The sequence below is a fragment of the Trematomus bernacchii genome, unplaced genomic scaffold, assembly GCF_902827165.1.
Source record: "Trematomus bernacchii unplaced genomic scaffold, fTreBer1.1, whole genome shotgun sequence".
NCBI classification, from domain to species: domain Eukaryota; kingdom Metazoa; phylum Chordata; class Actinopteri; order Perciformes; family Nototheniidae; genus Trematomus; species Trematomus bernacchii.
The window spans coordinates 18,625,322-18,769,500 of record NW_022987739.1 but is presented as its reverse complement, the minus strand read 5'-3'; the positions used below and the strand labels follow the sequence as shown (position 1 = coordinate 18,769,500).

Here is a 144,179-nt window from a genome sequence, read left to right as displayed (position 1 = left end):
AGCCAAATATAAATGATGGGTGCTTCCTGAATTTATGGTGACATTACAACAAATGTGCACAGTTCCCTATAGCGCATGGGTCAACAACCCACTGGTTCATCTTACCCCATTCTCCCCTATTTACAAAGAAAACCCCACAGTTATATAGCATTTGTCTGAATATGCCTCTCTAAATAAAGGTTAAGCCAATGAGAAACGGCACAAAGAACTGCGATATAGCAAATGTTGAAATTGTATAAATACATTATGCCAAAAGCAGATAAAAGCTTCTTCATAGTTTGAGCTCTGCCTTTTAGTTCCAATAGTTAGACAATAAGATGTAGAAACCTATTTGTGTCAATAGTCAGTTGCTGTATAGAGTTTATTATGTTTTAACTAAAGCATTCCGATCTTCTTTTTTATTACTGCACTTCTTCTTACTGTCTTCGGTAAAGCAAATTAACGCTGTCACTAATAAGGGCTGGGACACTGTGTTATTCTTTCTGGAACAAATCCAGCTGTTTTAGAACATTGAGAGGGTTTTTTTATGAACATTTTTTAAATCCTTCTTTTTTCTTTATCTTTGAAAGGAATCAATGCGTTTCTGCCACACACACACTGTGGGAGTTTCAAGGTTGAAGACATTATTACACATTGTTTGTTTTGGTGTTTTTATTGGGATGTTTACATAAGAGAAACATCAAGTCTCCTTATACAAGATTTATCCTCAAATAGCTGAAATTTTACTTTTTAATAGGTGATTTACAGTAAAACATTTTTGATTCTTATTGTGTCATTGTGCAATCTGTATTGCAGTTGGATGGGGTAGTTTGGTCACAAAATAGCTCCTACTTGAAACTATTCACAACAAAGTGTTTAGGTTATCTTGAATAATGGATAATGGGCCTCGGTAACTCACACCAGACCAGTCTAAATTGATATCAGTATTGAGATCACGACTATTGTAGGAATTTATCACAAGTCTCATTTAATTCACAGATTAAATGTATCAGTACGGCTGTCATTCCCAGGCTTTATTACACCTTTAATACAAAAGACTGGAAACCTTTTGTTCTCTGTTATAATTAGCATGTATTATGTCCCTTTTGATGCTTTTTCTGTGTAACAGGGTCAGATCTTGGTACTATTTGCCAGTGCAGGACTCAGCCTCTTCCAGCTGGAAATAAGATTGATTCTGTTAAATGCTATAACTCTTTATTAAATAACACAACTTTAGTTTACACTTGTATATTTAGTTTTTCTTACCAGAAGGTGATTAAGTGTGGAATATCCACCACAACGACAGGTGTTTTTTTGTTCTGCTGAACTGCCCCATTACTAAACCTACTCCAAAAACATAGAGCATGTTTTAGGTTTCTTGTATGAATGGGCTTTCAAGTCATTTAAATAAACATTTTCCGAATCTGGTGCAGAGATGTGTAGGCAGACTTGCTGAACAAAGAATCTTCTCTGTCTGTATGACTCAGGGCAGAACAACAGATTTCCTTGTATTTCTTCACTCACAGTGCGTAATTGAACTGGACAGCTGAGTGAGGAATGGGTCTCTGGAGAACTACCGGCAGTAATCAGAAGGTGTCTGGTTCAGATCCTATGTGGAGTGGGGCAGCGTGGCCCAAAAGTGAAAGCTATTATCTGACCTCTCTTCCGCGGATGCTCCTGAAAGCGATGGCTGAAGGGTGAAACTACCACTGTGGGTAAATGCACCATCCTGCGAGTAAAATAATGACTTTTCTCTCAGTGGCTGTGACAACTTTATGCACTGCTATTTGTCTGTGAGAGGTTGACAAACAGGACAAGGAGCAGTCATGTGGTTTTTATGTTCTCCAGGACAAGAGGGACACACCGTGGCGGTGCTTAGAGACCACTGGAGGCAGTTTGACAGAAGAAGGCAGGCTGGAGTGTGAGGAGATGACACCTTTCTCTCTCTCTGTCTTTCTTTGGGTTTATATATCTGGATGTTTTCCCTCCCTGCCTCTTCCTGAGTCCAATGTTGCCTCTCGTATTCTCAGAGTCACAGACTGGGGGGGGGGGGGGGGGTTGGTGGTGGAGGGAAGAGGGGGGTGTGGGGAGGGCTGCTGGTAAGATGCTGCTGAGGGTTGATGTGTGAATCTCTGCTGCACACCAGCTCTGTTACTTTCAGGTTATTTAACTTAACTCATTCAAACTGATATCACCCTGTAGTTGAATTAATTTCAGTTTGCATAAAGAGTAGGGAAATCCTATTTTTTAAGTGAGTAAATTATAGTCTGTTTTTTTTTTTAAACAAATTGTATTGATGTTAGTCCAATGTTTTATTTAGGCATCGAGTCATTCATAGAACATGTATCACAACAACACTCAATTTGCTTTACATTTGCAAGAAGAAATAGAGAAAAAATAACAACACATTGGTAAAAGACAATAAAAAAACTGATTAGGCCTGAGACTACAGGAAGGTTTAGGACCAGATCAGACAGAAACATTTTTGCAGTTTTGCGTTTTTTTTTTAATAATATTGCTCGACAACCACCGCAGGATTGCTAATTTTGACTTAACACAAACCGTGCACTTTAGCCAACACTAAATGAAAATAACTCACCCAATCACTTCACTAATTCACTCCAAGGCTGTTTGGTGTTCTGAGCAATGTAGCTAAGGTTGGTAAAGTCATATAGCATACACACTCTCACAAACAAACACACACACACACACACACACACACACACACACACACACACACACACACACACACACACACACACACACACACACACACACACACACACACACACACACACACACACACACAAATATACACACATTGATAATAGGCCTGAGATTGATAACATTTTCTCAGGAAGGGGCTCATAACGCAAGTCTTTCCAGAAGGCAGCCCCACAGTAACTGATGAGGAATTATAAGTAATATATGTGTCAAATGGGAAGCAGTACATATCTTGTACTGGCAAAAACTTGGTTTGGTAGTGCACAAGACTGACACATATTATATGTAATACATACAAAAAAAAGTGTACATCCATACTAGGAATTTAAGCAGTCAATATGACAGTTTATTTCCAGTCATTCTAATATGGCAGGGGCAATATTTACTTTATAGTGTGAAAATGTAATTTACCACAGTGACCAGAAACAGCTGCATGTTTCTGTCTGCTTAGCATTAACTTTGATAGATGGAGAGGAGGGAGAAAGTATTAACTGTGCAGAGACCTCAAGTTGTGACTCGCATAATGACACGAGCACATCTGACAAATAGACTCACGCAGCCGGTTTATTAGGATTCATAAAGCATACATATCTCATCAATTTAAACTTTTGTAAAGTGTGAGTGGAGGGAGGGGGGTGTGTGAAGGGGAATGGAGTTCAGCTCAAGGTCCTTATGTCCTTACATCCTTATAGAGAGGCTGCAGGAAGTGTTAAAAGATGACGATGGTTGCTAAACATTGTGAAATAAGTACACAAGGCCTTTTTCAAACAAATATCCAATAAAACAATAATCTGTAACTGTATCTTATAAAGTATTTTACCTGCAAACCATTATGTGCATTTATGTAAGTCCTTCGAGTTATATGTAAAAAACTGTGTAGATCCTTCAAAACAACTTACAGAAGTATTTTCTCTGTTATGACCGGCTCGTAGGCCACAACAGGAAAAGAGAGCGAGACGTTCGAGGGTTACAAAAACCACGGGACATTTATTGTGGCAATTCCAAAACAACACCAAGAATATGAGAGGATGGGTGAGGGTAAAGGATCCCGGCGAGAGTCTTCCTGCAGCGGGAGTCACGAAGGCCATGTGACTCCGGGCAGCTGGGCTTAAGTAGCACCTCGGCTCCGGCCAGGTGTCCCCGGTCATGCTGATTGGCCTCCTCAGCTCCACCCCCATCACAGGACCTGCAACACACCTGCACACTCACAGGCCACAGGCTCTGGGTTCGTCACATCTCATTGCGTCAACTGATAGGACAGCATTATTTTTCTGTGCCTTCCAAGCCCCCAGAGCACCAGGCGTGGAAGCTAACGTCAGGGTGGCCGAAACGTGGAATAACAACCTTCATGTCAGTCAGGTAATGCCATGGGGCCTAAAAATACTTTTTCAAAATGACTTTGGTACAGTAAGAGACGACTGTAAATCAGCAGATTATTGTTCATAGAGTTAAAAAAAAACATTCCACGACGAACACTCCAAAAGCCTTTAATTAAATCATTAGAGCCTAAAAGCTGTGAAATGCACTACTACCCAAATCTGAAAAATTACCTTTTTCACTTTTCATTCATTTGATTGAGTCGACGAAGGCGTGACTGAGGCGGGGTCAAGGAAAACGCAAGTGGGCATGCTCTATGTGTGACAGGAATATAGAACATTTCCCTACATAATCTCATTGTATATTTTTTGTATAATGAGAATAAAGGGTTTCTATCTATTCTATTCGATCTATCTATCCCTATGGGTCCCAGGAATATAGAAGATCGCCAGAAGATAGGAATGATTTTAAACTCAAAAGTCAAGCTGTTTTCGCTTCATGCATCACTGAGCAAACCTCCTTGCTCTTTTTATTCACCCATTGTACCACCCTTAACATAATAAAGACCCCATGTTTTCAATATATTAGATCGTAACACACATTTCTTCTTTAAATAGATTCAACTTGTTGTAGACCTATACTGTAACTACACCACAGGGGAAGTTATTGTACTGGTTTCGTTGGTATATTAGTGTGCCTTTAATGTTTAGCTTTATGGGGCAAATTTCCATATAATATTTATTTTCCTTGGAGCAGGCATTTAGACAAAGAAGGAACACATGGGAACATGCAAGAGACAGATTTGTCGAATTAATCGCCATTACTGGAGAATCAAAGGCCAACATATCCTTGATAATGCATCTCCTGTTAGATCTTCTCTGTGGAAAAGAATCACACTCAATTAATTTCAAGTCCCAAGTCTAACAGTGTAATCTGTGTTATCTGACTAGTACATCACATGACAAGTTAACAGACATTCCTGTGTAAAAATGAAGGAGTGTCCCTTTAAGTACGAAACAGAATGACTGACGTGCTTCATTTTGTCTCAAGATGGGCATAAGAATGGCACAAACACTATTTTGAGGTCTGACAGTCTGGGTGTTATTAAATCTGTCTCCTCTGAAACAAGGACTGTGATTAGTGTCCAGGCTGCCGAGGAGTAATTCTGCTCCAGAGGGCTCATTTGCTCCTTAACACCCGCTGTCATTAAACCCCGGCGCCCAGTAAAGCGATTATTCAGCGATAAAGTTTTAATTGTGCCATTTTCTGTGAAAAAGGTGACGGGTAGATAATTGGGGGTCCTGAGGAGAGCACAGAGGGACTACGCAACAACGTGTCTTTAAGACAAGTGTCAAACTAAAGCTGAATTCAGGAGCAAAGTAGATTTTTTTGTAAAAATATAATGGAGTGTTCTTTTTTTTTACAGCATACACTTGTTATCTTTGTATCTTTGTTATTCCACAATTTCAACGACCTATTTGGTATAAAAGAGGGCGTGGGAGAGAAACTCCCTCTGGAGGGACCTTTGGGATTTTAGCCTTTGCAGACCATTTGCATGCACAAAAACCTATATTATACACTACAGGATAGGGAAAACCCCAAAAGTATATTAGGGCCTCTTAGTACACATTGAAAACATTATAACCTTCCACAACATTTTGAGTTTCTAACTGACTCTGATACCCCTCTGAAGAAAAAAACTACCAGTGTATACTCTGAATACAAATTCTCTCTATCCTTTCATGTAAAGAGAGACTGAACTGGTCTTCTTAACCCATGTGACCCAGAAGACATCAATAAAACAGCTACTCAGATTCCCTTTGAACTCGTGTCCTTTGGTGATACTGTTGATGATACTTTAGAAAGTTTGAGTCAAATCTAAGGCACGAAAGTACACATTTTAATTAGAAACTGTTTTGCACCCAGTCATGCCCCCATTAAACCTTCACAGGAAGTAGAGTGCATAGGGGGTATCGCTGTTTGTTTCAAACAGAAAACACACATCAGAATACTTCATTTATCCTCATTCCCTGGTTAGCACTTGTTCAGGGTTACAGTGTGGTGAGATCTCACCTCCTGTGAGCCATCTTGACATCCTCATTATCTTGCTCTGTGTGTGATCCCACTTTACACATTCTTTATTGTCATTTCATTGTCTTCCCACCGATTTCTCTTGTTTTAAGGGAATGGAACTATCTTCTGATCTGGCATGGGGACAGACATGGAGCTTTCGTGCCTCTGAAACATTTGGTTTATGTAAAATAAACAGATACATAATGTATTGAGCTCTCAGTTGGGGTTCAGCCTTTTGGCAGTGTAAACATTATGTTTTTCTTTTAGGATATAAAAGTGAGTTTTGCACCCCACTGAACATCAAGAAAATGTTGTGTGACCTGTTCTTCTTCCTTAAACCCTCTCTGAGGTTAGATATCTCAATTTAGAGGACTTTTTTGCATATCAAAAAGAATAGGGCTGAAAACTATAAGAAAGCAAACCTTTTTATGATGCCATAAAGCAGCATATATTTAGGATATTTCATCCGTGAACCATGCACATTTGCAGCAAATCACATTGCAATATATCCAGTAGTTGCTGAGATATTTTATTCTGGACCAAAGTGGAGAACAGACTGACGATACTGCCCTTCCTAGAGCTGGCACTATGTGAAACATGTCCAATCTAAATCAGAATCTGAAACGGTTTTTAGTATGTTTGCATATTCAATTAATTTGACTCAGTGATTTTGTAAACACAAATTAAATATGTTTAAAGTGCATGTAAAAGGAACAAAGATGATCAAGAGAATATGAAAAAATATAAAAAAGGCACTCAAATATTATTTCTCTACTCCTATTAATTGTGGCGTGCACCCAATACTTTGAAATGTGTAATGTGCCCAGCATTTAAGACAGACTGATGTAAGTTGCAGGTTCTGTCCTGATGTCCTTAAGCCCTCTGATTGCTAATTTCATTGCTATCAATATAGCGCCACCAAAATCTGTAAGTTGTCCAGTTGTCCTGGCCAGAACGCTCCTTCGGTCCAACTGTGAGGGTGGTATTTATTCAGTGAAGCTCATCAACTTTGTTATGACTGAGGGTTTGTTTAACCAACACACTCTCACTCCCTAAACGTCCAGGAGCGACGCTTGGTCAGGGTCCCGTGGCGTGCAGTTGGGACGCGCCGAGGCTCCTTCAGCTTCATAAACGGACGCAAAGAGCTTTCAACTGATTGCAATGTATTCCCATCGGCGGCGGTATTTGACGCTCATGGAAGCACTGTATCCGTTTATGTCGGCGGCTGTTTAAAGGCAATGTGAGCGTCCATTCCCATTGGATAACGGAGGATTTTACACCCGGAAGTAACTATTCTCCTTACTGTCGATTGATTTTACAGTGATATCTACACTACTCATCAACTCAAAAACACCAGATTATCCTTGTTAATTACACAACATTGATTGGTTTAAATTGTGTGCAATGCTTTTGTATTTTTCCCCTTCGATTCGGAGAAACAAATATTTTTTCGGAGTTTAGGATGGCAGAAGACACTACACTACCCAGAATCCTCAGTTATCGTTTAGGACTACACCATGTGCTTTGTTTGACAAACCCCGTGATTAGTTCTCAAGCTCTGTGATTGGTTGACCTCCAACTGCATTCCATATGAAAAAAAAAGATAAAATCATACTTTATTCAGCAGTGCTTGCTTTACTCTTTGAAAGTCATCACATGAATGCATTGTAATGAATGGTTTGGCTGCATTAAATATTACACATCTGTCGTAGTTCTTTATTTATCTACAGAGATCGGGTCTCAGAATAGACCGGAAACTATTCTTTTATTGTTCTGTTTTAATTTCACAATAAAGTTAGTAGTAATATTTTGTCTTGATATTATTGTTTTTTATTAACTACTAGACCGCTGGGTCATGTTAAGACCATCTTTTCTGTGTTGCTGTGGGTTTTTTCCATCGCTTTTGTGTTACAAATATCAAAACAATAACAAAATATATCCGTCGTAAACTAAACCAGAAACAGCAGTATATTTTATTTTGTTAACACTGTAAACTTGACAGCTTTTTAACCCAAACCACCTACTGGTTAAAGCACGTTATTACACGTTTAGAGTATTTGCAATGCAGGTAGATTGTGTTGCTTTTTAATTACTGTTTAAAATGCCTTTTTCTTAATGTCTTAAGAAAGTAGAAGGTCAATGATAGAAATATAGAATAGAAAATATCAAGAAGATACTGTAAATGGTATCTAGAATAAAACAGTTTAGTGCCGGATGTACAAAGATATTAATAGGAGGATGTGCAAAACAGACAAACTAATTAGGCTTTATTTAAACATTAAATAATACTTTAGGTTAAGGTCTTCTTTTAAATACATGTAAGCAAAAAGCTTTGGGGGTATCTATATTAAGCCTGACAAAGTACTTAAAGGTGGGGTAGGTAATTTTGGAGAAACCAGCTCGAGTGTGCTAGAATTTGAAAATACACAGCCGGAAACAATCTGCCACTTCCTTACAGAGCCCCTCCTCCAACACACACGAACGCGCACATGACCAATGAGGGCACGAGATAAGTTTGTGCACAGATGGAAGGCTGACAGGCAGGTAGGCCATCCAGTTATTTTAGCCGGGCCGGCTAAAATGATTGGTCGTGCTTTTTACAGTACTACGGCTTCCACAGATTAATTTTTTGTATGGATTTTTTGTCAAACCACTTAAGATATTCATTGCTATCGGGATGTTAAGAGCATTCCATGGAATATAACAACAAGTGTATCTCGAGCCGGTTTCTCAAACTTACCTACCCCACCTTTAACGTTTAATATACTGCATGGTTTGTTTTGGGACTTGACAATCAACTTTCCTGCAATGTTAACTATGTTGAAGCACTTATTTTAACCGATATTATACATATTTATTATACTCTTATAAGATGTATGTAGATAGAATAAGAAATGTGCAGAATATGACAGTTTAATGGTGGAGGTACACAGATATCGATAGATCTCTTGTTGAGGAACCTATGACCCAAGTTTGTCATCATTGCATAACTACACCGTAGTTGTGTATATGATATTTCAATAAACCTTTGAAAATCTTGAAATCTTGAAAGGGATGTGCAAAATAGCCATTATATACAGTTTTTGATGAACAATTAGAGAATAACGAGTAATGAATATGCTTTATAGGGATCTGCAGATACATTTTTTGTCTTCTCAAGCACCAACTATCAAATATCTCGCCTGATTGTTTGCACTTGACAATCACCTTCACTGAATTTTAAAGTCTGACTTAAGGGTTGTTTATATTTCACATCATTAATCCAAATCTGTAAAGTAACTAAAATAAATGTAGTGGAGTAAAAATACCAGGTTAACCTTAAAGAAAGCCCTCAGGATTATAAAAGACCCCATCACCCCAGCCACAAACTGTTCTGTCTGCTGCCGTCTGGCAGGCGGTACCGCAGCATCCGGACTAAAACCACCAGACTCAGGGACAGCTTCATCCCACAGGCCAGAAGAAAAAACAACATCCATAACATTCATCTGGCTGCTACTTAGAAATTATTTGTCTAATATATCATATTCCAATCACTTGTATATAGACTCTTATTGCACTATTTAACTTTTTACTATTTTAAAATTTTTCTTTTTGTATTTACTTGCACTATTTTTTCTGTGTATCTGTTTTATTGTGTTGCACTGTTGGAGGAGCCTGTGACCTAAGGGGGGGGGGGGGGAGCGCACTGCCACTCCAACATCCAATCACAGAGCTTGAGAACTAATCACGGGGTTTGTCAAACAAAGCACATGGTGTAGTCCCAAACGATAGCTGAGGATTCTGGGTAGTGTAGTGTCTTCTGCCATTCTAAACTCCGAAAAAACATTGGTTTCTCCGAATCGAAGGGGAAAAACACAAAAGCATTGCACACAATTTAAACCAATCAATGTTGTGTAATTAACAAGGATAATCTGGTGTTTTTGAGTTGATGAGTAGTGCACTGTAAAATCAATCAACAGTAAGGAGAATAGTGACTTCCGGGTGTAAAATCCTCCGTTATCCAATGGGAATGGACGCTCACATTGCCTTTAAATGCCGCCGACATGGACCGATGCGGTGCTTCCCTGAGCGTCAAATACCGCCGCCGATGGGAATACATTGCAATCAGTTGAAAGCTCTTTGCGTCCGTTTATGTAGCTGAAGGAGCCTCGGCACGTCCCAACTGCACGCCACGGGACCCTGACCAAGCGTCGCTCCTGGACGTTTAGGGAGTGTGTTGGTTTGACCGGGCTGCAGGCTCAAATTGATGCTGGGGTTTTGGTGAGCAGTGTAATTGCAGTCAGTTCTCACAGTAAATTATGGCAAAACTGACTTAGTTTATTCCCTTGGAAATGGGCAGTTAACCTATCAGAACAAAAGAGATTATGAAAAAATGTAAAAAGGCATAACAATATACATGTTATTAAATATCCTATTTCTTATATTTGTTCTACTCCCACAAAATGTGGCTTGCAATCAATACATTAAAATGTGTAATGTGCCCATCATTTAAGACAGATTGATGTAAATTGCAGATGCTGTCCTGATGTCCTTAAGCCCTCTGATTGCTAATTTCACTGCTATCAATATAGCACCATGCTACACTCCCAAGAGAAATTAACAGTGATTGATCTCTCAAATCTATTTCCTTTCTTCCCCTTTTATATGGGTTGCAATTTTCTACATACTAATGATCATTTCCATCCAGTTTTACTTCAGGTGAAAGGAAACAACCAAGTGCTATTTCATTTGGGAAATTAATTTGCAGGCAGACAAGTCTGGCTACCTCTTGACATGGCAGGAGAGTGGTTTTGATAACTCGTAATTGACCTTGTTGTCGTAGCATACTTTCAGGTAAGGGGTACAAGTGTGCTGTAGTGTCTGCACACAGCACATAGTGATGTAGAGGCATTTTAATGAAAGAGCCTGCTGGCATTTGCTAAGTATTTGGTTCTCTTAAATCAGTGGTGGAGCTACAGGGCCTTTTTGGTATACAGCAATCTGGCTACATTCGTGTAAAACGTTGGTTATCTTTGAGAAAAAAATCATGTACAAATCCATCTCTGACCTTTAAGACGTGTAATATTATCTGTGGCCTGGTCAAAAGGAACCGAGCTGGAGATGAGATAATAGCACTTTCTGTTTGATACAGTGATATGATTGATATGAACTAGGCTAATCCTGGCTTTAAATTACCAGCCATTCCATGTTCTCATACATAATGCATTATGCAAATGGCTGTGATATAAATATCTTAATCATTTATGTCCTAAATAATGTTCCACAGCAGGCTTCAAAGCAGCTACCTCCTGATTGCAGCACATCCCTGCCCCTCCACCTGTTTTAGTATTTGATAATTTTAAGCATTTGGACTGAATGTTTGTTTTATGAGTTGAACCTTTTGGATGACCTGGATACATGAGGTGAATTGAGAACTTATTATTTCTTGTGTTTAAAAGTATTTCAGGTGTGGTCGCATTATTCTCATGACCAGGGCTGAAGAAGCACTTAGATCAATTAACATCACATTGACGTATCATCGGCTTTTATTTTAGATATGATAAAACTGTTAACTGAGAGATTCTGGTTCACACCTCCAGATGTTACAAAGCATGATTAATGTGTTTGGTTATATTGTGCATTAAAGTCATAAATTGACTCTCTTTTACCTCTATTTCTCATCTGCATAATAAGCTTCCCTTCTCCTCCATGATCTGAATGAAATATCTGGATCTTAAGCTTCTAAATGCTCCACAACTATAGCAGCTGTGTCTGTCTTTTGTCCCTGATTGCAGAGAGTAGTGAGAGTGAACCAGAACAGTAAAGTTTGGGGTCAGACAGCTAAACAATGAGATGAAACCCATTTTAAAGCTCCATAAAGCTGAGGGGAGCAGCAGATTCAGGTTATTATTCTCTGTAGGTTCACACTAGCGACCTATTTACATTGTACAATATCACCCTCTGCAATGAAGCAGAGCTGAAATATATCAAAAGACAAAGAAATGTAGGTACTTGAGTACAACAACTCTGCTGTAGTACAGTACTATGCTTTTCACTGTTTCCAACATTAAGTGGGGTGACTCAACTAGAGTTTCCCATTAGCTGGACAACACTGTGCGGGCTTTTTGGACGAATTTGCATATGCTTTATCTCCAGCAGGAATGACCTTGTTGAGTTTTTGGCATTGATCAGCACATCGACTCATCCACTCTGATAACTCTGAAACCCATTTATCATAGGTTTTAGCTCGCCGCGGCTACATTTACTGGCGGAAAATCAATCAGTTCTTATCAGTTAATACACCGATGGGTCATGGTAGGAATATGTGAACATATACAGTACAAGCCAAAGCTGTGATTAGAAAAGATGGAAATGTTCGGGTAATGTGTAAAGAGAGAGGTCAGAAGACATGTGACTCAGCGCTTATTCTTCATCATACATCATTCTTTCTCTGGGTTGATGAAACATTAAACTGTTCAGTGTACATTTGTGAAGTCTAAGAGCAGAGCCCTACATGCCTTCCACTGCGCGGAGAATAGGAAACATGTGATGTGAATGTTTTTTCGTTATGCTTCTTAATAGTCATGGGAGGGGATTGGACGTGCAGCTGTGTTGCATAGTTGCACACAGAGCGGGACATACTATGGCTACGTCGGTTTGTTTTGATTTGCATACTGTAATGCAGTCTCATCCAGAGTCTGAGCCCAGCACACACGCTCTCACGCAGTCAGACACCAAATGTTGCCATAGCAGTTGACTTGTTGCAAACAGAGAATTTCCCACAAGGCCGGTACATTTGCGTAGTATAATGAAGCAATCCCTTAATGGGCAGACCGGGTGTTTGCAGGTGGGATTACGTGTGTGTGTGGGTGTGTTTGTGTGTGTGTGGTGTGTGGTGTGTTTGAGATAAACAGGAGAAGCAGGAGAGGGAGCTTTTTTTTTGCTGTTTTGGCTGGATTAAGAAGTCTCTTAATTACATGGTCTGTTTGTCATGGCGGAATAAACAGCAAGCGGCGGCATTGTGCTTGGCATCTTAGAACAAAGCCTCTGTAACAATGTGTCATTTGCAATCACAGCTTACAGCACTCAGAGAGATAAAGTCAATACCTCCTAATGGACACAGGAAATCTGTAACTTGTCCCGTTGTCTGGGCCAGAACGCTCCTTCAGTCCAGCTGTGACGGTGGTATTTATTCAGCGAAGCTCATCAACTTTGTTATGACTGAGGGTTTGTTTAACCGGGCTGCAGGCTCAAATTGATGCTGGGGTTTTGGTGAGCAATGTAATTGCAGTCAGTTCTCACAGTAAATGACGGTGTGTGCAACACTGAATTTGTTTATTACCTTTTAAATGGGCAGTTAACCCCACATTACAACAACAAAAGCTATTGTGTGAGGTTTATATCTACCTTTGAAATGAGTGTTGCCATTCACATGCATTCAAGATGGAGATGTTGTAATTTACCAGTATTGAGAATCACCATTTGAAAAATGTATGTTGAATAATATTTAAAATACACGTATGATAGTATTGTGTAATTAATCGAATACATCTCTAGTTATGCTTTTGTACAGTTATGGTCAGCAATATGTTGGTGTGTGATTAGTTTTGCCTGTATTGTTTCAAAATGTACAATACAGGCAAAAATAAAGATGAATTTAACAGATGTTTTCAATAATTATTTGTATAGATATCACATTAATCTTGTTATCATAAATGAATTTGGCCACAATCAAGGTTAAGTAAATCTGATATTGTGAAAGCCCTTCTTGGAGATTAGAGACAAAAATATATTTAAGTATTAAGTAATAAATGTCTATACAAAGTATTGCTTATCTGGATATAATTGATGTCATCCCTTACCTCTTAGAAAACAAACAAAAGTAGTGGAATCCATCTGCCTTATTTGTACGAGTGATTCCTACAGCAGCTTGCCTTTTAGACTGTGAGAAAAGCTTCCCCTGGACTTCATTAAAGCCCTGCAGCGATCTGAAGGCAGCAGGACACATATGTTGATACATCTGCAGCCTCTGATTTGAGACGCATGACCGGCGTCCACTGTGTTTCCCTTTCACTAAATCATGTGCAAATGACACCAGGATAAAAAAACAACCACACACACACACATACACACACACACACCTCGACACACATCAGACGGCTCTGTTATAAAACTGCTTGTTTATGTGGTAGACATCAGATTACTGGATTACTTTTTCCTTTTTTTGTTTTGTTGTCGGTGTTTGTTCTTGAAAGGCATTAAAGTGCGACCACTATCACATTTTCCATATGATGTGTTGAGTAGAATTAATAGCGAATGTCATTGAAAGTTAGGATAAACTGTTTTCCTGCTCAGGGAAGTCTATTTTCTTCCACCATCATTATTTATGTCTCTTGTGTGGAGTACATATCTCTCAGTCATAAAGGAAAATATTCCTATACTTTGTTTATGCAGGGCTACAAGGGCACGCAATCAAAGGTTCATATAAACAGCTTAACCCCATCGACACCTAAATCGGTTTACACATTCCTATAACATGTTAGCATAGCGGCAGTGATCAGCCTTCAACCTAAAGCCAATATGGATTTCTCCATTTATCTTGTGGTCTGTGATTAATGAATAACAGAGGTGGAAATGTACTGAAGCCAAGTGTGGTGGAGATGTGATCATCCACCCTGAACACATCACGCTGCTCTCCAGTAGTGTGATAATGGATGGTAGATGGCTGCCATTACGACCTTCCCTCTGCACGGCGGAGCACTGTGAGCCACATGAAATCAAATTACCGCTCGAGAGGAGGTTCGTGCTCCTCACCCGACATGTGCCCTATCTCTCTTTCTGTCTCATCTCATATCCTCTTCCTCTTGGCCTCTTCTGCCGGCTTTGCATCTATCTCCAGAAATTGCTTAAAAAATACTCCCACGGCCTGCATCTTCCTGAAAGAAACCGTACATCATCAAAAGTCTCATTGTTTATTCAGCGTAATCAATTAAATGTATCCTACATATGAGCAAGCCTGTGGTTGTGTTGTGTTTTTTTTGTGGACCTCATTTAATGTCCCCATTACCGGAATGGATAGATCATTTTGTGTCCCCCTACTGCAGCCGCTTTGCATTCTTTGTGGTCTTTCTCTATTTCTTTCTTGTCACTTTGAATGTTTGTTTGTGAGGTTGTGTTGTGTCCCTTGCCATTGTTTTATCTTCTTTTTGGTCATTTTGCATCTCCTCGTGGTTACTTTCCAACTATTCAAGGTCTTTGATGTATCTATAAAGTTGTTTTGCATATTTCCCATGTCAATTTGTGTTCCCCTGAGGTTGTTTTGTGTCACCTTATCATCAGTTTATGTGTCTTTGCTTTCATTTTTCCATTTCTCTGTTGTTGCATTGTGTTGCTTTGTGGACTATTATGTCATATTGCGTCCCCCACATGTTGTTTTCTGTCCCTTTGTCATTGTTACTGTATATGTCTCGTTGTTATAATTCTGTGTCTCCCTGTGATTTGCTTCGCATTTCTTTGTGGTCTATTTTGTGCCTTTTAGATGTTTTGCATCTTTTTGTGATCTTGTTGCATCTTTCTCTTTCACTTTGTGTCCCTCTGAGGTCGTTTTGAGTCCATTTGTCATCATCTTATGTCTCTTTTCAATATATGTGCCTCCCTCTCTGGTCTTTTTGAATCTTATTCATGAGTCCCTTTAATGTGTTTTATGCCTCTTTGTTGTCTTTTGCCGTCTCTTTTTGGTTGTTGTATTTACTTTCTACCAAGACATGTCAATTGTCACTTCATACACATCTAAGGCTCCTTAACCTGTGGCCTTTTGGTCTGTTCAATAATCCATCCATCATACTAACCCACCAACCACCTATCACTCTCTGATTCTGGTGTGGGGGCACCAGCATCAGACTTAGTTTCAGCCCTTACTTCAATTGTCTCTGTTCTTTCTACAATGCTGTCTTCTATTATGACTCAGTGAACGAGCACAACATGTAGGAGAAAAGAGAGAGTGCAGCGAACCTTTGAAATCTCATAAATTCAATATATTCATATTGCCTAGACTCCCTAAAAGTGCTTGGGAGTGCATTCAGTGAGTCCATAAGTCACAACATTGTCAAAGAGGCGATGGTGATGCATGAGGGCGCCGGGGCTCAGTTCATTCCGGAGCAGGTACTCTCCGTCAGATAAGCGCAACCTTAATTCCTTCCACTGGCCTAATGTGTTTTTAATGCAGCCCTGTGACTTATGTTGCTGTCAGTCGCTTGGCCTCATAGGGATGCCGGGATGCTAGTGGGCGGCAGTCAGGGACCAGGAAAAGGTGGCAAAGATTAATCGTCGGGGCAGAAGCATAACCCATTTGATCAAACCCGTATTGACTGAGAACACTGAAAAGGCTGAATATGTGGAAGTTCAAAGAAGAAAAAAATACTACCGCAGAATAAATGAGCTCAGTTTGTTCAAAACGTGCGTCTGATGAAACAATACAGATTGAACTCAGAAACAATTGATGTCATTGATACCATGCAGAGGCAGGTACATTTCTCTTTGGGATGAGTTTCAGTGCAGACGATATTAATTGTCGCCGCGCTTTCTTTCTTTGGTGATGTATTGTTGAATCACCACACAACAATTCGTCACAAGACCTGTGTCATATTGTGATCAACAGACACTTTGTTAAAAAGCAGTGGGAATTTACAATGCATGGTTCTTCTCTTTAAAACATCCCTAGTAAAATGTACAGGGCAGCAGTAATACTTCAACACTTCCACATAGCCTGCATACATATTTCAACCATTTAAAAAGGAAGTCAGAGTTGCCGGATAGCTCAATGGTTAGAGACCCATATGGGTAAACCGCTGCCTAGTAAGCCAGTTCGAATCCTGAGCCGGCCGAACATTCAGGCAATGTCCTCCCCCTCTGTCTCCCCCTTTAAACACAAAAAATATCATGACAAAAAAAATGAATTCTCAGTGTATCTTTAAAATTGCAGGATATTCCTTGTATTGAAGACATGAGGGGCAATATACCGGTATTTAAATAAATGAAATATGTGTTAAGGCAAGTATTTTTCCCAGTTGTCCGGGTTCCAATACAACTTCTTTATAACCCTATAAGAGGCCAGAAAGTAGAAAAAAATCACATTAATTGAAACAACAATACAGATACTGCGCAGATGATCAGACAACCATCTCTCTTTTTTTCTCCTTCCCCCAACACTCCGTACACAAATTAGTTTATTCAATTTGCTTATTAAAAATATATACAATACACACAAAGAAGGTTAAAAATGTAAATGATAGCATTTTTTCCCAAATGTAATAATATTGTTAACTCTATCACCTCCAGGAAACTTTGCTTCAAATGTTAGATATCCCCTTGAGATGTGTTTTAAAGAAACCCTCTTTTTGTAAAAATCTACTAATTATCAAAAATGTTTCACTTGCTTCACACAAGATGACTTTATTGAAAGTCAATTTGTTATGTTTTGGCTGGAGATAATCACACTTTTATAGGTATAGTTATAATGTTAAACACATATTTCAACACATGCATGTCTTAGCTCTTGCCCCTTGAGAAGATGAATAATTTGACACCGTTAAGGTCAAACATCTTACAAATGTAATTCCGTTTATGTATAAATGATGATGAAGGTGATGCAAACGATTTGTGTCTACATAACTGCACTGTCATCTGCTTTAAATATACACATCTGCAGGTTTACAAGTGCAAACACACAGTGGATCTAACTGCCGCAGTGAATGCTGTGACTCACCACACTCTGAGTCTGTGGCCAAAGGTTTTGCCTCAGGGCCTCCAACATGCATGTCCCCTGCTCTGCACGCTCCTTAAAAATGTTCAAAAGGAAGCCTTCTTTTAAAACACCACCATGCTTCCATAATTCTTCTGCATTTCTGCTCTGTAGTTTTGTCCCCAGGCCTTGATAATCCCCATCATCCATGGCTAATCAGCAGGAAAGGAACAGGGCAGCAGAGTGCTCAGGGTTGAATTTTAAAAATGCATGTTGTTCCTCTGAACACACACTGCAGTCCACAGGGACCCAGGCTTTCTCCCTCCTGTGGGAAAAGCAACCACAGGCAGATAAAAACTCCACACAGGGTAATGACATGCATGACTACGCCTGCATGCACACTTGGTAGATGGCCACAGAGAGGATGTTTCCTGTGAGGAGCACAGACAAACAGAGAGGAAGCCAAGGCCATGCATGTGGGGGCTGGGTATGTCTGTGTAGGAATGAGGATTTGTTCAGGGTGGGAGGTCTTCTGCCAGCTAATTGTTTTTTCCCGGCCCTGTGCCTGCCAATAAATCCGCCCTGTGGAGTCTTCCCGGCTGGCCAGGCTGCCACAGAAAGGGCACAGGTGCCCTGGGAGAACATAACTACACTCCTGAGTTCTGAATGAGGTGTTAAAGAGTCTGAATTTCATTTTGATTTGTTTTACTCCAGCAGGCTCACATAGTCAAATCAGCAATATAGGCCTTAAAGGGGGCATATTATGCCTAAAGGAATAACACACTAAAGGAAAGGGGTTTTTCCTTTTCCTTTAGTTTGTTATATTGTTTTGTATGCATGGAAATGGTGTGCAAATCCCAAAGTTCACTCCAGAGGAAGTTTCTCTCCCACACTACCCCCCTGCCTGATGCGACAGCTTTGTTTACCGCAATAACATAGCGACATCACTATGTAACACGTGTGCTTCTATTGGCTAGCGCTCCAAGACATTGTATGTAATAGGCTGAGAGGCAGGACAGTTACAAAATACAGACTATGGTCACAACACAACCGCCCAGCTAACCAATCAGAGCAGACTGGGCTCTGGTTTCACACAGAGGGTGAAAAGAGGTGCTGCAGCACAGGAAAAAAATAAAGACCTTTTTACACATTAAAGCATGTAAACATGTCACAAAAAGACACAGGCACAAAATACAAATATGAACCCGAAAATGAGTATAAAAGGGCCCCTTTAACAACTCAAAATATTCAATTTGGTCAATTTTTCCCAATCACCTGATTTCCACTTTCCCTTGTCAACATGGCTGTGCATAAGCAGCCCAGTCCCCACGTGCTGTGTATACCTTTGCGATAATAAAGCAATTGCCATTTTGGTATTGCAGACTCCGCCTTACTCCCGGTTTATTGAAAAATGGGCGATGAAGTGGAGCCACCGTGGAGCTAAGGTGGCCTTGGTTGACGCAGCAGAGGCCATCGACCTTTGACAGCCCCCACTTGTCACTCAAGCGACAACACACTTAATAATGCATAACTTTAAGGCTTATTCAACCCCCATACAGTTGTCATTAACGAGCAAATTGGCTATACCTGTAGAGCACGTTGGCTTTACTGTTCAGCACCAGATTGATTATATACTGTTGCCCATAAAGTATGAATAATTTTGTTTTGAGACACATTCCTCTTTTTTCCCATTTAATGTTCGCTGTGATATTTTTGGAGGAGATTGATCAATAAAGTTTTGAGAAGATATACACTTTATTTATCAAGAATAAATCACATTGTCACAATCATCTCATAAGAAAAGGTAAAACATATTTTATTCCAACTTTATGGGCAACAGTGTATCACATACTGTACAAAGATCCTCTCACAACCTGACTCACAATATTAATAATAATAATTATAATAATTATAATGTTGATAACATTGTAAACGTAACCCTTAAATGTCTATGTCCATGTGTAAAATTCATGTAATAGTAACAGTGTAAAATGGGGCTGATAACAGTGTGATATAGGTGTAAGAACAGTGTAACATGGGTATAACATGGATATGATATGGTATGGTATAATACAGGTGTAATAATGGTGTAACATTGGTGTAATGGTGGTGTATTAATGTGTAATATGGGAGTAAAAACAGTGTTATATATGAAGTCCTTCATACTAAAGTCTTACAATAGACATTAATGCATATTGTTATGAAGCAAAATGGTGGTTAAACATTTATTTAGCTATACTGTATATGTATATATATGTATGTAGCTGTACTATATAGCATTGTTTACTTGGCATGAATATTTAATAAAAGAGATTAATCTAGCCTATCAACCAGGGAAAACAGAGATTAATTCACATTACAAAATAAGAATTTAATTTGGTGTATGCTCATTGGGGGAATACAACTGTAACAATACAAGACGTGCATCCCACCAATATATTTATCTGACAGCTGTTGGTATATCTGTTGGTGTATCTGTTGAAATGTTTTCTCCCAAGGCGACACTTGAGGTGATCAGGCATTAACTCTTGTTCAAGCCTCAGAGGTGGATGGATGCATCTGTATATTTGTCTCTCAATTTATTATCGTTTCGATCACATGCAAGAGCCGGGATGATTGACAGCTACTGGAAAACGCATCCCAGTACAACGAACACTGACAGATGAAAAACAGCTAGTCATTTGTCTTAAATCAAGCACTTAGGCATCTCTGCAGTATGTTTTTGTATTACTGCTTTCTTTCTCATACTCTGTTTTCTCCTTTCTTTTGTGCTTCCCGGTATTTCTGGCCTTATTTGATTTAATTAGCATGTTTCTGATGCATGGGGAAGTGTGTGTGTGATTTACCTGTGTGATATATGTTTGTATGTACTCATGCGTGGCCTACTTTGCCGTACACCAGTGTTGTTTTGTTGTTACACCTAACAATTCTTATTTCTCTGAGCTGATGTGGTACTCCAGGGCTAAGCTGGGGACAAATAGCTGCATTATTGATATCATTAGTGATAAATATAACCCGTTGCACCGTACATTTTCAGGTAACAATACTGATAATGGCGCCACAGCATTGTTAAGTTTTCTCCTTTCCGTCTTTTCTCTTCTCCCTGCCTCATTGCTGTTGCGAGAGCCATTTCTGTGAACAACAGGCGCACAGTTTTATCTCCAGGCCATTTGGATTTTCACTCATTTTTTTCCAAACCTCATTTCATCTGTGTTGAATGGTGCTATCTTTAGCTGCAGGCTACGAGCTGTGACTGCCTTCCAGAGGGGCTCCACAGCGGCTACATGCACGCTGAATAACCATCACGTGTTGCTTTAATTGGACAGCTCATTAGCGCCTAGCGTCACTGCTTTCACCGACTGTCCATCAATACAATGCAGATGGACCAAAACTATTATATTTGGATCTACGCTGCCTGCTCCATCGGTGGGGGGATATGAATTAGAAAACAATTTCGTATCGATTTTTCCCCCCATTGATTTCTCTCTCGTATGTGCCTGACAACAAGCAAGTTGATGTGATTGGCTACATGGGCTCTGGCTGTGTTTATGTTGGATTAAGGTGCCTGCATGGGTAAAGAATACACCGTTCTATCATCCTCTCTGCCTAAGCTAAGCATGAATTACATTGTGCTGTTACCATGCACATATACTTCATCATCTTTATACTTCAACATTGCTCCTAATTTTGTGAGATTTCCTTATGATTTTGTTTTAATTATATATATTTCTGAAGTCCATTACAGAAAATGGAAAACAAGCTGTAAAACAAGTTATGTCATACTATATTGTATTTGTTAGCAGACATGAGTATATTTAAGGTGTCATTAATTACCATTGTTGTAAAATAATATCTCCCATGAAGAAATATAAAATATTTCAAAACATTATTTCTTCATTTCTGGTTTTGGAGCATTTTGGAGTGGAGGTTGGGGTTTTTTTCAGTCTCATATGATAACTTATTTCACATTGATTTGTCTGTAAATTACTTTTTGTCAAACAAGAACATAAGGTCATGCATTGCACATACTATTGAACAATTAAATATTATTATTTGTTAAGATAAAAATTGTTTGATTTGAATTTCTTAGTTTTTGTTACTTTTGAGTCCCAACCTTGATAATTCCTTAAATATTGGTCTTTAAAAAAAAGAAGTTAAAACGGTTAATATTCAGCAATCACTATCGTTACCAATTTCACCATCAACGATAAGGAGTTCAATCTTTTGTGAGGTTAAACTATTAAAGGGCCACAATAAACTATAGATGTGAGAAACAGAGCTGAACATCCTTCCTCCATCTCTTTTCTGAGCCAGACATTTCTAAAAGCTCACGTCTTTGAGTGACATAATGTAGTTAGGGTCGCACATTCTGTAGACTGGCCGAAGTATTTCATGCACGCTAATGTAGTTTAGTTTGAAATGAAATATCTGCAGCTTCACTTTACTGCTCCCCAGTCTCTGTTTCCCACTCTCTTCTTCTTCCTGGCTCAATCTTGCACATTAGACTCTCTAGCTTATCTCTCTTCCCGCTTTCCTCTTGTTCCAAGTCTCAGTTTCTAAAGGCTAATGCACTGAAGCAGATAATTATAAACACCGCCACCCCACTTCCATACTGGCTTCTCAAACAACAGTCCTCTCCTCCATGTGTGCACAGTGAACCTGCATTGATGCAGGAGAAGGAAAGACAAAATCACATATTCAGCGTACGGTGATAAATGAGGACACATATGCGGCAAACAAGCTGTCGTTGTGACATTGCTGGGGGCATTTCACCCCATTACCAAAATAGACATTTGTTATTTTGTGTTTTTCCCATCAATTCGCATGCTAAGATAATGCACGAGTTAAAAGTTTAGGACGTCATTAAAACTTGGAGAAGGTGTAGAGTTTAAGCTTTCTGAGGTAGTTAGGGAGATGACATCACTTCCTCTGACAGCAGCAGGCCTAATGGTCATGTTTTAATGTGTAACAGCATGTTTGAATGTCAAGGTCAGGGAAGCAAAGTTAAAATGAAAGCCTTTTCCAAATTCACAGTTAGATTCTGAGAGTAATTCCAAACTCTAATTATCCTGGCATATCCAAATATAGAACAATTTAAGTGAATAACTGCTCTTTTTTATTTTCTGTCTTTACTAAGGCATAAAATAAATGACATAGTCCTTTTTACTTATTTCCGCTTGGATTCTTCAATTTATTTCTTGCCAAATATAATTCTCAGTAATCCTTGCTTAAGTCATTCTATATGGAAAATAGTGGTTAAATCCATTATTTGGTAATGAAAAAATAGGTCCAGTTGGCAAGAACATTCACGAGTGTGTCCTTTGTTTGTGTGCCCAAATGAATGTGACATAGTACTACAGGTATTAATACACGCGGCTGCATGTACGTGTCACATTCATTTTGTTAGCCTTACAGTCCAGAAGAGATGAGTCACAGGTGTGTGTAAAGCCAGAGGACCTTTTCAAAGATACACTGACAAATGAGCTAGAGTTTATCCGGGGGGGTATTAGTCTCTAAGTGTGTGTGTGTGTGTGTGTGTGTGTGTGTGTGTGTGTGTGTGTGTGTGTGTGTGTGTGTGTGTGTGTGTGTGTGTGTGTGTGTGTGTGTGTGTGTGTGTGTGTGTGTGTGTGTGTGTGTGTGTGTGTGTGTGTGTGTGTGTGTGTGTGTGTGTGTGTGTGTGTGTGTGTGTGTGTGTGTGTGTGTGTGTGTGTGTGTGTGTGTGTGTGTGTGTGTGTGTGTCTCCTGGTTGCAAAAAGTTTTCAGAAGAAGACAAGACAAGAAGTCTATGAGAATCGACCCTACTTCTCAGTTGGTGTATTACCTTGTTAAACATTTGTATGATCAGTGTCAGTCTCTAATAATAGAAACCACTGTAAATGATGGGGCTACCTTCTGATTGACAGGTCACCACTGTGTTGTCTGTTTAGGGGTGCTTAACTGCTTATTGTGTTTACTGCTTAGACCTTTAGCCCTTTCACAGTGTGTTTTTAGCTCAAGAAAGTTAACATTTAGGTCGCCTAAAAAGACTAAACCTTTGTGTACAGCATACAATGATATTATAGTCAATATCAGGGGCGTTTCAAGACACTATGGGGGCCCCAGGCAGAAGAGACCTGACAACTCACACACACACACACACACACACACACACACACACACACACACACACACACACACACACACACACACACACACACACACACACACACACACACACACACACACACAAGCTGAAATTACGAAGCTCTGGTTGAAATTGGAAATTCTGGGAGAAAGAAATGGGTTCTTTCTCACTTCCGAAGTCTGTCTGAGGCTCTACGAAGGCCTGGAGAAGTAAAACAACAAATATACGCTTTATTTCTTAATAGGCTACATTATTTTCCAAGGAAAAGCTACTCAAACAGGAGTAAATAGTGAATTTGTTGGGGACTATTTTCAGTGGATGATAAATGGACATTTGCTGCTCCAGTGAGTGCAGTATTGCTGGTTCATTTATGTTTTCTCAGGCTTTGACTACAATAGTTCAATGTTGTTTGTAGGTCTTTTATGGGGATTTTTGAAAGAAAATAAAGAAAGGTAGAATTAACCAAGTTTTGTTTTAGATTTCAACATCAGCAGCTACACTCTCTAAAGCTCAAACTGCTGAATGGGAGCAGTTCGTAAGACTCCAAGGTTCATAAATCAGATTGAAACCCGATACAAGGGCGTAACACTAGAGTGTCAATGTTCTTTTGGTGATGTTACACATGATTTGAATTGTGTATGTATTTTACAAATACAAAAAAAAAAGAATGCTTGTGAAAATATACATACTTCTTCAAGGTGTCTTATCGTTGCTTCATTCGCCACAGCCAAAAAGTGACAGAGATCAGGACAGCATTTAGGAAAGCCAGTCTGACCATCTGTGCAAGGTGACTTCGAAGAGGTGTGTGTGAGTACTCATTGATATCATCTCTTGATACCATCTCAGACTTTACTGCTCTGCTGCTGCTGAAAAGCACCTTGCATGCATGCCATCAACCGAGGAAAATAGATTGCTGAACTACTTTAGAGGTCTGTGGTCTATAGTGCCGTGATCCAGCTGGAGGAGGGCAGCTGAAGAACTGATTATAAAGGACATTTGCAGGGTTAAAAGGCATGAGAATAACGAGGGCAAGGATGGAGTCTGGATCAATTTCACTGCTAGCAATTATCATAGCCTATAGTATGCATCCATACATTATTGAAGAGTGCTCTTTTGTTTCCTACAGTGAAGGAGCACCAAGGACAAACACTCTCTTGTTGTTTTAAAGTGATAAACCAACAAACCAATTTCTTTTAATAAATAAACATGCAACTCTATGGCTGCTTTGCATTACAAAAGAGTGATTCAAACCCTAGTTCATGGGATCCTTTACATTTCAGTTTCCTTTGAGCAGAAGTAGTGCCGCTAGAGCAGAAACACTGACATTTGGAATAAACAGAAGAATGACTTAATATTTGGCAATCAAAGACTAAACATATAAAAAAGAGAGCGCCAGCGACGACTGACAGTTGATCTTTGGGAAATGCACTAAAAACACAGCGTTTAATGCTTTGTACTAAAGATGAGTAGGAGCAAACAATAACAGCTTACTTCAAAGTGAGATTCCTTTACTATTTTCAATATAAATATTGCTGGTAGCAATTTAGCTATAGCTTGGCATGCACAACATGTAAGTAGTGTCCTGTTAAAACAATGGAGAGAAGAATGATAGATTCAGCACATCACAGTTTGAGGGAAGGGAAGCTTATTATGCAGATGAGAATGCAAATGTTGTGTACTACCAGACAAAACTTCTCATAATTAGTCCTGCGAATAAAGTCACACAAAGACTTGGTATATATTGATATTCTGCCTGTGGTGGTTGTCCAGATCGAAGCGTTTACCCCACCGAGACAGAGTGGCACTGAACACCGCACATCTGGTGTGTGAGTGTGTGTGTTCAAGGTGAGGAGGACAGGAGTAGACAGATAATTTGTATATTGAGTTACTAAGTGAAAACCTCAAGCAGTTTAGTTCATCTCACAGGTCGAAGGCTTTTATATGAAATGGAAATTGCATTGCACACTGCGTACACTTTATTATTCTCCATCCTATTGTGTGTCTGAGAGATGATGCTTATTATTCCCCTCTTACTTTTTCAGGATATTTTGAATTTAAATGTTTCTTCAGAGAGCAGGAGACTGTTTTTACTTGTGTTTTTGATGGAGCTGCTTGGATTCGTCCCCCTGCTCTCGGTTATATAAGCGTACAGCTTATTTATTATTTAGTTCTAGTGAGAGTGAATAGTAATTAGCCATGACCCTGTTTGATGCTGCAACTGGGGCCTGTTAAATTGATGCTGTGGAATAATTCTGGATCCAAAACGAACTCAGTTCAAACCAGTTCATTTATTCATGTCAGGCTCATCTGCAGTGCACTTACATACAACTTTGCTTCTTATTTTGCCTGGGTTGCTCGGCTCTTTTTTGTGTATTTATGTACAAGTTTGAACATAAAAGCCAGATCTGATGCTGGCGGTGTGAAGGGAGAGATAAAAATTGTGAGATACTATCAGAATTATCCTCCGTACAAGATTACAAGCAGTAATTCTTTAATTCACACAAGATTATTAACAATGCCTTGAGGTCTATCAGATACTGTTAAACAACCCAGAACTCAAAATGAGACAGACATAGTACTGTGCAGGGCAATTTACAGAATGACATGAATCTGTAAATAGCTTTAAATTATGTGGCTCATTATTTTTCCATAGTGCATTAGCTGTTACTTTGATTAGCAACTACACAAGTCTAACAGGATGTTGAAAGTGTTGGTAAAGTGGAAAACAGCAACGTTACATTTAATCCCATGCCTTTGATGTAAAATCATCAAGAAGATTCTTAAGAGCCAGCACTGATGGGGGCTGATCTCATATTTTTTGCATTGCTTGAGGTATATATTTGTCATAGTTTAATTATTTGCAGTAAAGCTGGAAAATGAGGGTAGCGAAGGTTATGAAAAAGGCAACTGGGCTCCAGGGGATAATACATATTTATTCTGAGTCATTCATGTTTATGAGCCACAAAGATTCTCATGACTGCCTGAGTGGAAGAAGACACACACTATTTATGCATTTTGATGTGGATACAAAATCGTAGACGGTTCAAGTATTAGCTCCCTACCAGTGTTTAAATATTGGTATACCGATAACAGACCTCAGGGGATATACTTTGAGAGGCAGAGTTGTTTTAAGGACTGGTGTTAAAATAAAAAACTGCAGATTTTGGATATAAAATAACCTGTAGATCGTTGTTAAAGCTGCAAAATGATCAGTCGAGAATCAGGTTTGATTATAAAAACTAATAATCGCTAATTAACATCCCATGCATCCAAGCATGTGTACGTGTGCTACTCACCACCTCTCTCCATTCCCTTTCAATAGAAAAAGGGACTCTAGGTTTAAAAGTCAAAGATTACATGACATTTGTTTTGCAAGCTTGAGGCTAGCAGCTAAATGCAACATTAATTGCTACTACTATGACACACACAACACACCTGACATTTTGACCACACTTCCAGTGGTTGAGTTGCATTGTGGCCAATGTAGGCTTCAAGTTCCACACATCCTCCAACTGGACAACCACACCCTTCACTCTATTAAGGCACCGGTTGTAAATCGTAGTCTTGTGATTGAACATCATTCATAATCTCTGGGATACTGTGTCTCCTGTGTCAGTGTTCCTGTCCTCCTCCTCCTCAGTGTGTCCTCTCCTTTGACTCTCCCCTGCTTGCCACATTTGATTTAGTACCGTATATTTTAAAAACCCATCAGCCTCGTCTACACTTCATGCGTTGTGTCAAAGCATTTTGAACCTGACATTTGGTTGATCCTCACCACAGGAGAAGAAACTAGAAAAAGTAGTTCTAACAGGTAGATAAAAAGTCAGGCACTGCTACAGAACACTACCCCGGGGAGGGGGGGGGGGGATAGATTCAGCAGTTTGCTTAACGGCACTTCAGTAAAGAGGATTATTTGCCACAGAGAAGGTGACTGGACCAATTCCTTCTGTTTTTGATGGCTTCCTCATTTTCATACCCTACTGACTTATAATACTGGTGACCTCTGACATCTAAAGTTAATGTGAAAGCGCTAACTGGATTTTATAATTTGCTTAATTCAAGTTAACAACCAAAACCGAAAACTTCATGGTGCTACTTTGAAGTTTAGTGAGATAGTTGGTTGAACTATAATGTTTCTCTTTTCACTGACTATTGAAGTGACTTGGCCTACATGAATCCTAACAAATCAAAGCACAGAAGGAGTTATGTACAGAAAAGAAATAGAAACAAGAAAAGATAGAGCGTCCACCACATAGACTGCTCCACCACGCCTTGCTGAATAAACGGCATCATGTCACGCTTTTCATACTAATGAGAGGCAATTAGTCCTGTGAAAGAGTGAGCCGCCCCTCCATGTGTCAAACTCAACATTCTCTGTTTAATGCAGACTCATTTGTTATGCGCCCAGGGCTTATTACTGGATGGATGGCTCTGGTTATGATTGTTGACTCAGCACCGCGGTCTGAGGATTTAATTGCACAGCATTGTCTGCATCAAGCGGCAGCCTGACTGTGCAAGCCTCCCCGATGGATTATCAAAGTTACATCGGATTTATTGAGTGTGATCTCGAAACTAAAACTTTCCTGTTGTGATTTTAACTTGAAATGCAAAGCAATAGGAAGAATACTTAATGTGTTGCATTAATACGGTAAACGTTGGTGTTCTTTTAAGTACACTATAGGTTATTGCTTCACAAAGATTTAGCTGGTTGACTATTCTTCCCTGGTTGCTCATCTGCCAGTATTCCCTATCTCTCTAGAAAGGGACGCAGTGGCTTGAAGACTCAACCGTCAATACGTTTAGGCAGAAAATATTAAAGGACTTACAAGTAACTATGGGTGACACGGTGTCAAATAAAAGCAACAAAACAATAAAACATATGTTTTTACTAAAACATTTGCAAAGAAATTGGCAATACAAAGTGTTACAACAAAACTATTTCCATCAGGAGAGACTTCTTTTTTTATTTAACCCTTGTGTTGTGTTCGAAAGCTGTTACCGTTCATGGTGTTCGTGGGTACATTTTGACCCATGATTTATTTCAGTCCAAAACACACCAAAAAAATGACTATCATCCAATATTGTCATAACTAACTAATAATAATAACTAACTTATTATGCATTCATAACCGTACAATCCTGTTGTAATTTTATTGTATGGCCCCAAAACACATTACACCACATATTGCCCACGTGCATGTGTGAGTTCAGGTTAATTTGTCAGTGTACATATTCTTTTAGAAACGTTGAGTTCCCGTGGGGGGAGGGGGGCCAGAGGGGGAGACCAGGTGCATGTTATGAAAAATCATTGTTACATACATGAGAGTAACACATGCGTCACTTCCGGGCAAAAAGTACAGCTCCGCCCACTTTTAGGGGAAACCAACGCTGTCATTTGCATGGCGATCAAGCCTGAAGCCACAGAGCTCTTCTTTTACTGTCCTTTGTTCTTAGAGGAAGTACAAAAGTCAAAGATGAATTTTGATTGGGAAAAATTTGACCCCGACTGACCCACAACAATTCTGCTGGGTCTTCCCAGACCCGAACACCAAATTCGGAAAAAATCTGTTTTGTAGTGTTTATATAGCTGTTGTGGAGGATATCATGAAGCCTTGTTCCGATAAAAAGAACTAGAGCGTTGTTATTATATAGTTTTAACTTGAAACGGGTCACAGGAGACCCGAACACAACATAAGGGTTAAAGAACATTTAATGACACTTGTGCGATATAACAGACATGTCTTCGCCGATTAGACGCCAATCCTGATATTGTATATCTTCAGGGGGAAGTGCAGCGTGTTGAAGATCTGGATTGATGAGGAGGTGGGATGAAGAGGATGCTGGAGACCTGGATTTAGTGAGAAGTGGTTTTTGGATTAGCTCAACCTGGGCACTGGATATGATGACTGGAGGTGTATGGAGTGGAGGTGGGCCAAAGCATTAACGCCTGAAATCACAGCCGTTTGCATGAGAGAGAAGGACAATTACAAAATGTAACTGCAGCACTATGATTGGTTGCTGGAGATTTTGGTAAATGTAATTGGTTAAAAGTAGACACCATAATGAGCTGATTATATGCAACTGAGGGATGAACAAATGTAGTATTCCTGACTGATCTTTGGCTTTAGCATCATATTGTCAAGAATGATATTTTTTCTTCTGTGACAATGTGAAAACACAACGTTGATCCTAAGTTTAAACTGTCACAAAGTCATTCTTACAAGCTCCACTCATTCCAGGCCACTATTTCAATAATCCTTTGGCCCAGTATCCAGCTGATAAGAACAATATTCACTTTTCTTTAAGCTCTGTTTTTGCTACACATCCTCTGGAGAAAAATCCTTGTAAATGCTCCAAGGCAAACCTATTCAAAGAACACCACCAACAGCTGCCCAGACTGCACACAAACTGGTCTTAAAACATCCCTGTTGGGGGCTTCTTTGTGATACCGATCTCGCACCACTGTATTTGAAATTCCCTTTTTTCGCTGACAAATACAGACTGTAAGTGTGAAATTCAACACATGCTGTAACTACTTCCACACCCCCGTCTTGCATCGGGCGCATTTACCTCTGTTGATTTGCTATATGTTGCGATCATGACAAAAGTGCCGAGTCTGATCAGCGTGAGGGAGGCTTCTGTGGTACAGTATGTGTCACCACGACACAGTCACAGCTCCGAACGGCATGCTCGCTGGTGACTAATCTGATTCCCTCTGACAGCTTTCACATAATCTCCACATCATCCCCAAATAGAAGAAAAAAGGATGTTGTGAAAGTGGAGGCTGTGAATGAATCAAAAGCAGTCTCCAGTGTCGGCTGCTGTGCAGTATGAAAGTAACACTAGGAATTTCAACTGCCACATAAAACAGCCTTTGTATTTGAATGGAAACAGATATGATTAATACAATGTTGGCTGCTGTAGCAAAATTATCATCTAACAATCATGAATATAACAGCAAGAATCATCAAATCAGATTCATCCAAACTTGTTTTTTTTATTGTGTTGCTCTTGCCATATTATCTACTGGCTGTGATAACATTGTACTCCCTAACATATTCTTTAGATCTCTAATACCATCAATATAGCTCAAAACACATCTAGCGCAGGGCAAAAAACGTGATAAGTTGTTCCTATAGGTTATAACAAGAGACTTCTTACAGTCTTGCTCATAATTCAGTTGGAGGTGATACCAGACACCCAACTATGGCAGTCCAGATTTTTACAATAAAGCTGGTGTGTACACCAGTGGTAATTGGTCATTTAAGTGGTAATTTAATTTATTTACTTTTATGTAAGGTAATGAACGGTTTAATCTCCACTGAACATCCGGGTCTCTGATTTGATTTAGTTCCAATAAATCGTAATATTGTAACCTTTTTTATGGAGGGGAGCCACAGGGGGGGGTCCCTGGTCAGTGTTAGTGGGGCACTGGCCCCTGTTGCTCCCCCCCCCTAGAACCGCCCCTGGTGTAAACAGTTTCCTTTTTTACATTACAAAGTTCTCTTACAGTCTCTTTTCTAGTAACTCATCATTACCTACTATAAAGTCCTCGTTTTACAGTCATTCAAAACTCACTCACTCTTCCCACATCATTTCAATTCAACTATTTCATGTGTTCCTCCTTCCTAACATGGTATCCCACAGTTTTGTGTAGATATATTTATTATAACATTATGTATTTATTTTAGGGGACAGTTTAACATGCTTCTCCACAAGTGAATCCAGGCAGCTATAATCGATTTTCTTTTCCTTTTAAAAGAGCACTTCACTGAAACTCTTTTTTCTTTACTTATTTTTTTCTTTATTTGTTTATTCCCAGGCACTCAACCCCCATAGGCTTACAATGTGGCATTGAAAAAGAACTGGCAAAGAACCAGGAAAAAAAGCATCAAAACATGCCCCTAAATGTCTATAACTGCTCCTGCAGCATTATCCACTTCACCACTTCTAATTTATTTTTGCCATGGCTCAGGGTCACCATTGGCATGCATTACAATTACTGTAAATCTGAGCTGACAAAAAGCCGAAGCTCAACATCCTAAGCCCAACGGAAACTGTTTTTTAAATCAAATATTTCTTATTATAACCTTGTGAATTTTCTTTAAAATGGACTTGTAGGACAAAATAGGACTCTTGTCTTGAAAGGCCTGAATGCCTGACAAAGATTGAGTGGGCTGATTCACAAAGGGAGACTTCAAATAAAGAAAAAACTGAAATAAAATCTGTTTATTTACTTTATTCTGGTATATGGGTGGAAGTAACCCAGGACACCTTTGAGACATCATGGGGGGATTTACAGATCATCCCTTGTGTCTGTCGTCGAATAATTATTTCAAAACACCCCTTGTGTTTTTCTCATTAGCAGACCTTAACACCATCTCAGTACAGGCAGACTCATAACATCTCCAAGACGGAGCACTAAACAGTCAGAGGAAATTCTAATTGGCGAGTTTAATGAATGCTTTGCAACCACTCAGTCAATCTCTCTTGCCAATGTGACGGCAATGTGTTGCTATTTAAGAAGTCGGGCCATTGTGATCTGTTTCCTGGGAGTGGAGTTGTTTTTAACCCATTTTTTAAGGTAATTACATTTCCTTTCAGCAAGCCCTTTATCAATTTCTCTAGTATTTGCGGTTTATCTGTCACTCTAATGAGGCTGTTTTTTTCCGCCCTCCCTCGGGTTGTATGAAAGAATTACAATTTATCAAATTATGCAATCCCACTGCACATTGAAATCGGATGAAAACAAGGCAGATGAAATTAATTTAAAGTGTTTTGAAGGCAAAGTTCTCACCAGGAAATGGGAGTTGCCTCATTTAGTGTAAAGAAAGATGACTGAGCCCTTTAGAAAATCCTTGAAAACGGTTGTTTCTCCGTGCAGAGTGTAAGTATCCCGCAGGAGTGCTATAAAAGGATCACTTTGAATACTAATATCACACGAGCTTCAGTAGATCAACAGTCATGTGAAGACTTCAGGGATGCACCTGGACTTTATAGCCCACTATTCCCCAATTTATATTCCCCCTCAGACATTTTAAAATCATTATCATTTGATTCATAATTTGTTCTCAGCATGCCTTCTGCATATGCCTGTCGTGAAAGGGTTTTTGTAATATGCATAGATCAGATATTCAGGCAAGAGATCAGACAGGGTTCAGGGGTCTCCTTTTCCTAGTAATTCTTACCTTGTTATAAGTCTCTCTGATCTCCTCAAGCACTGCCGCTTGGAAAGGCCTCTGTAAAGAATATGTTATATTCAGTGAAGAAGATAAAAGACATTAAAGCTGAACTCAACGAGGATTTAGACACCTAGTGCATCGGTTAAAAGGTGAGGAATCCAAATTCATCACTATCATAATTATCGTCCCCACTACTGCTGTCAACTATATATATCCAGATACATATATACATAAAAACCTTTCTCTACATTGTATACTTATACTTATAACTGCAGCCTAAACAATATGTGACTACAAAGTCAAATATTCAAACAATTCAAGTCTTAGGGGTCTTTACACAACCAATATAAAGTATTATCCTCAATCTGCCTCCATTCCTCTATTATCGAGGCCCTTTTGGGGGTTTTCCCTTTCCTTTAGTGTGTTATATTGGTTTTTATGCATGTAAAAGGTCTAAAGGCTAACATTCTAGAGTTCCCAGAGAGAGTTTCTCTTCCACACACTCCCCCCCCCCGACCCACGCTTGAAACGCCTCCATTGGACTCCTTTGTTAACTGTAACATTATGACATACACAATGGGCTTCTATTGGCTAGCACTCCAACACATTGTACGTGAATTAATAAAGGGCGGGACCTCTCTAAGCGGTTGACCAATAGCAACAGAGCCAGCCACCTAACCAATCAGAGCAGACTGGGCTCTGGTTTCAGACAGAGGGTGAAAAGAGTTGCAGTACAGGCACTATGAGAAAGATAAATCACTTTTTAAACATTAAAGCATGGAGACATGTCAGAGTGTAGGGACAAAATACAATTATGAAACCTGAACATTAGCATCATATTTCCTCTTTAAATTAAAAGCATTTTAGTGTTTAGTGACCAATTAGTCCATTTCAAAAGGTTCGTAATCACTGAGCAAGGGAATCTTTTTTTCTTTCATAAATCGTTTTATAATGAAATGAATTCACCAGTAATGTATCCATCAGTGATGCAGCCAGGCTTCTTGCTTCCTATTATAACCTTTTAACTCACCACTGTTGGCTCTTTCTCGCACGCATCAGATGCCATATATTGTGCACTCTCTACATAACTGCCCTGTCATGTCTCAATTAAGCTGTAAGACACACGTGATAGACAACTTTGTCAAGCAATCACTTCAACAGCTTGATTTGGCCAGCAATTGTATATATTCCATTTATTATTATTCATAGTAAAGATATACCAGATGCAAACGCTCACTTATGCTGATGATAATGCCTTTTTTGCACAACCCAAAACAATTATTTAGAATTTCCCCTCGGCTGTTAGAAACCATCTCTTTAACCTCACATAGGTTGAGGCCCTGGAATATCAGAATTCATGAGGTCATTTTTGCGTTTATAAATCATGCATTTACATAAATAGAGTGTGTTTCTATCACTTTATTTATGGTAATGCATTCACTAAACTGTGTGTTTAATGGTAGCATTCTTGCCCAAGACTACGTTTTGTTAACAGTCGGCAAGGTCTGCACTGAATAGGTACATTAAATGTTTTGGATGATGCTACTAAAACCAAAATCATTATGCAAAAGGGATAAACACTGCAAACAGTGGTCTACTTCAGGGAACATGAATGATTGCTGCATTAGATCTAAATGGGTTGATATTACAAATTCAAAATAAATCCAGTGTAATTGCTAAGGCAGAAACAATTGGTTTACTGTCCAATATTGCCTGTGTAAAAAGTGTATTCTGCTTGTTTACTTGAGTATAATTAGTTTATAACTGACAGGATCACAGACATGGTTTGTTTTCTCTTGTGTGACATTAGACATAAGTATGTTTAGACATCAGTGTGATTACAGGAGATCCCTGCCTTCTATATTCTGTACCACCAGGTCCGATGTGGCTGAAAATCTGATGCTTTACAGAAAATATGCAGCATTAGTTGTTAACTAAAATAGACTTACGGTTAAGTGTTTGTGAGACTGTAGTCTGCATTCTGTCTCTTGGCAAAAAGTAAACATTGTTTGTGTTTTTTTCCATTTGCCACATTGTTCACAAAAGTTTACTAACTTTGAGGTTTAACTAAACCAAATCTTTGTGCTCTCAAACCAAAGTACTTGCTGTCATACCAGTCCTATTTATACCTGCCATTTGCACCAGTTTCAATTTTATCCTGACAAACGCGGCTCGGATCAGAAAAAAAATCAAAGGAAAATCAAAACGTTTTTCTGTTGTCCACTCAAAACCTGCTTTGGGAAAAAAAGTGTATTATCTATAAACTACAAACTGAGAGAGGGCATCTCTGAGGGAGTTTGTGTCTGTGTGCTACAGTAGGAGTAAAAGTTTGAAAGCAAACAACTTTACAGAATCCCACAATCTATTTCTAATGACTTATTCACTTTCATGCACACAGCAGAAACTGCCAATGCAAAAAAATAAAACTTCTGAATATGTTTGCACATGGAATTTTATTTACTGTATGGAAGTTTCTGTGCAGAGTTGGACTGCAGCACTTCAGTTGATCTTTCTGCTTTTGCATCCAGACCTCTCTTCTGGACAGCTGTCTTCATCGGCCCTCTTCCTCTTTTTGGAGGGGACCTCTACTGTTTCGTTCAGTAGTTCTAATGAAAAAGAAAACGGAGGTTTAGATTTTTTTCAAACTAATGCGACTGTAGTATGACTATGTCAGATAGGCCAACTAAATAACCCAAAAATACATGAATTCATGTCAAACATCTCCAAAAACCATGAGCTATTCTGTGAATGGGTTTATGACATTTCTGTTATACAAATCATGTTATCATACAGAAGAAAAGGCTTAATAAATCCTCAGTGTGTACATGTGTGTTGCCATAGGGATGCTTACTGTTGACGCTGTCCTCCAAGTCCTTATTGAGGTTCTCAGTCTTCCTCTTTTTAGCTGAGGAGCTGCCACCAAAGGAAGAGCACGACTTTACTTGATCCCTCTTTCGTTTGAGCAGCGGAGTCTTCTTGGTGGTTTTTCCACCATCCCTTTTCCTCTTCTTCTTTGCTGTGTGTCCAGCAAGAGTGGGATGTTCATCGCTGCTCAGTCCACCATTTTCAGTTTGGCGGGCTGGGATGGCAGTGCTGCTGGAGGCCACCTCAAGGTCGTCATCCTCCTTATTATCAGAGCTCTGACCAAAGCACGATTTAACACTGGAAGAAACAAGAGTCATGCAACTTCATCTAGCTACAGTATATCCACAGTGCGAGGAACACAAACTGTATCCGAGAACTTACAGGGAGCAGCTTTTTGAGTCGCCAGAAAGGTGACTCATGGTGATGAACGGATGCTGGAGGATCTGGCTGGGTGTGATCCTCTGAGCCGCGTCCACCATCAGCATCTTTGTCATCAGATCCAGAAAACTCTCCTGGTCACCATCACACACTCTGGCTTTATCTGAGAGTTTATCAGACTTCTTTGGGAGGATCAGAATGAAACAAAACGGTAAGAATGGGACCTTTTATTTTATTTTAAAATAATGTAAATTCTTTTAAAAGAGATATCCTACCTTGATGAGATCTCTCAGGCTGCGAATCGTCCGTGGGAATAATTTGATGGAATTTCTCACTTCACGTGGGTTCTATAGACAAGAAGTAGAGAGAGTAAGCTAATGTGTTCTGACTACAGTGACACACAGAAACAAAGACTTAAATAATAACAACACAATTTTACTTTAAATCTCCACACTGGGGGTCCCTCTTCTCTGAATGTTGCACAGAAATACTCATGTGTGAACATTCCAGCATTGAGCAGATGGCTTGGTGGCTCACCAATACCAAGTATGATGTGCCTCAGCTATAGGAACAACACAAGGTTGCATTACACTTCAACATTTCTAAAGGCTTGAGAATTTTCCCCAAGGTTCAGGTACATACAAGTTACAAATGAATCTTTGGTCATCAGGAACAATAAGTGTCAATGCAGTGGCAAACGGATGTTTGCACCAAATGTACCAAGACATTATGGCTTGAGTGTAATGCTTACCATGTCATATTCGTCACTTCCAGGGAACAGCACATTGCCGGTCAACATTTTGGCAGCAATGCAGCCAAGAGACCACACGTCGATGGCTCCATTGAACTCATTTCCCAGCAGGATCTCTGGAGATCTTAGAAACACAAGAGAAACACAAACACATGAATAGGAAGTAGACTCCTACACTTCACTGTGAGTTTCTCAAATATGCAATGTTTTGCTGAGACTTTTGATTGACTAAAAACTTGAGACGCAAGTGTGAAGTATTTCATTCATTTAGTATCCTTTGTGATATCCTGTCAGTTACATACCTGTAATATAGGGTCTGCAGGGTCTCCCCCGTATGCTGAGTGGAGTTGTTTACGGCCAGGCCAAAGTCGATCACTTTGATTTTGAGTGGCTGGCGAACATGGTCCACCATCATTATGTTCGCTGGCTTTAGATCACAATGTACGATATCAACCACATCCAGGAAATCCAGAGCAATAGCCAACTGAAATCAGGATCATCGGTCAGAATACATTGTAATGCATCGTTAATTTTAAAAACCTTTTTTTAATAAAAACATTTTTTAAGAGCTTTGCTATTTCAACATCTTGAACAATTTAAGAAGTTACAGTAGGTGAATGTAACGGTAGTTGCATATGGTATTATGGTAAAATCTGACCATTCAGCCACTGTTTTAAACATTGTACAAAACAAACCTGTTGCACAATGGGCCGGATCTCCTTCAACATCAGAGACATAGACCTTCTCTTCCGAAGGAATTCATACAGGCTGATGTCCAGCTTCTCAAATTCTAAGCAGTAACGCTTCTTGTATTGGAAGGAGTCGTTCCATAGCACGATGTTGAAGAGGTGGCAGTTACCCAGTTTCATCTGTTTAAGGATATCCTCCTGTTGTATAAGATGTCAGAGAAAGATTTGATGTAGTAACATTGTATTTTGAATAGTTTTGTAATGGATACGATAAAAACATAATCTGTGTCCCACCTCACTCTTTGCATCCTCAATGCACTGCCAATTTCTCATGACTTTTAAAGCCACATTTTCGTTGGTGGCAAACTTCCTGCACTGGGCGACCTCTCCAAAGCTGCCTCTCCCCAGTAAATACTGCACTTGGTAGGCTGAGGATTTGGAGTAGAGCATCGCTCCTTCCTCAACCTGGAAGTTGTGAGGCATGGTGCGAGATGCACCCTGATGCTGATTTCTTACAACTGAAAGGAGGGAAGGAAATCAGAGGAATTTAGATATACAAAGTCATGTCTCGCCTCTCAAGTTAAACACCTACAAATAAGGCTGACTGTACTTCTAGCTGTCCTTAAATACATATAGATATTTACTGTAAACATATCTAAATAAAATATTAAAATAAAAAACATTAGAAAATCTCACAGAACATATAAGATTTGAAAACCGTTTACTCCCACCAAATATATATTTGTATGCTTTTCTAGATTTTCCTATCCTTCAATAGACAAATATGTATATTATTTATATATTACCTTTATTTAATCTCTTCAAATACAGCTACATAAACTTTTAAAGTCGTAAAAAAGCCGAAAAAGTAACGCAAGAAAAAGGATTCAACTATTCAAAATATCTGCTTATTGTGTCTTTTTTCACTGTTAATTCCCAAAACAATGTGCCTATGTCAAGTGGAGTGAATTACATGTGATTATTATGTTTAAATTGCAACCAGATGTTGAGTTTTCTCTGTGTTATCAAGTTATATTTGGCAAATTAACTTACCAGAAGTCCAAAGTGCACTGCAGGAAATGTTAAGTTTTGAGTCTCAGTGTAAATTAACGGTTACTGGACGGACTAGATTTGAATCTCAGGGTACAGCAACTAGTAGGTCACAAAATTGTTTAAGGTTGTCTTCAAGTGAACAAGCCGAAAAGCAGGTGAACGAGTCAAAAGCAAGGTGGAAATTACCAGAAAGTCAGATTACGGAACATTGGAATCTCCTCTCTGTTACACTGTTCCATCATTCTGTTCCAACATTCTGTTCCATTGGAAGTTCCATAACTTCTCTTGAACAAGTGTTGATGGTATGCAACCTAACCCAGCAGAGAAAACTCCAATCAATGAATACACTATGTTTATATTGTATATATAATGCCTTCATAAAGGTTATTGTTATCCATTTTTGGATGACAATAAATCAACTAGAGCCTCCAACGGAAGAAGTACTCAGATCTTTAACTTCATAGAAGTTGCAACAAATCAGTGTAAAAATACTTAACGTTAAAGCATCAACATACTGTATATTGAGTAAAAATACTTAAGGTTTAAAAAACATTATTATATTATTATTTCATAATGTCTGGTAAAGGTGGAGTAAAGGGCTCAGATGACACTTTAAACTATATCTGCAACATATTAAGGCCTTACAGTGCGTCCTTATGTACTTAACTGAGAGCCACGGTGCTTGTTTATTAATAAAATATTGAATGCTTCTGCACAATCTCCCTGTGTGTCAGTGTGTTTCAAAGTTGTGCACAGTGCTTCAGTTTTGTCCAATTATTTGTCAGGAGCATAAACTGTGTGTAAAACAAAGTATTATAATTCTATAATAATAAATATGAGTCGTCAATAAAATAACATGGCAATGAAAAATATGCATTTTGAAAAAAAACAGATCCATATAAAAAACAAACAAACTTAAAGGTTTCCTATTATGCTATTTGTAGGCATATATTATGGGTCTCAATTCAAAAAACATGTCTATGATGTGTTTTGCTCAAAATACCAAACAGAACATGCATTTTAGACATCCCTCATATCCCTCTATTCCAGCCCTGTTAGAGAACTGCAGGTTCGGGGTCGTTAGCTTGAAAAAAAAAAAGGGGGGAGCTTGTGCCTGCTCATAATTCTCCGAGATTCAGCTAAATGCTCCCGTTAGTGGATGCCATATCATGTTCCAAACCACATCAAGGATTATTTCTGAAACAGCATGGAGCTCAAATGCTTTTTTATCTTGTGGGTTTACCACAAGGTGAGTTCCTTTTTTTATTTTCCTGCTTTTTTACACATATTCTCTACAGGTTAGCTCTGAGTGTACGTCCAAAACACGTCGGGCATTGTTTCTGATAGCGACTTTTCTGATAGTGCCGTGGGTCCACATTTCTGATATTACGTCATTTCGGACGGAAATCTGGATCAGGTCCGTTGAACCCCCGTTTTTAGAGATTTGGGTATGGAGGAAAAGAGAGAGGGTTTTGTTTTCTGACACGTTGTGAGTTCCCTGACACACCAGGGACACATATTTATGTATAAAAGCCATCAAAAAGTGCATATTGCATGATAGGTCCCCTTTAATGTTTGTTATATCACCATGACATTTAAAGGTCCCATGACATGGCCATTTCTACTGATCATAATTCCATTGTTGAGGTCTACTAGAATAGATTTACATTGTTCAATGTTCCAAAATCACATTGGTTTCTCATAGAGCATCTCTGTATAGTATGTGTATTCACTCTCTGTCCTAAACGGCTTGTTGGAGCTCCTGCCCCTCCCCCCCTCCCTATGAACCCACTGTGCTCTGATTGGTCGGCTCGCCCACTCTGTTCTGATGAGACCACCACCGTTTCAGCGGAACATCAGTGATTATGTGTTAGAATGGCGTTAGCAACCAGAAAATGACTCCAGTAATTACAAACAGATGAGAATGCTGCGTGGGGTCTGGGTGCCGTGTTGGCGGGACGTTGCGGGGCTCGCTGCTGCGGACAGTGTGAGCTGGATTACTGGGGTCGTTTCCTGGTTGCTGCGTGGGGTCTGTGAGACAGCGAGACACCGCAAAACTCACCTGAACTCACCTGGCTGAGTTTTGCGGTGTATCGCTGTCTCAGGCTGAGTTCAGGCTGAGAAATCCGCGGAGCCGCAGCTGAGAAAAGATAAGGCTGAGTGAGTGTGTGTGTGTGTGTGAGGAGCTCCACGGATTGGTCCATTTGGACCTGGGCATGTTTACGTCACCATACTCAGGAAGAAAGAAATGGAAAAATAAAAATCTCCAACAAGGCGTTCTGGGGCAGCATAGACAGGTCTTTTCTGTGTTAGAGTTTTACTCGCTACAGGGCAGAGGTGGGGGACTCGAGTCACATGACTTGACTCGAGTCAGACTCGAGTCGCATATTTTTGGACTTGAGACTTGCTTGACTGACATTGATAAAAGACTTGACTTGACTTTGACTTGGTATTCATGACTTGAGACTTGACTTGACATGAGACAGAAGACTCGAAAGGACTTTACTTTAAAAAATATATATATTTGCATTTGTTTTTGTATTGTACGGAGCCCTGGAGGGTTCATAGAGAGAAAAATAAATAAAAGGAGGCCACGTTTTATTAATTCGTGCGCACGAGATGTAATTTGTGGCCTCAATTTAAATAAAACGAGGCCAAGCTTTATTAATTTGTGCGCACAAAATACTTTCTCGTTCACACAAGATACTTTCTCGTTCGCACGCGATTTCTTTCTTGCGGTAAAACACATCGAACTGCCCGATTATTACGCCATATTATTAGTTTTATGAAGAATATGTCCGGTCGCCAGGGCGCGTGTGTGTGTGTGTGTGTGTGTGTGTGTGTGTGTGTGTGTGTGTGTACTTTTTTTTTTCTTTTTCTTTTTCGGCGCCCCCCATAGATTGATGCGCACATCATGCGCCCTGGTGACCGGACATATTCTTCATAAAACTAATAATATGGCGTAATAATCGGGCAGTTCGATGTGTTTTACCATAAGAAAGTATCTCGGTGTGTAGAGGTGTGTGTGGTTAAACGTAGCAGCCTCGATCTCTATTCAGCTGTTCTAATGAAGGGAAACACAGTGAAGTAAACAGTAAAAGGCACAGCTCTTTGCAGCTGGTGCTGCTCTTCTCAGATTCTGCTGAGTTACACGTTACTGCCTCCAGTGCCCTGTACGACGAAGCCAGTTCAACAGACCCTGGATATGTTTGAGTTACCCGGCTTAACTAACCCTAACAAACGCGATCTCGCTAAGCGGTTCTACGAAGCTGGTTATCAACTCAGTAAATCAACCAGGGTTTCTCTGTCCGGCTGAGAGCGCGTTCACGTGAAAGGGACGGGGTTAGCAACATTTGACCAATCACAAACATGAAGAAGCGTGCTGACAGCGCAGCATCATACTTCATGAATGAATAGTAGGCCTAAATAGTAAATCCTGCTTCGTAGTACAGGCCACTGGTGCCGCAGAGATTTCATGAAGTGAAGGAGGTTTTCCTTCTATAAAACAGCTGTGGGCAGCAGACAGGCCTACTGTGAGAGTCACGGACATGAATTCATAGATCAAAGCAGACTGGTTTACAGACTCTTCTGTTTTGTGAATCCGGTGCTTAACTTATAACACTTATAACAGTTGGTTGGTGTAAATAAACCAACCCACTGTTATAATCACACTCTCGACCTTGTTCTGACTTATGGTATTGAAATTGAGCAACTATTAGTCGAACCGCATAATCCTGCTTTATCCGACCATTTTTTAGTCACTTTTGAAGTACTGTTAATAGATTACAAACCATTAGTTAAAAGTTCCTGTAGCAGAAATCTATCCGTTAGTGCTATAGCCAAATTTAGGAAGAGATTCCATCAATACTTAACTCGATAGCTTGTCTGTACACCACCCCAAATTGATCTTGTTGTTGATAGTGCTGCAGATGTGCTGCGAACAAATTTAGACTCTGTTGCTCCTTTGAAAAAGAAGAAAATAAAACAACATAGACTAGCTCCATGGCATAATGCCGAAACCCGCAAAATGAAGCAAAAGTCGAGACAACGTTCCGGCGTTCCACTAAACTTGAAGAATCGCGTTTAATTTGGCATATTACTCTCAATGAATATAAGAAAGCACTGCATAAAGCGAGAGCAGCTTACTACTCTTCATTAATAGATGAGAATAAGAATAATGCAATATTTCTTTTCAGCACTGTAGCCAGGCTGACAGAGAGCCACAGCTCTATTGAGCCTTCTATTCCCATAGAAGTTTTCTGAAATGGTGTAGCGTTTTCTAAAATGCTGTTGCGTTTTCTGAAATGCTGCGGCGTTTTCTGAAATGCTGTGGCGTTTTCTGAAATGCTGTTGTGTTTTCTGAAATGCTGTAGTGTTTTCTGAAATGCTGTGATGTTTTCTGAAATGCTGCGGCGTTTTCTGAAATGCTGTGGTGTTTTGTGAAATGCTGTGGTGTCTTGCACTTCCGGGCCACCGTAAAAAAGAGCTCACAAAAGGAATATGGCAACTCAGCGCCAGATGCAGGCACATTAGAAGAAATCAGCTAGCAAGCCAGCCAGGGACAAGGGAGGCTGGCAAACAATTATATTTTTAAGAGAAATCGACTCAAGCCCTCTCTCACAAACTCCTGCTCTGTGCGCAAGCAGACCGCTGCACAAGCTCTCTCCCTCGCTCAATCTATCTCTCTCTCTCTCCCTTTCTCTCCATCGCTCAACCTCACTCCACCTCTCCACCCTGTGTGCGCTCAAGTTTGCCTGCGTGCTTGCCCAAGTTGGCACAGCGTTACAAATGTGCCACAAAACCAACCTATGGATGTATAATAAGACCGTCAACAGCCTTATGGCAACCTAAAACCCCTCTCTTTCCGTAACAACAATTCACGAGCGCCTCCCTCCCCCCCTGTTGACAAATCTCGAGCGTTTAACTACCCGCCCCCCCCCCCCCCCCCGTTGACAATTCAGATTTCCCGGGAAATGTAAGTGTCGGGGTGGGCCCGCCCTGGTAAATCAAATGCCCGCCCAGAGATGTATGTATGCAGCCGGGGGTGTTTCTCAATGTCGAGTACGCTTGCTTGGTAGCACATGTCTGCCGAGCATCTTGCTTCAGAAGCGAGTCAAGAATACTTCCTGGCATTCGGAAAACGAAGAGTGGAACACGCTAGCGAGTGTGCAGGTGTGCGTCATATGAGAGGCCCCGACTTACATCTTCCGCCACAGATTTGGGGAAATTGGTCCGTGCGCAAAGCATTGTGGGGATTTTAAGACCACGGAGTCTACTCATGTGCAGCCTCAATATTTCTCCAAACGGAGTACGCCGGGCTCGGTAGATTTCCAAGTATGCTGGAGATTGGAACAGTACTTCGGCGGCACTCGATGACGTAGTATGCTTGAAGTAGTGGCTCTGAAGCAGCTTTACTCGCGATTGAGAAACACCCAGGGCTGCTCCTCTGTGCTCCACTTCCTACTTGGCGCAAACAAAATACTTTCTCGTTCGCACAAAATACTATCTCGTGCGCACGAAATAGTATTTTGTGCGAACGAGAAAGTATATTGTGCGCATGAGATACTTTTTGTTTCTCTCCCTTTAGGGGCTCCGTAGCCCCTAAAGGGCAATGAAAAAAAAAAAGATACTGTATCTCGTTCGCACGAGAAAGTTACCGGAGCGCCAAGTAGGAAGTGGAGCACACAGGAGACAGCCGTTTCATTACAGACTGTTATGTTTATGTTGGGAAATGGCAGTCCATACATTATTTTAGCTATATTTCTAACTCGGACTCTCATTCACTTTCACATGAAATTGCTACAGCACCAGGAGGCACCAGCGCGCAAAGAGCTGTGCCTTTTACGCAACGCCTTCACTGTGTTATTAAAACAGCAAAAGAGTGACCGCAGGCTGCTACTTTTTAACCACACACACCTCTACACACATTGAACTGCCCGATTAATCCCCCTATTACTCGTTTTATGAGGCGCATGATATGTTTGTGTGTTTGTGCTCTGCTCAGCTCTGTGTGTGTGTTTTCGGTGTGTTTGTGTGTGTCCGACAATGGCATTTGTTTTCAAATTACCATGAACAGTAATTTACACACATCTGGCCAACTCCATATGTATATGTGGGTGTTCCCAAAGGAAATACATTTGTTTAATCTTAATGTCGCACTGTCTGCACACAAACACACACACACATCATGCGCCCTGGTACATACACTATTCCGTTGTATTGGCTTTGATGCAATATTTCTTTGTGCACAGACACAGTTAGGAAAACAATGAGACTGTCATATGGGAGCACCTTAGACAGGAGAAATACTGTGACCCTGCTGAAGGGGAGCCAGGGCAGGAGGCTTAACATGTTGATGTAAAATATTTGTGTTGTACTCCTGTTATCACTTTAGAGCCCTTTTAGAACTTGGGTTATCATTTCAGCGCCCCACTCTCCATTGCTGTTTATGTTGAAAATAAAACAAAACTTTTCACCACAACATTTTAACTGATTTAAATGCGGAAACTGGGGTTATTCATCAGAATTTCGTATGACTTGACTTGTGACTTGCTTGACCTGAGCAATGACTTGACTTTAAATAATGCAAAGCTACATTTTCTGTATGATTAGTGGATTTAGTAATTGTTAAACATCAGCAGCAGAGATGAGGATTGATGAAGACTTTTGGAAAACAATATGACTGTGAGATCTTGTTTCCACTAAAATAATTATGTGGTTTAAACCTGAATAAACCACAACCTCTGTGAGTTGGCTGTGTCCTGTCAAGTATTACAAATGTACACAATGTTTTGCTTAATGTCATACTTTATGGCTAACTCCGACAAAGTAATCAACTTTAACCCAGTTCCAACCTTATATTTTATATGTTTCTTGTTCATGAACATGATTTTACATATTTAACAGGAGATTTCAAGTCTTTGACACTGAAAAACGTGATGCTTACAGTATCAGAAAAACAAGAATCTCCATATCACCCACCATAATAATAAGAGTGAGTGTCATTGTCTAAGTGTTGCATCTTTGCTGTGGTGTTCACACCTTTTATTTGAGATAATGTTAAGGCTCTCACATCTGTTAGCAAGCTAACAGACAGTTTTAATATGCAAAACATAATTATGAACAATCACAAAAGGCTCCACTGTCACATGATGTAAGATTATTAAACATCATTATTACTTGCACTAAGCTATATGAAACCCTAATCTCTTTTTTTTTCATAATCTTTTTATTGCATTGAAATGTGCTTTTAATTAATTATTCAGTTTCATTACAGCAGAGAGTACGAGCAAGGGCAGGCAGCAAACGTTATTTCCTCAAATCATGTCCTTAGACAGAGCTCTCCTGCTCATATAGCATAAGTAATTCAACATTATCTTAATTAAATCAATAATATTACCTTCATTGTGCCTGATTTAATTGTGTGCTAATACATCCACTGAGATTTCTTTCTCTTTTTTGTAACCCTGTTTGTATTTCTTTCTCTAATTTAGACGACCTTGAGGTGGAAATCCCTGTGTGTCCTTCATTAGTAATTAACAGCTGTGTGCTCGTCCCTTAGAGATGTTCAGATGTACGTTGCCTTTGTCCCCCCCCCTCTGAACTGGTGCAGGTGCTGATGGTCTCCAATTCTCTGCGAAGCAGGGGGAAATTATCGGGACCTTTTGAACTTCATAAAATAACTTGAATTTCATTCCCGAAATTAACGCCTGCAAGAATACGGTGGAGCTTTCTCTGGGACGCCAGCAGATGCCACTCAAAATGAGATAGAGACTCCCAGCGTTTCCTCTACTGGGGTTTACTGTCAAATATCCATAATTTTCTCATAATACAGGGAGAATATTTCTAAAGGCAGATTGCATTGTCGTGAATATTAGCCTTGAGCTCTAGCTTGTGTTTGCATACAGTCTGTTATTAAATTACAATCATCTGTTACTTAATTAAAAAGAACATCGGTCTCCACTAATGATGTGTTCCGAGGTTGATGAGCAAACAGAAGCTGTTGTTTTCCTGGCACACACCCTCACTCTGTGTTTGTTCCAGAATTTATAAAGTTATGAGGACTGAATGTCTGCACAAATCCAAACAGATCACTGTTCTAATGTTACTGGAAGGGTTAAAACAATGTGACCAATGTTAGGTTAAGCTTTTGTCATTTTCCTTTATTTTTCATCACAGGCTCCAGTTTGATATGTTGTATTCTGTATTGTTCAAATACATAACAAAAGCAGTAGACTGTTTGTTACCCTTTGTTCCCTCCAATAAAGAGTGGCCTTGGTTAGGCTTCAGATGTTTTTACTGGATGCAATGACTACTAACATAGAACTACAACAAAGCGTTACAGTTTGATTGCTCTAAAGTTGAATCAAGCTTTATCAAGGACACTTTACTCAACCAACAACAGTTTGAATTCAAAGGGGACTACAATTACAGGGGAAATAAATATTCCTCTCTAATTAAACTCATCATTCCAGACAGCATTTTAACCATTGCAAGAGCCTAAAGATCATACCAACACCTACCTGTAACAGATAATTTTAAACACAGTAATACATGTAGTCAAATGAAATCCATTACTAGGAATTTAGCAGAAAATGTATTAGCAACACAAACAGCTGTCTAATTTTAGGAACCGGTGGGCTTGGAGCAGAATGTATTGAGAGACACTCCAACATTTGGTTAGTTTAAATCGATTTTAACGAAAATCATACATTCAATATTACTACATATATACAATACAAGAGAGGAGAACATATATAAAAGGACTATAACAAATGATTAAAGCTGGACACCTGGAAGCAGTGACCCACAGTTGTTCAGTGTGTCGGCGAGGACAAAGGATAAAAGACCCACAATGCACCAGCGGAGGTTCAGCACCTTGGACAGTGACCGCCAAACGTGGCTCCCCATGAGAAGAAAACAGGATGTAAACCTGTTGCCCCGGGCCCGGCCGGTGAACCACAGCAGAGCAGAGGAGGCGGGAAGGTGAGACACTCCACAGTCTGCATGCTGCTCTCACTATTGTTACTCTGACTCCATGTCCAGGACTCGCAGGTCAACTGTGCTGCCTGTCCATCATCCTCTAAACCAGGGGTTCCCAACCCCCGGTCCGCGGACCAGTACCGGGCCGCGGAGGTGTTACTGCCGGGCCGCGAAATAGCTGTGAGTTTATCGTAATATTTGCAGAATTATAAATATATAAAAATATTTTATCATAATATTTTTTTCAAAAAGTGTTTAATTTTCGCACCTATGCCACCAGTCATATTATTTCATCCAGTAGCTAGTTAATCTTTCACCAGAAAACCGTTGAAAATGGCTTTTATGATGTTCCGAGGGATTCGGCGGCTCAGCCTAAGGTCTCAGCCTCTTGTGCGCACGAGCATGTTACCGGTGCGCCAAGTAGGAAGAGGAGCGCACAGGAGACAACCGTTTGATTGCAGACTGTTATGTTTATGTGGGGAAATGGTGGTGCATACATTATTTGAGATATATTTCAAACTCGGACTTCATTTTAAGGACATGTCGGCCAGGGGTGTAGAGCTATTTGTATAAGCACCGGATTGGCAAAACAGGAGAGTAAACCAGTCTGCCTTGATCTATGAATTAATGTCCGGGACTCTCACGGTATCTGCTGCCCGCAGCTGTTTTATAGAAGGAAAACCTCCTTCACTTCATGAAATGGCTGCAACATCAGGAGGCAGCGGGACGTATACTCGGTAAAGAGCTGTGCCTTTTTACGCACCGCCTTCGCTGTGTTTAACTTAATCAGAACAGCTTAAGAGTGACTGCAGGCTGCTACGTGTTAACCACACACACATCTACACACATCGAACTGCCCGATTACTCCCCCTTTTATTAGTTTTATGAAGGAGATGTCAGTCACCAAGGCACATGATGTGTGTGTATGTGCTCTGCTCAGCTCAGCTCTGTGTGTTCGGTGTGTTTGTGTCTGTCCGACACCGGCATATATGCGGCTGTTCCCAAAATAAATTAGTTTAATCTTAATCTCGATGTAGTGCTAAATGCTGTCGGGAGTGCACCGGAACGAACGACACTATCATAATATCTTCTGAAAACAAATGCCAGTGTCACACACACACACACACACACACACACACACACACACACACACACACACACACACACACACACACACACACACACACACACACACACACACACACACACACACACACACACACACACACACACACACACACACACACACACACACACACACACACACACACACACACACACACACACACACACACCTCCTTCATAATGCGCCTTCTCCTCCTTTTCCCAGCATTCACTGGATTATCCGTAAATCATACAAACAAAACCAAAACGTTGATTTATCTGTTTTCCCGTTTTGGTTTAAAAACTGAATAACGTTGGTTTTTTGGTTTTCCGAAAAACCAAAAAACAACACCGGTTCTTTTTTAAACTTTGTTAATATGTTTTGGATGCATATTGTTCTAGTATTTGTTCAGGCTGTTACATACAATTAGCCTCTGTTGCTACCTGCTGGTGGTGAGTAAATATTAAAATCAGTTAAAATTGACAACCGGTCCGCGATTTTTTTTTAATGTATCTACCGGTCCTTGGCACAATAAAGGTTGGGAACCCCTGCTCTAAACAACTGGACTCTGGAAACATAACCAAGCTGGGGCAGGAAAGATATTCTGATATTGGTGGACAAGGTACAGCAGAGAGACAACAGTATATTATAGGGAGAATGAGGTACTACGGGAACTAATTAAGGCAAATGAATATGCATTGGGTTCTTTTTTTGTAATTCGATTTATTACATGTTCCTAGTCAGACATAACAAGGACAATGCACATGCACACAAAGAAACAAAACAAACAGAAGGAGTAGGGTGGGGAAAGGATTACAGTGTTAATTGGTTTTATATCATGGTCATTACAAACATATATTTGTAATTATTATGTTGCCATTCGACACGTTATGTGAAACATGAAGGTGCAATGTGCATGCATGTAGGAAAAGTAATACACTTTCTTGCATGTATTGGAACCAATGGGAAACCCTTTATTTTGCAAGCTTCATTGTGGTTTGCACCACTGATGAATGCAAAACAGATAATACAAAAGTACTATGAAGTTCATTCAAAATATTGAAATGTATTCAAACAGTTTGCTACAACAAAACAATGTACCACCATCAGTGTTGTGTGTAACGCGTTACAAAAGTAACGGAGTTACAGTAATGTATTACTTTTTGCTGTAACGAAGTAATGTAACACATTACTAATGAAATTTGGGTAATATACTACCCGTTACAATTCTCAGTAACGCAGTTACAACACATTTTAACCCGAAATGAAATGGTGTTTTGTTTTTTAAGAATTTACCAACATCGCGAGAAATTCCGACACCAGAGAAAAATTGTGCGGGTAGATTAGTAAGCCTGGTGTTTACCCTTCAGGCTGATCAAGATCCCTCCGCTTTGCGTCGGGTTCCCTGATCAGCCAGTCGGGTGTTCTTTTCCCCATAATGACCGCCTCGCTGTACATTATCCCGCTTATTACACGGCCATATACTAAACAAACGAGTATTTAACTAAGCTGTGTAATAAAAGTTGTTAGTAGCGTTAATGGCCTACACAGTTCTTACACAGCTATACCACATTGCCCTTCACTGGATGTATAATGAGCTGCACTAAACTACATTTTAGCATTTAAAATACCTAGCCATTCTTTTGCGGGTATTGGTAAAGTAACTCAAAAGTAATATAAAAGTAAAAGTAGTGTAACTCATTACATTTCAGAGACAGTAATATTGTAATGTAACTTATTACTTAAAAAAGACAGTAATAAGTAATACGTGTATTACATTTTGGAAGTAACTTGCCCAACACTGACCACCATAGGAGAACACTAGGAATCCCTGAATTGGGATGATCTAAATGCTGATCCACCATATGTTCTGCGTCGCTGTTCCTCATCCCACCACCCAATTTGTCCTACCTCTTATCTGTGGGCAAATTATTCCTTTGCATCTCCAAATCTGTGGTCCGTCCCTCTCTTCCCTCCTCTTCCAGTCTCACAATAAAAATCCTGGATGGGCCCACTTGGGCACGTTTGTGTATGCTGTTAAAGAAAAGGTGACAGGTGAAAAAAAGGATTAGTAAAGATGGAAAAAAAAAACATTGAAAATGTGTTCTGCACAGAAAATGAGCGAAGGCCATTGAGTGTGGGTTTGAAAAGTAATTTATCATATCATTTTTCTTTAGCATACAAGGGAGAAAATGTTTTTCCCAAGATGTACACTGTAGTGCTTGACAACACATTACCTTCTTGCTGTGGATTGCATGTTGTTTTCTGTGAATAAAATAGATTTAGTTTATCGTCAATGAACAGTATGATTTAGAATGTTAGTGGCTCAAAAGCGGCAGTGGACTGCAGCGGATTTGATGTGCCATGTAATTGTGGAAGATTGTAAAGTCGCCTCCTATTGTCTGCGAGACAAAAACAATGGTATCAGTAACACACAAATCCACTTGTTTGCTGGTGCAACTTAAGCCCAGAGAACATCCAGTAAATGTGTCGACACTACTCCACTACAGGGTGGTGTTCACATTCACACGTGCACAAACATACAAGCACACACACAGAGCGACTCAAACCCTCCCATGGCTCTCACTTAGGAGATGGTCTGGATCTTGCCTATTTCATGGATTAGTTACAGGAGGGGCTTTTAAAATTGTATCTGAGTGAACGTTTTGGGAAGGAACCTTTCTATAACCTTGCCGCTTCCACACTGTCTGCGAGACTAAGGCTCATCTTCTCTGTAATAAAGGCAGACACAAAAGAATATCCTTCCTCCTGCCTTGTTCGTTTTGAAAGCTGGGCTTCTTTTTCTTTGTCCATCATTGAGTGTTTTGGCTGTGCTATTCAGGAGGAACATTTCAGCAAAATATCTAATTTATTATTGTGGAAACTTTGGACAAAGTTGACTAAATCATCAAAAATTCAATGAAAGTGGTGATCAGCAATTGTATATGTTCAAATGTCTACTGTGAAGGATATCATAAAGCCTTAATGCAATCGAATGTAAAACAAAAAGGTTATGATTGATGAAAGTAGTAAATCGGTCAGATTTGACCCGAACACAACAGGAGGGTTAAGTAAAAGGAAGTCTTACCTGCCTGATTGTCTATGCGCAATCTGCATGTGAGCTCTGAAGTCTTCCACACGTTGCTAGTGTAGCAGGTTGGAAATGCTAGATGTTAAGTTTAAACAGACACCCCCCCCTATTTTTTGTTAATAATATAATCTTCCTAACATTTATACAATACACTGTAACGTCAGTAGATGGCGCCCTGGCGCTGCTGTGGATCCATTAGGGAGGAGCTCAGCTCATGCGCATGTCAGAAATAAACGTGCTGTGATCTGAGCAAGACGCTAACTTTGGTCCTCTCTCTACAAATCCACAGGTACTGCAAAACTAACGTTTCTGTCTTTAGCTTGCATCAAGATATAATGTAAATGCACTGTCAATGGTTTAGTAATTTTTCACGGGATTTGTGATATGTGTGTAAGTGTAGCAAGTGTCCTTTTGTAGCTAATTGTTCTGGTTAGCATCGCCATGCTAAGTAGCTGTTTTCATAAAACACAGTTTTACACAGTAGTTGTGTACGTGTAAGTAACTGACATTTAACACTGTGGCATAAGCACATTTATTTTAAATGTTGTTAAAGGGCCCATGTCATGGCCATTTCCACTGATCATAATTACATTGTTGAGGTATACTAAAATAGATTTATACTGTGCAATTTTCCAAACTCACATTGGTTTCGCATACAGCATCTCTGTCAAGTATGTGTATTCAGCAGTATTCACTCTCTCCACTAAACGACTCGTTGGAGCTCTTGCGCCCCCCTCCCTGTGAGCCTAGTGTGCTCCGATTGGTCAGCTCGGCCACTCTGTTCTGATTAGTCAACCACCAGAGAGGCTCCGCCCATGTCTAACAGTGCTTTTTCCGGCTGCTCTCAGCGGAACATCAGTCTTATAATGGCGTCGGTACAGCCGTATATTTTATACGCTAACTAACCGAACTGTACCTACAACTGTTGTTATAGAAGAGTGTGACGGCCCCAGGGCCTTTGTCTTACGATGGGGTGGAGCTGAAGAGGCTAATCAGCGCGATCAAGGACACCTGGCCGGAGCCGAGGTACTAGCCAGCTGCCCGGATTCACACGGCGGCCCCTCTCTCTCTCCAAAGCGGCTCAGCGATCCTCTCCCCTCGACCACCTATCTCTGCATTTACCACAATAAATGTGCCGTGGTTTTGTAAACTCGTGTATGTCTCCTTGTCTTTCCGTTGTGGCCTACGAGCCGGTCATAACAAAGAGTAAGTTATTTTTACCTGTTTTAAACTACTACTGTTTGATGAGAAATCAAATCATGGTTTGCTATATATGAATGATAAGTTATAGGAGCAAATAATTCAGGGAAGAAAGGATAGGCCTACTAAGTATTTCCATTAAACTTTATTTTTAGAAATGTACAAAATGAATGTAAATATACATATATGCACGGTATATCGTCAATTACTCCCCGTTGTCGGCATCTTGCCTATAGCAGCCGGGGCTTTTTAGGACGATGCATCAGTGTGGTAGTCCCGTCATGTATTGTCCGGCAGGATCTGGCTGGACGAAATCAAATGCAAATCACAAAATATTAGAGAAACTTAGTTGTTTTAGATTCGTTAGTAGTAGTTGTGGTAGGAGTGTGGATCTATCTAATCAATCTAATGAACAGCTTGCCAGCTAATATGCTAACCTAGCTTTGTTTACTTTGGTAGCTAACACGATATGAACGTTAGCTCGGAGAAACGGCAACTATAATGTAGAGTAATAAAACTACTATGAACAAAAGCTAGTGGTTCATATTAGGCTAGCAATAACGTGTTTATAATTGCAATCTTATACGGGTAGTCTGCTACGTTCGGTCATACAATGTTTCCCGCTAGCATGTGTGGCTAGCCTCGTTAGCTATACATGCTATCAGTCCTTTGGGGGTCTGTGAGCGGGCAAAGAGAGGGGATTTTCTCCGAGCTAATATGAACGTTAGCTCCGAGGAACGGCAACTATAATGGAGTGTAATAAAACTACTATGAACAAAAGCTAGTGGTTCATATTAGGCTAGCAATAACATGTTTATAATTGCAATCTTATTAGGGTAGTCTGCTACGTTCGCCCGGAGTATACTGTCTATGAGTATTTGGTGTGTGAATGCAGACATTCTCCTGCTATGAGATACATGTATGTAAGGCCATCTGCTGATATTAGAGTTGATATGGAAACGCTAGCAACTTAGTTAGCACAGTTAGCACTGGCTTAGCAGTCCGAAACATGTTTACACATTTAAACAGTCGTGGTAGATACCTTGTTTGATAAATACACAAATAACAATGCAAACTTACAGGTTGTGTACCAGAATCTTCCCCTGCTCCAAACGGTCCAAACAAACTAGGAATAGCATCGTCCTTCAGTTTCAAATGCTGTGCATATCCGACCTCAAACTGGGCAATGTTTTGGAAGCTTTCGTCTGTGAAATGCCGGTTCTTCGAACCTCTGAAGGAACAGTGTTAAAAAGACATTTCAACCACTGACTTCGTCGTGGTTCTTCCGTCGGTAGGACAAACAGCTCAGATTTCTCCTCACATTTCAGGAACAGGTCCTTGGCAGTGGCATGACTGGATCGATTGTGAACTGAACCAGAGCTTCCAACAGTAAATGTTAGGCTGGCAGAGGGTGTGCGGCCAGCGCCGCTGGGTGTGGCCATAGCTCTTCGGGATTGGTCCATTTCGTTCCGGGTACCGCATGACATCAGGCGGTACCCGGAAGAATCAAATGGGCAGTGACGTATCTCCAACGAGGCGTTTTGGGGAGGTATTTTCTGTGTTAGAGTTTTACTCGCTACAGGGTGTACTTTGAGGGTTTTGACTCTGCACACCGTTTACATGCATAAAAACCTTCATAACACACAAGGGGACGGGTAATAACCGGAAAAGCATGACATGGGAGTTTTAAGAGTATTAGTCAGCCAGCAGTGAGTAAATGGTGATGAGGAAAATACCATAGTTAAGCTAGTTTCACAGTTCCGGCCATTCAGTAACATGGCGTGGTCACGGCATATTGTCACGTGCTGCTGTTAAGTGAGTGTGTGTTTTGAGTTATATTATTTTGGTACCTATTCATATGCTAAATTAAGCCAATTATTGTTTATGTGGAATATATGTTAAATCATTTTAATTCATATGCATGTATTTCTTATTTAGGCAGAATGTTTTATATTATTTATACTTTTGTGGTGACACGTTATGGGACATAATTCACCGTTGGGAATGTTGTGTTGCAACACGGACCCGTTAGTGAGGGTACCGGGGTTGTTGTCATTCATGCTAGCTTGAGTAGCAACAAGCAGATGTACTTACCTTGTCTTCTTTCTAATGGATAATAAAGTGTGGAGTTCCATACTGAACACACCGCCTCTGACTCCCTTTCATCGGCTCTACACTGGTGACCCTGACGTTTTCGTGAAAGTTTCCGAAGACTTAATGAACATGGCTGATCGCGATGTTTTTGTTAAACTGCCGGAGTTTTGGGAGCATGCTGCTGCGGCGTGGTTCGCACACGTGGAGGCACACTTTACCTCCGTGACGGGGACTTGAAATATTTCCACGTGGTAGCAGCGCTGGGAAGCTCCACGTCGTCCAGGTTGGTTGGATTTATCGCAGACCCCCCACGCCATGGCAAATATGAGGCGATTAAGGCCCTTCTCCTTAAGACATTTATGGCGCGTTTCCACTTCACGGCCTCGCTCGGCCCCGCTCGGCCTCCTTTGGCCGCGCCCGGCCTCGTTAGGACCAGCTCACTTTGTGACGCGTTTCCATTACAGTTTAGGAACCGGGTTAGTATCTATAGTAACGCACTGTAGGCGGAGCGACGCTGCTTAAAACTGCCGTGACGTCATCTTCAATGCGACAAAGCGACACAACACACAACAATGGAGGATGTTGAAAAGATCGTTTGCTTGTTGCTTGCTGTGTGGTTCTTTATCACAAGAAATAGGCAAGAGATGTTTCGAAAGAGGCGACTTGTCGCAAGACGAGGTATAGAGGAAGCTGACGCGAGAGTTCTGGCAGCCCGCAGAGAATACACGAGGACTCGAACTACTACTACTAATACTTCTTCTTCGAGACTACAATGCTACTTGGCAAGCTAACGTTCGCTAACTAGCAATGTGTTTAGGCTCACGCTCCCCATACGACCAAAGTATTTCAAGTATTTAATTAATTGTAGCTACCACTTTTACGTATTAAAATATGTATGCTTTTGTTTGTGTATTTCAGAAGTTACTTCGCCGCCCTAGACCATGTGTTTGGATGCTCGACCGAGCTACCGAGTGGTGGAATGTGATTGTTCCATCTTTCACACACACTCAGTGGGTGGAGAACTTCAGGATGTCTGAAGAAACCTACGTCTACCTGTGCAACAAACTGCGGCCAGCGATGGAGAGACAGGACACACCATTCCGCGTGTGTATACCTTTTAAGAAGAGAGTGGCCATCGCACTGTGGAAGCTTGCTACCGGCTCAGAGTACAGAAGCATAGGACATATTTTCGGAGTGAGCAAGACAACTGTGTGCCGGTGTGTGCAAGACTTCTGTGCTGCTGCAGAGACGTTGTTAGTACCGGAACTAATTCGTTCACCAGACCGGGAGAAATTTGCAGAAATGGCTGCCTACACTGAGAACAGGTGGGGGCTCCCTCAGTGTGTAGGTGCTATTGATGGGTCACACATACCCATCTTGGCACCACAGGAATACCACTGTGACTATTTCAACCGTAAAGGCTGGCACTCCATCATCCTTCAAGGAGTTGTTGATGGTAAGGGACATTTCTGGAATGTGTTTGCAGGAATGCCTGGGAGCTTGCATGACGCTCGGGTTTTGAGACTGTCCACATTGTGGGAGTTGGCCAGTCGTGGCAACTACTTTCCAGCTTGCACCAGGAACATTGGTGGGGTGAATGCTGGCTATTACATCCTGGGAGACAATGCCTATCCCTTGCAAAACTGGCTCATAAAACCCTTCGCTGACACTGGACGGCTAACAGAAGAACATGTGACATACAACAAGAAGATTTGCAGAGCACGGGTAGTGGTTGAAAACGCTTTTGGTAGACTGAAGGGAAGGTGGCGTTGCCTCATGAAAAGAAATGACTGTGATGTGAAACTTGTTAAATCAATGGTGCTGACATGCTGTGCTCTGCATAACCTCTGCGAGAGTCATGGAGAGACCTATGATGATGGGTGGGATGCACCAGCAGCAGCAGAGCCAGGGGTAGCAGTGGCACAAGGTGCAGAGGAGGAGGGCAGGGACATACGAGAGGGTCTGATGCGCTACCTGAATACATAAATAGTCATTGTATGGTATTGAACATAAATAAAAAAATAATGTTTCACATACATGTGTTTGTCAAATTATTTAAACCGAAATGTTATCAGAATTGACTATTTAGTAAATATTTGAATTTCAAGCACCAGTATTTACTGCCCCATAAAAATAATAATCTAAGCAAATATCAAAGCAAACTATAAACATAAATACAACAGTGTAAAACTCAGCAGAACTATATTCAGCTTCAAGGTTTTGTATTTTGTCATACGAACATAGCTACAGTGTAGTTATAGTTTATTTTGTTCTCTTCTCTTTTAAATATATAAGCAATGTGTTTGAGTCTAGCACAATGAGGGTATTACAATTGAGTAATTTTTACTAAATGTATTATTTATCATGTATTCTTAATACCATTACAAAATATGTAATGTTATGTTTTAGAGGACCTCAAGCGAGCAAACTCAATTTCAAACAGTATGCAGAGTTGTCCTGCTAAAGACTTAAAATGTTTTATTTAACCAAGTATTTATTCTCTTATTTGCTTTAATTGCAACAGATGATAAAGGTTTCACTGTGCAGTGCTTTGTGGGCGATGATGGTGTTTATGATATTTCTGACTGAAGAGGGACGCCTAGATGATGCCATCTTTCTGTGTGATCGCTGTTGGGTGCAATTATTTATCAACAAGCAATAAGATAAGTCAAAGAAGTACTTTATTTAACACAAACAAACAAAGTGTTTTCTTGCAGCAGCATAAAAAAAGCATGGCATTATACAATACAAAAAAAAAAAAATGATTGTATTGCATTTAAAGATAAAAAATATACAAGAAAGTACAAATGTAAATACGGTAAACTAGCCAGAGGTTATTGGATCACAGAGGCGGAGGAGACGGGGCACCTTGGCTGCCCGTTCCCACTAGCACCTGGCAAATAGTGCGCATGAAGGATGCATTAAAGCTCTCTGCGTGAGCCATCTCCTCCCTTCTCAAGGCGGCTTCCAACACCCTCGCCTCCCTCGCCTCCAACATGGTCTGGTTCATGTACTGAGCCTGCAGGGCCCGGTCTTCCTTCTGCAGGGCCCGGTCTTCCCTCTGCAGGGCCCGGTCTTCCCTCTGCTCGGCCAGGTTCTGCTCCTGGTGTTCCTTCTGCTGGGCCAGTTGCCGTTCCAGCAGGGCCAGTTCCTCTCCTCCTCGTCTCCTCTTGCCTGGGTGACAAGATAATTATATAAATAATAATTAGCAATAACAATGAAAAAACACAGGTACAGGTCACACAAGGATATAAGAATAAAATGTATAAACAGAACAACAGTAAGGATGAATTAAAGAAAGTTCTGGCCATAGATACTAGCTGCTTACTATCTAGTTACTTTACTTGTAACAGAGCATTCCCACACAGTGGTACAGCTTATTTTACTTACTGACGATGGATGGTCTACATTTTTTTTTTAAAGTCACAATTCCAGCCTATTTCTTACCTAGACCCACACGCGGTGTCGAGCTGGCACTCGGCGTTGGTGTCTGTGCTCGTGTTGGTGTCTGTGCTCGAGCTGGAGTTTGTGCCGTTGATATGGAAGATATCGACGCACCGGACGGTGTTGGTTCCTCCTCGCTATTCAAAACGTAATCATCTAGAACAGAAACATGACTTGTTAATTCCACAAACTACTGCAGCACAATACTATAAATAGCAACAACAACTATAGAAAAGACAAACTGAACGTAAACAATGGCACATGTGGTGTTAGCAAACACTAGCTCTAGCTAATGCTATCTGCCTTAGCTAGCTAGCTAGCCTTCGGGGCTCCATAAAAGCATGGGTTGTCGAACATAAATGTAAGGATACAATAGACTTATTTGTTAGAAGTGAGCTTTAGAACAGATAGGGACACAAAGGTTTCAAGAAAATAACAGAGCGTTAGCAAAAACGTACCATTCATAGACTCCAGTAACGCTGTTGCTGAGTCCAGGCCTCCCTCCCTCCCAACGCTAGCCGGTCTATGGCCGTAAATGCTGTTCATTAGGTCAAACCACTTCCAGTTTTTCCTACTGGCACCACTGGTGTTGTTATTGTCCTTTACCAAGCGATATTCACCCTTCATCTTTTTCAGTTTTTCCCTACACTGCACGACAGTCCTTGAGTACCCGCTTGTGGCCATCAGTGTAGACACCTCCTGAAATACTTTAATATTTCGAGTTGTCCCGTCGAGCTCCCGCTGGATCTTGTCATCAGCAATGTAATGGAGGAACGTTGTCACTTCCTCGACCGACCATGGTGTGCTTTTCTTTCCCATTGTTAACTTCTTAGTCCTCTGTTAACAAAAATGCTGTTTGTAAAAATGCTGCAAGCATCGCTGTATATATGCGACGCTAGGGATTATCTCGCGCGCCGATTGTGACGATTCTCTCCGACCAATCAGCAGCCGAGAGCGTTGACGTCACAAACTCAGCCCGGTTGTCTCTGGCCCTAGCCCCACGATTTTATGAGGCCAGAAAAACTGTGAATTAGGACCCGCCGGCCGGTACTAGGCCAAGTGGAAACGCAACCACAAACGGGCCGCTGACGTCACAGCCCTCTTAAACCGGGCTGCGCACTGTAGTGGAAACGCGCCATTAGCTTATCTGCTTAGGAGAGGGCCCGCCAGATTCTTGACATTCAAGGCCTAGGAGACAGCAAGCCATCTCAGCTCATGGAGAAAATGCTAAGTCTGCTGAGGGGGGAAGATCCCCGGATTTTGTTTGTGGAGACGTTCCTGCGCCCCTTGCCTTCCCGGGTTCAGACGGCGCTAGCCAACACGTCCATTACGGACCGTCCGGTGCAGAGGCGCTAGCTGTGACGCTCAGTGCCCCCTCACCAGTTAAGAAGGCTTGGGGGAGGCTGGACGCGACGGTGCCAAGCCAGCGTGGGGACACAGGAGAGTGTTTTTACCAGGCGCGGTTCGGGGTCAGGGCGAAGAAGTGTATCGCTCCCTGCAGTTACAAACCTCCGGGAAACGGGGGAGCCGGCGCTCAGTAGTGGCCCTGAGCGTTGGCAGCACGAGCAGGCTTCTCTTCGTTAGCGACAGAGTCTCGGGAAGCTTGTTTCTGTGTGACACGGGCGCTCAACGGAGTGTGGTTCCTGCGTCGAGGGATGACGTCGCTCGTGGGGGACACAGACCACGGTTGACGACGGCTAATGGCGGCCCCATTCGCACGTACGGCGCGAGGCCTATGTGTTTGTGTATTGGAGGACAGCGGTTCAACTGGGATTTTGTGACGGCAGACATTTCTTTTCCCCTCCTCTGGGCAGATTTTGTATGTGCTCACGGACTCCTGGTGGACGTTAAAAATAAACGCTTGGTTGATGCCTTGACGTTTTCCTCCCTCGTGTGTACGCTTGGCAAGGCGGCGTACGACGGGCTGTCGGGCTCGCTGTCGGAGGCGGACATTTTTCTCAGACTGTTGGCTGAATTTCCAGACCTGACGCTGCCCACCTTCTCTGCGCTCACCACCAAGCATGGGGTGGAGCACCACGTCACCACCAAAGGTCCCCCAGTCTACGCCAGGGCCCGGCGGTTGAACCCTGCTAAGCTTGCAGTAGCGAGGGCGGAGTTTTCGACCATAGAACGCCTGGGTATCGTCCGCCGGTCTGACAGTCCTTGGGCCTCTCCTCTGCATGTCGTTCCCAAGCCGAACGGCGGTTGGTGCCCGTGTGGGGATTACCGCCGTCTCAACGACGCCACGACACCTGACCGCAACCCGGTGCCGCACATTCAGGATTTTTCAGCGCATCTTGCCGGTATGCTGGTGTTTTCTAAAGTCGACCTGGTGCGTGGATACCACCAGGTGCCCATGCATCCCCTGGACGTTCCCAAGACGGCAGTGATAACGCCGTTTGGACTTTTCGAGTTCCTGCGGATGCCTTTTGGGCTCAAGAATGCTGCTCAAACGTTCCAGCGCCTGATGGATTCGGTGCTGTGGGACTTGCCGTTTGTCTTTGTCTACCTGGACGACATACTCGTCGCACTTCCGTTTTTGGTAACACTTTATTTTGATAGTCCATAGTTAACACTCTATAAGTCATCAGTTGACATTCAACAACACTGTTTCAACAGACAAGTAACATGCATTTAACTAACTGCCAGTAGAATATAAGGTACATCTCAAGTGTTGATTTATAGATTGTACAAAAAGTGTCTGTTGACTGTCAACATGTTTTTTGCAACAGGTTATTAACCGATATTCAACCTTACTATCTGTAGATTGTGTCAACATCTTCAAAATTGACAATCAACTACTCAAAATCAATCTGTCAGTTGAAAGTCAACAGGGTCATGTCGACTATCATCATGTTGATAATCTGTTGAGAGTCAAGAATCAAGATGTCAACTAAAGATTACATTACTAAGTCATTAACCATTAGTTGATGATCAACAGATAAGCAACTAAAGTTTAGTTGACTATCTGTTGATTGTCAACTAATCTAGAGTTGACTATCAGTATACTTTTAGTAGGCATTCTCCACTAAGCGTTTGTAGGCATGTGTTAGGACTATCCAATTAAAGTGAAAAACAGTAGGATTGAATGTGGTTCACAACTGTTCAGTGTTTTTACTTGTAGTATATTATTAAAATAAAAAAGCTTTCTTTCTCTGATATGCTGCATATAGTGTTTGTTCTACTGTGCTTTATAGCCTGGTATTGACTTCAGTTATCCAGTGTTCGTGATCAGTTGTGCAAAAGATTTCGCTTTATTCCCATGTCTGTTGCATATAATTAGTGGATGAATGTATGTGTTCTGTTGATAGGTTATAGACTTTCTACTGTTCTCAACTGTTTTTCACTTTAATTGGATAGTCCTAAAACATGCCTACAAACGCTTAGTGGAGAACCTACTAAAAGTATACTGATAGTCAACTCTAGATTAGTTGAAAATCAACAGATAGTCAACTAAACTCTAAAGCAGAGTTGGGTGTAACACGTTACAAAGTAACGCGTTGCTGTAATAATATTACTTTTGTCGGTAACGGAGTAGTAACGTTACTTTTATAATTCAGTAATCACACTACAGTTACTAACATTGCCCCGACACGCGTTACTTCGTTACTTTTATAAAATCAGTCATAATCACACTGACAGACAAGAGGGGTTTCCGCCGCAGGTTTATATGTACGTAATCTGCGCGACTTGCGCGTCCACATCTCCACGTGCAGTGCTGCATAAACATGGCAGAGTCAGCGATAACTTTCGAGGGGTGGAGGTATGCCCATTATTTTGAGTTCGTCCGAAGAATAGACAGGAATGTGACGGTGAGGTGCAAACTGTGTCCAGGCCAGAAGCTGTTATACACTGCTGCAAACACCACGTCAAACCTCAACAAACACCTGCAAAGAACACATGCTAAGGTGAAGCTAATAGCTAAGGACCGGACCCCCGAACCCAGAGTGAGGATGTTGTGAGTGCGCCGCCGCGGACACAAATTAGAATTTGAAGGACCGGTAACCAAAGCAGAGATGGACAGGCTTGTAGCATCCTTCATAGTAGAGGTAATGTTGCCCATTTGCACAGTGGAATCACCATCGCATCGTTCAGAGATATACTGCGCTAAAATACAGATAGCAGGAGACAGAGGACAGCCATAGTCAGAGTTATCTGGATCAGTCTTATGCGACAATGGAAACTGAACTAAAGAGAACATTTGAAACTTTAGCAGTCTGCGTGATCTGCCTGTAGGGAGGGGCGGGCCGGCCCTGTGAGTAAAGTAACGAGTAAAGTAACGAGTTACTTTATGTAGAGAGTAACGAAGTAGTGTAATATATTACTTTTTCTTAAAGTAATATGTAATATGTAATATATTACTTTTTTTTAGTAACGACCCCATCTCTGCTCTAAAGTTGCTTATCTGTTGATCATCAACTAATGCTTATGTAATAGTCAACTGAACTTTAGTTGCTTATCTGTTGATCGTCAACTAATGCTTAGTTACTTGTCGGTTTGAACGGTGCTGTTGAATGTCAACTGATACATGTCAACTGATGCACTGTTGACATGCTACTAAATGTCAACTGATGACTTATAGAGTGTTAACTATGGACTATCAAAATAAAGTGTTACCCCGTTTTTTGCTGGAAGGCCGTGAGTTTACGGCGTTCGTTGACCACAAGCCGCTCACGTTCGCCATGTCTAAAGTCGTCAATAGAGGCAGCTTTCCTACATCTCGGAGTTCACCACAGACATTAAGCACGTGGCTGGCAAGTCGAACCTGGTTGTGGATTGCCTCTCCAGAGTCGTCATCGGTGTCCAGGCCCTGAAAGGTGATGACGTGGGGCTGCGCCTGGAAGACGTGGTTTTCGGTGACGTGGGCGTTACTCTCCTGTGCGATGTCTCCACGGGCCTGCCGCGTCCGGTCGTTCCCGCCAGTTGGAAGCGTTCCGTTTTCAAGGCGGTGCATGGCCTGTCACACCCCGGCGGGAAACCTTCGGTGCGAATGGTGGCCGCGAAGTTCGTCTGGCGTGGGCTGAAAAAAGACGTGAGGACTTGGGCTGGTGAGTGCGTGGCTTGTCAGCGCGCTAAGGTGCACCGCCACACGAAGGCTCCCTTGGAACGTTTTTTGGTACCTGAGAGGAGTTGGTCCATTACCCTCCGCTCAGGGTTTTTCCTATCTCCTTACCATGGTGGACCGGACGACCCATTGGCCAGAGGCAGTTCCTCTCGTGTCGACGTCGGCGGCTGACATAGCCCCGGCTTTCATCGCAACGTGGGTGTGTCGGTTTGGCACCCCTTCAGACATTTCCTCAGACCGGGGTTCCCAGTTCACGTCCGAGCTCTGGAACGCTGTGGCGAGAGGTTTGGGGGTTAAGCTTCACAGGACAACAGCTTATCACCCTCAGGCTAACAGACTTTGTGAACGTTTCCATCGCTCCATGAAGGCAGCACTCAGAGCCGGCCTGACGGACGGCAATTGGGTCGACAAGTTGCCTTGGGTGATGCTAGGCCTGAGGACCGCGCCTAAAGAAGATCTGCAGTGCTCCATGGCGGAGATGGTCTACGGTCAGCCGCTGAGGGTTCCAGGGGATTTCCTCCCCAACGCATCGGCTCCCTGGTCGGTGACGGCCCAGCGGGCTTTCCTGCAGGACGCCGCTGAGGTTTTTACTCCGATTCCCACTGCCCAGCACGGTACTCAGGTGTCCCGGGTTCCTGTGGAGCTCAGCTCGGCGGAGCACATTTTCGTCCGGCACGATGCGCACAGAGGCCCCCTGCGGCCCCTATACGATGGGCCTTTCCGGGTTTTGGAGCATGGGGACAAACACTTTGTGGTCAACCTGGGTGGTAAGGCCGAGCACGTCTCGGTGGACCGGGTGAAGGCGGCCCACTTGGATTTGGACCAGCCGGTGGTGCTGGCACGACCTCCGCGACGGGGGCCCCCCGGCCTTGATCCCTGTCACCGAATTGAGACCCATTGTTCCGGTCCCGCCTCTTCCGGAGGCCGCCCATGCAGAGGTCGCTTTCCCGGTTCCCGTGCTCAGGAGTCGTGGGGGTCGGCCTGTCGTTCCTCCCCGCCACGCTGACTTTGTTCATGAGTGAATTTATCATGCATTTTAACTGAGAGCCTTGACATAATGTGACTGAACTGTATGCCATTGATGTCAGAAATAAACGTGCTGTGATCTGAGCAAGACGCTAACTTTGGTCCTCTCTCTACAAATTCACAGACACAGTTTATATGTTGGTTACACAGTGCTCCTTAGCCTGTGTAACACTTGCTGCTGGTCCAGATTACCCCTAGGTCTGGTGCCGGTAACACTAGCTTGACAGATATGAGTACTAACAATAGCATTGGTAATTGTTTACGTTCATAATTATCAATTTTGGGAGGCGCTTTGTAGAAAAGCATGATAGAATGGTTACCAGGTTGGTCACTTTCTCATTAGATTTAGCTACGTGTCCAAGTAAACCTGACATGAAAGAAAAACAGTCTACACAGCCATGCTAGAGGCTATACTTTAAGCTAAATGCTACCCTTATGGCGCATTTCCACTACAGCGCGGAGCCCCGTTTCAGAGAGCTGTGACGTCAGCGGCCCGTCTTTGGTTGCGTTTCCACTTGGCCTAGTACCGGCTAGCGGGTCCTAATTCACAGTTTTTCTGGCCCCATAAAATCGTGGTTCTAGGGCCAGGAACAACCAGGCTGAGTCGGGCTGAGTATGCTAAACTAGAGAGAGAATCGCTGGCAAGGGGGCTACAACTACAACAAGATGAACATATTTGACCGTGATTTAATTGTAATACACGTTTCAAAATGATGCCGAAGTAACAACATACTGATACCGGTTAGTAAAAACCATGAATTAATGCTTTGACAAGTCTGCAGACAGACGGCAGGCGAAAAACCTTTTAAAATGCGTGTTTTCTAAATGGAGATTGGCTAAGCTAACGCAATATATGCTCCGACCATCCACACTCACAACAACGGCCGATACAGACATAAATAAACCAGCGACTGTATTCGCCATGACACAGACAGTCTGTGGTTTGTACTTGTTTAACTTTTGTCTAGTTTCTGAACAGATATGAGGAGCTGTGAGCTGTGAGCTCCAACCCGGTATCACGGCAAGACGTGAACATGTGACGATCTACCATGCTGGGAGACGTGAATATGTCACGGTTTCGTCCCTTCAAACGTGACAGTTACACGGTATTGTTAACATGGCCCAACCAGTGGAGAAATACCCGGAAGTGCCAAGCAAATGGTCTACCGCGCCTATTGGTCGGTTTTTATTGTCAAAATTAGATGTTTTTAATTTATTTTTTAATCATCACACTTGATTTCGCAGATTTTCTTGTTGCCCTAGCTGGTCGACACCTCTTTTAGCAGAAACAAAGGCTACATTAATGTATTAAATCGATGTTAATCCATGTGTGTGGAGGCGAGGATGTGGAATTAACGGACGTGACGTTGTGCGATTGCGTTGCCAGGCAACCCAATTTACAAACTCTTCAACTACAACCCTAATTATATTTTAAAACATTTTAGAAGGCCTCACGAAATACTTTAATGTAAATTAAAATGTAAATGTGAAGGGGTGTGTGTAATGTGGTGATTGACATTATTCACCCACGGATCTATGGGTTGGGGGTATTGTTCCGCACGGACATTTTAGTTAAACGGACTTACTGTTGATGTGAAATCCGAAAAAAAATACGTTATACACCATAACGGTGCACAGCTGATATAAAAGGACTTGTCGTTTTTAAAGATATTACTGATTTTCTTTGAATATAAGAATGTAAATACTGAGTTGAGAGAATAGTCAGGGGATTTGGGTGATGGGAGACACATCTATGGATTCAGAATTTCAATAGCTTACTGTTAAATGACAGATATACCTTTCTGTCTGTGATGTTTTACAAATCAGATATCATAAGTAAAACATGTGAAATAATATAGCAATATCCTGTACAATTATGTGAAAACATGAATAAAACTACACATCTTCAGATATTATACATACACAAGTGTCCTACACTAATAATACAAAGTTATTATGGCTGTGTGCACCGCCTAGTGGTTAAAGCACGTTATTGAATTAGTTGTGTATATGATATGTCAATGATCCTTAGAAAATCTTGAAATCTTGAAAGGGATATGCAAAATAGCCATTATATACAGTCTTTAATGAACTATTAGTAGAGAATAACGAGTAATGAATATACTTTATAGGGATCTGCAGATAAATGTTTAGTCTTCTCAAGCAGCAACTATCAAATATCTCTCCTGATTGTTGGCACTTGACAATCACCTTTCCCTGAATTTTACTCAGGTGTAACTAAAGCCTGATTTAAGGGTTGTTTATATTTCATATCATTAATCAGAATCTGCAAAGTAACTAAAATAAATGTAGTGGAGTAAAAATACCAGGTTAACCTCTGAATTGTAGTGGAGTAGAATTGCTGTTTTGTTTAGCAATGGATATTGAATATGGAATAAAGGTTTTGACAAGACCTGGTGTAACAATAATCAAAAAGGACATTAAAAGAGCTCCAGATGTCAATGATCTAAACAAAACAGCACACCTGAAATGTATTAAATACTTTATTAAGGGCAGTGAATTCGTTTTTTCTGTATATTTTTCAAATCAGTGTTATACAGTAAGTGTCATAGAAAGTGTTACATTGCTATTATTATCCTTAAAATATATATTATAAAACAAAACCATTTATGATCTTTTTTTTTGGGTGGTTTACTAATGACAGTTAATTCTGTTTCTGCTATTGATGGTTTCATTTTTGTGAAAAATAATAAAATAATAAAATTCAATAACGTGCTTTAACCACTAGATGTGCCTTTCTATCAGCTGTGCACCGTTATGGTGCAAATACAGCCTATCTACCAATTGGATCAAATATAAAAGTCAGCCGAATTATTATTGATACTGCAAGGAGACGTATTGTGTGAAAATAAATGTAAGATGTGGTTTAATTGCTGATATATTTATGATCCACGTCACGTTTTCAGTTTTGGCGGCAGTGCTTCCTGTTTGTCCAGAAGTCTTCTCATCAGGGCTCTATAAATACAGAACTACGGCAGATATGTCATATTTAATGCAGCCAAACCGTGTATTACAATGCCGTTATGTGATGACCTCCAAAGAGAAAAGCAAGCAAACTCGGAATAAAGTATTATTTTATTTTTTTAAAATGTTTTCGGATTTCACATCAACAGGAGTCCGGTTAACTAAAATGTCCGTGCGGAATAATACCCCCAACCCATAGATCCGTGGGTGAATAATGTCAATCACCACATTACACACATCCCTTCACATTTACATTTTAATTTACATTAATGTATTTCGTGAGGCCTTCTAAAATGTTTTTAAATATAATTCGGGTTGTAGTTGAAGAGTTTGTAAATTGCGTTGCCTGGCAACGCAATCGCACAACGTCACGTCCGTTAATTCCACATCCACACCAGTCTATGATCCACACACATGGATTAACATCGATTTAATACATTAATGTAGCCTTTGTTTCTGCTAAAAGAGGTGTCGACCAGCTAGGGCAACAAGAAAATCGGCAAAATCGAGTGTGACGATTAAAAAATAAATTAAAAACATCTAATTTTGACAATAAAAACCGACCAATAGGCGCGGTAGACCATTTGCTAGGCACTTCCGGGTATTTCTCCACTGGTTGGGCCATGTTAACAATACCGTGTAACTGTCACGTTTGAAGGGACGAAACCGTGATATATTCACGTCTCCCAGCATGGTAGATCGTCACATGTTCACGTCTTGCCGTGATACCGGGTTGGTGAGCTCTGAGTGCTAACAGCTAACGGCTGTGTTGTTTTTCTGGGGTTCTCATTGAAGATGACGTCACGGCTCCGCCTACACTGCGTTACTATAGATACTACCCCAGTTCCTAAACTGTAATGGAAATGCGCCATAAAGTGAGCCAGTCCTAACGAGGCCTAGCCATACCGAGCGAGGCCGAGCGAGGCCGTGTAGTGGAAATGCGCCATTAGTATGCTCTCTATGAAAATGCTAATATTTGTATTATTTTGTGTCATTGTTTTAGAATGCTTATATTTTCTAATTAACGCTAACAAAGTTTAGCCTTGGCTGCATGTAATTAGTTTTGCAAGTATAACGTTATTCATCAGTAATAAAGAATTGAACAGATTAAACATTTGATGAACTGATGATGCCGCTAAAGGACAAGTGTGGCAAGTGTTCGTCCTCTGAGAGGAAGATGGATGTTTGTGACAAATTTCATGGCATTCAATCTTTTAGTTAGCAATTTAAGACACTTCACTTAAAACCACATTGCTAACTGTGGCGCAAGAAGGAACATCAGGATTGCAAAAGTCTGTTGGATTATCCTCTGGGGATCACGAATGCCTGTATCAATTCTCATGGCAATCCGTTTAACATGTTTTGAGATGTTTCAGTCTGGAATAAACTGATGGATCGACCAACACACATTGCCATTCAAGAGTTACTAACAAGGACAAAGAGATTCACATTAACATAATTTGTATTCAAAGTAAAATCAGGGCTGAGGTTAAATTCTGAAACTGACCGCATAGTTAAATAAAACAGCTTGTTCATGTTTTATGATGTAATCTTCCCAAAGCAGCTTTTTCTTTTTAGAATCAAAACCATGGTCTTTTAATGTACATCAGAATAATTATTGTTGACAGAGTCTTGGTAGCATTAAAAATAGATGTCCCTTACCTTTAATGATCAAACAAGCCCCGGGGTATTATGTTAAAAGTCTAACTTCAAAGTTTGCCGGCCCTTTGAATGGAGAAGAACTTCATAAAAACACAACCCTTCCTGTCCTTCAGGACTTCTCAATAATTCACTATTCATGACCTAATCACACATGCCAAAGTGGAACACATCAAGGGGAATTAGATCATGGTGTCCGCTGCAGTGTGTTAATGAGCTATCACTTCATGAAAAATCAACTTGAAGGTTTATTTATTGTTAACTCTTAGCCCTAGAGTGCCAATTAGGCAGCAACCGGGGCCTTTTGAATGCCTGAAAAAAACATGATGATGTGGATTTTGGCACATTTTTTTATAAAAGAGCAAACATGTAAACATACAATCCTGAGAGGGCAGCTTTAGTGAAATTGTTGTGGCGATCCAGTACTCACAACAGGAAAGAATGAAACAGAGAGGAATCAATTAAACACAAACACAGAAATAGTTGAGATTAATCATTATTATTTAGTTGCGCACCACCAAACAACAATGGGGAAACATTACCTTGCTTCAACAGCAACCAATCGCAGAAATGCCCCCACGAACACAAGAAAACACAGGGCAAATAGGTTTCCTAAATGACACACGAACATGTTCCCTAAACATGTTTAACGCACACACATTGTCAGGTCTCCTAAACTTGGACATGTTCCAGATGTCGAAAGGTCATCATCTCATGACTTCTTTAGGAGTCTTGCAGGATATGAATTATCCAATTAACAAACTATATATACGTCTGCACATGAACGCACATACATTTCTTTCATTAACTAACACTTAACTGTATTATATCTAAATGTAGTCTCTTTGCATTTCCTCTGAGCTTGGCATCAGCTCACTTAACGTAATAATTAGCAAAGAGACGATTCTATGGAAACTGTAACTTAATAACATACCTAGTTACTATGACTAGGTCCAAGATTGATATAACAAAATGTTTTAATGTAAAAATACTGTAATATAATATGAATGTAATCGATGTTTGGTTATTATCAACTTTTTTTCAAGGTACAAAATACATATGCTATGTTTTAATACTTTTATTAATTTTAGATTTTTCAAAATTCTTCATATATCTCTTATATTGCTTTTATTTGTAAAAGATGAAATGTTTGTGTTTTTGTATTTGCAAATGTGCTTGCTACAAATTGGATTGATACATGGAATAACAAATGTACATCATCATGAGCATATGCAAAGTTGATGTTAGTGTAGTGTAATAGTAAACTAGGGTTAGGGTTATTATCTTGCCGTAGACAGAGACACCAAAAACCAGTTTCTTAAAATTAAATTTTTCTTAAAAGGTCCACGCAAATAAAAAATGAGTGCTTTTTAATTAATAATTTCTCGATTTTGTGTTGAGTTACTGTAATTGGAGCATCTGCCGCTAGTTTGGTCCCTGTGTATCGGTATACTCTATTAAATAAATCATTTCTTATTAAAATGCATTTTGAGAAACACTCTTTATGTTTACTGAACACAGTTGATATCACACTGTTTCTTAGCTTTGGCCAAATGCTGTGCAATATGATTATGGAAGCTTGTGAAATTCTGCTTAGACTCAGAGCTTTGCAAGACCGGCAAATGGATGAGATGCTTCAAAGCCAGACAGGTTTATTGTTAGATATTTAAATGTGCATCAGGTTTAAATGGCAGAGACTAGCACATATGAACGGCCACATATTCAAATTAAATCTCCCATTCAAAAGTATTTTTGCTCACTACAGTATGGTTTTGAGTTATGGTAAATAGGTCCTCTGCCGGTGAATGCAGTTGACCCTGCCGGCTCTCCACTTTGTTGTGCTACAGTCTCTGTCTGCTCTCTCCATACCAGTGCTTAATGGCTTACATTTTCTCATCCGCATACTCTTTTTATTTCAAGTTGAAAGCCCTCTGATGAAGCTAGATTCCATTCATCAATTCTCTTTGAAAACAAGTGAAGAGGATGCAGTCTCTTTTCCTTTAATGGACTCCTTCTTACCATAGATGACACCAGTGGAGGATTTAGCCTTGTCTTTAGTCTTTAGTCTTGTCTTTTATTCTCCAGGAGCCTGGCTGCCTGTCAGGCTGAACACCGGGCTAGGAAATTATGTAAAGCTAACATGTCTGTGTACAAAAACATTTGGCACGTCAGGTTAGTAGGAATTACGATACCATGAAGGTACTCAACAAAGTACAATTACTAATGTTCAAAGTATCAATGCATGTTTCCAATATTGATACTACCAGAGAGAGACTTCAGTACCAGTGGCGGCCGGTCCATAGGGGCGCTAGGGGCGCCGCCCCACCTCTTCCCATATTGATAAAAATAAATAATAATTAAAATTAAAATAAAAAAAAAAAAATATGTTTAAAAAAATATATATGTTTTTATTTTTATTTTTAATGAACAAGGTAAATATTATATAATTGGTATCAGTAAAATGTATAATCTACAATAAAATCTCGTTTAAAATTGTGTTACGATGTCTAAAGTTACTGATAAGTCACATGTTTCCTGCCTGGCCTTGCCCATGCACCTTCTCTCGTCTGGGCGCTAAGAGAGGAGCCTTCAACCAGTGCAGCAGCAGCCACCAGCAGCTGACTGTTGCTATCTGTAACGTGTAAACTATGCCGCGAAAATATAATTTCAGCCAATTAGCGTCGTCAAAGATGACGGTCACCGGGCGCCAATGTCAGCGCCCAGTGCAGTCTGTGAGTAGTTTGGACAGTGACTCGTATCCGGTTGACGCAGTAGTTGATGAGGATGGCTTCGTGTGCAGGTGGAGTCTCCGGACCTCGGTCCGCGCCTAATTCTGTTCAAGAGCTAATCTCCAATCCTTTCGAAAGGAGAAGTTTGGCAGATAAATTGTTGCTTAAAGACCTTGCACCGGACCAACCCGATTTGAATATATCGCAGCAATCTCGTGAAAAAGACAACATTTATACACGAGGCTTCACAAGTAGCTGGTACACAAGAAAGGCTTGGCTAGCTGGATGCAAACAGGTAAATGCTGTCTTTTGTTTCCCATGCTTGGATATCACTTTATATGTAGAGAGGAGGTTTCCCATGGTTGTTAGAAGTTTATTAATAAGTGGGCATTTATCACAGAAGTGATTGTTCTGTCTCCACGTTTGTTGCATTGTCTGTGATGTATTTTCCAACGGTTATAGCTCCTGTTCTGTCCCAGCAACACTACACGGTTTGCAGCTCCACCACATTTTTGGTTTATCTTCGGTGTCGCTTAAAATCTGCTTCCCATCGGACTAAAACCTCCACGTAATCTGAAGACAGATACTTGAAGTTATTTAAACCTTTTGCAAACTTTATGTTCTTTCTTGCTCTAGCCTTGCCAGATACATTGTACATAACACATATATTATCATTATGCTAACTGGTTGTTCGTGTTAGACGATGTAGCTTTTTCATTTCTGAGTTATTGATATATGTAAATAAGCCTGTTTGTAAATAATCCTCAGAGAAACAAAGAAAAAACACAATTTATGACATTTTGTGCTGTGGTTATTTTTTTTAAATTGCATTTATTCACAGTTCAGTTTGAAATGCTGTAGTGACTTGTATTGAACCACTTAAATATTTATAATTAATGCTACTGAAAAGATGCTATTAATTTTATATCTCACATGCAGTTCACTGTAAAGCTACTTGGTGAAGGTGTTGGTTCATAAAACATGAACAGTTTTAAGAAAGAAAAAAACAGACCAGTTCTGAGAACACAAATTCCTGGTAAAGTAGTAGATGTTCAGGTTGATAAATAATATTTTCCACACTGAAGATTATGGAGGTATTGATCAGTCTTCTCATATTTTTAAGCCTCGATTTCTCCTTCCCCCCCCCTCTAACATCACCAGAAGTCATCATTTAAGGGGTCATTTCTCGAAAAAAAAATTCGGGGGGAAACCCCCCGGGTAGGTCACTTGCGGTACGTCAAGAGCCCCACCAAAAAAAAAGACCACCGGCCGCCACTGTTCAGTACTGTCAATGCCAACATTATTTCAATACAATTCTGTTGCACATAGAATTGTGCCACCATCAAGCTGCTCTTGATGGTGGTGAATGAAACTGCCTTGGGCAAACAATGCAGTCTGGAGCGCTTTTGGGTCGGCTGGGTCCATTTTTTGTCAGTTCGTTCTGTCAGGATCTCGACACAAACTCATGAACCCAAATGCACGACCCAGAGACAAAGTCTTGAATGTAAAAAAATGTAATTTTAATTTCACAGATCAGGTAATCCCTCTTAACAGAGTAGGTACTGGAAATAACAAAAGGCGCTCACAAGGAGGAAAAAACTAGGCATAACAAAAAGAGAACTTAAGAAAAACTTAAGCCTACAAAATTAACAAAAGAAACAAAACCTGATATGAGTGAAAGCGATCCTTTCTGAGCTGAGGCTTGGCACGAACATTGGGAGAAACAAACAAGTCAAACTGACACAGGACAGGGGAGAGACAGGACTATTTAACATGAGGTGAGTGGGAATAGCTGGAAACAATCAGGGGCGGGGCAGACACTGATGATGGCGGGAAAAACACACAAGGGGGACTAAGAAACAGGGCCTGAAATGAAAGACAGGAGGTAAGTACAAAATAAAACAGGAAATGGAAACGAGACATGACAATAAACACAGAGACTGACTAGAGATGAAGAACCTAAATAAACAGACATGACCAGACGTGAAAAAACATGAAAATGACAGACATAATACATAAACATAAGTAACATAACACATTTGACGAGACACAACAAATTCATTGTTTATTCACAAAAACAATGTAACAAGTGAAGTACAATCATAAGACATTATGAATATATGTAAAATGGGAAACCCGGTATCACGGCAAGACGTGAACATGTGACGATCTACCATGCTGGGAGACGTGAATATGTCACGGTTTCGTCCCTTAAAACGTGACAGTTACACGGTATTGTTAACATGGCCCAACCAGTGGAGAAATACCCGGAAGTGCCAAGCAAATGATCTACCGCGCCTATTGGTCGGTTTTTATTGTCAAAATGAGATGTTTTTAATTTATTTTTTAATCGTCACACTTGATTTCGCCGATTTTCTTGTTGCCCTAGCTGGTCGACACCTCTTTTAGCAGAAACAAAGGCTACATTAATGTATTAAATCGATGTTAATCCATGTGTGTGGATCATAGACTGGTGTGGATGTGGAATTCACGGACGTGACGTTGTGCGATTGCGTTGCCAGGCAACGCAATTTACAAACTCTTCAACTACAACCCTAATTATATTTAAAAACATTTTAGAAGGCCTCACGAAATACTTTAATGTAAATTAAAATGTAAATGTGAAGGGATGTGTGTAATGTGATGATTGACATTATTCACCCACGGATCTATGGGTTGGGGGTATTGTTCCGCACGGACATTTTAGTTAACCGGACTTACTGTTGATGTGAAATCCGGCAGTGCTTCCTGTTTGTCCAGAAGTCTTCTCATCAGGGCTCTATAAATACAGAACTACGGCAGATATGTCATATTTAATGCAGCCGAACCGTGTATTACAATGCCGTTATGTGATGACCTCCAAAGAGAAAAGCAAGCAAACTCGGAACAAAGTATTATTTTATTTTTACTTTTTTTTTCGGATTTCACATCAACAGTAAGTCCGGTTAACTAAAATGTCCGTGCGGAACAATACCCCCAACCCATAGATCCGTGGGTGAATAATGTCAATCATCACATTACACACATCCCTTCACATTTACATTTTAATTTACATTAAAGTATTTCGTGAGGCCTTCTAAAATGTTTTTAAATATAATTAGGGTTGTAGTTGAAGAGTTTGTAAATTGCGTTGCCTGGCAACGCAATCGCACAACGTCACGTCCGTGAATTCCACATCCACACCAGTCTATGATCCACACACATGGATTAACATCGATTTAATACATTAATGTAGCCTTTGTTTCTGCTAAAAGAGGTGTCGACCAGCTAGGGCAACAAGAAAATCGGCGAAATCAAGTGTGACGATTAAAAAATAAATTAAAAACATCTCATTTTGACAATAAAAACCGACCAATAGGCGCGGTAGACCATTTGCTTGGCACTTCCGGGTATTTCTCCACTGGCCATGTTAGCAATACCGTGTAACTGTCACGTTTGAAGGGACGAAACCGTTACATATTCACGTCTCCCAGCATGGTAGATCGTCACATGTTCACGTCTTGCCGTGATACCGGGTTGAAAATGGGATACCCCGATAAGCCATCTGAAGCTTGAGAAAAGCTGCTCAGACACTGAAAATAAAGTACATTTAGAATTGGAGAGAGTTCATGTATCATACATAAACATTACAAGCTAAAAACACCTTAAGCTAATCTGTGACGCTGACCGTTGAGCGGCCCGACCAAGCAAGGAGCAGAGGCAAAACGTCCCAAATACAACCCGGTGTGGGCATTTATTAAAATCATAGACACATGACTCACAGCCTCAATCCTGCTGTTCTCCCTGAACACATCCTGCAGCCACAATAATCTCACACCCTCCACAAACAGGAAACACAGAGTAACCTCATCCCAATACCCCTCCTCGACTCCTCTCTTCCCCTCCTCCGGGACTTGACCCGGAAATCGATCAAGACACGCCATTTTGAAGGACGTCCCAATAGCTGAAATGCACACGGAGGAGTCGAGGAGGGGTGAGGGAGGAGGGGTGCGGGAGGAGACGAAAGGGAGGATACACGAGAGCAGACTACGCGGAAGTGTTTTCACTACTCGCGTATAAAAGCCCCGCCCCCACCTTCACAGCTGGTCGATTTCAACACAGGAAAACGGAGAACTGGAAGAATGAGTGGAAAAGCGTCACATAAATGTATAAGTGCTCACAGCTCCATGGGAATTAGTATGTGCAATTCATTTCTTAAGGTTATACTAACAATTTAAGTCATGTTTAATGATCTTGAACGTCACTAAAACATAGCTATTAAGAAAGCTATTTCATAAATGGCTAGATCTTGATAAATAAAAATTATTTGTTTTGTTTTGTGTTAAGATATTCAGGAGTTAAATTATTTAAAATTCACAGGCCTGAATGTGGGTTTGTGGTGAATGTGGGGATCTACAGGACACACATTTTCAGAGTAAAGGCTTTCACATTATTATAATTATAATTTTATTGAAATGTACATTTTACACCAAAACGGAACACAAAAGCAGGACCAACCATCATACATTGAATTCCTTGACTAAAAAGAGAAAGATTCATAATTTAAATACATATTTAACAATAAATGGGCCGGTTCTAAGGGGTTATTCAGTTAAACCCAATGAGAGGGGATACAGCTGTGCACATGTCATCATTAACAGACGTCGTTTAAGAGTGACGTTTGAGTGAACGAGGACATCCCAATTAATACCTGAGGACTCCTCTGTCCTCGCGTCACCTCCTCGTGTCTCTCGCTCGCATCTTACGGAGGCGGAGCTAAGACGCAAGGAAGGGACGCGAGTGAGGGAAAGGAGGAGTCGAGGAGGGGTATTGAGACGAGGCTAGAGCCTAAATACCCACAGACTAATCAATCAACAAGACACAGGTGAGGGGGGAGGAGACAACACAGGGCACCAGGTGCACACAATCAGCAGCAACAGACATGGGTGAGTGATATGTCAACTTTACACAGTGGTAACTTGTACAATTAATGCAACTTAACGTCATGATTTATACACCCTCAACATATTATTTGCACCCTGATTATTCTCAACCGCTGTCATTCTTACACCAGCATAAACACTTTCGGCGCTCTCGCTAACTCCCCTATCTTTTCAGGAAAGACGAAGCCGTCAGTCCACAGTGACGAAGTTACCTTTGTCACATTAAAATACCATTAAATCCAATAGTCCAAAACATGTATTTCCTCAGTCTACACGTTGCTTTAAAAAAGGTAAGATTTAGACCCTGGTTCATATATTGGGAGTGTAGGTAAAACGGGGGGTTACATATTGTAACCCTAGTTATATAAGCACAGGCGGAGCCCTCTACTGGACTATATGGGTACTACCTCTTAACCATACTATGCGAGCATTCACCTACTGAGATATCTATAAACGTAGCCGGCCCCTCGGGGCAGGCCTACCTGAATGCGTGCGCAAGCCCACCGTATATAAGGCGGCCACGCCTCCTGACTGTCATCCTACACCCTCTTCAGCGAGCGGCATAGGACAGACAGGGCCCCAAGTAGAGGGCTACGCCTGTGCTTATATAACTAGGGTTACAATACGTAACCCCCCGTTATATCTTACACAGGCTCCGCCCTCTACTGGACTCTATGGGTACAGTGGGTGGAGCCCTGATGCATAAACGCCCTGTCGTCCAACAACATCGACCCATCACACTGCCCCTGACTGGCTTTTGTAACAACCACTGCACCGCAACTTCTTCTCCTCCGGCTGTGACCGTGGAGAAGTCGGGGCCGCAGTTTACTTGGCTGGTAGAGCACACTCAGACACGCTTACCTCGTGAAGAGTGTGCATGGAAAATAGTGAGGAATGCATGGGGCTTACCGTGCACCATGTTTCCCGGGTCCCTAAGGAGCATGGGGAGAACGTAAGTGCACCATGTCCCCCACACTCACACACGCCTCGTGGAGAGTGTGCATGGACGACAGTCGGGAAGGCTCTCCCCGCCTGCCCATAGGCCGAAAACGAGAAGTCCTCGTCATCCTCCTCCCCGGCAAACGGAGCCATCCGCCCCGCTGGAATGGTGAACGTGAATGGCGAACGTGAATGGCGAACGTGAATGGCACCGCCTCGGCCATATCCTGGTCCCCCAAACACTCGAAGCAGAGGTGGTGGGGATCGGCGCCCGCTATTAAGCCAGGGCACGAAGGACAGGCCCGGGTCTCTATATGGGGCTTACTGCGCACAATGTTTCCCGGGTCCCTAAGGTGCATGGGAAAACATAAGTGCATTATGTCCAGGGGGGGGGTCAGATACCTACTGACCCACAGCCCCCTCCCCCCCTCACCAGTCCTCTGTTGCCCCAGCAAGCACAGACGATGAAAAGGAGCCAGACATGTCCAAAAAATAAAACCTTATGAAGGGGCCTGGCGTAGACCAAGACGCCGCTGTGCATATGCCCTCCACACTCACGCCGTTGAACAAGGCTGTTGATACAGCCATACCACGTGTAGAGTGAGCATGGACCCCAGTGGGGAAGGCTCTCCCCACCTGTCCATATGCATGTGAAATGCACTCGCAGAGCCATCCTGTCAGGCGTTTCTTGGACAGAGCTTTACCGGCAACACCATCCCAAAAGCACACAAACAGCTGTTCCGTGCGCCTAATGGAAGTTGTGTGCCCTACATAACATGTCAGCGCACGCACTGGGCAGAGGAGGTGCAATTTAGCCTCCCTGTCCCCAATATGGGGTGGAAGAATAAAGCCGTTTAACTGTATAGCCCTCGACCTGAACAAACTCCTTAGGTTCATGGGAACAAAGGAGGGGTTCGGTCTGAGTGTCGCCCCGCTACGGTCACCCCGGATCAAAAGGCAACTCGGGTGCACCGACAGAGCGGCCAGGTCTGGCCAAAGTCAGGGCAAGCAGCAAAGCTGTTTTCAATGACAGTGCTTTCAGGGAGGAGAGCTCCAGAGGCTCAAATGGTTCTGTGACCAGAGCCTCGAGCACCAACGGCAGATCCCATTGCGGGGAGGAGGCATGCACCACTGGGCGCTGTCTCCTGACCTCCTGCAAAAACCGCATCATAAGTGGCTGACTGAAGGCTGACCTGCCGTCAAATCTCTCATGGCAGGACGAAATGGCTGCTGCATACACTTTAATTGTTTAATTGTGGAATGAGTAAGTCCACCAGTATCTGTAAATAGGACAGAATAGAGCCCGATGTACGTGATAGAGGCTCTAGACTCCTTTCTTCACACCACCGCTGAAATCCCAACCACTTCGTCCTGTAACAGGCTGTGGTGGATCCTGCTCCCGCTGCCTGGATAGTCTGAATAACTTTGTCAGACAGTCCCTCCCGTCTCAGCCTGTCCCTCTCAGGAGCCAAGCCTGGAGAGGTTGGCCCAGAGTGGGTAACGCCCCTATTGCACCTGCTTCCTGAGACAACGCGCCCCAGACCTGAGGAACCGTCCAGGGCTGGCCCACCATCATCTGTGTCACCTCTGCGTACCACGGTGCCAAGCGGCGACCTGGGGCCACTAGGATGACTGACAGACGTTCTCGTCTCACCCTCTCTAGGAGGGGGAGAATGAGACGTAGCGGTGGAAAGGCGTAGAGCAGCTATCTTGGCCATGGCTCGCGTGCAAACGTGTCCACCCCCAAGGGTGGATTGTCCTGCCGAGCCAGGGAGAACTACCATTCGTCTGGCAGGGGCCCGCCTCTTGGCATGAGGCCGGCCGCCCTGTTCTCCAGTCCCGGAATGTGGGGGGCCTTCAGAGATAAAAACATTCTCTGAGGCCCACAACCACAGGTTCTCCGCTGTGCTAAACAAGGCGGCGGAGCTGACTCTGTCCTGCTGTTGATGTAAGCCACTGTGGTGCGTTTGTCGCTCCTCACCATCACATGTTTGCCCTGTAGTAAGGGTTTGCAGTGCTGTAGGAGCAGTACTACTGCCCGTAACTCTAGAAGGTTGATGTGCCGAGTTTCTGTCAGAGGCCAGCCACCACCTATAGCTCTCTCTAGGCAGGTCCCCCCCCATCCTGTCACGGATGCATCTTGAACACCGTGACGTAGGAGGTCACCCGCCCCAGCGGAGTTCCCCTCCCCAGATGCTTTGGGGACCCCCAGTATCGGAGGTTGCCCTCCACTGAGGGGGAGGGATGTTCACCAGATGTCGTTTGTGCCTCTTGGGATCTAAACGAAGGCCGGAAAACCACCTCTGCAGGCGAGTAAGTAACCCCAGCGGTACCACGAGGTGAGCCGCCGCCATGAGACCCAGAGTCTGCATGATGGTCAAAGCTGTCACCATTGCCCCCTGTCACAGTCTGCAAACTGCCTGAAGCAAAAATCCCCAGATACCCCACCTGCTGGTGAGGTATGGGACTGCTCTTCTTCCAATTGACCGCAATCCAAGTTGGAAGAAGAGGCTCTCTGCCCAGCCTGCTGCCTGCTGGGAGCAGATGGCCACGCTACGCCGCCATGGTCATCACCTAGGGGGAAGTACAGACTTGGGTTGCGGTCGAATGGTCCATTTAGCTTAGGAACCTTCCTAACGGAGTGAAATTACCCGAAAGTACCTCAGTGGCAGCCATGATAAGTGCCGTTTGAATTCCCTAGATCAGCGGCTTTCAAAGTGTGAGGCGCGCCTCCCTTGGGGGGCGCCAGAGAGCTTCAGGGGAGGCGCAGCGGGAGAAAGAAATAACGAGAAACAGTGAAATCTAGCTGGTTAATTTCAGCTAACTTTATGCGAGTGGCAACATGCAGTGTGCGAAAAAGCAGGGACGTGTTATTTATAATATCGGACAAATACATCTTTCCATTGACGTGTCCGACGGACAAGTGACGTTTTTCGCCCATAAATGTTAGTTTCGGTTCTGCTTGTCGATTCCTAAGGAAATGCATCTCGCCGCTTTCTGTACTGCGGGGCGGGCGGGACGTGTAGCACAGTGGCAGGGTTGGGAAGCAAAACTCGGTTCTGAGTAAGAACAAATAACAATTGTCCGGTCCCGGGAATAATAAGAGTTGTGAGGACAGGAGGCGGAGGCCGAGCCCCGCGGACCGCAGCTCTCTCTCTATGCTCCGTATCAGCTGATCGCTGCATGGTGCAGCTCAGCGTCTCTCTTTCTCTCTCTTTCTACACTCAGCTGCTCCGCTGCCCGTTTAACAGCCTCATCTTTGTCAAACTTTCTTATATTCTTTCTTTAACACGTAATGAAGGTTATTAAGCGTTTTAGCTCCTGTGTTGTTAATATTGACCGCCATTTCCTTTATGAAGTAAAGCAGCCTCCCTGTCTGTGTCCTCACGCTGTCCTCACATCCCCGGACCCCCAGACTCGGAGGAGCACAGGGATGTCAGTATTGTTTATGAAGCAGGGTAAAGAAAGTAAATTATTGAAATGAAAATACTATTTATTTACTTTTACAAACAGTGAGTAGCTGGGCAGCTGCAGCATGTGTATTGCAGGACATGTGTTGGACAGACAGAGTGTGTGGTTGGACTCTGTCTCACAGGCAGGTTACAGTGTAACATCAGAGAAGACTGGGACTCAGCACGATAGATTCAAACACACACACAGAGACGAGACAAGAAGAGAGAAACAGTCGGAGTAATTTCAAATGGCGTGCTCAAAAAAGAGAAAGGTAGACAGCGAAAACAGAGCATTTAATGATATTTTCTCTTACTGGACCTCTTTGAAATGCAATTGAATGCCCCTGCATTATAGCAACAACAACAATAATAATAATACTAATAGCAATAATAATTGGGAGGGGGGGCGCGGCTGTTCTTATGTTCTCTGAGGGGAGGCTCACCTTCCCACACTTTGAAAACCCCTGCTCTAGATCAGCGGTTTTCAAAGTGTGAGGAGCGCCTCCCTTGGGAGGCGCCAGAGAGCTTCAGGGGAGGCGCAGCGTGAGAAGAAAATAACGAGAAACAGTGAAATCTAGCTGGTTAATTTCAGCTAACTTTATGCGAGCGGCAACATGATTCAGTGTGCGAAAAAGCACGCGTCCGGGACGTGTTATTTATAATATCGGACAAATACATCTTTCCATTGACGTGTCCGACGGACAAGTGACGTTTTCGCCCATAAATGTAGGTTCGGTTCTGCTTGTCGATTCCTAAGGAAATGCATCTCGTCACTTTCTTTACTGTTAGACGGGGCGGGCGGGACGTGTAGCACAGTGGCAGGCTTGGGAAGCAAAACTCGGTTCCGAGTAAGAACAAATAGCAATTGTCCGGTCCCGGGAATAATAAGAGTTGTGATAAATAATAAATACATTTGTATTGATTTTAAGATACGTATTGGGATCATTTGTATTAATGTGGACCGGAGGGAGAGGGTGACGAGCATAAGTTTCACTTTCCTTTTTTATTTCAATTCCAACTTTGGTCATAAAGAATATGTTTCTCTGTTGTCCCCGTTCATAAAGCATAAAACAACAGCATCAGAGCACGGTGCAGAGTCTCTAGATGAGTTTACAGTAGTCCGGCGTTCTTATTATACATCCATGTTGTAGTCCGCTGTATAGAAAACTGTAGTTTCCATAGTTTCCCCACAGCAGCAGACGCACATTTATGACGTCCGCTGGCGCATCATAAACACGTCGGATAGTGAAAGTGCAGTCGGATTCTCTAAAGTACCGCAGTCTCTTCTCCTAAATCCTTTTGAATTATCCTATCCACTATCCCTTAACCCCGTGACGTTTCACACAGAGGTCAAGGGATAGACGATAGGGATAGACGTGAGGAGCTGATTTTTGGACTATTCGACCGCAACCCTGGGCGGTGGACTTCCATGGACGCCGGACCCGGAAGTGCCCGACAACGAGAAGTCCTCGTCATCCTCCTCCCCGGCAAACGGAGCCATCAGCCCCGCTGGAATGTAGGTGAATGCTCGCATAGTATGGTTAAGAGGTAGTACCCATAGAGTCCAGTAGAGGGCGGAGCCTGTGTAAGATAAAACTCCTCAGTTCCTTTCAAAGTTATTGTATTCCTGGTAAGATTTCAAGATTGGGCTTTCTGCCAATGAGTCCTGTTGGGTGACAAGGTGAGGGCCTGTTTTCCCTTTTGTGTGGCACTGGAGGATTCACAGCAGCTCAGCTTGATCAGCATTCATGTCACACGCCTCAGGGATGCGTAATCGTTCAACTGTGGGCTCAACAGGTCAGGGTCTGACTCAAGGGTTCTTTCATGGTCGCTAACCTCGGCAGGGACATTGCATTTCAGCAGAGTGGGGATCAGGTGAAGATACGTTACAGAGGTGTCCGCAGCAATGGCCTGGCGATGATGATCTTTGACTGTTCTGCCTCAGCAGCCACTTGTGTGAGAGTTATATCAATCAGGAGCAGTGACTTTTTCATGTGCACTAGAATGCTTTTATTTTACTACAGCTCAATGAATCCGAATGATTCGCTCAAATTTGAATTTTGTCTGCTGCTTTTGTAGTCTCATCAAACACGGAGAACATTAATTAGGTCTGTGAATAAACTTTAACAGTGAAATGTAGCTCTACATAATTACACTATTGCCCATAAAGTTGGAATCAAATATTTTGTACCTCTTCTCATGAAATAATTGTAGGGTAATTTATTATTGATAGATAAACTGCACATCTCCTCAAAACGTTCTTGATCAATCTCATCCAAAGATATCACAGTGAAAATTAAACCAGAATTAAAAGAGGAATGTGTCTGAAAACAAAATGATTCCAACTTTATGGGCAACGGTGTACAATGACACCTTGGTCTGGAGTCCTGAGAAAAAATGCTCTGACATTGAAAGCCCTTTTCTATAAGATATATTTAAACAACAAAATCCTGCTGGAACATAGATAATATACATAGCAATCATCTAAAAATGATTATTTTATGAATTCCACATAAAAGTGACATAATGTCCGTCAAATGGTCAAACTTTTTGTTCTGTAACAGAAGTGAACCTGTAGATTATTGTCTGTGCATCTGTGGTTACAAACAGCATCTGCTAGCGGAATTCCATTGATGATTCATGAATTTCAATAGTATATAATGCATCTCCATCGGCCATGTCAAACATTTTAAATAATTAGTATTGTTTTTTCCCTAGCTACATGCACATTCATGATGGTTGGTCCACCTTCTGTCCAATAGGTGTAGCATCTGTAGCCATTGGTTAACTGTCAAACTCTCTAGAAAAAGAACAACTACACTTAAGCAGTTTAGGAACAACACAACCGTTAAACTAGCATTAGCTAGCTCATGATAATTCATAAAGTAACACAAAGACATGGATGGCTAACATGTGTGACATACCACAAAAAAAAGTGTGTCACATTGCAGAAGCTGCTTATTTACTTTCAAACAAATCAAGCTGATTGCAAATAATTTGTGTTTTTCAGTATGAAGCAGAATATTTTTAGTATATTTACCAGACGCAATGTTGGAGGATTATTTCCTCATATTCGCTCAACATCTGTTACGAAGAGCTTCTCAAGTACTCAAGGTCTTGCCTGATTGGACTGTAAACATTGATTGGGTGTACGGTTTGTGTGCTGTTGCTACGTTGTCCCCGTGTTTTCAGCTGAGTGTGGGCCTGTGTGTCTGTGTACCTTTGTATATGGGAATGCTTGGATAAGCTGTGAGACACACTGGGGAGCTCTCTTCCCTCTGTCCCTCAGCCTGGCAGTAATCACTGATCAGAGGCTCAGCTCGTCTCATCACATCGGAAGGTTTTTCTCCTGATACAGAAAGCGTGCCTCAGCTGAGCTGTTGGAAAGCCATCGACTGATGGCCTCTTTCTAGGGGAGACCTGGGTGCATTGGAGGGCACAGTCTATCTACTGAGTCCGTGCATGTGTTAATATGTTCATGTGTATGTGACAAACAGATAAATTAGAAAAAGTCCTCACTGGAGTTGATGCAGATCCAGGTTGGTTGACGCAATGGTAAAGGTATAATGTGGAAACAGACAACCTTTTAACATTTCCTTTTCTAGTGTTTCCAGGCAGTAGTATTGCCGCTGTCACAAAACTAACCCGGGGCTCATTTGTTTCTAATCAAGCTGAGAACATTAGTTAAAGGTCCCATGTCATGCTTTTCCGGTTATTACCCGTCCCCTTGTGTGTTATGAAGGTTTGTATGCATGTCAACGGTCTGCAGAGTCAAAAACCCTCAAAGTACACCCTGTAGCGAGTAAAGCTCTAACACAGACCTCCCCAAAACGCCTCGTTGGAGATTTCTCATTTTCCAATGTTTTCTTCCTGGGTATCGTGACGTAGGGATACCCAGTAGCCACGCCCAGAGCTATGGCCGCACCCTCTGCCAGCCGAACATATATACTGTTGGAAGCTCAGGTTCAGTTCAAAACTGTATCCAGTCATGCCAACGAGGGTCTATTTCCTGTCTTGTGAGGGGAAATCTTCAATGTATGCCCTACCGAGGGCAGAACCACGACGAAGTCAGTGGTTGAAATGTCTTGTTAACACTGTTCCTTCAGATGTTCGAGCCGGTATTGTACTGTGTGCGAGGCATTTCACGGACCAAAGCTTCGCAAACATTGCAGCGATTCATGCCGGATATGCACAGCGTAGGACACTGAAGGACGATGCTGTTCCTACTTTGTTTGGACCAGCGGGAGATTCGGGTACACAACCTGTAAGTATGCATTGTTGTTTGTGTATTTATGATGTTTAAAACAAACAAGGTATCTACCACGACTGTTTAAATGGGTAAACGTTTTTCGGGCTGCTAAGCCATTGACACAGTGCTAACTGGGCTAACTAAGTTGCTAGCGTTTTCATATATCAACTCCAATGTCAGCAGATGGCCTTACATGTATCTCATAGCAGGAGAATGTCTGCAATCACACACGAAATATTCATAGACAGTATACTCCGGGTGATTTACCGTACGGTCAGTCGCAAAACTTAATTACATTATAGTTGGCGTTCCTAGCGTGTATTTAAATAAGACAAAACACAACTCCTATTCTTCCGTTTTCCCATTATTACTTTGAAACTATTACAAATTGTCCCCCAGATCTCTCAATAACCAGGAGGATGCGTAACATCCATTCCTCTTACTATCCTTTTTCCCACATGTAAATAAACATTCATAAAACCACACAATAGCGTTATTAATCTTTGTATACGCTTACCTCATCACAGTTATGGTCATTGAAAATAAGTCTACTATTAGTTTGTGAAATGCTCAGACGGAGAATCATTCAAATGAGTTCAAAGAAGGTGATGCTTAGAGCCTTGAACTAAAAAGACAAACAAGACACATATTTTTCTGATCATATGTTGGAACTCAGCTTCTTCGACTTTAGTGTGTGTGTGTGTGTGTGTGTGTGTGTGTGTGTGTGTGTGTGTGTGTGTGTGTGTGTGTGTGTGTGTGTGTGTGTGTGTGTGTGTGTGTGTGTGTGTGTGTGTGTGTGTGTGTGTGTGTGTGTGTGTGTGTGTGTGTGTGTGTGTGTGTGTGTGTGTGTGTGTGTGTGTGTGTGTGTGTGTGTGTGTGTGTGTGCATTTGTTTTCAGAAGATATTATGATAGTGTCGTTCGTTCCGGTGCACTCCCGACAGCATTTAGCACTACATCGAGATTAAGATTGTGTGTGTGTGTGTGTGTGGGACTTTGCCATTCCATGTGTGAAAGTTGCATCACATCATCACAGAACTTTCTAAAGTAATATAAAACACAGCAATAAATTCCTTTAGGGTTTGCTTTTTATTCATCAACTTTTTGAAGGGCTTACTCAATATTTTGTTTTCGCTGCTGTACCAAAGTCTTAAATAAAAAAGAAAATTGATACAAGTAAATGCAATCATAAGATCACAAAGGGGCAATGATTCAATGAAGCCTGATCGAGTCAGGCCCTAAATCTGAGTGTTACATTACCTAGCATGCTCAAACGACACCTTCTTACCATAATGTATGTACTCGTGTACTGTAGCACAGTACGCCCAGAAGTGAAGTGCACCTTCAGAGAAAACTGCTTTACATCAAATTCGAAGGAGGGAGAGTGGGGAGGCCATCCCTCTTGTTAGCCAGATGACAAAAAAATATGCCCCTTATTAAATTGCCATCCCCCTTTCCGTCCCATAGTCGAAGAGACAGTGCAGGGGCAGAGGGGTTGTTTAGTTGAATATTTAAGGTTAGTCTGCCAGACTCCCGAATGTATCCGTTATCTGACTGAGTTTCTGCAAGACAGAAAATATGGCCCCAGCTCTGGCTCTAAAATATCAGCAGCCTTGTGTGTGTTGATAAATCCATGACGCTGTCCGTGGTGCTGAAGTAAGAGACAGACGTGTTATTTCAAGGATGGGTCGCTAGTTGCCAGTAAATATTAACAACCATCAACCCCCAATAAAATGTAAAACAACGCCCACTAACTACATCCACTCGTTATGCTTCTTAGAATGTCATGTTGCATGTTCATACATAAGATATACAGTATATCAATTTGCTACATTAGTGCTGAGCAAAGAATTCCTTCTCCCATAGGCATGTTCCATGTGAAGTTACACAGCTACCTGCATCCTGTTAAATCTACATTACTGTACATGTAGCAATTAGAATCCAACACATTGTTACAGTAATAATGTTAGTAGCACCTTTTAACTTTAATTTGGGAGATTTTACATCATATTGCAATTCTTTGCATTTTTTTTTTACTGTAAGTCGTATTTCCATGTTGTAAAAACGGCTGCTTTTTTAACATTGGAAAAATGTTTTTGAAGAGAATCCCCTCTAAGCAGGAGCTCTCAAAAAGTGAACATTGCTCTGATTAAAACGTCTCAAGATATTTATCTGCAAATATGCATAACAGGAACCATCCAAAACTTCCTCGAAAACAATAACCTAAAGTTGTAGGTCATGGCACCCACGGGACACTTGTCAAATCATATTGAAGTTGAGATTATAAAATCCTTCTAAAAAATCCTCCATAATTTAATTTTTTACCAGCAGCCTTTGTTATGAATAAGAGATTAACACCACGGAAGATCCTTTGAGAGCATTAGTGGATATGATGGGCACATCACAATAGCTCAACTAAAACCATGGATGTGGAGATAAACCAATAATTGTTCATCTTACATTTAACTCTGTGGTCAGCAATCCAATGAGATATAAAGCACTCTGATGCACCTGAAAGTCCTTTATTAAAGCATGAGGAACGGCAGTGCTAGGGCTCAGGAGACTCTTTGTCAGGGCCACTGAAAGAACGGATGCTTTCATAAAGGACTTTTAACTCACATCAGTGCTCCAGACCTCTTGGGATTGCTGCCCACAGGGTTGTGACCTTAACTGAGCCATCATTGGTTTATGTCTCACTTGCGCCATCTTAAAGAGTAGCTGAATGTGTGGAGATTCCCTCGCAACCTTGCTCAAAACCCTTGTTTAACCTGCTATATTTACCATAGGCAACTCAAGACACGATAGTGGTTTTAATCTTATAATTTTAATCTTGTCGAAATTCAATTGATCTGTTCCTTTAACTGTCCCACTAGCACTATAATGATGTTAACATTTAAATGTGTCCAATACTTTACTTAATGACAACATACCTAAGAAACTAACTACAATCCCATCAGATGCTTTTTGCTAATGAGCTAGTTATAGAATGCTAACATGCTAAACTAAGATGTCCTGCATGTTTGATCTATTCCTTCAACTCTCTTACTAGCACCATTATGAGAATAACTTCTTAATTTGTCTAATACTTTACTTAATGACAACATACCTAAGAAATCAACGACATCCCATCAAACTCAGATGCCAATTAATAATTAGCTAATTTTCGCATGCTAACATGCTAAACTAAGATGTCCTGCATGTTGTAACAGGCGTTGTAGCTTTATCAACATATAATCACAGGTGGAAAAGGGATTGATTAAAACTGGTTATTCACATTTGAAGCGTTATTCCATCATTATCTTGCATGCGCTTAGAATATTTGGTTGATCTCTTTAATAAGATCACAAAAGTTGTAGTAGGTTGCCATTGCAGCAGAAGTATGTGTTTCTATCATCAGCGAAAAGTTAAGGACCCAATTTCCACAGAAATAACAATTACTTTCTTCTTCCTATAACATAACGTTCCACTTTTGCGTCATGCACATTGTACCAAAATTTCAAAGATGGACAAAGCTAATGTCAAGGTCAGGTAAATACTGAACCGTCTGAGTACTTCTTGAGCTGGTCATTGCACATGTATTAGTCTTCTTTCTATAACCTGGAGTTATAGTCCTCTTGTAGCAATCGCTGCCTAATTAGATCATTAATTACTCTTGTTTTACCCTTTATTCTATTAGTGTTTGCAGGCAAAACACTAATAGATATTTCACTATAAAGAGTAGTTGCAGACCTATTGACAACACACATGGCACACATTGCTCTCCCTGTGTTAATTAGAGTAATTTAATGTAATTGTTCTAATAATTTACAAACAACACCTGCTCTAAACGCCAGCAATACATTTAGACCTGGCTTTCCCCAGCCAGTGAGATGTGTGGTCTGAACGGCTCATTGGCTTGATGATGATTACATTCTATGAGATAACCTTTTCTTGCTTTGCACAGATGCCAGTAATTTTAGGGGCAGTTTTGTCACAACACCTCGTTTTTTTCTGGTTTGAGTCAGGGCCCTTTGATGTCCAGCTTCATCAGAAATCAATGATGGGTGTGTGTAAATGAAATCTTATCTCATCACCATCTGTACTGGAAAGTTAGATGACGGCTAAATATAATAACACATGAAAGTCTCTTTAGGTTCTGTATACTGTGTGTACATACATTTATATACTGCATATTGAATTGGAATGATTCCCCTTTAATGTTCAACCCTATTTGTTTGCTCATCTCATCCATTGTATTTTCCCAGGGAGCTAAAAACGGAAGAAGCTTCTTCCTAATGACCTATCCTCTCATGCATATTTTACGCTTTTCTCATTCACATTTGAAAAGAGGCTAATTCACAGCATAAATATTTGATATGGACCTTTTATATTCCCACCTCACACATTTCAATTAACTTCTAAATGTATCTTTGGGCTCTGAATTTACAGCTTTGTTAGCCACAGTGGAAACTACTCACCTCATTACCCTTACGTTTGTTATGCTACCATTTAAAGAGGCAACACAAAGCATTTCTCATTTAACCTTTGAACGACTCTTTAAGTCACCCCTGTTGACCATATTAAACACATTTCCAATATGTTTCTGATGATTGTGAATGAAATGTTCGTAGCTTTACATGTCGAGGGGCACCATATTATATTACATTACTACCTGTGTCAGTCCTTATGTAAGACCAAAGGCGGAAAGGGGCCAGTGCACCTCATCAATCATACTGCGAGTAATCAGACACAGATTGCTGCAAATCGCCCGGGAGGATGGAAATCGATGTAAAGCAAAATTAACCCAGGGACAAAATTGACAAAGATGAAACAACTGGTACAAAGTTGGATATGAATTCCAATTATGATAAATGCCATGGTTTAAGGCTCTAGGCCTTGTTTGTTGGCACTGTATTCTTTAAAGGACGCCAAGTGGAAATGTTCTGCATGGGTTGATATGGAACACAGAGCAGTCTCCTGGCCCATGAGGAATATAAATGATCCGTATTCACCTTGTAAACTGAATCCCAGCTCTTTCTTTCCCAGAGTGTAGTATGATACTGCAGGACAGCTGTAATATGAATAAAGTACACTGAGGAGAGCAATCAGAGCCCCTGCTGGACACAGTGCATCATTTATCAGCAAAATGGCCAAATCTTTCCCTTAGGGGTTGGTGGAGACCAAAACAGAGCTTAAAAGAGATTGAATATTGAATATCCATTTTTCTGGTAGATGAATGTTTTTATATCTCTATGTCTGTATGTTAACTCTTTGCCATAGTATTTACAAGGAGATTTATCCTCCTGGGACCCGATGAAAAAAAGTGTCTTCCAATTTCCTTTTTTTTGTGATTTCCTACCTATTTAGGGTTAAAAAAACATCTTGCAATTTAGACTTTTTTAATTTAATTTAATTTTTAAATGTTACAGTATGTCCACTCTAGAGGACGTCGGGACCATTTTAGTTTGAAAAGACAGCCAAAATGAACAGATAGACTATGTAACGTATTATGGTTATAGAGTGATATTAATAAAATAATACATTCACCTTTATTTAAAACATAAATAAGTAATTGATCTGAACATTGCTGTTTATTTGGTCACTAAAAAACTAGTTTGGTTTTTGGTGAATCTTTCTAGATCTTCAAAGACTTTGTGGTCAATGTACTGGGAAAAGTACCTCATTGACTCCAGTCGGCACGGGCTGTGGGTCATCTTGACTAGTTTTATGGATGTGGTCTCCATTTGACCATGCTCATAGAAACAAAGCTTGCATTCCTGAGGCAATTCTCATTTTTCATGGCTCCACTTAAAATAAAAACAACAATAAGACATACGTACTTGGCCCACAGAGGACCATGTCTTTCCAGCTCGTCCCTATCTGTCTCTCTGTCTGTATCTGTGCGATCATGGAGCCTCCTTCATCTTTTCCCCCCTTCTTCTTGACCCTCTTCTATCCCAGGTGGGATATCCTCATCTCTCTCATCATCTGAGAGCTCAAAATCTGAATCTCCCTTAACTGTCTGGTCAACACACTCTCACTCCATAAACGTCCAGGAGCGACGCTTGGTCAGGGTCCCGAGGCGTGCAGTTGGGACGCTCCTAGGCTCCTTCAGCTTCATAAAGGGACGCAAATAGCTTTCAACTGATTGCAATGTATTCCCATCTGCGGCGGGATTTGACGCTCATGGAAGCACGGCATTCGTTTGTGTCGGCGGCATTTAAAGGCAATGTGAGCGTCCATTCCCAATGGATAACGGAGAATTGTACACCCGGAAGTAAGTATTCCCCTTACTGTCGATTGATTTGACAGTGATATCTGCACTACTCATCAACTAAAAAACACCAGATTATCCTTGTTAATTACACAACATTGATTGGTTTAAATTGTGTGCAATGCTTTTGTATTTTTCCCCTTCGATTCGGAGAAACAAATATTTTTTCGGAGTTTAGGATGGCAGAAGACACTACACTACCCAGAATCCCCAGCTATCGTTTAGGACTACACCATGTGCTCTGTTTGACAAACCCTGTGATTAGTTCTCAAGCTCTGTGATTGGATGTTGTAGTGGCAGTGCGGCGTCAAACAGCACTTTGAAATGGAATGAAACCCATCGACGGCACACTATCCAAATCAAGACTCGAACGTGTCCTACCCCCCCTCAAAAGTGCTTTACAAAAATGAAATACATTAAGAAAAAGGCATTTTAAACAGTCATTAAAAAGCAACACAATCTACCTGCATTGCATTGCTCTAAACATGTAATAACGTGCTTTAACCAGTAGGTGGTTTGGGTTAAAAAGCTGTCAAGTTTACAGTGTTAACAAAATAAAATATACTGCTGTTTCTGGTTTAGTTTACGACGGATATATTTAGTTATTGTTTTGATATTTGTAACACAAAAGCGATGGAAAAAACCCACAGCAACACAGAAAAGATGGTCTTAACATGACCCAGCGGTCTAGTAGTTAATAAAAAACAATAATATAAAAAAAAATTATTACTACTAACTTTATTGTGAAATTAAAACCGAACGGTAAAAGAATAGTTTCCGGTCTATTCTGAGGCCCGATCTCTGTAGATAAATAAAGAACTACGACAGATGTGTAATGTTTAATGCAGCCAAACCATTTATTACAATGCATTCATGTGATGACTTTCAAAGAGTAAAGCAAGCACTGCTGAATAAAGTATGATTTTATCTTTTACGAAACGTTTTTTTTTTCATATGGAATGCAGTTGGAGGTCAACCAATCACAGAGCTTGAGAACTAATCACGGGGTTTGTCAAACAGAGCACATGGTGTAGTCCTAAACGATAGCTGGGGATTCTGGGTAGTGTAGTGTCTTCTGCCATCCTAAACTCCGAAAAAATATTTGTTGAAAGCTATTTGTGTCCCTTTATGAAGCTGAAGGAGCCTAGGAGCGTCCCAACTGCACGCCTCGGGACTCTGACCAAGCGTCGCTCCTGGACGTTTATGGAGTGAGAGTGTGTTGGTCTGGTACAGAAAATGTCTGCTTCAGTTCCGTCTCCTGCAACAATATTGAGTCATTAAGTCCAAGATGGTCCTGACGTCCACTAGAATGGACATTTATAAAAGAGCTGTTATTTGAAAACTTGAATTATTTAATTGCTTTTAGAACTAATTATATAGTTCCTCACATGTTAATAAACAAGAACATATATGATTTTCATGTTAAAAATTACAATTATTCAACAATATTTGACTTCTCCTCCTGCTTCTATAACATTTTGTTTTTGGTATGCCAGCCATTTTGGATGAAAAGAAAGAGGAACTTCCCAGCATGCAATTTTAACCAATGACATATCACTGGAAAGACCAGGATGTCCTCTGTACAGTACATCAGGGATTGATAGAGTAGCTAAAAAGAGTAAAAGGAGATGCATGTTAACAAAATGTCCACTACAGTGGACATTTTCAATGGGCTGGGTCCCAGGAGGATATTTCGTAAAATATATTGTATTAGCTTGTGTCGCAGCACCCAAGTGATTGAAACATCAATATTAAGTACTTTAACCAAGCAGTTTTATTGGCTTGACCTGACCCACACTCGACAATAAAGGTGGTCAATTGGTAGAATGAATCTTAGTAGGCACATTGTCTTGTGGTCCTGACATTTAGCCACTTTATGTTCTGTATACAGGGTCACTGTGACAAACAATTATTTTTGAGGTCTTGCCAATACATAGTGTTATTTTAGAAATACTAAACAATTGTTGCATGATTTAATTCCATCTCGTGATTAGTTTCTCCCTGAAGTCCTTTATTTCCCAAACAGTATTTAAACCAGCATGGGACAAGGTTTTCCAGGATGTTCCTTTGGGTTAATAAAAAATGAGTAATTATGTATAAGAAATTATCATAATATATGATATTTAAAATATCAGTGCATCACCAACATTCAACAGGCCAATATTTGAACAGGTTGGTGAACCCTAAAAAACCGAGCCATCCTCTTTCTGTAACAAGCCACTGAACCCAGAGTTAAACTGATCCTCTCTCCAGCCGAGTTCTGCTGTGCTCTTATCTGAAGGAGTCTGTTGATGTGACTGTGTCATGATAATGGAGTTAGGGCCACAGAAGCCTGTTTCAGTGACCGAGTGATCGCCTGAGGGTTTCTGCCACCACAGTCATTTATCACAGTGATGATAGTTATTCTCTCTTTCTCACTCCCCTTCTCTCCATCTGTCTCTCTTTTTCCCATTCCCAGTCCCGGCATTTGCATTTATACCCTTTCAGCTGTTCATTAACACGTGATGAATGCTGCTGTGTAAAAAGGTTCCCTTAAAGTCATTTAGTTTGCGAGTTGTGAATATTTCCTGTGTGCCCCTGCTCTACCACACCTATCACTCGCTATTTTTCACGGCTTCACGGCTGCAGCACGGTTTCTAATGCAGGTCATCTGTCAGACACCCACTCATTATCTGTTACTTCTGTGAATGTGAGGTGGTTGAGGGCACCATTACCTCCTTTAACCCAGAGAAACCTGAAACCTGTGTATATCGGCAGACGCAGCAGATCTGATTCAGCACCATAATGTCTCACAATATGCCCTGCTATGTTTTCGCAGCGGTTCATGTGTTGTCTTCACTCATATTCAGTGTGTTCTGTTTTATTTTGTTTCATCCTCTTGTTTCAAATCACTTCACTTCCTGCTTTTGTGTGATTTCCCGCCATTTTTTGATTGTCTGCCCTGCCCTGATTAGGTTCACCTATCCTTCGTTAGCCCTGCACCTGCCTTACCCTCATCATCAGCCTCCTTTCTTTATGTATTTAGTCTTTTTGGTCCTCTTTCCTTAGGCCAGTTTGTGTTAGTTCATCTATCATAGCACTCAGGGCTTTTTCCAAGTCTTTGTGTGGTTTTACTCTTTTTTTTGTTACCTATTGTAATGCTTCATTCGGACTCTGTAAGCCTTCCACTGTGATAGTATAATAGTCTCATGAACTGTTGTTAAACCTCATCTGCTTGTATATAGTAAGTAGAGGATTCTAAGAGACTGCTCAGAAGATGGCATGCCAGAAAGCTACCTGCTAAGCTATGGTTTAGTACTTTTTACCTGGCTTAAGAACAATTTTAACACCCCCTGATTCCAAAACCTACTAGCCTTATGCCTTTACCCCTTAATGCTATCTTCCAGCCTGCTTCCCCGTCTGCTAGCAAGCAGTTTTAGCTCCATACTGTTAGCTGCCAGCCTCCACTGAGGTTAATTAGCCATTGGTTCCTGAATCTGCAGCCTGCTAGCTACCCGCATGGGCCGAACGTTTCCAGCCTTCACTCCAGCCGTCTAAATCCTTACCTGATCTTTACTACGGACCAGTAGTCTCCTGTCAGATCCTGTCCCTAAGAACTTTGACCGGTCTCCTTTTCTGGGAATTTCTGTTCTTTTTCAATCACTTTCCCTGTCATGTTTCCATCTCCCTAACTTGTGTACGTCCTGCTGCTCTTTCTCCTCATCTGGCCCGACTTAACACTGCCATTAGTTTAGAGTTCTGTCTCTTCTGCATTAACCTTTGGCCCATATTGGCTCCCTCTAGATCTGACATCTGTCATAGAGAAAGAGCAAAGTGTTGCTGCAAGTACCTAATGCTTTTACAACAGCCACAAGATGGCCAACCATCTTCTGCTTATAACCATCCTGCTCAGTCATACCTTAAGCAGAAGTGAGTGCTTTACCACAGCAGGATTCACATTAGCAGCGACAGAGGAACAAGATGAAATACTTTCAAAAGACGCTAATGCTAATTGTGATTGGTTGTGCTGCTCCTAGATGGAATACTGATTAATGACTGAGGCTTTTTGATGATGGGAACATGAATGTTAAAGCACAATCCCATTGAAAAATGACCTTTACCGCTCTTCTGCAACTGCTCGCTCTCACATTGGCAAAGTGTTTGATGTTTCACTGTGTATAAATAATTAAAATATTTACTCCAGCCTTATCTACTTGCACTGACAGTGTAATATAACAGGGTAGAGGTACATGACTGTATTTTCAAAGGAAATGCCAGCTTGATAGCCTCAAAATGAACACAACTTTCAATACTGCTTGGAATTGAAACTGGAATCACAAGGTAAAATATATGCAATAAGAATACATTTGTTTTGTTTCCCTTTGTAATCTTTGTGGCATCTGACAATTAGAGCTTCATTCTGCTGCTGATTACATTTGCAGCGGGTATCAATTAGCCCCGGTAACGAATTAAATGTGACACAGTTGTTATGGAATTGTGTCCAGGTGAGTGCCTGTTGTACCTGAACGCTTCATTGTAATTATTCATTTAAACCATTTGCTTAGACTCTAGTTCAGTCAAATGCTGTGTCTAAATGCTTCCTCTCAGTCAGATGCCATTTGTTGTTCATATTCAACACAACATCATCCTTATGGATCTATGCGCTTTTAAAGCAGGTGATATCATGCAGAATAAGGTTCTCTATGAGGCTAGGAGAGTTTTAAGAGACCGCCCTCACTGTCCAATTACAGTTTAGCAACCGTAACTGATGTGAAATGGGTCGCTTGTAGTGCTGAACCTCTGAGGATTCTGCAGCTCCTCTTGACTTTAATGAGCTTTAAAGGGAGTCTCAGCTCATTGTTTATCCATCTGTCCCCTTACTCTACTGTCTTGGTTCTCTCTCACCTCACTCATAGTGTCGTTTCAGAGAAAAGTTCTTAAAACCCACTGAACATAACCTGCTCAGCCCCATACTGTACAGCAGAAAGACAGTAGTGCATTAATCAGTTAAAGAGACAGATCTTCTCTCTCAGCAGTTGGTAGAAACATATAAAGAGCTAAATGAGACGGAATATTGGACTTTGATTGATCAGGTGGACACAAACAGGAATCCTTATGAATGAACATTTTGTTAAAACCTTCATGAGCTCACTCAAAAAGATTGAAATGCTTTGTTACCATGACACAATGTCTGATAAACTACTTATAATAAACCATGAAACAACGACAATGAATATGTCCTGAAGGAGAAACTAGACAAATACGCAAAATAGAGTCATCAAGTAGAAAATTGAAAGAGTCTGGCTGGAATGAGACTGCAGTGTAGGCGTTGTGTAGTTACAGGATTTTCTGGTGTGACTGCCTCAGTTAGCATGTTGGATTAAGCACAGTGAGCTCTGTAAGACCCCAGACCCCGGGGCCAACAAACAGAAACACACTGGGATAAGCTGTTGCAACTGAGCAAGGCAGCGCTGGCACTCTTGGGTCAACTTTAAATTCCTGCTTCATCAAAACAATTTATACATAAATAATTTTGCAAAAACACTGCAGAGCCGTAACTGCATCATGTTTCCTGTGTGGGGGATATGGAATGATGTCTCTATTTTGAGCTTTTGGTGCACTGCAAGGAGACTGTTTGTTTTCCCTCTGCTACTAAAACAGTCCCTTTGAATCCCCGCAGGACTCTGAGGCTTCCACTCTTCCAACCTTGATATTGATGCAATTTGATGTTCACATCTGTGTATCTGTAAGGCATTTTTTTTTTCTCTGGCTGGTTTCCTTAAGCACAATATATACTCCGGTTTCCCAGCTGGAAGGTTGATAAAATTGGCCCAAATACAGATATGGTCTTTTAGCTACAACCAATCAGGCTTTATTATTGCAGGCTAAAAGAGCTTACTGTGGGTTGGTGCTCTCTATCATGCTTCAGAGGATCAGGATTCATCATGAGGTGGAGACAGAAATGCAGAGTCCTACCCACAGAAATACACACTGTCTTAGTCACAATTCCTATCAACCCACAGGCAGATGGAGAAACAGCTGAGAGTTTGCAGAGGTTTAGATGCCATGTTATGTATGATTTTGATTGGCTCACATTTAGAGTGTAAGGTTGCCATTAGGGGTGTAGCATAAAGTGACTCTGTAAATGGTGAAAGACAGCATTAATATAGCACTTAGAGAACCAACCACTCAAAGCAACGTAGCAACATTCACACACACGTGCATACAATGATGAGGGTTCAAACACACACTCTCTGGGACCCTGAGGATTTGACAAGGAACGTTTTATATTACACCACTCCAGCTCCTAAACCAAAGCTACACACCACATCAGTGTCGTGCATCTATATTTCACAACAATAGCTTATAGTCATGCTAATGGCTAATCGAGCATAGGTGCTTTGTGCTCAATGTTAGCATGCTCTCAATGGCAATGCTAACATACTGATGTTTACCAGGTATGATGTTTACCATTTTTACCATTATGGTTGAGTTTTGATGACCTGATGAGCGTGAAAGTGAGAGAAAACGTGAAAAAAGAATCAATGTCATCAGGGCACATAGTCAAGGAACCTTAAATGACCAGTAAGATGTGTTTCAATAAGTGAAAACTCTGACTTGCTGGTGGTGCTATAGGAGTCACAGGACTTAGCTGTTCATATAAAATATAAAGACGGGAAGGTTATGTTGGTCTGATATGTCTTTCATGGGAAAAACAAATACATTGACAGGCAGGAAAAAATACACCGAAATAAAGAAGAATAACTGACTATCTTGACCACCTCAAATACACTTTTGAGACCCGACTACAGCTTTTCAGTTTTTTTGTCGACAAGGAAGTAAGGTGCCAGGCTTCAAGAAAGGATCATAAAAGAAAAACACCTGGACTGGTTACGCTTCATCTCACACTGCACAACAAAAGTGTGAAAAGTTATTGAAGAGGAACCTGGCTGAATGTCAGAATACTGAACTGCAAACTACAATTCTGTGTTTTAGCCTTTACCTATTTATTTGTTTCTGTCAATCAGCACCATGACTGCTGCTTAAGTCAACAGGTCATGTTTTCCCTGAAATCAACTGGATTTGTTAGGATTCGGAACAAAAAATGCTGAACCTGATGATGTATTCATAATTGACCTTTGCCCCTTCATCAAGCCTGTAAGACACTCACTATTGGTCCCTGTATTTATTGAAGAACATATCCATTCCCTATAATGTACTGTATTTACTCTTATCATTGCAGGCTGAAGTCTGTCTACAGGGTAGAAGCCAAGCAAACATCCTCGACGAGTTTCCAGTCCATTGGAGGGCAAACACACATGCATGCAGACAGCCGACAGCTGAGGAAGGTACTTTAACCGTTTGATGCCTGGAAGTCAATAAAAAAAAGGCAGAAAGCCAAAAATTGAATGAGCAGACATATATTTTATTTCAAGGGCTGCAGTGTCTGTGTTTTATTGACAGATTGTATTGAAGTCACTAGAAACCTATTTAAATACACATTTTGTGTACACTTTGGTGGATGTATTTTGCTTGGTAACTTGACCAGACCTCAACTACTTACGCCATATACCATTTCATTTGGTTTTCAGAACATAAAATCATTCATAAAATGAACATACTTTTCTAAATCATAGTTCCGCTCTTCACTTCAGTTGCTTTACTTTCCTTTTCTCTGATCTCTGACTTGATGCCTTGGAAACATGTTCTGAACCTTCTAGGCTTTCCTGTCCAGTCTGAACCTTATATTCCACATGTCACTTGTCATAAATGTAAATCTTATCCCACCAATTCTCTCTTGTTCTGTCTCTGTGTTTAGAGAAATAGGACAAGAAGCTGAAAAAAGAGACAAAGATAGTTTTTGGCTTAATGACAATGAAGCTCAGCTCATCTCAGACTAATCTCTTTAATTCTCCCCCTCAGAAAAACCCAACCTCCCCTTGCTGACCCATCACACTCTCCTTTGCCAATCCCTGATCTTCCCTTCCCTTTCGCTCCCCCTCTTACCTCTCCAGTTTTAATACCAATTATCAGAGGCCTGACTGTGCATATAACCCACCATGGCTTGATAAGCCTCTGATAAGCAGTCTGTCTTCTCTCCCCGAGGACCTTGGGTTTGAGTTTCTCTCTCTGACCTCTCTTTGAGGTCCAGGTTTCTTCCCTGTGGAGGAGCCAGGCCCAAAGCTCTCATCCGGTGACCCGTCCGAGACAGCCGCACGGAGCTGACAGGATCAAAAGCAGAGGCATGGAGCTCAGGGAATAGAGAGCGCTGTACATGTTCAGACTGAAGAGGAGGGATAAGACTCACGCTTTTCATCTGTGTCTCCATCTCTCTCTCTTTCGTTCTTTCTTAGTGAGGGTGATTGTTACTATATACATGTCTGGCGAGGCGTGTTGCTGCATACAAATGTATTTGAGCACTCTGCGGCTTTGTATTATTCCTCCACTGACGTTTCCCTGGCAGAGGTGTGATGTGCTGACCACAATATGTTAGTAGGCAGATGTAAACAGAAGCACTGAACCTGAAACAGAGGTGGACTTTTTTTCCCACAAGATAACACAACTAATCATGTGATATTGTAGACAGGTTTCATCAGATCACACAGTGGAGAATTACACAAGTTTGACAAAGGAAGGGTGCATTTGCGAAGTTCATGCCAATGCAACAGTTTATGTTTCTTTCTTTATACATTTAATCATTTGATTCTTTTTTTAAGGGTCAGTTCACCTGAATAATACGATTTAGACATGTTTTTATTTTCCAAAAGTAGATTATTCGGCTTTATGTCCCTACATTTTGAGATAAGAGTCTGATTTATTGTACTAAGCTATATAACATATTTCCATCATTCATTCACCAAATATCCACACTGCACACATTGTTGCCAATATGATTGTAAACAACATTATCCGTTTTGCACACTTCCTATTTTCTTTCTGTCTGGATTTATACAACTTAAGAAAACTTGAAGCATTGGAAGTATATGATTTATTCTTTAAACAAAACTTTTAAGAACTTCTTTAGTGGAATCCAACATGGCCACCTTTATTTACTGGCTGTGCTTATTTGTTATTTCTCATGCAGATTACAGAGCTAGATGAAAAGTCAGAAGATTACCAAAGCCGTTAGAAATAGTCTTTTATGGACTGTGAACGTCTGTACAATATATATTTGTGATCCATCGAGAGTTTAAGATATTTCACATCACAGGATAAGTTAAGTGCACTGTTGGGACTCCTGTATATGCAAAAATACAAATGGCAACAATTTAGGAGAAAATTCAGTCTGGATCAAAATTGTAGACATGACCGCCTAAACAATACAGCTTTGTTGAAATGTAATGTTGTTACGTCCCCCTCTATGATAGAGGAAAACAACACACACCAGTTGTAATTGGTATAATTATAAATGGTTTATTTTAAACAGCAGAGTAACAAAAATGGCAGGCATGCAGCCAGGAGCAAACAAAAAGGCCAACAGGGCGCTGATTTAAAAGGGATAACAAACAAAGGGAGGACTCTAATAAGTGAGCCTACTTACACACCTGTAATCACTACTAATCAACACTACCAAAAGGATGCTGCAAGAAAACACAGCAAAAGAAGGGGAACTAAGCATACTACTGTAAACACATATATCAACACTCGACGCTAAGCACATATATCAACACTCGACACTAAGCACATATATAATCACACCAAACACAGTCTGTAGTGTCCACGACACAAGAGCAAAAATGTATGAGGCGTCTGATCGCAGCAGAGCCTCCCGAGTGATAATGGTCCCCAGACTTTGTAGTCATCTCCGGAAGGTGTGCGCTGGGATTGCACAGGGGATTGGAGAGCGTCGGGCCCGGCGTGCTCCAATCAGTGTCTTCGGAAGTGGACCAGGAGATGACAATGGCGTTGGGGCAACCACACAGCTCATCTACATATCACACACACGCACACAGCTGCAATCCCAGACAGGTTAACAAGCAGACAGAAACAGCAGCCGTAACAAATGTATTTATAGTTTTGTATGCATTTTAACTAAAAAGCTCAACTTTAATTTAAATCTTATATTACATCTGTGCAACACCTGCAACATTGATTCTCACAACAACTCACACCTTCGCAGCAAGACTTTTTATATGACACAGTGCGTTCGAGCAACTGTTGATGAACACTGTCATGACAAGGTCTTTCGTGCCTCCGCAGACAATGAGGTTGTGGCAACCAGGAGACAGGGCCTGGCAAAGACCTGCTCAACCCTATCAGCCATGAAAAAGCAGATAAGAAGTGACAACACAGTCACAGTTAACACGGGTTGGATTTAGGTGACATTAACAAAGACTTGGGGCAGTTTTCTTTCTAATTTTCAATGGAAACAACAGTAAAAACATCATCAAATGGAGCGCATTCGTAGCAGAGAGGTGCTATATTGCATTTGACATTCCTACAATGTCCTTGGTTTGATTCGAGCTATGGTACCTTTTTTTGACATACCCCTCTTTTCCACATTTTCAATCTGTCAAATAAAAACAAAAATACAACACATGAAAGGTTACAAGAAAAAAAGCCTGTGTTAGCTGTGGGGTGGGCTGACCAGGCTCAAGGCACCGAATGCTAACGTAACAGAGAATTTCTCAAACGAAACTCAAATAAATTATTAATTGAATAAGATGAATAAGCTAGAGACATATTGATACACTCAATACACTCAACACTATGTGAACCAACATTCCGACACAAAATGAAACTAGAGAATGCAATTCCTGAAGAAATTGGTAGTGGGAATGCTTTATGCTGAAAAGCTGACGCTAAACTGCTATGCTGAAATGTAATGTGTAAGAAGAAACATCGTGTTTCATGGCGAGTGGTCTGTCGCCATGGCAACGGCATTTGATGACACCCCATAATACGCTTAGATGCGTTGATGGCTGCATCGTTACCAAACCTATGAAGTTTTGGGCCGTTTGGAACATTGTGTGTGAGAGAGAGAGAGAGAGAGAGAGAGAGAGAGAGAGAGAGAGAGAGAGAGAGAGAGAGAGAGAGAGAGAGAGAGAGAGAGAGAGAGAGAGAGAGAGAGAGAGAGAGAGAGAGAAAATGAAATGAACAGTTAGAAAAGCAAAAGTTCCGGCGGAATAATAATAATTTTGTCCGTAGAATAACATATAGTTGGAATGCTGTATCAGCATTCCCACTAAACAATTTGTTCTCCTCCATGTGCCTGCTCTTACGTACACCTGCTTAAGGAAAAAATCAGCTGTGATGAGACATGAGAGTATATCTACTAGAGTAAAACATTTCATAAATCTGTATTTATTAGCATAGGTGCAGCATTGCTGTGTTGCAACAAAAACAGAAAGAAAAAATCACATTTCTAGCCATGATAGCAAACATTGTTTCTTATCATACAGAGGCATACAATAACACTGGATCAAAAAACAATGTGTAATTTAAAAGATGTCCCCTGAAGTGGCAAACCACGGGAAATGATTTAACTAACCCAACAGTTAACCTCAGGTATAAGGAGCATTGTGGTGTCTTTCAGTCCATTGTTTTAGTTTTGCTACCTTTTCTTGGTTTACTTTCAGCTGCAAGCAGCCAGAACATGAATGCGTGTACAAATTGTCATGGAAATCCACCCAATGGTACAATTCTAAATGTCATTACAACCCATTGAAGGGTTTATAAGATATTTCAGTCAGGCCCAAAGTAGTGGAATGACCAAAATAGAGCTTCAGGCTGACATGCTGAAACAGCTGAAAACAACTACTGACTGCATCTCAAGCTTTAAAATACTTCAAAAGGTCTGGTTTCTATGGATGAGTAACCTCCTAATTTACATAAAGCTTCCCTGTCATTATATTAGCCATAGAGCCATTAGGTCTCAAATGTAACAACGCTCCTTCAAAGGGTTCACTTTTGTATCCCAGACAAACATCAGTAAGGATGCACGAACATATACATATTCAGTGACCTGGATTTTGCGATGCTGTCGTGGTCGCAGCTCAGTGATCACAGGGCCATCTATAAATAATGTTGCAGCCGTTAGTTCGCTCTATTTTGTTCTGACCCCGCAGAAAGACTGATTTTATATCGAGTCTCCAGGGGAGTTGACATCGGGGAGAGTCTACTGTGTGCTGATAGAGGTTTGGGAGGAAAGCTACAGTAGGTTCCCATGTTTCTCATGGGTGTAGTGTTATTTGCAGCGTTAAATACTTTTCTGTCTTAAACTTTCTTTGTTGTCAGCCAAAAGTGTACAGGACTTGTTTGCAAGGCAACGTGAAAGAAAAAATACATATATTTAAAAAACTCTCACCCCATTTGACCTGCTGCGACTTGGAAGCCTGTCTGAGCCTATATAGTACGTACCAAGCAGAGGATGAATACAAAGACATAAACACACAAGTTGGCAGCATTGATATCCACACTCCACTGTTTCACTTCTTACTGTACATTCACAATGAGGTTCAAACAAATTATCCAGCTTTTGTAGCAGCTGGCAGGTTAAGTGCCTTGCTTAGGGGAATTAAGAAATGACATGGAGGAAGCTGACGGAAGACAGAGCAACACATCTCACTCATGCAAAGGCAAAAAGTAGGCACACACATATACACACATGCCCTTTCCTAGCCAGTGTAGGTAGTGCAACAACAGTGTATTGGATCAGCAACAGGGAGCCAACAAGAGAAATACAGATTTTACTTGAACGTCAAACTGCTGTGTTGTCTTCAAAATGCATCTTCTTTGGCTGACCTTTTGTGAAAACATCAGCTGCTTCTCTGCCCATTTTTGCCAGTTGAAGTAAAACTGAACATTTAGAGCTCTATATGCAGGGTTAGAATCATCTTCCTTGTTAGATAGCTACAGTATCTGGCTGCATCCACATCTACAAAAGTTAGGTGAAGAAAGGGGGGAAAGGGGAAAACAAGTTTGAATGTTGGCATATCATTTGTTTGATTGTTGTAGAAAAAAATGTTATCCAAGCTTTGATGTTGACTTGAAATGAAGTTGGCCTTATTTAAAACATATATTGGCTGCCAGGCAAAATGTCCCACATTCAGATTGTATTTTGTGTTCAAAATAATTTAAAGTCCATTCAAGTTTTAATTACACCGTGCCTTAATCAGAGAAGGACAATTAAAAAGCAAAAGCACCTCTGCTTAACAACTCTGTCCAGGTAGAAAACATCATAATAATTGTGCTCCCAGAAAATGTTAATTAATAAAATTATTTCTGCTTTCCCTAGCAGCTATTACTCTGAAGAATATTTTTATTGATTGACCTGTAATTCACTCATTGCTCACACATTCCTCAACAGACATTAAACTCAATACACTGTGCACATAGATTCACAAAGTGCAATTTCCCAACTCATTGACAAAGCTGCAATCCTTAGGTAAGTGACAAGTATTTCTCACGGACGTATATGAGGCATTCATCACACGAATCAGGGACAATGTTGTTAAGCTCAGCAGGAGAATCAGACACAGCAATCCTTTTATTTCCTTTCAGCCCTCTCTGAACTAATGAAGAGTTATTACTGAGGTTAGTCGACCAAAAGAAAACCCTGTCGCTGTCTCTCTTGCTGAGGAATTAAAGTTAATTGACTGTACCAGGGATTAGGTGTAGGCCAGAACTAAATCAGTCTGCACAGTCAGGTGCAAAGTCATCCCGCATCCTCAAATTGAAGTATTATTTTTGAAACCATATCACATCACTGTCCTCTATATTTTGTCACCTTTTCCAACTACCAGTGGCAATGATGCACCTGCAGTTTTTCTGTTGTAACATTAATCCCATCTCTCTCAAACCACAAAATCCTTATTATTAAAAAATATCTTGTAAAGCTAGTACTACAACACTTACAGTCAGATTGACATTTTAATCATTAATGATAATCTCTGAGACTGTTAAAAATAGACTTTTTGGGGGCATACATGGTTTTCCCTTTCCTGTAGTGCAGGGGTGGGGAACCTTTTCCTCTCAAGGGCCATTTCAATTTTTTCAACATCCTCCGAGGGCCGTACAAATTATTGACCTCTGCTTAAAAATACTAAAATCACAGCCCATTCATTTTGCCTTTCTTTCATGCTGTGCAAAGAAAAAGCAACCTCTTAATCCAGATATCTCACCATGACTCGTGCATGCATGCACGTGCACGGTGTGGCAGGACCACCAAAACAGAAAGATATTGGACACAAGATGTGTGCATATGTATTTAGTTTCCTATCCGTGTGGACATGATTTAAGTGAGGGGGGGGACCTAACCTCCTCTAGGGGGGTCCGGGGGGCATGCTCCCCCGGGAAGATTTTTTTTTAAATGTTGAAGTTAAAAGCATCAATCTGGTGCACTTTGAGAGCAACATTAAGAGATCTATGGATACACCTCTCAACACCCATATGAAACTGAACTGTAAGCAGATTTATTTTTCTTTATGGATATTTTACAAATCACTCCCCTTTCAAACTGTATTCTTGTTTATTAATAACAACTTTTTTTTACTGTCATATAGTATTTTATACCTGTTTACTTTATTCTCTTGTTTTTGTATAACTATAATGATCATATAAAGATGTGCCTTTACCTCACTGGTTGGAGAAAAAGCTTCTTAAATTTGTTAGCATAGCTAGCTAACCAGATGCTAATAACAACAAAGTTATTGACTGTATGATCAGTGTGACAGATGAACAGATCGCCACTGGGCCCCCGGGGGCCGGAGGTTCCCCACCCCTGCTGTAGTGTGTAATATAGGTTTTTCTGCATGTAAATGTTATGCTAAGGCTGAAATCCCAAAGCTCACGCCCAAAGGAGTTTCTCTCCCACATACTCCCCCCTGCCTAAAATGCATAATGACATCACTACGTTAGATAGAAACACTGATGTTTCTATTGGCTAGCACTCCAACACAATGTACGAATAGGCTTGGAGTGGGACATCTCTAAGCGGTTGACAAATCAAAACAGTGCCAGCCAGCTAACCAATCAGAGCAGACTGGGCTCTGGTTTCAGACAGAGGGTAAAAAGGGGTCATGCAGCACAGGCAGTAAGAGAAAAAAAATACCTTTTTGAACATTAAAGCAAGTAAAAATGTCATAGTAGAGGCACGAAATAGAAATGTAAGCCTGAAAATGAGCATAATGGAGTTTCCAGAGATGATCTAGAAAACAAGCTTTGCTAGCAGGTTTTCTGTAAGCATTATCTGTGATATGACCCTCAAAAAGGCTGCCAAGTAAATATTGTCATAACAGAGTGTGCAATTTTACATTTTTTTACTTGGCAACTTATGTTTTTATTAGGGAATTTAATTTGGTTGTAGGGGGAGAGAGGCTTCAGAGAGGGCAGTGCTTACAACCCACAAGGATATGCATTGACAACAATGACACCAAAACAGGAGGAGTATAGTGCTTTTGTATTCCCCTGTTTAGTTAGTTACAGTATCAATGTGAGTCCTTTGCAACTAAAATCCCCAGCAACGGAAATGTTGGAAGGTGGAACAATCGAGGTAAGTGTGTAAAACTAAACACGGTGTGTCCTGTGTTTTGGTCTCTGAGGGGAAAGTGAAAGCAATCTGGTTATCTTTGCCTGCGGCTCCAACAATAATACCTCTTGGTAACTCTAGGGGGGAAACTCAAATCTTGTCTTGTTGTACTTTAACAGAGGAGTTCAAATGTACAAAGGCACGGCTGGAGGTCATGCTGTCTGGGTCTAGGGATATATCAGTGCCTACAGTCCCAGCAGGGAGGAAGTCAAAACCAAGGGAGTAAATGTTATAGGTTCAGGCAGTACTTTGACATAGACATTTTGTAGAGCAATAACAGTATTAGGGGGGGAGGGGGTTACAGTCTATTTCTACATAGACATCATTTTTTGTCTTAAAGGGCCCATGTCATGGCCATTTCCACTGATCATAATTACATTGTTGAGGTATACTAAAATAGATTTATACTGTGCAATTTTCCAAACTCACATTGGTTTCGCATACAGCATCTCTGTCAAGCATGTGTATTCAGCAGTATTCACTTTCTCCACTAAACGACTCGTTGGAGCTCTTGCCCCCCCCTCCCTGTGAGCCTAGTGTGCTCCGATTGGTCAGCTCGGCCACTCTGTTCTGATTAGTCAACCACCAGAGAGGCTCCGCCCGCTTTTTTCGGGGAACATCAGTGTAATGGTACAGCTGATATTTTATACTAACTAACCGAACTGAACCTACAACTGTTGTTATAGAAGAGTGTGACGGCCCCAGGGCCTTTGTGCAGGTGTGTTGCAGGGCTTACGGTGGGGTGGAGCTGAAGAGGGTAATCAGCGCGATCACGGACACCTCCGTAGCCGGTGCTATTAATCCCAGCGGCCCGGAGTCTCTCTCCAAAGCGGCTGCAGAAGGACGAACTGAGCGACCCTCTCCCCTCGACCACCTATCTCTGCATTTACCACAATAAATGTGCCGTGGTTTTGTAAACTCGTGTATGTCTCCTTGCCTTTCCGTTGTGGCCTACGAGCCGACATAACAAAGAGTAAGTTATTTTTACCTGTAATAAACTACTACTGTTTGATGAGAAATTAAATCATGGTTTGCTAATATATGAATTCAGGGAAGAAAGGATAGGCCTACTAAGTATTTCCATTAAACTTTATTTTTAGAAATGTACAAAATGAACATAAATATACATATATACACACGGTATATCATCCATTCCTCCTCGCATCTTGCCTGCGCACAGCCGGTGCGGTGCGGTGCCTTTTAGCACGAGGCCTCAGTAGTAGTAGAAGTCCCGTCCCCGTCATGGATTGTCCGCCAGGATCTGGCTGGACGAAATCAAATGCAAATCACAAAATATTAGAGAAACTTAGTTGTTTTAGATTCGTTAGTAGTAGTTGTGTAATGAACAGCTTGCCTGCTAATATGCTAACCTAGCTTTGTTTACCTTGGTAGCTAACACGATATGAACGTTAGCTTGGAGGAAAGGCAACTATAATGCAGTGTAATAAAACTACTATGAACAAAAGCTAGTGGTTCATATTAGGCTAGCAATAACGTGTTTATAATTGCAATCGTATACGGGTATTCTGCTACCATACAATGTAACTTGCATGAATACATTGTTTTGCGCTAGCATACAGCTAGCCTCGTTAGCTACATGCAGTATATGTACTGTCACAATGTACGGTAAATCACCCGGAGTATACTGTATGAGTATTCCGTGTGTGTGACTGCAGACATTCTCCTGCCATGACAAACATGTAAGGCCATCTGCTGACATTGTAGTTGATATATTTAAACGCTAGCAACGTAGCATCACAAAAATGTTTTTCCTGACCAAATCTAGCTCTAGCTCCGTGTGTTAGATCGGTTGCATACACGCTACGCCAGCTATAATGTAATTATGTTTCGCGACTGACCGCACGGCAAATCACCCGGAGTATACTGTCAATAGGTATTTTGTGTGTGAATGCAGACATTCTCCTGCTATGAGATACATGTATGCAAGGCCATCTGCTGATATTAGAGTTGATATATGGAAACTCTAGCAACTTAGTTAGCACAGTTAGCACTGTGTCAATGGCTTAGCAGTCCAACACAGTTTACACATTTAAACAGTCTTGTTTGATAAATACACAAATAACAATGCAAACTTACAGGTTGTATACCCGGATCTTCCCCTGCTCCAAACGGTCCAAACAAGCTGTGCATATCCGGCCTCAAACTGGGCAATGTTTTGGAAGCTTTCGTCTGTGAAATGCCGGTTCTTCGAACCTCTAGAGGAGGAACACGCCGCTGCTGGTGTGGCCATAGCTCTTCGGGATTGGTCCATTTTGTTCCGGGTACCGCATGACATCAGGCTAGGGTGACCAGGTCCCAACAAACCAAATGTGGGACAAGGAGTATGTTTGTGTGGGACAATGTGGGACACCCTCTCAACACCCCCCCCCCCCCCCCCCCCCCCGTTGAAAATGTACTAGCGGTGATTATTTGCGGTACCGAGGTGGGCCGGTCGAGAGTCCCGGGCTGATTTGTAGTCCCAGTCCGCCGCTGCCCACGGGTAAATGTCTTCCCAGTCTTTGTTGTATGTGCATCTTCTTCTTTTCTTAGCTGTAGTTTCAGTTTCCTCCATTTTCCATAACCTGCTGCGTCGCCTGCGTTATTGACTTTCATTGTTGTTGTTTGGCGGGGCCGCGGCGGTGTGTGTGAGTGAGTTACTCTCATTGGTTAACACTTGACCAGCACCCGCCGTGTCTTACAGTTTGATTGACAGCAAACACAGCTCCGTGATGATAGCCTTCCCTGCTTTCTCAACAGCCATTGGATAAATCTGATTTTAGAAAAGCGTTTTAGCCAATCAAAATGAAATATGCGGGACATCGTCTCAATTTGCGGGACGCACCAAAAGTTCGTGAAAATGCTGTGCAGTCCCGCGCAAAGCGGGACATCTGGTCACCCTACATCAGGCGGTACCCGGAAGAATCAAATGGGCAGTGACGTATCTCCAACGAGGCGTTTTGGGGAGGTATTTTCTGTGTTAGAGTTTTACTCGCTACAGGGTGTACTTTGAGGGTTTTGACTCTGCACACCGTTTACATGCATAAAAACCTTCATAACACACAAGGGGACGGGTAATAACCGGAAAAGCATGACATGGGAGCTTTAACCAACAACATTTTCTGTATCTATTTTTCGATAGAAGTCCCAATGTGGGCGTGGTTTCTAACAAAAATCTCTGTTTCAAGTCAGTAATAGAAGTATGAAACTGTTTCTTTATTTAGTTTATGTGCAGTTGTTTCATTTCAGCTCGATGTGAGTCTTTGCATTTTGCTGTCTTGTAAGGTAGGTTGTTTCACTGCAGGCTGAGCCTCACTAGCAAAATGTCAATAAGTGTAATTTATTAATCACACTGAAGATGCATAGGAGATGAACAAACACACTCAAAGGAACAAAGTTTATTCAAGTAACGCTGAACTGATGCTCTGGACTAAACTTTTAAAGAAGTGAGAAACTCCCTTGAGACAGCAACAAAGCAAAGACCTCACAGAGGTTTATTTTGAAACAAATATATATTGTTGCTTTACTGAAAATAGCAATAGTGTCATCATACCTCATAGGTGAGTATATTTTTTAATGTATCAAAATATAATAATTAATCAGTGCCAGTAGATGCTGTTGATGGCTGGATGGAGTGTTACTTTAAAGGTCCCATGTCATGCTTTTCCGGTTATTACCCATCCCCTTGTGTGTTATGAAGGTTTTTCTGCATGTAAACGGTCTGCAGAGTCACAAACCCTCAAAGTACACCCTGTAGCGAGTAAAACTCTAACACAGAAAATATCTGTCTATGCTGCCCCAGAACGCCTCGTTGGAGATTTATCTTTTTCCATTGTTTTCTTCCTGGTTACAGTGACGTGCCCATACCCAAATGGACCCATTGATCCAAATGGACCAATCCGTGGAGCCGTTACGTTACGTCCGCGGAGCCTCACACACACACACTCAATCTTTTCTCAGCTGCAGCTCCGCCGATTTCTCCTCCCTGAGACGGCGGGACGCGGCGAGGCTGTGAGTCGGTGTGTGAGCACACACACAAACTCCCAGCCAGGCTGCGGGTGTGTGTGTGTGTTCGGGCTGGGTTTCGCTGTGTCTCGCTGTCTCGCAGACGGCCACTGAGCTCATAGGGGGGGGGGGGCAGGAGCTCCAACAAGCCGTTTAGGACAGAGAGTGAATACACATACTATACAGAGATGCTGTATGAGAAACCAATGTGAGTTTGGAAAATTGCAAAATATAAATCTATGTTAGTATACCTCAACAATAGAATTATGATCAGTAGAAATGGCCATGACATGGGACCTTTAAAAGTGCCTGATGCACAAAACGTTTGCAAAGCATGGTCCAGTGTACCACATGCTTGAGGAGATCATAAAGGACCATTTAAGCACATTTACGTACAGTAGCATTAGGAGAAATCAAACAGCTCTTATCTTTGTCGCCAATAAGATACCTCATGATCGATTCATAACTATTCAACTGCAGCCTGTATTTAGTCAATCAGTTCCTTGTCCCTAGAAGATAGCTGTTACCACTTCCATAAGACCAGATCTGTTGTGGTGAGAAACACAGCGCATGTATTTTATGGAGCTGACAGTTTCATAGAAGGATGCAATAGTAATGGTCTGAAAAGCTTAGATTTATAGAGCTGGCAAAAAAGGCAGAGTACTGTGGTTGGAAACCTAAAATCCACCCAGTGGAGGTTGGAGGTAAATGTTTTTTAGTGGACAATTATAGCCCTGTTAACTGAAGTGGATATTAGAGGGTGGAGCCTAAAAGCAGGACATGAAAAACATGGCAAGCCAGTCTTAACAAAGGGCTGTGGGTTAGAATATGGATAACTGACTGTCAAACATAGGTCCCTAAGGGTCCCTAAGAGACAACGTCCTCCAAGTGATTAACCAGTTTTGAAGCTTTACCAAGCTTTTTAGCAAATTTTGAATCCTTATTTTGGTCCCAACAAACAGGAAAAGAATTACAAACTGAATCTTACTATGAATCTTGCTGCTAAACACCCAGTTGTGGCGTTTTCTTGTATTTTTTCATTCGTTGGTGGACAAAATAACAGAGCTAAAATGAGAACCAAAAAGAATGTTCTTACTTATTCACCTACAACTCGAGATGCTATTGTTTTATTTTGCTTGTATGCCAAAGGCGAATTGTTTGCTAAAACCTAAGCTGTTTCAACTTTTTATAGGCAATGCAATGTCAGAGAAGTGAGTTTTAGCTTGTTGTGAATGTTATATCAACCCAGAAATAATGTTTAGGCTGAGATTTTGCCTACAGTCAATATAACCCAACAAGTGTATTATGTATTTTCAGGCTGTACAATGACATGGAGCTCCTGTGTGTCAAACCATCGGCCTTCAGGATATAAAGATAATTTGATTGCATCAGCGAGTGCTGTACTGTATTGTTGAATTATTTCTATAGACTGAGAACAGTGAACCTTGCAAACTTCTTAGCACCTCCACTGCTGACAAAGCAGAAAGACAGAGAAATACAAACTCAGTTTGAATTGATAGGGGGTTTTGAAGACACAATTCCAGTATTTTTGGTCAACAGTGAAGATCTTAAGATTTTGACCTGTCGAGATATTCTGATTTACTGAAGTTGTATTCTTGTCAGATTAACAAACCAACAGAAAGACCCTGCGGACTACACTGAAAATTCTACCACGATGAGACTCTCAAAGCACCCTTCCCACATATTTAGTTAGGGATAGTTTAGGTAGGGTGTTAAAGAGATTATTATATACATTTAATATCAATAAATAACTGGGCAACATTTTCATTCATTTGGAGTTGTGTGTCTGGCCACTTGGCAAATCTTGGTCCAATATTCACTCCGTTCCAACTCCGGAGAAAATATCTGGCTCTTTAGCTGCTAAATGCTGCTAAATGTTAACCGGCCTTCGCTAGCATTGTTTATCTGTTTGTTTGGTGCTGTGCAGGTAGTGTACAGTGGGATTTTAGAGCTTATTCTCTGAAAACAGCTGCCTGCTAGGAAGCTAAACAATGAGATTTAGCCTATTATTCTCTGCAGGTTCCCCATACAAGCAACCTTTTACACATCATGTCATTTGATGAAACATTGTTATTATAAAACTATCGATTACAGCCATTTTAAAGACGTAGCTCTAGAAGAGGATCTTGTAAGACTATGGAAGTGGACAACAGTCACTGGTCAATACATGACATTTAATAAAAAAGCCATCTATTTTTTCTCAGCGCAAATTAAAGGGGATGGTCAAAACTGTTTTGTCAAAATTCAGTCCCACCTATCTTCATTTATTTTTTTATAGAAGGACCATGCATACAAATACATTAATCTCAGCAAAGAGAAGAGATGCAATATGCCAGATTATAGCTAATAGCTCATTTCCATCTGAGTCGTTGCTTTGCCTAAAGATAGTTCCGACTATTCACTGCTTTAGCTTTCTACAGGTTTTTCTCTGAGTTCCAGATGCATTGATGGACCATCGTTTGGGCTTTTTGAGGCTCAAGTCTGCAGAGACCTCTTGTTTCATCAATCTGAATCATTCATTATTCCTATTTTGAGCTGCGGGAGGTTCGGCCGCTGAGGAGACATGTATCGGATCTGAGTCGGTCAGCCATGTGTTTTTAACAGGGCCTCTCTTCAGCTGTGAGAAACACGAGGATCAAAGCAGGAGAGGCACTGGAACATAAATGAGTATCGAGTCTGTAGAAAGCCAATGACGGCTAAGACTAAGCTTATCTTGACAATCTGACATTTTCACACATCAGACTTTGCAATGTTGAGAAATAAATCCCCCTCTCAGATGGAACAACCAGTTCATTAACCTGTAAAATAAATTGCTACTGTATATCATTAGCATTAAGTGAAATCCTTAGGGAGATCTTGGCTGTGTGTTCATGGGGGGATAAACATTCATGCTTATCCCGTCGAATAAACAGACACAGATTATCATGCTGCCAAAGACAACATGGTAACTGCTCCGGATACAGCCTCAAACACATCCACTAGTCCTCCATCAGGAGCCCTACAAAGTTTACTCAGACACATGAAGCTGATTGGCATCTGACCAGCACTGGAAATACGTTCTTTCATTAAAAAAAGTTAAATAATTTTTTTTAAAGTTGAATTATTTATGGGGCACATTTGAGGTTCATTATGTCAGTCAGATAAATAATTTATATCTTCAACATTTTAACATCATGTATATTTAACTTTTTACTAAATGATTAACTTGGCAGAAGTTTGCTCAAATTAAATATATTTGTCCTCTTTGTCGATAAGGAAGTGTCATGGCCTATCGTTTTTTTAAACTGAACTGCTTATAGGATTGGATTTTTTTTTTTAAATAGCCATGTTTTGCAAATGAATTGTTGTAATTTTGGAAGATAAAATTAAACAGGAGAAAGCTTTTTTTTATCGCATGTGCTACGTGAAGAAGTTTGAGTTTACATACGTGGTAAAATATTTCCTCAACGGCAGTCAGAAATAGTCTGAATTCTGCTCTTTAGTACTTCCATCCATCACCTGTCTGTGGATATCTGCAACTAAATGAATGTGCAGAGCAAATGTACATGTCCTCCCTGAAATACATAAACACGGTAAAGGTCAAACAGTATGCATTTATTTTTCTATATTCTTTGGTATATTTGTTTATTTTACATGAAGCGAAACTAACTGGCTGAGCAGAAAAGTTAAGGTCAACATTACGTTTTACTGGACGTAATAAAACCAGCTGGTGTGCATTTTTTTTTTTTCCAACAATGTGTTATCATATAAAACATGGCATTTAAAATATTTGATTTTTTATTGATTTAATTTGTTATGTTTTCTTTTCATTATACCCTCAGTTTTCTGCTGTTCCAACATTGTGGATCGCTTCTGTCCTCTAGTGGAGAGATAAAGAAAAGGTGAAAACACAACCTTGTCTCCAAATATAAAGCTTATCAAGGCCTAACATGGTTAAAATAGTGGCTTGGATGACACCTGTGATTACACTTTTACATTGTGGTGTTTTTGCCAATAATTTATAAATCTTCCTTTTATTTTATTATTTGATATGCTTGATATACATTTGTTGTGGAGACATTGCTTTAGCTTTTGCATCTTGCAGTCCATAGCTATGGGACACACATGTCCTCCTTGACCCTTTGGTAATCCATATATGGGGATATTTGTAGCCTCTGCACCCTCTATAGCAGGGGTGTCGAACTCAATTTCATCGCGGGCCACATTAGCATTATGGTTGCACTCAAAGGGCCAGTTGTAACTTTAAGACTATATAGTCTTGAACTTTTTAAATCTCAGCTAAAAACTCACCTATTTGCACTGGCTTTTAATAGGCCTACTAGTTGAACATAAAATTTTGACATTTGTATGTGTTTTTATATGTTTCTAGTTATTGTGCTTTTTATCTTGTTTTTAATTATTGTTTTATTATTTTACTCCTATTGTGTTATTCTATATTGTATTTGTTCGCTGTACAGAACTTTGGTCAACTGAGGTTGTTTTAAATGTGCTATATAAATAAATAAAGATTGTGATTGAGATATAAATATACATATATAATTTAATGTATTATATGACATTATTGCCTCTGCATTGGATTATTATCGGATAGGGTAATAACTTCATAATTAACTACGTCTGAAAGCAGAAGTCTAGGGCAAATAATTGCAAGTCTCTTCAGTGCGCATGTCACAAAATGAGATGCATTGTGGGACATGCAACATGCTTCTTTAAAGCGGCATGTAACTGTATAATAAACGTATTATATTCTTTGCAAGCTCTTGCGGGCCACATAAAATGAAGTTGCGGGCCGGATTTGGACCACGGGCCTTGAGTTTGACACCCCTGCTCTATAGGCCTACAGTAAATGCATCCACATCAAGCATGGTGTGCCCCTGTGGGAAAGAGTGGGAGGGCCAGTGGGATTTGAATCTGCCTCTGTTCCCACAGTTGCCTCTCAGCTGTGCTCTGAACAAGACTGACCCACACAAGCATAATACATATCAATTCATTAGATTTTCTGTTGGCTTCTAGGGGGAAAATATGTAATACTTAAAAAGATGCTTTTGTTCCTCAAATTATCCAATCCAATTCATTGACATTCCCCCTAATAAAATGAAAGCTTTTAGTTGAATGTGCAGACTGGGACAGCATCAACTAAAATAGATAGAAATATTAATAAAGGATGAACGTTTCAAGTTTGCCTTTCAAAGTTGGTGATTTTCTTGTCATTACTATTGAAAAGTTCCTATTATTCTAAAGAAAACTGTTTTTACGCATCTCTATGCCTACATCTTTACCCTCAGAAAATGACATTATCATATCATATATAATGTTTTTTTTCATACATATATTAAACAAAAAATATAAAGCAGAGAAAAGCACCTCCTCCTCGTATTTAACACTTAAAAAGGGCAAAGGTTTGTTTTGTTTTTTTATTAAAGTTATCGCTGGACTGCATTTCCAAATAATAATACAACAAAAATGTTTTTGTTGTTTAATTTGGGGGGATTGTTGACAACAAAAGTCAAGTTTTTGCAGTAAACATTTATTATGTGACAATGAATGTTTTTATACTACAAAAAGATGTGGTGAGTCCCAAACCTATGGCAATTGGTATGTGTTTTATTATGTCATCTGTAGTATGCATTTTAAATGGAGTTTGGTTTGAATCATGATTTATTTTTAAATAAAAAACACCCAGCAGATTGACTGTTTCTACCAGAAGAGATTAACACAAGTTCATTTTTGTTGCATTCTGCTTCTCTGTAACTGCATAGCATTTGAATATTCAGCGCCATCTGTTTTAACCTCCACTATCGGCCTGTCTGTCTTTGCCCCACTGATTTACTTCATAAACTCGGTTTAAGGAACATATGCTTAATCTAAACAGGAATTAAGTTTGGCAAGTGTTTTGGCAATAACAGGAAACTTAAGGGAGAACAAAATGTAACTTTCTTTGTATAGAAATAGTTTATTACCTCATTCCAAACACTTGCTGGGACTTTGCTGTTACCTCTGGATATGTCTTCATGTTTCTCTCAGTGTTTTTTGTCTCTGTGGAGCAACACCTGTCCGGTACCTCAGGAGGTCACTGTTGAGCGATTCCTGCAGCAGCTGTGTTCTTTGGTTAATATATAATCTAGAATCTTTGTGTTTTTATTTATGGATGTGTCCTAGGCTCTCTTAAAAATGATCAAATTGAAGCATCTTTGCTGTATACTACCTAAAACAGATATGCATACACATACATATGCAACTGAAACCATCATAAGACACTAAAACTAAAGAATTCCAGGCGGATTTTTCCACCCTGGCAGGAAAATAAATTATATTCTTGACACATGAAGATAGCAAATGTCAGCACATGAAATATCCAGTATCTAAACTGCAGGCCATCCAAACCCCAACTGGAACATTGCTCTATCCTTTCTCTCCTTCCTGCTTAGTCAGCAATGGAGGATGACGTAATTTAAAATGCACACAGCTCTCGCAATCATTAAAGTGCCAACAGAAAAGTTCCAAAACCATAAGCTACAAATGAATTACTCTCGAGCTGGTTAAAAAAGTAGAGGAAAATATATGTATATTTCCTGGCCTATATGTCTATTATTTTAACGATTTTTTTGGGCAGCCAGTGCCACCATGAAAAGACAGTGTTGAAAAGGGAAAACGGCTGGATTTGAACCCGGGTTCTCTGCATGGGGACTAAGCCCAAGTGCATGGGTTGCCATTTTGGGGAAATGTAGATTATAATAAAGCTTTATATCGGCTTTAAACAAATCTCCTACCTTCAGATTGAATATAATAACAGTTTCTTATCCCTGTTTGTTTACAAATGTTGTGCCAAATAAGTTGGTGCAATATTTATAATGACGCAAACACTTACCTAACTTCTGTTAGTACATCTAGTTTGAATAACATGAAGCCATGTTGAGAAATTATGGGAAATCCTGCATTGCCTAACAGCTACATTTTGATTTCCCAACTGAGCTTTGGATCTGAATTTGTTTGCAAGCCTTTGGCAACTTTCTCTACCTTTTTACAAGGCCATCAACAAACAAGAGTTTGTTTGAACTCTGTGTGAGTGTTGCGACAACTTTGAAATGTATGCACATAAAATAAACTCAGTTTAGTATGATATTCATTTTAAATGTAATACTTTGGATCAAGTTTTGAAGTGAAATTCCTCTTTACTTATTGTTTTATTTTATTTTCACTCGAGATAAGAAGAATCTGTGTCGACATGATAAAGCGCAGCGCATTTGTTTGCGCTATTGATTGCTGCAAATGATTACCAAGAAGGAAAAAACCAATAAACCCTTACTGGAATATTCTGTTTGTGTTACTGAATGATAGCAGAAGATGACTGGACAGGAAAATAAAACCTTTGGAACACTAATTGCACTGTATTAAAAAACAAAAACAAAAAAACTGAAATCACTTTTTCTGTGATTTATTGAGCTTCAACTACCACATAAATCTTAGTCATACTTGAACCAATACAAAGAACAAATGTTTCAGGCTTTCTTAGTGATGCAGTGTGTCATTTAAGGTGTTGTGTGTGTTGTGACTTCCCCTTCTGTTCTGTTCCCTGTGAGCTTCAGATTGGTTTGGAGGCTGGAACAGACTTGCGTAAATCATTGAGCAACCTCTTTCCCTGCGAAACCCTGAGCTCTCTCCCTCTCTCTGTGTATAATAGTGTTTCAGTCTCCTGTTTCTACTTCTGTTTGGCGGTTCAGGGTAATGAAGATAAAATGCATCTAATAACCCAAAGCTGTGTCCTTTTTTTGTGGATGCACTCGCTGACCTTCGTGAAAGGTCAAGGTAAGCCCAAGTATTTCAATTTTGTATCTAACCATTACATTTACCGCTTGATGTTTTGTATCGGAGTTGGACACAAAATACTGATATGTATTTCTTGTCCCACAGAGTGTACACTCAGACAGTTTTTAAATAGCCCCCTGTATGATCCAAATTTTGACACAAGTGGTCTGGCAGCCACATACAATGGTGGAAAACAAGTCAGAGTGGGCTGCAATGTTGGCTTCAGTGGCTTTTTCAAACTGATCTGTACCGAGGGAAACTGGGAGTCCAAAGGCACAAGATGTAATCGTGAGTTAGGATCTATTACTTTGTATTTTCTACCATTAGGAAGTCATTCTATGCTAAGTACTTGTAAACATTATATGCAACATGTAATCTTGTAATAGTATATGATTTGACCTATAAATGTCATGGTTTGAATCGGTGTACATTGCACAAGCAGGCTAAAAGTACTATTGTATCACCAAAAATAACATTTGTTTTCTCATTCTTACTTTTTAAGCAAAACCATGTGGTCATCCCGGTGATTCCCAGAATGCAGATTTTCAACTGGAAAAGGGAGAGGATTTTGTCTTTGGGTCACAGGTGAAATACACCTGCCACAAAGGGTATGAAAAGATGTATAATTACAAATGTGTACTTCTTATGAATCTTTGACTTCCTACATATTATACGTTGTACATGTAGTTAACCCTGTATAACAAGCAGTGCAGTTTAAATCTGGCTTTAACCCTTACATTTTAAATGAATGTATTACTATTTTCTACATTTCACCCCATTACACCATTATTACACCCATATTTAACTCATGTCACAACCATGTTACACTGTTATTACACCCACATTAATCCTCTATTACACACATGTTACACCCGTATTACACCCTCATTACAATGTTATAACACCCATTTTAAACATGGACACAGCCTATCAAATGACTGTATACCCAGGGAAACAGGAACTATTTAATGGTGAATGTTTGTTTGTTTGTAGCCTTTATTTAACCAGGTTAAAAATCCCATTGAGATCAACGATCTCTTTTTCAAGGGAGACCTGCGAATAAGGTATGTCCATCATCCTGTTACTATATTATACTGTTTTCAGTTATCAAATGGTCAGTCGCACAAACTACCGGCGTTGCATGGCTGAAGGCTGGGATGGTAATATTCCTGTATGTGAAGGTAAGAGCTAAACAATTATGTTATTCTTCCAATAATTGACACTCAAAAACGCTATACATTTTAAATTGTTTTGGGTTATGTTTGTTTCAGCACAACAGTGTCCAATAATCAACGTGGACAATAATGTCCAAGTGAATGGGGACATTGAGGAAGCAACCTTTGGCAATGTAGTCCGATTCAGCTGCAAGTCCAGCTCTGAAGTGCTGTCTGGGTCAACAGAGATGTATTGTGATGAAAATGGAGATTGGGTGGGCGAATCTCCAAAATGCAAAGGTATTGCAGTGTGTGAAAACAGGAAGCACAAAGTGTCTCATGTTGAGAAATAAACTAAAAATAGAGGGAAAGAGGTAGACAGACACATACACTATTAATCACCCTGTCAAGAACACCAACATAACAAAAAGCACATAATGACCACCATGTAAAATGTAAAAAAAGCAAAATATGTAATACCACCACGCCCCTCCTGTTCAAGGCGCATTCCACACTATGGCTTTTTCATTTGCCTTTTCCTTAAAGGTCCCCTATTATACTGTTTTTCATCAATATATTATAGTTCTCAGTCATATACAAAACATGTCTCTGAAGTGTTTGGCTCCAAACACCAAACAGATCATGCATTGTAGCATCCCATAAACCCCTCTGTTTCAGCCCTGTTTCAAAAGTGCTGATTCTCTGTCTGTTACTTTAGATGAAAATAAGGAGCCACTCCCCACGCCCCTTTGAGAGATATTTGGTTAAAAAGAACACAATGGTGCTCTAGAGGAGATTCAGGTGATAAGGTGTGGGGGGGGGGGGGGTTATAGCCTATAGCCTATCGGTTATAGGCTAATGGTTACACAAGCCAAAAACGTGTGTAATTGGCTTGTAAAGTGGCCGAAATCTGATCAGCTCATTTTCAGACAGGTTTTTATATAATGGATCAGGACAAAAAGTGAGCAAATCTTTTTTCCTGAAACTCTCAGAATCTCTTTACACAGAGGGGACACATGTTTATGTATAAGATGCATGAAAAAGTGGATTTTGCATAATAGGTGACCTTTCAGAAATCTTTATTCTTGCTTGTGTATTATTCAACAGAGATAATATGTACAGCACCCGAGATTGAAAATGGTGATGTGCTTGGACAAATCCAAGAGTACAAAGAAAATCAAGTCCTGGAGTTTCAGTGTAAACCCTCATTTAGACGCGCTGAAGCCAGATCTTCAAAATGCACAAAGCAAGGAGTAAGAGCAGAATGGAGCCCCACACCTCTGTGTGAACGTAAGTATTAACTGAGTAATGCAGTGTACTGGTGACACTTACCAATAAATATAGGTTCTGACGGATAATATGTTTATTTTTCAACAAATACAGCAATAACATGTAAACTACAACTGCCAGTGCTGAAAGGAACCAGCTATGAACCTGCTTATAGAAACACGTTTCCACCTGGTGACCAAGTGACAGTAACTTGTGAAGACAAGTACTGGATTTTTGGGTATCAACCGACCTCAGTCGTAACTACATGCAAAGAGGACGGAGAGTGGACTATCAGACCTCTATGCCAAGGTATGAAACTGCTGTGAATGCTGTTTTATTTTTTTATATTTCATAAGCTGTGATGATGGTTATCAATCATGTCTGGATTACTTGAGATTTACAAAACATTTTCTTATTCTAGAGGTTACGTGCAGCAAACAAGGAGTCCCACATGTGTCTTTATGGGATCGTTGGCAGCAAACATTCAAATCTGGAGAGACGGAACGTTACGGGTGTGAGACAGGCTACAGGAGGAAAGGTGGCGCCAGCAGGGCCACATGCACCCGATATGGATGGCAACCAAATCCACTTTGTGAAGGTATTGTGAAGTAAACCTTATGTTTATAAGATATCTGTTATTTTGTTTCCATATTTGGCTATAGGGGGGGAGTTTTTACTATACTATATTGTTTACTGTAAAGGCTACTTTTTAAAAAAAGAGTCCCATGAACTAAGTGCAGCTAAGCACAGGAACAGTCAGGAATTTACTTCTTTTGTTTTCAATTGCTTACACATGCTTTTTTTTTATCACACAAGTCTTTAGGGTGGTATAAACATCATGACTAACAAAAACTAAAAGAATATATTTTTATTTTTGTTTTATTGAGTGTCCTTTGTAGAGGACATCGGGTGTTAGTTATGCGAAGCATATAGGAACAACATTAACATACAAGTACATTTAGACAACATTAGAGCACAACAACTCAATGCAACAAATATTGAGCCCTCATTTGTAGAACTCCATCCTTTTTTGAAATGCAGAGATACATCTGACACTTGAGGCACTTGATGTATGTTTTCCCACTGCATCCGTCTGCCATGAACCCTACAGAAACCTAAGTGTTAGTTTTGGCCCATAGTGGACTCCATTTGTGTTGTGTAAAATGGGGGAAATAAAAAGTTAGCAAATCCCCATGTCCTCCTCAGAGGACATTCCTAAAAACATTTAGTTTTAGGTCAAATAAGTATGACACTGCTCTGAAACTCACTACACTAACTCCTAAGATGTTCCCTTACTATAATTAATAAAAAATATTGAACTCACAACACTGGTAATTACAAAATGACAAACTTACCATTTCTCTTTCTATAAATAGTGCTTGTGTTGATGGACGCCATTTTGAAATACAATGAAATTATCTTTTTCAAAGCCACACCCCCACATTATGTCATATGTTTGAAAAGCCCAGGATGTCCTCTGTGGAGTACAATTGGACTTAATGCTGTGGCATGTATAAGCTCAAAGTAATGGACCAAAACCCAATGTGCTCCACAGAGGAGGGAGGGTGGGTCTCTGGAGGATAAACACTTGAAGTGTGCACCAAATGGCACACACTTCATTTAAAATACGAGACACTTTTTCCAACCAACTTCAAACTCTGGTGCTCAATCAAAAGCACACTAATTTCTTATGGACTTTGTTCTGTATGTAGATAGTTCTGCAGGACAGAGATATGTGCAGAAACACAAATATTTTGTTGAAAGTAAACATTTGTATTTGAAAATAGAGGGAAAGAGGTAGACAGACACACATACACTATTAATCACCCTGTCAAGAACACCAACATAACAAAAAGCACATAATGACCACCATGTAAAATGTAAAAAAAGCAAAATATTTAATACCACCACGCCCCTCCAGTTGTTCAAGGCGCATTCCACACTATGGCTTTTTCATTTGCCTTTTCCTTAAAGGTCCCCTATTATACTGTTTTTCATCAATATATTATAGTTCTCAGTCATATACAAAACATGTCTCTGAAGTGTTTGGCTCCAAACACCAAACAGATCATGCATTGTAGCATCCCATAAACCCCTCTGTTTCAGCCCTGTTTCAAAAGTGCTGATTCTCTGTCTGTTACTTTAGATGAAAATAAGGAGCCACTCCCCACGCCCCTCTGAGAGATATTTGGTTAAAAAGAACACAATGGTGCTCTAGAGGAGATTCAGGTGATAAGGTGGGGGGGGGGGGGGGGGGTTATAGCCTATAGCCTATCGGTTATAGGCTAATGGTTACACAAGCCAAAAACGTGTGTAATTGGCTTGTAAAGTGGCCAAATTTTCAGACAGGTTTTTATATAATGGATCAGGACAAAAAGTGAGCAAATCTTTTTTCCTGAAACTCTCAGAATCTCTTTACACAGAGGGGACACATGTTTATGTATAAGATACATGAAAAAGTGGATTTTGCACAATAGGTGACCTTTCAGAAATCTTTATTCTTGCTTGTGTATTATTCAACAGAGATAATATGTACAGCACCCGAGATTGAAAATGGTGATGTGCTTGGACAAATCCAAGAGTACAAAGAAAATCAAGTCCTGGAGTTTCAGTGTAAACCCTCATTTAGACGCGCTGAAGCCAGATCTTCAAAATGCACAGAGCGAGGAGTAAGAGCAGAATGGAGCCCCACACCTCTGTGTGAACGTAAGTAAGAACTGAGTAATGCAGTGTACTGGTGACACTTACCAATAAATATAGGTTCTGACGGATAATGTGTTTATTTTTCAACAAATACAGCAATAACATGTAAACTACAACTGCCAGGGCTGAAAGGAACCAGCTATGAACCTGCTTCTAGAAACACGTTTCTACCTGGTGACCAAGTGACAGTAAATTGTGGAGACAAGTACTGGATTTCTAGGCATCAACAGGCCTCAGTAGTAACTACATGCACAGAGGACGGAGATTGGACTATAAGACCTCTATGCCAAGGTATGAAACTGCTGTGAATGCTGTTTTATTTTTTTATATTTCATAAACTGTGATGATGGTTATCAATCATGTCTGGATTACTTGAGATTTACAAAACATTTTCTTATTCTAGAGGTTACGTGCAGCACACAAGGAGTCCCACATGTGTCTTTATGGGACAGTCGTCGGCAGAAAATATTCAAATCGGGTGAGACGACACTTTACGGGTGTGAGACAGGCTACAGGAGGAAAGATGGCGCCAGCAGTGCCACATGCACCCGAGATGGATGGCAACCAAATCCACTTTGTGAAGGTATTGTGAAGTAAACCTTATGTTTATAAGATATCTGTTATTTTGTTTCCATATTTGGCTATAGGGGGGGAGTTTTTACTATATACTATATTGTTTACTGTAAAGGCTACTTTAAAAAAAAAGAGTCCCATGAACTAAGTGCAGCTAAGCACAGGAACAGTCAGGAATTTACTTCTTTTGTTTTCAATTGCTTACACATGCTTTTGAAATCATTCACATGATTCACAAAACCGCACACCCAAAGTGCAAACACCTCATATATCCTGCAGAGTTAATAACTATACTCAAAACTACATAAACACTTATCAAAACCTAACCTTTGCACCAAATTGCACAAACTACATTTATAATATGAGACACTTTTTCCAACCAACTTCAGACTGTGGTGTTCAATCGAAAGCACACACATTTCTTATGGACTTTGTTCTGTATGTAAATAGTTCTGCAGGACAGAGATATGTGCAGAAACACAAATATTTTGTTGAAAGTAAACATTTGTATTTGTATCCTCAACTAATCTGTGAAACATGAATGCACAGCAAATACAGTCACAGTTGTGTGAACAAAAAACATGCTCTCAATCTGATACAGTAAATGGAAAAGACAACTTAGAGAGAGGAAAGAAAAACACTTAAGCTGCATTGTACCACCTAGCTGGGTCTGGCCACAGCACGTCATCAACATGCAGAAGAAGCATGCATCTATACAGTAGGCCTGACGGTCATAGAGCTTCAACTGTTAGGCTGCAAATAACTCTTCAATTGACTTTAATTCATCCTCCCTCTCACTCTTATCCTCCCTCTCCCTCTTGCTGCTATGTCCATATATCCATCGTTGTTGTAAAAGGCTCTTACATGTAGCCTTTATCTAGTGCTTACATCCTGATTGATGAGTCAACAATAAAGCAGTTTGGTGTCTATGGTCATTTGGCATGTGTATTTGTTAACTGCTTCATGTGTGTAGCATTTTTAATGGCAGTGTTTAGAAAATGGCAAACAAGTCAATATGTCAGATTTCTGTGTCTTACTTAGAGAACCGTGTGCAGTGTATTGAATTGAATTGTAAATTGGGTTCAGAGCTAAAAATGTGTTTAGAGTTTTGGAGATTTGAGCTGAGGTTTTGCATATATGTTTAGTATGTCCAATCTTTTCATATATATTGGGTTTTTTTTCAGTGAAAACATTTTAGAGGTAAAAACGTATTTTTGTAATGCTTAAAACACACATTAAGAACTTGATTTATTTGTAACAGGCTTGCTGTTCAGTAGATCATCAAGAAATTGATCACTTAAAGAGTAAAAGGGGAGGCACCTTACTTTCTGACCTTGTCTTTAAACTCTATTATATAGTTTCTATTTTTACTTCTATTCATATTGTGGTTTCATTCATGTCTATTTATTTGAGCTGTCCCTATCTTTCTTTGTGTTGCCTCAACAACTGACTTTGGGGATCAACAAAGGCATTTTCTTTTCTTTTTTCTTGAAGACATCATTTTTGAAATGGTTTGTTTGATTATGTTTTAATGTAACCTGAATAGCTGGAGGATGTGTGAATAACTTCAAATATTCATTGAATTTGTTTCAGAAAAACACTGCAAGAAACCTCACATCGACGGTGCAAACTTTATCGGCGATGTAACGGGAAAGTTACAGGCTAAATGATCACATCCGATATGCATGCAAGAACAACGTTGAAATAATTGTTACTCTTACCTGTGAAGAAAATGGTTGGAATGGGATTCAGAGCTGTTCAGGTAAAGTCAAACAACAAATCATACAACAAATACAGCTTAAAGGAAAATTATAGAGGGATTGGCTTCGGGTGTTTAATTAGCATGGTCTTAGCGTGTTCTCTTAACAGCTAAAAAATAACATCTTCAGTGACTTTAAATTGCATAACTACTTCGATGACCCTGTTTCATCAGTTTCAAAATGTGTACTGTTGAACAATTTCTACTTCATGCTTTTTCTCTCCCCTCAACACACGCCTGTTTACTTGAAAATGATAAATGAAGCTCCTCTCTTGATTTACTGCACTCTAAACTTTCATTTAGATAACAATGCTATCTTGTTATCATCCTGATCATTGCAATGCTAGCATGCTGTAAAGGTATCAGGTCAACTGTCTTGGTTTAGCTTAGTTTAGATTAGCTAAGTGTAGCTTGTTAGCATGCTAACATTAGCTATTTATCAAGTCACGCCATCTCAATATGACTTATTTATTTGTTTTTCATCGACAGCATGTTCAAACGTTGAAGTCCCACATGGATTTGTAGTCAGGAACAACGACACCCTGTACTACACGTGTGAAGCAGGATATAAGCTTCCAACCAAAGGCTGGTGGGCTGAGGCCAAGTGCAATGACAGTGTGCCGTCCGAACTTAAACCATGCATCGGTAATTCATCTTTAATGCCTAACAGGTCTTGTTGTTGTAACAATCATGAAGCATACCACAAACTATTTGAAAAGGTGTAGAAGAGGTTTTTTGGAAACGGTTAAGAATAAGATTTCCTAAGGATATACACAAACATAATGAAAAATCAATACTTTCTGAAAGAGATTTTTAACGGTTTTGAGGAACACGATTTTGCATGATTTTGCAAGCATAAAAGCAATCGCAAATATAAAGCTAACGTTAAACTTAATAAGGCTATTAACTAATAACACAGTCACGCGACTTCAACTCCTCACCACCAAATGAAAGGCAGACTAATAATGACTTATGATGTAGTCTGATTTTTGACACTTGTGAGCAACCACCTATTTGTAAAATGTTAATTAGTCTTAGTCTTAGTTTGAATTTGTTACAACTTCATTTGTTTTTTTAAAGTGACATCCTTGATTGTTTACATTTTTATAATTTCAATGTTTTTTATTGCTAATACCTGTTACAACAATAAAAACCAAATTGTTTGAAACATATCCACTCTAGAGAATACAAAGTGTGGAGATCTTCCTGTTATTCCTAATGGGGAAGTGACAGTTGCACGCAGAGGGGAAAGCGCCCAGGTTAAGTGTAAAGAAGGATACCGCAGTGAGGTGTTGCGCTTTAGTTGTCGTGATGGAGTACCACTGAAAATAATCTGTAAACGTGAGTCATCTTCACTCTTAATCTTTACATGTTAATTATGATTAGAAGATCACATGGCGTAACCTAATGCTGTACATGTTTTCAACTTTTCAGCTACTGCCATTCCCTGCAGTCCTCCACGTAAAGTACAGAATGCAGTTGTCGATGCTCCATATCAGAAAGAATACTTATCTGAATCTGAAGTTACTTACAAGTGCCGTGAAAGCTATACAGCGGAGGGAGAAACCACGATTCGATGCAGTGCAGGGCAATGGGGGGAAACGAACATAATGTGCACACGTACGTACATGAAAAATAATTTCACAAAATGTTGTTGTATTATGTAAACCATGGTAACGGGAATTTACTGGCCTGAAGATATACAGTATCTCTAAATCAGAATATGCTGTAAGGCAGTATTGGTTCATAATTTAGCTGTTCAAATATGTAGACTTGATTGGTGTTCATACAACTTTATTAATGGCATATGATTTAAACTGAAAAATAATTCCTTAAGAAATGCTACAATTAGTTTCCAATGTATTATTATCATTAAGATGTGAAGCAGAAGATGCACTGATTTATGTTTATAGATCGCAAATAAAAAAGCGTCTCAAACTTTGTTATGGTTAGGATTAGGTTCTAGTTTCTCTTGGTTATGGTTAGAGAAAGGTTAGAAGACTCTTGTAAAAAGGATGGAGCTGAATGCATTATTTACACACTGCACTTTAAGATATGATACTGAACACATGTATTCCCTCCCACAGCTCTCGCTCAACAACAGTGATGCTGGTTTTGTTGGTGGTCCAAAGAAATGCCAATCAAATAGACCCCCCCTAAAAATAATCTATGGTCTTTTTGGCATCTGTTCATCAGTAAGGAAGTGATTTTTAAGTGTGCATTACTCATACTCATATATCATCTTAATACATCATGCATGTATTATTATATACACTTGTTGGAAATGGAATGACTGAATCAATCATTTATGTATTAAACAACTTTTATACATTTGCCATATTGATTAAAAAAGAAAATGAATTACAATTGCCTTATTTGGTCTCTTTATTGTGTTATAATGAAAAACAAGTCCATAGTGACTGAATATGCTTTTTACTTATTGTAAGTGGGATTTAGAGCAATGACGAGCTAAAGCTGAAAAATAGACTGTAAGATAAGATAAGATAAGATAGAACTTTATTGATCCCAATTTGGGAAATGTTTGTTTAGCAGCAGCATAAAAAGACATGCCATTGTACAATAGAAATTAAAAGACAAGAAATAAACAAGAAAGTAGAAAATATACATGTTGAATTTACAAATTAACAATAACAAGATATAAAGCAAGGTATTATATTTACATAAGTATGTGACAGATGGAATATTAAATATTAGACTGAATATATAAATATAAAATGTACAGTGAAGAGAAAAACTATGGAGCAGAGAGTTCTCTTCCAGCCAGAGGTGATTTGTTGTACAGTGTTATTGCAGTGGGCAGGAATGTTTTCCTGTATCTGTCCTTGTGACAGTGGAGCTTCAGCAGTCTGTTGGAGAAGGAGCTCCGCTGTCTGTCCAGCTGCAGGTGGAGAGGATGGGTGGGGCTATCCATGATGGACAACAGCCTGTTCAGTGTCCTCCTCTCCACCACAGCTTCAAAGGGGTCCAGCTTGATGCCGATGACAGACCCAGCTTTCCTGATCAGTGTATTGATCCTGCTGGTGTCACCGGCTCTGATGCTGCCCCCCAGCAGACCGCAGCAAAGAAGAGTGCACTGGCCACAACAGACTGGTAGCTGATCTCCAGCATCTTGCTGCACACGTTGAAGGATCTCAGCTTCCTCAGAAAATAGAGTCGGCTCATCCCCTTCTTGTACACAGCGTCAGTGTTGATCCTCCAGTTCAGCCCATTGTCTAAGTGCACTCCCAGGTATTTGTAGTCCTCCACGACAGCCACATCCTCTCCCAGAATGCACAGGGGCAGAGGAGGAGATGTCCTCTTCCTCCTGAAATCAATGACCATCTCTCTGGTCTTGGCCACATTCAGAAGCAGATGATTTCTTCCAGTCCACTCCACAAAATCACCCACCAGCGCTCTGTACTCCTCCTCCCGTCCATCCCTTATACACCCTATACCACAGCAGAGTCATCTGAACATTTCTGCAGATGGCATGACTCTGAGTTGTATTGAAAGTCAGTTGTGTACAAGGTGAACAGGAAAGGAGACAGCACAGTCCCCTGTGGGGCTCCAATACTACCAACCACCACATCAGACAGCACACTGCCCAGCCGGACGTACTGTGGTCTGTCCGTGAGGTAGTTGGTAATCCAGGAGATGGTGGATGCGTTTACCCTCATAGCCAGCAGCTTGTCACTCAGTAGCCGAGGCTGGATCGTGTTGAATGCGCTAGAGAAATTTAAAAAGTGAGCACGCTGCAGCAGGTAAATAATGGCATCGTCCACCCCCAGTTGAGGCTGGTAGGCAAATTGCAGAGGGTCTAGAAATGATCTCACCTGCGGTCTGAGATGGGCCAAGACCAGTCTCTCCAGCACCTTCATCACATAAGATATGAGTGCTACTGGGCGATACTCATTGAGCCCAGAAGGTGTCGTCTTTTTAGGGACAGGAACAACGCAGGGCGTCTGCCACAGCACCGGGATGGTCTCGAGGTACAGGCTCAGGTTGAACAGGTGTTGAAGAACAGCTGGCTGGCACAGGTCCTCAGGACCCTGGGGCTAATACCATCAGGGCCTGCAGCCCTAGCAAAGCGCTTTTACATACTACATGTCATTCACCCTTTCACACCTCATTCATACAGAGCAGTGCCAATTGTTCTTTGGAAACTAACATTCATATCTTGTGCAAGAATAAATCGACATGTTGATTGGGATCGAACCCACAACCTTCTGGTTCACAGTCGCCCACAAAAAACAAATTAGAACTTTCTTAAAACCTTTTAACCAATCAATCAAAGGAACACAAATAAAGTTTCCAAAATCAAAGTTTTTACAGTGGCTTCAGATTTTAAGAACTTTTAACATCTATAATAATTTATTTAATATGTGTTTTGAGGAAAAGTATAAAGTATAGGAAGAAAGTAACTTGTGAAACTTGTTGGTTCTATTGGACTGTTGAACCCCAAACCCCAAAGTAATGCTAATGTAACACTTTCAGCTTGAGAAATATGAAATACAAAAATAATGATTTAAGATGATTTAAAATTATAAATAATTATTGGTGATTATTTAGATACTTAAGAAGGATTTATTATAATTTTAAAGGAATACTTAAAACAGTTTATAAAAAGTATGAAATACAAACTATTTGGACCATAAATGCACTCACAGAGCGGTTGTGGGTTAAATAAATAAAACAGCACAGTGGTCATTTAGATTTGAAAGGGACAAAGTACACCATTGTTTTCCACCAGGACTTTTTAGAAAATCATTTAGTTTTCATGTTAAAACTAAGCTCATGGGTTAGTCAAGTTAGGGTAAGACATGTAGAAAGAAAAATGTAAAGGCGACTCATGCTTTGAAGGTTTTTAAATGGGAAATGTCCTAATTATTTGATTTTCTTTTAGTTAAACATCCTTATAGTGCATTATTTCAATACAGTAACTGTAATTCCGTCTTTGACTGGTTGTTCTACTTAATGATTTCTACAATGGACTTTGACTCTGTAGTATCAACACATTGGATGTGGTAACTTGACATAAACTGATACTCACAAACATATCCCAAAGTCCCTCAGCTTTATTTCTAAGTTGCTTCAAGATAGTCGTAAACCAGTGATGTATCTGCTCCGTTAAACCATACCAATTTATAATCACTTTAATCAATAGTGTATTAAATACATTATTTGTTTTTGATGTCCTTGTTGCTGATCCTGTCGGGTCTAACTTGATTTATCATAAAATATTTCCTGATATCTGTCCCAAATATTTATTAACATAATGGTTTCAGAAAGTGCAGAGTCTCTGGTAGTATTTTATGAATTATTTTTGAAAGGATACTAAAGGGAATACACTATTAAATGACTACAAATAGATTATTTATAGTACAAAAGACACTGTCTGTGAACTTTTCTGTAGCTTTTATTATTGCTTTTACGAACAGTGTGTGCTCTTGTTTTCTAATGCGTCATGTTGTGTTCATACAGCCTTGTGCAATCCCACTGACCCTCGGTACTCCCCGAGGACTGTGGCTGGGGACAAACACAGAAAGACAGAGTTGGTCAAAGAAGTTAGTCTCAGTTAGACTTTGTCACTGCACGGCTGCTCCTCAAAATGCAATTGTCTGTAATCCTCTTGCTTCTTCAACTGTGGGGGAGTGTGGAGGTTACCTTATCACAGAATGGTAAGACAGACCTTTTTTTAAATATTTGCTTTTCGTTAGTCGAAACAGAATACAGGTTAAAGGGAGGGGGGGTGAAGTTCATGGATGTGATGTTGACTTTTTAATATTATAGTGTACTGTAAAGTTCTATCCTCATTTTTAAGACATGTCCAATTAACCCTTGCATTCCCCTGTTGCTGTTTGTTAGCATGTCCAAAGGTCCCACATATTCCTAATGCCCATGTGGTTGACGAGACCAAAAAAGCTGAGTACCAACTAGGAGACGTGATACATTTCGCTTGTGAAACTGGTTATATATCAGGTCCAACCATCAGATACGCATGTACAAGCGAAGGGTGGCTTGCACTCCGTAAAGGAAGGTGCTACTGTGAGTTAAACAGCTTTCTTCTTGAGTCATTGTTCTGTTACCACTTCAGTGACGGCTGTCATCAGTTTATAACATATATACATCCTTTATAAACTGAAATTCATTTTTATAAAGACATTTTACATTATTTCCTTCAGGCTCAGAGTAGTTTCACATGTTATTGACACGACTGTAATTGCATACACTTGATTGTCCATAGTATCTGAAAACATTTGGAAACACCCAGAGTCAATTTGTGTTCATGTTCAATTAAAATATCAAATATCAAAACAGGGATAATGTTACATTTATTAAGAAACTGTGCTAAGGAATATATTTGTTTTCAGTAAAGCCATGTGAACTCCCTGACGACACTCCCAATGGCTTTTATCAAATCATCCACGGGGAAGAGCTTGTTTTTGGAACAAAAATTAAATACTTTTGTAATGAAGGGTAAGTGCTCATGGAATGATTCCTAAAATAGACACGTATGTGTGTGTGTCTGTATGTATGATGCCATAAGACATATGTCACCTGATTTCATTTGTTTTAAATTATGTGTTTTTGGTCATAGGTTTCACAAGAAGAGTCACAGGGACAAATACAAACGTCCCGATATGTATTCTCACCTTCTTTATAGTGTGTTATAACCATATATATTAGTTGAATTAAAACATGCCAAAAAAAGTGTAACTTGCATAGTTACACTACACATAACTACTGTCTTTTTTTAATAGTGTTAGAGTGATACAGTAGCACATAAAGAGATATTAATCTGGCACTTTGTTTTTGCAACACTTGGTTATTTATCTGATGGTGTTCATCTCAGCATGTAAACCTTTATTGTACTGTTTAATCACAGGTATCAGATGGTGAGTAAGGATGACACCAGGACTTGTTTCCTGGACAATTGGACCAATCACTTGCCAATATGTGAACGTAAGTCTGGTAACAACACAGCAGCAATATTGTTCAACGTTCTGTCGATTACTATCAACTTCATAGCTACAATGCACACGTTTTTTTTCATGGTTATTTAAAAAGAAAGATTTTATTTTATTAAAGCATAGGTGCTTCTTCGGTATCTTAGTAGGCAGACCTGCGTTAATGTTAAATCATTCAGTTGGCACGAAACTCTCCCGGTTGAATCCTCAGAACCAAAGAGCAACAACTAGAAAGTATGTGTTTCTTTGATAAAAAGTTGATGGTACAATGGGAGAGAGGTTAACACAACTCCCAAGGTGCATTTCGGTATATAACATCCAGGCGTCAACGCATTCAGATTTGATTTTTGGGGTTCATTTTGGATTAATTCAAACTGGTGTTGCAGTTGTCATTCACAACTGCAACACCAAAGCTTTTTTTTGTGGTCCGTGCCTCTCACTGTCTTACCTCAATTGCAACTTGTTGATGATACAAAAATGACATTCAAAACGTTGTTTCTAAGCTATAATGATTACAGTGGTGGTCAAAGCATAAGAGTTGTTGCATTATCTAAAAAAGTATTGTGTTTTCTTTGTTAAAGGAACATATTAGTCTTATTTTCAGGCTCACATTGTATTTTGGGTTTACTAAAACATGTTTTACACACTTCGTTTTATTTTCCTTCTTTGACCTAACTGAGTGTTTGTGTTTACTCAGCTTTGAGCTGTGAACTCCCGCCTGCAAATGAAGGGTTAATGGTAAAAGGTATTCCAGAAAATGATGACCCCATACTTCCTGACCGCTTCCTCGAATTCAGATGTGACGGTCCTTGGAAAAATCTGAATGGAAGCTCAATGCTGATATGTCTTAAAGATGGACAGTGGGACAATGCATTCCCAACTTGTGAAGGTAAAATTTAAAAAAGTATTTTGTGTACTATATCTAGGTAAATACTTTTTATATGTTTGACACTAAGTTTCTCATTTGATAATATCGGTTTCTATTTCTTCCAGACATCACCTGCAAAGTTGAAGAGTTGTCCCTTCATCTCACTGTAGCTGGACTACCTACAGCAAATAAAACAGTAAAGGTTGGACGTAAATTACAATTTCATTGCGAGGATGAATATGGATTGGATGGCTCTGAAGAAATTACATGTTTAGAAAATGGCCAATGGAATGCCCCATTTCCTACTTGTGCTGGTATGTTTACTTTAATTGGAGGTTAATCCAATTTACATACATTTGATATACCTTTTTGCATATTTGAGTTCACCGATCCCTTCAGGTGTATAGATATCCACAGACCAACTCACTGAATACCATAAAAAATGAAGGTAGCTAGATGAGGACACAATCTAAATATGTGAAGGTTTATTAGCGATACAGAAGATGAATGTTAACATATCAGATACATTAACATTAAGCTCAAAGTCTGGTGATCAATAATTACAGAAATGTTTCAACATAATGTCCTCTCAAGAATCTGCAATATATTTTGTCTATACCATATTCAAAAGAAATGTGTCCCTTGGCGGCAGTAGAAACGAGCAGACACTGACATTAGTAATTATCTTTGAGTTAACTTTGTTTACTATAACTATTCTATAACTGTTACTTCAGTTAGCAGTCAGTGTTCCAGTGTGGTTTATTTACGACCTCCCTAATGTGATTTATTGTTAGCTTAAAAATGCTCGTTATAGACTCATTTATAAAATCAAACATCTAAATAGATATCATTTGTCACGCTGAATGCTGCCACATACTCTTCTGTACCTCTATATGGTTCCAATATAAGAAAAGAAATCCAAAAACTCAGATCTATCATTCTATTGTTTATATTGTACAAACACTTGATTGACCAGATTCTCTTCTCCAAACAGAGAAATGCAAAGTCACGGGTGTATCTGACACTGTACGCTACGTCACAGAACGACAAGTCAAAAGGTTGATGTTTCGTTGCCACAAAAATGGAGACACTCTTTTGGGGAATGCAGAAGTGAGATGCTTAGCAAACGGACAGTGGAGTGCTCCCTTCCCAACATGCGGAGGTGAATCTTTTCTTTCTTGCTCCTTTACAATACATCAACCTCAACGTCTTTCTTCTAGTATGGAGTAGTTATTCTGACTGTTTCATGGTGATTCAACTTTCATAAAATACACTGCGATCTGGACATATTTTCGCCTTGTTCATGACCTGAACATTAAAACTTGCATTAAGGTATGGTTTGTTGCAGAGCTGTGACAATAGACTGTATTTGATTTAAGCTAAGTGAACCAAGTAAAATGGCAGTGTGTATGTTTACAGACTTCTAAACCCTAAGATTGTTTATTTATTTGTGTGTGTTTTTTTTTTACATTCTTTTAGCTCCTTCGGGTTGTGGAAAACCAACACCCCTTGAAAATGGAGACATTGAGGGAACTGTTGGACACGAGTACGGGCAAGGAGCCAAGGTTAAATACTTATGTCAGAATTACTACATAATGCAGGGTGATCCTCACAAAACCTGCACCAATGGTGAATGGATTGGACAGATGAGATGCCTCAGTAAGTTACAATTTCATTTACATTTTTTTATTCTGTGAGGTTTTTGGTATAAGGCAATATAACTTCCTGTCTGTTTACCAGTATGCTAGCTAGTAAGGCTTTGAATGTTGAGTATTGTAACAGAACAAGATACTGATTACATTTTGGACTATAGTTTTCAAGCCCTAAATATATTTGTAGTACGTGTGAATCAGAATCAGAATCAGAAATGGGTTTATTGCCAGGTAGGTTCACACATACGAGGAATTTGACTTGATGTCATGGTGCATACATAAAATATAAAACAAAAAAAATCTAATATAAAACAAAAAATCTTTAAGGACAGGACATTATACAATATAATTAAATAGCAATCAAAATAAATAAAATAAAATAAAGCAGTAATTTACAGTGAAATAGAGTGCAGTGAATTATAGAATATAGAATATTAAATATTAAATAAGAATATGTGCAGTAAGCAGTATTTGAGCATTGTGTGCATTAATGTAATGCACATAGAGTCTACGTTGTGGCTGAGGTAAAGTGTCAGTGGGGGGGCTGGGCCTTGTTTAAGAGGCCGGTAGCGGAGGGGTAGAAACTGTTCAGGTGGCGAGAGGTTTTGGTCCTGATGGAGCGCAGCCTCCTGCCAGAGGGTAGGGGGGTGAACAGTTTGTGTCCAGTGCGGGAGGGGTCGGCCACTATCTTCCCTGCCCGCCTCAGGGTTCTGGTGGCGTGCAGGCGTTATAGTCATTTGCCATTTACAATATGCCTGCCCTCTGAATTACTTTTAAGTATTAACAATATGCTGTGTATCCATTTTCTCTTGCAGAACCCTGCACTGTGAATCGCCAAGACATGACTACACATAATATTGGCTTGAGACATGTTGCAAACAATAAAATGTATTCAGAACATGATGATATAATCGGGTTCAGGTGTACCAGGGGAAGACATGACGGCGCATTGGACATGCGTCAGAAATGTAATGATGGTGTAATGCTCCTTCCTACTTGCCACTAAAGCTTTTTAGTCAACTGGATGTGATGACCATGAACTAGCTGGACAAACATGTACATGATTAACCAAAGTAAAGAGTTCGACCAGTTCTTTCCTAATCAAGTGTGTGTAACCCAGTGCTCCGTGTGGTCATTCTAATAAAACAAATATGTTGACTTGGTCAGATTTCTGCCTCTATTTTTCAGATTAACTCTTTATCTTTCATGAAGAGGAAAAAGATGATATCCAAAATATTAATAAAGCACAATAAATAACCAAACTGGGCCAAGTTTCCTAATAATGATTTTCCTTAAACATAAAGATAATTTTCCATGAATGCTTCTTCAACAGTTTTTAAGCAGCAGTTCCCCAGAAAACAGAAATACATATTTCTCTTCACTCCTGTAATGCACTTTATCAGTCTGTATTGTTTTGGTGTGCCGTAGAGATGTCTGCTTCTTCTTGAATATAATGGCACTCGATGCCACTCGGCTTGTGTTGCTCATAGCCTCAAATAGATACGTTTTGGATGTAGAACAAAATAATCCGCAGTCATGGTTGTGAGCAGTTTCATGTAGGAACTATTTTCTATCTACCGAGCTACATTTGCCAACAAATAGACAAATACATATTTTATAGTTGGACTTGTTCATTTTGAAAGTAAGAGTAATGTTCATTACAAACTAGGCTTGCTGCCTGTAACACATCATGGTCCTGGTAAGGAGTTTCAAGAAGTACACTTTACCTGCTGGAGGTACACGTTACCATTATGATCATATTAAACCTTAACTGAAGCCATGTCTTCACCATACACGTAATCTACTGTTATATACTGTACATTTATACCTGTATATACTATACATGTGTACTGGTATACAGTGAGTATATACTGCAATATACTGTTAATATATACTGATCATACACACTGTTATATAATGTTATAAGTTGTGAATGTCATTCTGACATAATTTCTGTAGTATAATAAGATTTAAGATATACGACATAAGCATCATAAAAAAGAGAAGATATGGAACCTGAAACTTCAAAAGAAGAAGGAGGAAGACCTAAAAGTAAAAAAGTAATTAAAACATATATAAGCCAAATTATTTTTGGCAATTTCATTATTTTATTTTGTTTGCTTTTCAACCATATCTTTAAAATATATATATCTGTATATATATATATATTTAGAAAAATCCCCAGACTTACCTTCTATATTCTGATAAAGGTCAAGATTGACGTGAAACAAAAAAAAGAGCATAGAATAACTCTAAAAACATGTTTTTGTGAACTTAACAAGATACAATAGATCATTTATAACAATATGCAAATAGTTGCCTGTATGTACAAAGGATGATGTCTAAGCACATTTGGAATGTTGTGTATTGCAAAGGCTGTGTTGTGTTGCAGTGTGACATGCAATGTGCAATCCCACTGGGCAGTCCATGCTTAACCTCAGCACTCCCTGAGGACTCAAACACACAGGAATTCTGCTCTCAAACAATATTACTCAGAGGAACATGCTGCTGTCTGTAATCCTTCTGCTTTTCCAACTGTGGGGGAATGTGGACGTTTCCTCATCACAGAACGGTGAATATGAGTCCTTTTATAAGTTACAGGGGAAATAATGCATGTGTGTAGGGGTTGTAATCATTGTTTTGAAATTATATTTCTATAAATGAGACTATTACTATTCTGTTGTTTAACAAAATCCATATCAGAAATCCTCATCTTCGTAGATTTGACTCGTAGATAAACGGAGAACAATGTGTGTCATACGTTATATTAGATTTGAACTTGTCAGAGATAAGCACAGTCCAAAGTACTGTATGTGTAGGTAAATAAAGCCTATCTTAAATATTGCCTTTTAAAAGAGATACTTTGAATGGGGGGAAAAGACTGACTAGATGTGACATTCTTTTAAAAGATATGTCACAAATGATTGCATTTTGGGCTGAGGGCAGTCCATGCATCCATGACAGGATACTGCATTATCCTCTTATTCATTGTATTTCAATTCTTACTCTGTGCTCTCAAGCCTTGTTTATGTTTGTGCAACTTAACAGTACATGTAAGAGATCATGTAATAATTGCAACCTGCTTATGCCAATACTCTCTTTGTCATTACCCAAATGCTTCTAGCTTCTTTGGGTTGTGGGACACTACCACCCCTTGCAGATGGAGACATTGAGGTTCTATACCAGTACAGGAACGGAGACAGGGTTAAATACATCTGTCAGAATCACTACATCATGGAGGGAGAGCCCTACAAAACCTGCATCAATGGTGAATGGATTGGACAGATGAGATGCCTCAGTAAGTTAACATTCCCTTTACATTTTTCACCTTCTTTTAGCATTTTTGCATAATTAGATGTTGCTTGATTTTGTTGCTTCATGAATAGTATAATAATTGTACAGAAACATATATTACAGTAATTAAACATCGAAAGGTGGAAAACCATCTGTTTTACCTCAAATAAAAATAAATGTGCTGTCATAAAGTAACGTTTTTGTAACATCCCGTCATGTCTGCTAATGTATTCATGTCATATTAAGTTCATCAGGTTCATGTTATTTGTTTCATGTTTTGTCAAGTCTCTTTGTTCACCTGTCTAGTCCTGTCATTGCACTTCCTGTTTAATTTTGGTACTTACCTTTCCCTCTGGTTTCAGAGCTCTCCTGCCCTTGTGTGTCTTCCTCCCCATGTGATTGTCAGCCCCTCCCTTGATTGTTGCCACCTGTGTCCCATTACCTCTTGTATATAGTCCTCGTCTCCCTTTGTCCTGTGCCAGTTCACCTTGTGCCTTGTGCCAACAAGAGAGCCAGCTTTTCAGGCCAAGAGAAAAATGTAACATTTTTTTAAAAGATAAATGATTGCATTTTGGGCTCAGGGCAGTCCATGCATCCATGACAGGATACTGCAATATCCTCTTATTCATTTTATTTACATTCTTACTCTGTGCTCTCACTCCTTGTTTATTTGTGTGCAACTTAACAGTACATGTAAGAGATCATTTAATAATTGCAACCTGCTTATGCCAATACTCTCTTTGTCATTACCCAAATGCTTTTAGCTTCTTCGGGTTGTGGAAAACCAACACCCCTTGAAAATGGAGACATTGAGGGAACTGTTGGACACGAGTACAGGAACGGAGCCAAGGTTAAATACATCTGTCAGAATTACTACAAAATGCAGGGTGGTCCTCACAAAACCTGCACCAATGGTGAATGGATTGGACAGATGAGATGCCTCAGTAAGTTACAATTTCATTTGCATATTTTTATTCTGTGAGGTTTTTGGTATAAGGCAATATAACTTCCTGTCTGTTTACCAGTATGCTAGCTAGTAAGGCTTTGAATGGTGAGTATTGAAACAGAAAAATATACTGATTACATTTTGGACTATAGTTTTCAAGACCTAAATATATTTGTAGTACGTATGAATTAGGCATTATAGTCATTTGCCATTAACAATATGCCTGCCCCTCTGAATGACTTTTAAGTATTAACAATATGCTGTGTATCCATTTTCTCTTGCAGAACCCTGCACTGTGAATCGCCAAGACATGACTACACATAATATTGGCTTCAGACATAGTGCAGACAATAAATTGTATTTAGAACATGATGATATAGTCGGGTTCAGGTGTACCAGGGGAAGACATGACGGCGCATTGAACATGCGTCAGAAATGTAATGATGGTGTAATGCTCCTTCCTACTTGCCACTAAAGCTTTTTAGTCAACTGGATGTGATGACCATGAACTAGCTGGACAAACATGTACATGATTAACCAAAGTAAAGAGTTCGACCAGTTCTTTCCTAATCAAGTGTGTGTAACCCAGTGCTCTGTGTGGTCATTCTAATAAAACAAATATGTTGACTTGGTCAGATTTCTCCCTCTATTTTTCAGAGGAACTCTTTATCTTTCATGAAGAGGAAAAAGATGATATCCAAAATATTAATAAAGCACAATAAATAACCAAACTGGGCCAAGTTTCCTAATAATGATTTTCCTTAAACATAAAGATAATTTTCCATGAATGCTTCTTCAACAGTTTTTAAGCAGCAGTTCCCCAGAAAACAGAAATACATATTTCTCTTCGCTCCTGTAATGCACTTTATCAGTCTGTATTGTTTTGGTGTGCCGTAGAGATGTCTGCTTCTTCTTGAATATAATGGCACTCGATGCCACTCGGCTTGTGTTGCTCATAGCCTCAAATAGATACGTTTTAGATGTAGAATTTAAAAGCAGTGTTGATTTCCAGAAATCAAAATAATCCGCAGTCATGGTTGTGAGCAGTTTCATGTAGGAACTATTTTCTATCTACCGAGCTACATTTCCCAACAAATAGACAAATACATATTTTATAGTTGAATTTGTTCATTTTGAAAGTAAGAGTAATGTTCATTAAAAACTAGGCTTGCTGCCTGTAACACATCATGGTCCTGGTAAGGAGTTTCAAGAAGTACACTTTACCTGCTGGAGGTACACGTTACCATTATGATCATATTAAACCTTAACTGAAGCCATGTCTTCACCATACACGTAATCTACTGTTATATACTGTACATTTATACTTGTATATACTATACATGTGTACTGGTATACAGTGAGTATATACTGCAATATACTGTTAATATATACTGATCATAAACACTGTTATATAATGTTATAAGTTGACATAATTTCTGTAGTATAATAAGATATACAACATAAGCACCATAAAAAAGAGAAGATATGGAACCTGAAACTTCAAAAGAAGAAGGAGGAAGACCTGTCGGCACATTGAACATTGAACATGAGATGTGTTGATGGTGTGATGCTCCTGCCCACTTGCCAGTGAAGGGGTTATTTCACTCAAAGTGACTGGCCTGATTTGGCTGAATACCATTTGAATGCTAAATAAAAGCACAAAAATTGAGCATATATATAAAAAATACACGTTCAATCAGTCTGTTTCCTTCCTTACTGTATATGTATTATGAGAAAATATGTAAATACTCCTGATTACCATCTTTATTTTCCAACTCTAAGAATGTCATTGAGTAGATGATGACAATACTTTCTAGTATTATAAGTATTTCAAAGTATGTACCTTGCTTGCAAACAGTTTTTTTATTTCAAATGCCCCCTGTGCAGATGTGGGAGAAGTACTCAGATCTTGTACTTGAGTAAAAGTAGAAGTACCATCAAAAAAGTACTTATTATGCAAACTGGCCCTTTTCAGAATAATATATATTATATGATTTGACTATAATTATTGATGTATTAAAGTGTTTATCAAAGCTGGTAAAGGTGCAGCTAGTTTTAATTATTTCTGTATACTGCAGGGTAGCTTGTGAATGTACTCCAGGTGTAACTAAAGTCTGATTTAAGTGTGAATTATATTTCACATCATTAATCCATATCTGCAAAGTAACTGAAGGTATTAAATAAATGTAGTTGAGTCAAAGTATACAATATACCTCTGAATTGTAGAGCAGTGGATGTAAGAAGTAGCAAAACATTGAAATACTCAAGTAAAGCAGAAATACCTCAAAATTGTACTAAAGTACAGTACTTTAGTAAATCTACTTAGTAACTTTATACCACTGCCCCTCTCTGTCAAACGAATACCCTTTGGTACATTGAGATCGGTTCGATGTTTTGAAGGTGTGATGACCCTGCTCTCTGCCAGTAAACGATTGAGCTAACTGGAAGTGACATGAGCTTGCTGGACAAACATGTTAATGATAAACCAGAGGAAAGAGATTGACAACATTTGTAGAACAGTTCATGCTACTGTAATCTGCACAATTCAGTGCTTTATACTCCAAAAGTTGTAATTTTGAAATATATTATTCCACAGACAGGAAGCCAGTGTACATTTATGAGAACTGGAGGGATATGGGTCTTTGTTGGGACCCCTTAGAGAGACATCATTACTGTATAAGCCTATAGAAGGTAAAAGGGGAGGACAAGTTATTCTAAACCCTGGTCAGACTGTCGTCCTCAAATTCGTGGACTTCTTTAAATAACTGAAAGAGAACAAACAGTTTTTATATTTTATTTGTTATACTTACTCATATAACCTGCACGTAAATCATTGTTTGCATGCTGAAATGTATGAAATACTTATTTTTCCAATACTGCAAAATACGGTGGAAAAAACTATTTCCATATCAGGGTTGTTTTATAATACAAATAACATATATATAGGGAGAGAGAGAGAGAGTGTGTGTGTGTGTGTGTGTGTGTGTGTGTGTGTGTGTGTGTGTGTGTGTGTGTGTGTGTGTGTGTGTGTGTGTGTGTGTGTGTGTGTGTGTGTGTGTGTGCGTGTGTGTGTGTGTGTGTGTGTGTGTGTGTGTGTGTGTGTGTGTGTGTGTGTGTGTGTGTGTGTGTGTGTGTGTGTGTGTGTGTGTGTGTGTGTGTGTGTGTGCGTGTGTGCGTGTGTGCGTGTGTGCGTGTGTGTGTTCGTGTGCCTGCGTGCGTGCGTGTTGTAAGGGGGAGGTACTCGTGTTCCTGAGACAGTTTCATTCAATTGTTTGTGCTTTCCACTGTGTAGAAAGACTCGATTTAAGTAATTACAGAAGCACAGCTATTCCTGGATCCTCACAATGACATCTTTTTACTTTCTTGGGTTCTTTATACTATGCCTTAAAATGGATACGTCTTTACAACAGGAAGGTAAGCAAGAGGGGGAATTATTTATGAATCCCTCTGTTTCTCTATATATGAATAAAACCATATCCAGGACTTAATGTGAACCTATGTGTGAACTGAGTAACTTCAATTGACTTGTTATATCAGACAAACCACTGAAAACTGGTGCTGTGACGGACAGTGCAACAATAAAATGTAAACTATATCTGCCACCACTGG

At 40.4% G+C, this 144,179-nt stretch overlaps 3 protein-coding genes across 3 annotated transcripts; 2 read left to right on the top strand and 1 right to left on the bottom strand.

Annotated features, from left to right (window-relative positions):
- Window positions 1–35,617: 35,617 nt before the first annotated feature.
- LOC117495091 (homeodomain-interacting protein kinase 1-like) lies at window positions 35,618–38,284 on the bottom strand. Its single transcript, XM_034146159.1, has 9 exons — window positions 38,096–38,284; window positions 37,808–37,999; window positions 37,415–37,596; window positions 37,113–37,236; window positions 36,801–36,923; window positions 36,637–36,708; window positions 36,365–36,543; window positions 35,970–36,280; window positions 35,618–35,724 (listed from the first exon to the last, which is right to left on the bottom strand). Exons 1-9 carry the CDS (start codon window positions 38,282–38,284, stop codon window positions 35,618–35,620), a joined length of 1,479 nt encoding a protein of 492 aa, XP_034002050.1.
- A 21,710-nt stretch (window positions 38,285–59,994) lies between these two features.
- LOC117495089 lies at window positions 59,995–64,841 on the top strand. Its single transcript, XM_034146155.1, is given in 4 exon segments — window positions 59,995–60,111; window positions 60,245–61,312; window positions 63,473–63,885; window positions 63,887–64,841. Coding segments are annotated over 4 exon segments (2,553 nt in total).
- Window positions 64,842–119,167: 54,326 nt separating this feature from the next.
- On the top strand, window positions 119,168–141,202 carry cfhl5 (complement factor H like 5). The gene is made up of 29 exons (XM_034146154.1): window positions 119,168–119,384; window positions 119,490–119,672; window positions 119,887–119,992; window positions 120,489–120,565; window positions 120,656–120,838; window positions 121,646–121,828; window positions 121,922–122,116; window positions 122,229–122,405; window positions 124,331–124,513; window positions 124,607–124,801; window positions 124,914–125,093; window positions 126,677–126,721; window positions 127,332–127,487; window positions 128,025–128,183; window positions 128,277–128,462; window positions 132,324–132,364; window positions 132,412–132,520; window positions 132,708–132,887; window positions 133,214–133,319; window positions 133,729–133,805; window positions 134,508–134,699; window positions 134,804–134,992; window positions 135,673–135,840; window positions 136,158–136,337; window positions 137,146–137,331; window positions 138,798–138,902; window positions 139,455–139,628; window positions 140,389–140,568; window positions 140,855–141,202. Exons 1-29 carry the CDS (start codon window positions 119,315–119,317, stop codon window positions 141,043–141,045), a joined length of 4,356 nt encoding a protein of 1,451 aa, XP_034002045.1. The 5' UTR covers window positions 119,168–119,314; the 3' UTR covers window positions 141,046–141,202.
- The last annotated feature ends 2,977 nt before the right edge of the window (window positions 141,203–144,179 follow it).

What these genes read in the sequence shown, in the direction of transcription:
- LOC117495091 (XM_034146159.1), bottom strand. Translation starts at nt 38,284, where the DNA reads ATGCCTCACAACTTCCAGGTTGAGGAAGGAGCGATGCTCTACTCCAAA. An exon ending in TCCGGCCCATTGTGCAACAG is followed by an intron (nt 37,597 to 37,807) that starts GTTTGTTTTGTA and finishes TCCTGATTTCAG; the next exon opens with TTGGCTATTGCTCTGGATTT. An exon ending in CTTGGAGGACAGCGTCAACA is followed by an intron (nt 35,725 to 35,969) that starts GTAAGCATCCCT and finishes CTTTTTCATTAG; the next exon opens with AACTACTGAACGAAACAGTA.
- cfhl5 (XM_034146154.1), top strand. Translation starts at nt 119,315, where the DNA reads ATGCATCTAATAACCCAAAGCTGTGTCCTTTTTTTGTGGATGCACTCG. An exon ending in CGAATCTCCAAAATGCAAAG is followed by an intron (nt 120,839 to 121,645) that starts GTATTGCAGTGT and finishes ATTATTCAACAG; the next exon opens with AGATAATATGTACAGCACCC. An exon ending in AATGCTCCTTCCTACTTGCC is followed by an intron (nt 137,332 to 138,797) that starts ACTAAAGCTTTT and finishes TCAAACACACAG; the next exon opens with GAATTCTGCTCTCAAACAAT.